The sequence below is a fragment of the Micropterus salmoides genome, unplaced genomic scaffold, assembly GCF_014851395.1.
Source record: "Micropterus salmoides isolate LMB-PRFRI ecotype aquatic unplaced genomic scaffold, ASM1485139v1 Ms_hic_scaffold_1, whole genome shotgun sequence".
Lineage (NCBI taxonomy): Eukaryota > Metazoa > Chordata > Actinopteri > Centrarchiformes > Centrarchidae > Micropterus > Micropterus salmoides.
In genome coordinates, this window is record NW_024040040.1 from 35,604,982 (window position 1) to 35,749,160 (window position 144,179).

The 144,179-nt window shown below is 39.4% G+C and overlaps 5 protein-coding genes, 1 long non-coding RNA gene and 1 pseudogene across 7 annotated transcripts in view; all 7 read right to left on the reverse strand.

The window, feature by feature from the left end:
* Nucleotides 1-4,622: 4,622 nt before the first annotated feature.
* Nucleotides 4,623-34,562, reverse strand: LOC119907738 (sialoadhesin-like). Its single transcript, XM_038725426.1, has 7 exons — nucleotides 34,438-34,562; nucleotides 33,956-34,031; nucleotides 33,343-33,726; nucleotides 5,704-6,009; nucleotides 5,264-5,606; nucleotides 5,134-5,162; nucleotides 4,623-4,785 (listed from the first exon to the last, which is right to left on the reverse strand). The coding sequence occupies exons 1-7, from the start codon at nucleotides 34,468-34,470 to the stop codon at nucleotides 4,766-4,768; spliced, it is 1,191 nt and encodes a 396-aa protein (XP_038581354.1). The 5' UTR covers nucleotides 34,471-34,562; the 3' UTR covers nucleotides 4,623-4,765.
* A 7,990-nt stretch (nucleotides 34,563-42,552) lies between these two features.
* On the reverse strand, nucleotides 42,553-45,194 carry LOC119907774. Its single transcript, XM_038725462.1, has 4 exons — nucleotides 44,553-45,194; nucleotides 44,348-44,393; nucleotides 44,140-44,231; nucleotides 42,553-43,776 (listed from the first exon to the last, which is right to left on the reverse strand). The coding sequence occupies exons 1-4, from the start codon at nucleotides 44,852-44,854 to the stop codon at nucleotides 43,560-43,562; spliced, it is 657 nt and encodes a 218-aa protein (XP_038581390.1). The 5' UTR covers nucleotides 44,855-45,194; the 3' UTR covers nucleotides 42,553-43,559.
* A 2,579-nt stretch (nucleotides 45,195-47,773) lies between these two features.
* LOC119907794 lies at nucleotides 47,774-48,536 on the reverse strand. The gene is made up of 2 exons (XR_005445134.1): nucleotides 48,171-48,536; nucleotides 47,774-48,070 (listed from the first exon to the last, which is right to left on the reverse strand). It is a non-coding gene; the product is annotated as an uncharacterized LOC119907794 (long non-coding RNA).
* A 3,389-nt stretch (nucleotides 48,537-51,925) lies between these two features.
* Nucleotides 51,926-58,172, reverse strand: LOC119907816 (sialic acid-binding Ig-like lectin 12). 2 transcript variants are annotated; one of them, XM_038725505.1, is made up of 8 exons: nucleotides 57,990-58,172; nucleotides 57,522-57,597; nucleotides 56,910-57,296; nucleotides 56,083-56,388; nucleotides 55,716-55,985; nucleotides 54,208-54,280; nucleotides 52,956-52,995; nucleotides 51,926-52,670 (listed from the first exon to the last, which is right to left on the reverse strand). In XM_038725505.1, exons 1-8 carry the CDS (start codon nucleotides 58,020-58,022, stop codon nucleotides 52,416-52,418), a joined length of 1,440 nt encoding a protein of 479 aa, XP_038581433.1. In that variant the 5' UTR covers nucleotides 58,023-58,172; the 3' UTR covers nucleotides 51,926-52,415. The 2 variants fall into 2 exon arrangements, with proteins under 2 accessions (XP_038581433.1, XP_038581438.1); XM_038725510.1 differs by having other exon boundaries at nucleotides 57,985-58,154.
* Nucleotides 58,173-100,232: 42,060 nt separating this feature from the next.
* Nucleotides 100,233-102,344, reverse strand: LOC119882916 (annotated as a pseudogene).
* A 13,135-nt stretch (nucleotides 102,345-115,479) lies between these two features.
* LOC119907834 (B-cell receptor CD22-like) lies at nucleotides 115,480-118,131 on the reverse strand. The gene is made up of 7 exons (XM_038725519.1): nucleotides 118,016-118,131; nucleotides 117,471-117,842; nucleotides 117,040-117,345; nucleotides 116,673-116,942; nucleotides 116,487-116,574; nucleotides 116,235-116,292; nucleotides 115,480-115,935 (listed from the first exon to the last, which is right to left on the reverse strand). Exons 1-7 carry the CDS (start codon nucleotides 118,086-118,088, stop codon nucleotides 115,690-115,692), a joined length of 1,413 nt encoding a protein of 470 aa, XP_038581447.1. The 5' UTR covers nucleotides 118,089-118,131; the 3' UTR covers nucleotides 115,480-115,689.
* A 17,055-nt stretch (nucleotides 118,132-135,186) lies between these two features.
* The window catches only part of LOC119907845 (vascular cell adhesion protein 1-like), a 9,134-nt gene continuing 141 nt past the window's right edge, over nucleotides 135,187-144,179 (reverse strand). Inside the window, exons 1-8 of the mRNA XM_038725528.1 lie at nucleotides 144,164-144,179; nucleotides 144,016-144,072; nucleotides 143,380-143,763; nucleotides 142,747-143,052; nucleotides 142,380-142,649; nucleotides 140,617-140,689; nucleotides 138,632-138,671; nucleotides 135,187-135,560 (exon numbers count right to left, since the gene is read on the reverse strand). The exon at nucleotides 144,164-144,179 is cut by the window's right edge and continues 141 nt beyond it. Coding sequence (XP_038581456.1) covers nucleotides 135,333-135,560; nucleotides 138,632-138,671; nucleotides 140,617-140,689; nucleotides 142,380-142,649; nucleotides 142,747-143,052; nucleotides 143,380-143,763; nucleotides 144,016-144,058 — 1,344 coding nt within the window. The 5' untranslated portion in view covers nucleotides 144,059-144,072; nucleotides 144,164-144,179 and the 3' untranslated portion in view covers nucleotides 135,187-135,332. The remainder of the gene's footprint in view (nucleotides 135,561-138,631; nucleotides 138,672-140,616; nucleotides 140,690-142,379; nucleotides 142,650-142,746; nucleotides 143,053-143,379; nucleotides 143,764-144,015; nucleotides 144,073-144,163) is intronic.

Genomic DNA, 144,179 nt, shown 5'->3' on the forward strand with positions numbered 1-144,179 from the left:
GCAGGCTGAGTGACTGCCAGCGCCGGAGAATGAGATGCAGGTTGGCTGTCAGGTAACAGTAACAGACAGGACTGACTTTATATAGCTATTTTCTTACTTATGTGTGTTAATAAAGCATTACATTATTACAGCACAGTGATGTTGTGCTAAGTTATAGTTTTAACACAGCCGTACCGTAACTTTAGTCCTGCTAGTGTTTACAGTTAAAAGCTCATGAGAGTTGTTCTGGGTCCGCTCCACTTAAGTGCCCTGACACACACATAGCAACATTAACGTTAGCCCTGTGGTGTGTTACAGCTAACAGTTGATTCAGGTCCGCCAGAGAACGCAACGTAACTTTTATTTTTTATTTACCAACAGAGCTGCTGATTGGTGAACAACCTGGCTGTGTTTGACAGCGATGTGCTCATGTGTTTCTCTGTCTGCAGAATCAGGAACTGATGTGGCCCATTCTGCATCCAGACCTTTTTTATATAATGTGTTAATATTTCACTGCTCCTCTCTCTGTGCTGGAGTTCTTTTAAGAACTTGGTGGCTTGATCCAGATAATTATTAAATTGGTTGAATTTCAATAAGAGTGTGTTTATTCATATAGTGTATCAAGCTTATTAGATCTATATACGCAAATCTGATATTAATATTTTACTCATGGACAGGGACGTTAGGCTACTGTATGAATGAGCACTTCAGAGATGATGAGTAGCCAGAGTACTGGATTGAATATAGACAACATATTTCTGTAGTTTTTACATGGTTTGAATTTGGTTGTGGGCCCAGGGGGGTTTATATAATGATGATAGAGAGTGATCAAGAGGTGACTTTGTGCATTATACTTTCGTCAATTAATGCAAGCCATGCAGCCTTTGAGAGTGTTTGACAACCGTGCTGTTTCTTAATCGCCCACTAGAGGGCTGCAGCGTATTCCAAATGAGCGAAATGAACCTAATGACTCAAAAAAAGAGTAGTTAATTTTAATGAACAAGATTTGAATTCGAGTCAGTCAAAAGATTCGAACTTGCCATCACTATGAACTACGCACTTTACAATGCTCCAGCCACACCATGTCCACTCCGCCTAACGTTTAAATATATGTGTTCCTTTTTTGTCTCGTCTAGTGTATCTACATGGGCCTTGAGAAACGGCATTTCATTCATTTGTGTACTCGATATGTGGATGAATGACAACAAACCTACTTGAACTAGCAGCCAAAAAACTACCGCCTACACTTTTCCAGCAGTTGGAAAACAACAGACAGACTTTATGTTCATGTGAAAATTTAGTAGCAGCAGTCATTCATTCAACATTTGTCTGTCTCTGCTAAACAGGGAGAACCATACATCTCTTTTGTGTGCATGCCACAGACAGTCTGTAGCTGCACTTCCGCATTTCCGAGTTCCGCCTTTTTCGTTCTGTTAACATTACGTTATCAATTAACCTCTAGATAATCGATTATTGACATTTGTGAATCGATTTAGAGTCAACCAAGTCCGCATTGCGATGCATCTAAAAATCTATTATTTATATATTATATTATTTCAACATTCTTATACTGCAGCACTGAAATTTTAGGAATTTGTTTATTGTTTCAAGTTTTATTTTTCACAAGTAAATTACTATAGGCAATGATACAGAAAATAATAAAGAATAATGAAGCCAATAGCTGCATTTCTGATTCATTCTTGTTACATATATTTTATTACAGTAAATAAAGTGGGATTATATTATTCTTCTTCCATAAAAATATACTGATTTATGTGAAAAATCATTTAAATTTAAAAGATAAAAATCCATTATTTATGTGTAATGTTCCCTGTTATTAGTGTTTTGTAGGTCAGTGTGTTATGGGTGACAATGAATGGTTTCTGAGTGAGAACTGTTGCCAGTGTTTGGTTGAACAAGTTTATTTTAAAACATGTATGAAGTGTTTTGGTGTTTTTAATTAATTTTGGAGGTGAGAGTAACTGTTTTGGCCAAGATACATGATGGTAATGCAGACTGTATGAAGGGTTTTGAAAAAGTGGTTTCAGTTTTGACCAATGCCTGTTAGCAATTAAAAAAAAAACACACCTGTCCTGTATGCATTTCGGTCCAATCCCCCATTATTGCCCATTCACATGTACAGGTATGTATCGGCTGGTACCAAACCTGAAGGACTAACTAGTATAAATTGGTGTATTAGTAAATATAGCCTAACATTAAATAAAAAGTATAATGTTATTATAATATATTTACAGGTTACACTTTATTTTGGTAATGTGCATACATATAGTTTATAGTGTATTTGTAACATTTAAACAGCCTATCAGTTTAGATTTAACAATTCAGCTGTTTCACAAATAAAACTGTTTCCTGATATTACACCACTGTGGTTGAGGTTTGATTAGGGCTAATGTTATTGTATTCACTGGAATTTCAGATAGTAGGCTACTAAAGAGCTTATACCTTGCAGGTGTCTTTGCATACTCCAATTGGTGTATCTTTTCTGTTGTCTCTTATTGTCTCCACCAACCTGCCCCTGTTCTCCTATACGGGTCTTTTTTTGCTCTCTGCAGTTAATGTATTGTTATTGTTTCCTGTTGTTCACCCTCTCATGCACTGAACGTATACCACAAATATAAACCAAACGCTTTCAAGGGGAAAGCAGGAAACACGTTGAAGGTTGCATACTCACAAGCTTTTCACATGATGAAATAACTAGTTACTTAGAACAGATCAGTTATCAATAGGGGTGTGACAGTGAACAGGCTGTGGCTGGGATGTCTTTTAGTATTCATCTGCACAGACACCTCACAGATATCACTGCTGCTTAGTAGATGGTACCAATGATTTTCTGGGTATGTTTAATCACCCACTGCAGAGCCATTCTGTTCTGGGCTGTTCGTGTTTGTGATGTTTTCAGTCAGGATGCTTTCTTTTGCTTCTCTGTAAAAGTTAATATTGTGGCTGTTTCTGAGCTTTCTTTACCAAAGTGAAGATGTGAGATGACCATGTCAGGTTCCCTGTGATGTTGATTCACAGGAACAATAAAACTTTTCACCTGCTTGTTTTGTCTACCTATACTACAACAGAAGTCTGAATGTAACAAACCTGACCTCCTCAATCTCTAATAAAGACTAGCAAACTCCATAGGTTATCTCTCTGTATGTGCGTGTGACTGTTTAAATAGGCCACTTTAAATGCCACTTAGGTTTTATGTTGTTAGGTCAAGGACCTCAATGGGTTAATCAAGATTAAAAAATGGCAAAATATTAAAAGCTAGGTTATTTTACTGGGAGGATAGTGTTACGACCCAGCTCGTTAAGGTAAGGTAGTAACAAGTGATTTGGGATTGAGATGAAGGTGGCAAAAGGACAACTGAATTCTGGTTAAAGTCAAAGGTTTAATTAAATGAGTTGACTCAAGAAAACACAACAAAAAGAGGCTATATAGGTGCTGACAACAAAAAGGAGAAACAAAACAGGGTCTTGTCCAAAGACAGGTACTCTGCTCAAAAAACACTAACAAAAGGAGGTCAGCACCTATATGCTTTACAATAATGCAAAGTAAACAAACAAGCAATGCTCAAACAAAAGAGTGCCCAACACTTGGTGCACTATCACACTATGTGATTTACAAAGGAATCAAAGTGACTGAAGCCACTTAGACAGGCAACAGACAGAAACAGGAAATACAAACACTCTAGATCAGGCTCCAGAGGAACCAATCCTCGACAGGGACTCACAGCTGGGATTTGCATGACAGCCAGAAGCAGGAACACAATTACTTTAAGGCGGCCAGTGGCGGCCGTAACAATAGCAGTTACAAAATGGTGTGTTTAAAATGAAGTGAACACAAAAGAAAATGACAATGGATTGGTACGTCTCTGCTGGTCTCTTCTGCCCAGAAGCCTGGCTCTTTGCTGTTAATATAGGCTATTGTTATATTATGTAGCCTATTCATAATATTGTGTATTTGCATGGAGGAATGTAAACAGCAGCAACAAATACACTAGTGAATTCTGTCAATTTGAAACACGCTCTGCCCGTCAAGCGCAAAAGCTTGATCCTGGATGTTGTTGTGCAAACAGGTCTATAAAGTAAATGTGAGGGAACAGCAGTCTCTGATTTCCCGTTGCTGAGTTTGAAATCTGCCATGGCCTGGTAAGGTAAGGATCATTGTGTTGGTTTGTTGTTCCTTTCTTGTCTTTTATTTTCTCTCTTTTTGGGGGATATCCTGCTACTCATGGCTTCATTACACACTTTAAAAATGAGGATGTCACAACGGAGTCTAATCGCCAGAAGCTCTGCATTTCTCATCTTCATTATGCACATAATAATAATAATAATAAGTTGCACTGTGTTGTAATGTTTGTAATGTCTGCCACTGTCAGTACATGTATAGAGAATTCATACCACAAATATTAAAGCAAATGCTTTCAAGGGGAAAGTAGGAAACATGTTGCAGGTTACTTTCTTTGCTCTGCATACTACAAGCTTTTCACATGATGAAATAACTATTTACTTATAACAGATCAGTTATCAATTAACCCCACAAAAGGAAGCAATCAAAAGTCAAATAATAAACTATAAAAATGTTTTTATTACATAACAGAAAACAGACTAAAAACCTTAAATAACACATTGAAACACCTGATTTCTCTTTATATTTCAACAGACAAAGAAATGCAGTTAGACGAATAAGAAAGAGAGAAATATTGCATTTATGGTGAACATGACATCTTCCTCTTCCCCTTCATGATGCTTGAATCTCAGTCACTCTGTTGACATCATCTGCTTCTACTGCGTCCTGTGGAAATGAAACAGCACAGAGAGAGAGAGGTGTTAGTGCTCTGCAGTGAGTTAATGCAGCTGAAAGAGCAATGTCAGCAGCACCTTGAGCTTGTCTTGGTGAATCAAAGCCTGATATAAAGCGAGACTAGCTTTCCTTACTGACATTTGGCTCCAATGCATTCTGGTCCACTGCTTTATGGAGGCATGGCTATCTAAACATAATAGACTTCAAAGGATTTCTTCTGTATGATTGTTAAAAGATGTAAAAAAAAATGCTCTTTCCTAACAGGATATATTCTCCCTTTTTTCTTCGGAGACAATTTCTTGTTGAAAAAATAATGTACCTGTTCTCGTCACAGCTTACCTTTGTTGCAGCATCTTGATTTAAACCACCTGAAAGAAAATTAGATGGAATGAATAAGCATGAATAACTAAAACTTCAACATGACACTAACAAGTCTTTAGCTGCATTTTCATACACAAATGTGTCTCACCACTCAAACATGATGATTGTACTGTAGAGCATTATGATTCCCAGGATCTTCACTGTAACGTAGACGTCAAACCCAAACTCTGTCAGATTGATCCCTGATGATGTTTCATTACCAAGAGCATTTGTGGCCACACAGTAATAACCTTCTATATCTGTCACACTGGTCACCTTGAAGCTGTAAACCTCTCCTTCAGATACGTTCTTGGGTCCATCTTTGCTGCTCTTGAACCAGGTGAAGCAGCTGACGGGAGGCTTGGCTCTGCTGGAGCAGGTCAGGTTCACCCAGCTACCTGCTGACACCAAACCTGATGAACTGATGGACTCTGAGGTGTCTCTAGGAGCATCTGAGGAAAATGTGAGATTCACTTTATTCAAATCAGCTGACATCCCATCAATCATCATGTGCTGACAGGATCCAATAACAAACTCTGCTTGTCTGACATGAAACACTGAGAGTCTTTCTCTCCTCTGCTGTCTTGACATCTTTTCCTTCATTCACAGGATATCTGGCAGAACAGGTGATGTTGTATCCATCATGTTGGTCTGACAGAGTGATGGTCTCCTGGATTTTAGTTGTAAAGGTTCGATCTGTGTTTTCCTCTGTGTTGCTGTGAGAGTCTTGTTGGAGGTTCCAGGTGAGTTTAGGAGGGGAGTGTGGACAGGGAGTGGAAGCTGAGCATGTTATAGTGACAGACTGCTTCTCCTTCAGATCAGCTGGGATCTCAATTCTGGGGCTCGGAGGAGAATCTGTGGTTTCAAATCAAACACAGATTTATTTTACAGTAGCTCTATGCAGTTTTTCTATTAAATCACTTATTAATAAATCTAATTTTTACTATCTTAATGTCAATCGGCTCTAATCTCACTTAGAAATAATGTTTTCACTGTTGCTTGGAACAGGCACTATTCTGCTTTTAATGTGAAGGCACCGGGTCGGGGTGTAGCACTGTGCATGCTCCCGAGCCTCGGTCTGACTACAGTAACAACGCTGCAGCTAGCCCCTGGCACAACACAGACTCCAACATAAACTCCATGTAAGGACACAAAACAACAATAAACGTTTTTGTGCTGAAGCCTGTCAGATCATAGAAAATCAGATGATGCCAGTGAAAACAGTAAACATCAGAAAGCCTAGAGAAACACAGAGAGAGTTACGTTAGCTCGCCGGCTAATGCCGAGCAGTTGCTAATGTTATCCGGTGCATTGCAATATATAATATGTAACGTTATGGCTGTCCACATTACTGTAACACCAGTATTATGTCAAAATGTCATGTTTATTTTAGCCTGCAAGAAATTATGTAACGGAACAAAGCAAATGTGAAGCGATTTGTTTGATAGCTTATAGTGATACAAGGCATGGGCAGCCAACTAACGCTACATTAGGATGGACCTGCTGCTGTTTGCTTCTTAAATTTAGATTTATTGTGGTTTTACAGAGACTCAGGTACACAGCGTCTCCACCTTCTCAGTCTCTGGAACTAACGTGACCCACATAATATACAATAAGCTACTGCAACAAAAATGGCAACAACACAGATTAAGACGCATCCACTAACGTTACAGTAAAAGTACTTACTGCGGTCTGACTGGTGTAACTGAAGTGTAACAACAATCTCATTTATAATATTCAGTCTAGATCACTAACCGTTGCGTAATCAACCAATACATGTAGCTCAGCCTCTGGTGAAAGATACTCAATAGTCATGTTAGTTACTGAAAAGCAGACAGGCGAGCTTACGCTGATGTAGCTTGTCGGCTAAATGCAGTAAATGTTATCATTTAACGACCAAAGATTAGTTCAACCTCAAGCCGATAAAATTATTTTCGTAACGTTGCAGTTGGAGTTTACCTGAGTTTCCAGCATGTTGTGTGAAGCTGTCTCACTGTCACACTGCCTTTTTTACGGGAGCATTGTGCCAATATGCAGCTCGCTGCGTTGTATGAAAGGTACGGAGCCAGTGTTGTGGCTATTGTACGCAAAATGGCGATTTTGCGTGTGTAGGATATGCCTCCAGGTTTGTGTGTATGAGACGCATCCAGGCCGCGTGTGTATACGACGCCCTAGGGTGACGCTAACTAACTAGCTAGCGATGTTTGTGTTTAAGGAGTTGACAGCCCCCCGAGGCAACTTACCATAACCTTAACCGTCACAGAAGTTGGTGCCTAAACCAGTATATATATTTACCTAGTCAGTAAATATATGCATGTCAACTAGCTGCAGCGTATCATACACATGCAAAATTGACGTTTTGCGTACAATTCATAGTTTTCAGTCAGGTGACCTGGAGGGCAAAACAACAGACGAACTTAGCGGCTCACACCACGACTCCCCGTAGAGACGCCGCAAAAGCAGTCAAATTTTATTTGGATCACCTTAAACTTAAGAAAAAGAAAGATATGAACATAAATTGCAAGTTGGGCATATCTGAATCATATAACGTTATAACGTCCGCTGCCACATTTCTACCGTTAAAAACCGCCAGGTCTCTGCCGCCACTTGACTGCGGTAATGTTTACTTTTACCTTCTGGGGAATCCCTCACCTAACACAGCTCAGGCTTGTCTCCTCGATTAGTAAATCCGAAAGCACAACCACCATCCAGCATTTTGGCAACGCAAAAAGTAACAAACTCAAAGTAACAGTGTATCACTTGCATATTGGTTGGCAATCTTTTTGATTTTCATTGGAATGTGACGTCACGTGAAAACTATGAATAGCCACAGTTTTTCCACAGCGTGTATAAGCGTGTGACACCTGAGATGAGATCAGGTTGCTGGAGAAAAGCCACAGCCAGCTGGTGTTTCCGCGTTTATTGTAGAATCTCTGTATGAAAGCTGTTGTGTTTCGGATTAAGCTCGCTCGTGTTCGCTTCATATTACCCTTTAAATGTAATAAAGAATTAACAACAATAAATATCATGCAGGTTTTGTCCCTCACCAATGATATGATGAGTGCAAAGAACTCAGTCCGTGAGTTTTCACCTTTTTAGATACTGACATTTTGTCTGATTTAACAGTTACTGTAATCCAGACTTTTTAAAACAGAAAAGATTTTTTCATAATATGTATCTAAGCAGTATTCGACTGTAATAACTTTTGATATTTCATTTCACAGTGAAGGTTAGCGTCATGGAGTTTGCTGTTTAAACCAAAACTGCAACTGATTTGCGTTGTGTTTTACTCCCAACAATAACATATATATATATATTCATAGATATATGTACTGAAACTACTACCACTCCGAAGGTTTCTCTGCTTCTGTCAAACTCTTGTTCTGATTTAGCTCTAAAGTTACATGGGATTTGCAAACAAGATCCACTCAGTGCTTCCATCTTCTGTGGTGCAGTGATGAAGAGGGCTGCTGGCTCAAAACAATCAGTCCAAACACCTGTAAAACCAGATGATTAACAAAAAAAGGGGAGCAAAATCTGCATGAAGAGAAAGTTCACGATACACAATCTACAATTCAGCAGCAGCATGTTTGCTCCTTTTTTCTTTTAACAATGTCAGTATAAAACATTTGACTGCGCTGGTCTGGTCTGCTTTGTTTCTAAATGAAGTCCAAACTGTAAATGATGAACGTCTCCAAATAAAAGTGACTGAACAAACAGCTCACCTGAAAGAAAGAAGACACTCAGTAACATGTTGGCTGTCACCATATTCACAGGCAGGACTGCAATGACACTCATCACCTGGTTATGAAAACAAAAGTTACTTTCAATATTTTAATCAAAGCATCCTTTAAACAAAGCATTCATGTTCTTTTAAAGCAAACTCAAAAATTCAATCACAAACTTGCCATGCACAACCCGATTTTACTGTGTTATAAACAGTGATTAATATGACATTGCACATATTTGTTGTTAACTTGTTGTTAATTGTTTGTTCTTTTTATTTTATTTTTTTTTATATTGTCAGTTGTATTATTTTTCTCTATTCTTCTGTTTTTCTTATATAACTTGCATTTGTTTATTACATATTTATATATTTCTACATCTATTTATGTCATCTGTATATCTGTCTGTGTGGCACCTTAACACCAAAGCAAATTCCTCGTATGTGTAAAACACTACTTGGCAGTAAAGCTCCTTCTGATTCTGATTCTGATTCTGATTCTAATAATATCTGAGGTTTATTTCTTCCGATCTAAAACCCAACAAATAAAATGTATCCTATATTTTTAGTGGAGTTAATGAAAAGCAACAAAATAAAAAAACTAAGTTAGAAAGTTCAAGCAGAAATATTTTATCTTATCAAACGAGCCTGCAGCTGAAAACAAGACACAATTCATTTTAAAATTAGGCAATATGTCATTTTCAGCAGAACTGCAGCAGATCCAGTAACTGACTTCCCTGCTAAGCTGTTGTAATAGCCAAATTTTCAAAGATTTCTACATTTCTGTTTTTTTCTGTCAAGATGGGGTGCTGAGTGTACATTACTGAGAAATAAAATGAACTTTTTTGATTTTTTGGAAAATGGCTGCAATGAAACAAAGAGTGAAAAATTTAAAGGGGTCTGAATACTTTCCGTACCCACTGTATATCCATAGCTGGACTCTGTACAAGGCTGGGTCCGTATCGGCACACCGCCTCCCATTCCGTGGTGAGACTGCACTGGGTGACATTCTGTAGTGGTGTATATACTCTAAATTTGATCTTGCATGCTATTTTGTAGTGAATAACCTAGATGGTAAGTGTGTAGTGTATAGTGCATGGATTTCGTGGTGCTGGGTCTGCTGTCTCCCTTTTGTGTGCCGCAGTTGCTGGTTGTAGGTGGTGTGTACGAGCCGACTCGACCTTCTTGCCTTGAGAAGAGTAACACTGTCCTTTTTTTTCAACAAATTTATTACCAGGCTAAGTTTACTTATGCTGATGGTATTTTAATAGGGATTTTAAACAATATACTTGTAATAAAATTACTTACCTTTGTACCACACATGCCTTTTTGTAATTGATCCTGTTCGGGGTAAATCAGAGTTTACGACACACAACCTTATATATCAAGGGTTCTAACGGGTTCCTCCTGCCCTTACAGGAGGTGGCATTGTCAGGCCAAACAAAAGGTATTCTCCTTTGTTGCGGCACCACAAAGTGAATTACTGATCTCCAACACATACACACGCTAATGTTACCATTAAGTGAACGAGGTTTATAATTCAGAATGAACACCAGTATCAATGCCGGAGGGAAACCAGGGAAGAAGACAGTGTAGGCTACTCCTATAATTCACTGATTTATATAAACTTTAAAACTTTTAACTGTTTAACAAAGATTTTTGTTTTGTACTATATAAAATAAAAGCAAATTAAAAGCAAGTACTATAATCATAACTAGAATAATAAAGCAACAGTCGCCTTTCATACTACTTCTGTAGTTTATTTTTCAAAAGTGCTTAAAAGTTTTAGGCAATAACTCAGTGGAGAATGTTCTGCAGGCTACATCACGAGACAGATGTTCCTTGATTTACTTTTAACCATTACTGATCACATTGACAGCGTTGTGTTGGAATGATTTGTGCTGCGGTGTTTATGCGAGAGAGAGAGACAAGCGAGAGATGTGCTGCGCGAATGCGCTACGGCGCAGATCTGCAATCAAATGTGATTTTACAAGGGCCTAGTAAAAAAATAAATCAATTTCAGTATGTGGCGCTCAGTGTTGATATTGTTATGGGCCGCTACAAATAAACAAACATATGGGAAACACTGGGTGTTTCTCAAAACCAAGAATGCAAAGAACGGACTTGTGTTCTTGGGGAGAACGTTCTTGCTAGTCGTTCTTGGAAGAATGAATTGGAATGTCACAAGCACGCACAACGCTGCTGACGGTTTGAGACGATGCGCTCTTGCTGGTATTGCGTAATACCCCAAGCACAGAGGCCGCCTGCAAATACTGTGATCACAACTCTACTGTACACTAACAATGTAATGTCTAATATAATAATAATGTTAAGTTAAAACCTTACAACATGACTCAGAATGTAATGATAGAATAACAGCGGTACGAACGTTAAAATTATCTTACAGCTGTGGGTCTTTACTCTGCCGTTGTTGCTGGACTCTGTGTTGCTCTATTAGCTGACTGGCTGGCAGGCTAGCGTCACAACTCCGAAAACGTTTGAGCACATTTCATCCATTGTTTTTAGTAAAACTGCCAATATTCGACATCTACACAACTGGTTTCTTGCATCAAAACTTCTCAGAAGTGGATTTTGTGATGAAAAAAATAGTAAATGTTCTGTTGTTGGCCTCTCTCTCATCTTCTTTCCACTGTGACACCAAAATGTGTCACCTATCAGATTCTTTGACCCAAATGGCAAGTTAAGCGCCAGAGGCTTTGTTGACGATGTGAAGCGGTTACAGATTGGTTTGGTTTAGGCACCAAAACTACTGGGTTGGGTTTAGGTTACCAAAAGTACTGGGTTATGGTTAGGAAAACATTGTCGTTTGGGTGTAGTCACAGAATCTGATAGGTCACAGATTTTGGTCTGCTGGGATATCTCTGCCGTGAAGTTCACACAAGTTACCAACCGATGCATCCTCGGTAAAATAGGCGTGTCAAGAACACTTCTGGGAATTTTAACCATTCTTGGCAACTTGTGTATTGGGACAGTACTTAGGCCACAAAAGATGACGTTTCACAAGAACACAGATTGAGAAAGGCCCACTGTCTTTCCTCTGTCGCTGCTACTCTGTTGTTGCTGCTGCAGTGGTCTGTGTAACTGGGACCAGAGGGCTCTGTGGGCGTGACTGGCCAACCGGTCTAACCTCGCTTCTCAACCCCAAAAAAAGCAGGATATATGTATTTGATAGATTGATAGCAGAACAGCAGAAGGATAAATGTCCAAGGAGTTCTGGCAATGACATGAGTGAGGGAGTATCCCATGGGGGAGAGATAACGGTGGTCATGAGTGCGTAAGTCTGTGTGCGAGAGAAAAAGAGAGAGAGCACTCTGTTTCTTCAGCAAGTTATTAACCAAAATTTAGTTTTTAACTTTGCTAGGCTAGTAGACCTAAGTGCAGGACACTTTATTAATATTTACTGGTGTACTTAGGACTAGAATATTAATTTAGTATTAGTCCCTAGTGTTTTTTTTTATTTAACTCGATGCAGAAGTATAAATTATAGCTTAACTCAAATAGTTATTTTGAAGACCACATTTACTTGAGTACAGATTTTGGCAGAATATGGGAATATTTTAGCCGGGAAAGGTTCCATGGAGAGCAGAGAGGATAAGCGTTATTCCCATAGCGGGAAGTAACACGTTTTGCAAAATTCACTCTACACTTTAATTATAGCCTACTAAATGTTCTTTCAAGTGCTCCCACAAAGCTGAGGGCTTCAGCATTTTGTTTCCCCTTTAATGTAAACTGGAGCATTACTTTCACTGTTATGAACAGAGATCATGTGTTTCACACACATGATCAACCCATGATATGAAAACCCCGAAATATTCGAGTCTCAAAATTTAAAATCGAATACGTACCCAACGATCGAATATTTGGGTCCAGCCTAAGGAATATTACGACTTTTTTCTCAACTTCATAGAGAACACAGATATGTGCGGAGATTTTGAATGTGCAGAAAGTTTTAATTGTGAGCAGAAATGCAGCTAAGTCATGCCCGCACGTGTGTTGACTCAGAAGGTATGATATTACATGAGAAAAGTTGATCAACAGGAGAAAACATCTCAAAGCACCACAGAATGCCTGAGAGCCTCACTGCATTATATTCTATTATATTTTGTTTGAATTGTTGTCTGTCACCTGAATTTTCTGTTACCCTTTACATAAATAAAAACATTTTTACCATAAATTGTAGGAAATAAATTAATACTCAAAATCTTCATATATTTCAGCATTGAAGATCTCTTAAAAGCAGTGTCAAACTCTCGTCTCGATCTCGTGAACCCAATTTCATGTCTCGTCTCGTGAGCTACATGTCTTGTCACACCACTAGTTATAAAGATCCAAAGCCCTCTTGCATATGTACTTTTGCATACAATAGCAAGTACACTAATGTTTTGTAATGTTTGTTGGATTAACTGAAATTACAGTGTATTTGTTATTACAGAGACCATGAGGTACCTTAAAAAAAGGTACCGTTTGGGTAGTGATACCGTATTCCAGATAAGCAGTACCCAAACTCTAGCAAAAACCATAATCATGGAGGGGAGACTAGCCAGAGCAAGTTCTCTCTACCCATCCAGTTATTTTTATGTAGATGTTTTTGCAGATCTGCAAGTTCACTAAACAGCAAAATTACAGTTAAACTACGGACAGCTGTGGTTGGAAAGCAACCAGCAAGAGCAGCTTATGCTTTTCTTTTTTTTTTAATAGTAGGCTTCAACAAAAAGGGCAGTACTGTCTGAATCGGCACCTAAGAAGGTTACACTATAACAATATTACTTCTATACACTCACCACATACTCCTGCACAAGATGATAAGGATCCTCGTTGAGGTAGATGCAGAGTATGATAACACATTCCCATCCAGCATCAATGTCATCCTTAAAGAGTAAAACAAAGCACATGGCTGCATTTTAACACAAAGCTATACCAAGTTACACATGGCTGCTTTATTAGGAAAAAATACAACTGAAAGTTAAATAGTTAGAATTCTTACCGTCACCATGGCAGACATGTCTCTCAGCTTCTTTCCCTACTGCCCGATCTCTTCTCAAACACCTTCAGCATATTGGCAGTGGATGGGTCCAACTGTGAGAGGAGCCTTAACTGTAGAACAGATCTGCATTGATCTGAAACATTAGTACAGGAACATGCACATGAACGCTAAAACTTGTTATAAGTTTTAGCGTTACTTTGATGAGCTCGGTGTCCATGTACTGTTGTACATAGTCCAGTGGTTTCCAATGTTGGCGCTCATGCAGCCTTTCATCTTCAGCCTCCTTTTCAGCCTGAAATGGAACCACATGTGGAGCAAATTGAGCAGACTTCCACCGCTGTCCACGTTTACGTTTGCGCACAGGTCCACTGTATCTCTGAAGCATTGTCATCACTGCTTTGCTGATCAGTTGAATAAGATGAATCATTGAGCTCCACACCAGGATCAGCAGCATCACAGTCAGACAAATCCTCCACCTCAGAGTTGTCTTTAACCATGGAATTGAGGAATCTTTCAACCCTTGTTTCTACACAAGCTTTGCATCAAAACACCTGCACTTCGTGATTACAAACTGGACACACACACACACACACACACACACACACACCTGACATTTCTATGCGTCTTCAGTGTCCACATTGAGATCCCAATTGTCTAGCTCAAACAACTTCACATCTTCATCACCTCTCATTTCCAAAACTATAATAACTTTCTGAAGTGTCTCTTTCCAGCGGTGCGCCGATGTAATGAGATCGCCCAGACAGTGAAAGTGAAACTTAAGTTCCGCCTGACATCGTTCTGCGCAGTTTGAGGCCTTTATTTACAACAATGTAAGGCTTGGCTGTGGACACACTGCCTGTCTGCGTTGTCAGACTGTTTTTTATTTGCGGAAAACTGCAATTGTGATAGATTGATTTTATCATAAAGTTAATTAAATAGTCATGGAGACAGAAATAAATAATTGAAGAAAACAACAAGTAAAAAGCAGTCATGTATAAGAGTTAATGTTAAGTGACCGATGTGAAAGAGGCTAAAACAGTTAATGGTTAAAATAATTAAATAGTTGTTTATTAACACAAACGATTGATCCCTGAAGAAGGAAGGGTTGCCGTTTAGTTGTCATGCCTACAGACGTCAGAATTCTCAATTAAGTTGATTCAAAAAGACATCGTGTCCAAGAGTCCTTATTAATATATCCCCTTTCCAGGTATGATATCAGTATTTATGCATGTTAACTATGTAATGTTTTTGCTGAACTGTACTGCTATTGTTTTGTAAACATGCTGAGTAAGTGTTGTCTTATATAAACTTTATTTCAGGTTTTAGACCGTTAAATAGCATATAGCCAAGCAGCTAGTTAAGCTAACCGTTCCCTCGTTGCGGAGAACGGCATGTCTTCAGAATGTTGTGTGTATTTTGATTGTGCTTGTTTCATGAGAAATACATGCAGGCGGATGGAGATTGCTAATGTGTGTATTGTTAGTCTGTTCCTGTGTCCATTTCAAGTTATTGCTCATGACAAATGTCAATGTTTTATAAGTTTTGTTTATTTCTAGTACATTTAAGTTTGATAAATTAGGTTTAAAATTGTGGATTAATGGACAGTTTTCACAGACATCTATCTGTTATATTTGACTTTTACCTGTCTAAAAAGAAGAGAAAGATATTGTTCTTTTTCACTTACCTATGAGAAAAGCTAAAGAGCATGATAATTATAGTGTGTTGCACTACAGGTGAAAACAAGTTACCTTTTGTGTTTGAATGACACTGTAGTCCTTACAAACTGTTCTTGCCTTCTGTTAGTGTGGTCCAACAACATCCTTGTCTATTTGTGATATTATAACATAGCTTTTGTGTACAGCGTCTTGAGCGCAACTGTGTTGACATATTTCTGCACAAAGAATATTTTCGAATATATATTCTACATTTTGTCATTTTATAAAGATACTATATACGCAGGTATAAAGATATTATATACGCAGGAAACTTAAACGTTGCAGTATAATGTATACTCGACCTGTCTTATTAGCTACCAAATCTGTGTCATTGTTAAAATATTTTTATTGGAAGAGCTTTTGTACAGATGTAACTATTTCTGCATAACCTCATTCTCAATGAAGTTGATTCAAAGAAGGCATCGTGTCCAAGAGTCTTTATTAATATATCCCCTTTCCAGGGTGTAACACAACCAATTAAGTTTGTCCTCCCACGTAGTTAAATGCGAATACACAATGCATTCTCATTATGCTATGTGGTCAGAATGCCTCCCTGACCACCTCCAGAGATGGTTTTGCCGATCGGATCACTATCCGTTGTAGCATACCTACATGAGCTACTGTTAATAAATTATGAATATTAATATTTGGGAAATATTAATAATAATAATTCATATATCTCTCATTTTCCAGGGGCACCACCTAAAGATTTGCTGTCCGCTCAAGGCTTTAGGAACCTTAAGTGTAGCTAATAATTGGACAAATTTCTGGTAATTCGTTGGTAATTAATTATTCAAATATGCAAAATCATTGAGTTAATCAATTAGTCAGTCTCAAATCTGAGGATGAATTCTCTGTACAAGGACCGAGGACGCTAAACAGAACACACACACAAATCACTATAATCAAGGTGAAATTTACAATACAATAGTGTGAGTAAATATGGGAATAGTACAAGAATAACAGTCGAACATGGAACAAATCAGGATGTAATAAACAGAATGTGCATTAAGACCAAAATCAGGATAATAGGCTCAGTGGAATTTCAGTCTGGTGTAGTGGAGGGAGAGTAATTCTAGGGGAGTGAGGGAACGAATGATCGTGAGTTATGTTGCAAATGGAGTTAAATAAACCAGGGATTTCTAAACTAAAGATTAGGACCAGTCACAGAATGTGGTTTGTATTAGCCTATGTTTGTCGTTTTCCCCCTCTGTGGTCAAGGCTCATAGTCAGCTGAGCTCGTGTAGTGATCAATCTTTCGGGCGCTTGGCACGCGACCCGACTCCTCTAGCAAGTTTTAACCGATGGATTTGTCCAGAGTCCTTGACTGACTGGGGTAGTGGAAAAGACGCTCGCAGGAACGGGCCGTCCGCCCTGGCTTGGCACTCTAAGTTCAGTTGGTGTTGCTACAGCTCAGTGGAAAACACTCCAACTCTGTCTTTGGAACAGCGGCTAAGTTCGACCCGAGATGAGGATTGAAAGAACTTTCTGAGTTTCTGAGTCAAAAGTTGCGTAAAACAGTCGAGTAATTTAAAACAACAAAATCAAATGAGACACATACATTCACCGTGGGGTTTGCAAGGCCCAGGGAATATAGGCTAGTTGACGTTGCCGAGTTTTAACAAAATCTGGGGAAACTTTCTTCCCAGACAGCTCCAAAAAAAATTGTCAAAATCAAATCTCCTGCTAAAGAAGAAGGGATTCAGGAACATGAAGCTTTCTCAAGTCGTCTGAAGAAAGTTGAAAATACGGAAAAAATAAAGATCGGAATTTCAATAAACTAAAGGAAGTTTAAGAAAGCGTAATTATGAGAGGATACGAGAGAGAGAGACAAAGGACGACCGGGTCTTTTATCTATTCTCTTTTTGAGACATCGTGATGTCATTTTGGGAGTGGGGTTTCACTGGGGGAGTACCCTAGGGTTCTCGAAGTTTTAACATTAAATAGATCAAAGTATATTTGCGTGTTTTTCAATTGATCTCTTCTCCACAACATTAACCTTTGAAAAACTTCTTAATTCTAAACATTCAGATAAAGGCAAGCAAAACAAGGTCAAACTATAGTGGGTTAATTGTTTCTTAATTGTTATAATACTTAATAGCAGGTGTAACACAGCTTAACTACATATTTCCAGTGTAAACTCGATGTTTTAACTCAGGAGACAAAATATATGTAAGCATTGCAGCAAAGAATCCATTATATATTGACATTGTGAGAGATATTCAACACTTCTTCCCCTTCTAAGAAGAATCTTAAACACTTGTGTGTTATACCTTTTCTGTCCTCTGAGCTCTGGTTCTATGAAAGGACTGTAGATATTAAAATTTTAAACTCACTACTCGAACTGGGAACTGAGAAGCGGAACATAAGAGGAACGTGCAGATGCATGTTTTAATAAGAAATTATATACGAAACATTTAGCTAAAGCATTAGTTAAACTAAACAGACAGTAATTAATAGAGAGAACAGAAAACAAAAAAGGAAATTAGGAAACTCTTCAAGATTACTTTCTTATGGAATAGTTGGAACTGGTGATGGGAGTAATATTAAAGTGGTCAAAACCAGGCTGGTGAATGTGTTTGCCACTGATCTTGAAGCTGACATTTTAAGTAACTATCTGTCAAAAAAACTGGGCAGATCAGTCGGAAGATTGTATCGTCAAGAAACAGGTTCAGCTCGTGTCATGCCTCGGCTGAATGCAATGAACTAAACGATCCACAACTTTGGCGAGCAGGAGTTTATGTTCGGCGTTACTATGAAGTTCGTCAGCCCCGCTTCACGTCAGCCGATGGAGGGCATGGAGCGGAGGGAGTCACTGGAGGACTGCGGCAAGAACAAGCAGCTGTAGTCCCTTTTGGTGGTCGCAATCTGGAGATTACAATGACTCAAGACAATGGGCAAGTGAGCACAGCGCAGACATTATAAAAGGCCTAATATGAAGGTACGGGTTGGGTCATATAATGCGCGTGGCCTGCATCTCGGGCACAGTGCAGGGGATAAGTCACGTCGCTTTGTGATTGATAAGCTTCTTGACAATTGTGATGTGTGTATGCAAGAGACCTTTTTAGCTAAACAGGAAATGGAGGATCTAAATACATTACATAATGGATATTATGGGGCTGGGGAATCTACCACTGATCTAAGTACTAAAATTGTCAAAGGAAGGATATCTGGGGCGTGGCTATCCTATGGAATAAGAGCTATGAATCACTAATATCAGTGGTAAGATTGGGGGTGGATTGGGCTGTTGGTATCGAGTTTAATTGTTGCTGGGAAACATTGCACTGCCCAAAGACGCCATAAGATGTTGTGATATTAATTGTAAGAATCCACAACATAGTAATGATTTATGTGTTTTATATGACTCAATTGTTGAAACACTTAATATTGCCAGTAGGCATTTTAACCTCAGCGAATGGCATGTAGCATCAAGCCTGGTTGGAACAAGCATGTAGCAGAACTTCATGCCAAAGCTCGGTGTGCATTTAAAGACTCGATAGTGTCTGGTAGAGATAGACTTTTTTGAAGAGAAGAAGCGGGCAAATGCAAATTTTAAGTATGCACTAAGATATATAAAAAGAATGAGAACTCGATGAGGTCTGACTCTTTGGCATGTAAGATGCATAACATAAGTTATAATGACTTTTGGAAAGAGGTTAGAGCCATGAACAGTACTAAAATGTCTTTACCCTCTATATTTGAGGGTGTCAGTGGCTCAGATGTAATTTGCCAGATGTGGCGGCAACATTATCATGAGCTGTTTAACTGTATTGGGAGGAATACTATTGAGGTGGAAAATATTGATAATGATGAAAATGTGGTTATTAATACAGAAGAAGTACAATCTGCATTATTGGGATTAGATGACAATAAAGTGTGTGGGACCGATAAAATTACCGCTGAACATTGAACACACAAACTTGTTCCCCTGTTTGCTATTTGTATGACAGAATTCCTAGTTCATGGGATTCTGCCTGAATCTATCTTAACTGTTTTATTAGTGCCCATCATTAAAGACAAAACTGGCAAAATAAACAGCATGGACAATTATAGACCTTTAGCCCTAGCTAGTATTGTATCCATAGTGTTGGAGAGAATTCTTCTTGGAACAGTATATTTTTACGACTGACAACCAATTTGGTTTTAAACGTCAACGCGGTACAGATATGTGTATATTTGCCTTAAAGGAAATTTTAGATTACTATAATAGCCAGAATTCCACAACGTTTATGTGTTTTATAGATGGCATTTGATCGGGTAAACCATGAAAAATTGTTTCTTAAGTTGCAACATAGAGAAATACCAAAAGTAATTATAAGAATCCTAGTCTTCCGGTATTCACACCAGTCAATGCAGGTGAAATGGGGGGACTCTATATCAGAACCATTTACTGTTGGTAATGGTGTTCGTCAGGGTGGTATTTTGTCACCTTTCCTTTTTAACGTGTATATGGATGACTTGTCACAACACTTAAATAAAGGTAATACAGGATGTATGATAGGCAATACTCTCACTAATCACCTTATGTATGCAGATGATTTGGTAATCATTTGCCCATATAGTGCTGGGTTACAACAACTGTTGAAGGTTTGCTCTCAGTATGGTGCAGATTTTGATATCAAATATAATAGCAAGTAAGAGCAATATCATGATTGTTGGATTGGAAATTAGTATTCCCTGATTTCTTTTTATCTGGTACTGCCCTTAAAGTGTGTGATATCTTGGCCATCATATTGCAAATGATTTATCGGATGATAAGGACTGTCTGCTTATGTTAAGGTTGCCCTATTCAAAGCAATCTGTACACCACTATATACTGCCCACTTGTGGCGGTCTTACAGCAAAAAGAACATGCAGAGGCTGAATGTAGCGTATAATTATGGTATGAGACTGCTCTTAAAACAACCAAGATGGTGTAGTGCTAGTCAAATGTATGTTAATGTTGGGGTGCCTACCTATTCGGCCTTAATAAGAAATCTTATTTTCCTATATATGTGTAGAATTTCTGTCTCTGAAAATAGAATCATACAAGCTTTAGCCCACAATGATTTTAGCTCGGTCAGGTATACATCTAGACTGTGGAGACATTGGCGACATAGACTTTTTTATTAATTTTTATCTATTTACTGTATATTTATTGTTATGTTGTAGCTGTTGTTGTTTTGTCTTGTTTTTTTCTGTATGCTATGGACCTTCCATTCTGAGTCCTGAATAAAGTCATTATTATTATTTTTATTATTATTATTATGATTCTCTAGTTTTCAAACATCACTAAAGGATATCAACAGGGTAATTACTACTAAACTAAGAGGCAAACGCCACTACTAACTTAACAAGGACTATTATTTAAACAGAACAAAACACAGTTTATAATGAAACATTCTTTTAGCTCACAAAAGCATGTTTCGTTAGTGTCCATCTTTTCACATTCCTGTGGCTTATCACGTTCACATCAGCTAGAGAAAGAAGAGAGTAGTGTTTTTTAGGCTCCAACCATTCTGTGGGAAAGGAATCAGGGTGAGACAGGGCTGCATGGTACTTTTGATGTTAAATGGTCATTTGTGGTTGTAAAGGGTTGCAAATGCCCTTTTGCTGTCCTGCAGAGTGTCTTCAGTGACACCTTTACGGCGAGAGTGTTTTGGATAGTTCTGATTGAGTCTACGCAGGCCCTTACCGACACACCAGGCGATGTCTTTAGTTTTACATGTCAAAGGCCAACTCCGGGGGAGGAAAAAAACCCTTTTGGCAGAATCTGATCTCACCTCCTCCTTGTGGTTAGAGGCTGCTTGACCCACTACACCGTCCTTACACTTGGACTTTCATGTGGTCAAGCCTAATCCGATCACCCAAAATGCGTTTTAATGCCAGCTGTAAACAGTCTCTGCGTGAGTGAGTAAGTGTGTATCATATGAGTATGAAGTTAACATAGCAGCTGTGTGCACATACTGAAAGCTGCCGCCAGGACCGTGCTGTTGGGATGTTACAAGGTTAAACTGAATTTCCTGCATTCTAGTTAATTTTTCAATCATCAATTTTTGGTGGAAATATTTTTATATATGGTAAGAGAATTCAGGTGGCAGAAGACAATTCAAAATCTAAAACTCAACAGAACTTAAGTCAGTGCAGCCCTCAGTCATTCTGTGTTGTTTTCAGATATGTTTCTCCTATAGATCAACTAAGTCATCAAGATTAAGTAATATCATTCCTGCTGAGTCAATGCACATGCAGATGAAAAAATAATTTTGTCTAGTCCATTTTTTAATCAGATTTGGCACTGATTCCACATCTAACTACTCTCATTGACCAGGATTCAAAGAGCTGCTAACTTTGGTTTATTATTGTTAACATTACTGTAGCTAGCTAGCCAAGCAAAAAGGTCAGATTACTCTGTTGTAAGTGTTATAACAACATAATGTAACTGTAACTGTAATTCAGTGCTCCAACAAAGACTACCTGATGACTTTAAAAGCATCAGGTGAACAAATGATGAACATTCATTTAAAAAGCGTCTTTTTTAGCGACAGTATGTGAGCACAAAGACACACAGCAGCAGGTATCCTATCCTGTTTACCTCACTCTGTCATGGCAGTGAAGCAGGAACAATCTTTAGCTTTTAGACACATCAATGCCGCATGGGGGAATTCACTTAGGCCAGACTGAGTTCTTCTGTAGGCTGTGACTTAACAGTCTATTGTTGATTGCAGGAGTCCATCCTTATGTTTGGCCATCTTTGCCATTCAAGTCTACAGTGTCCCAGTCTCAGTCTTGTCATAATTACAGAATGTCTTCTGGTTTTACACCAGTAACACTGCTCTGCCTTGGTTGAACCTCCATCCACTGTCGTACCCATATAATAGCTAGAAGTTCTGTTGTATACACCAATACCCCCTCAGACAGTCGCTTGAACTTTACAATTTCATACTGTGAGATATAAAAAGCAAAACCCGACTTCCCAGTTTGTGGATCTTGGGATCAATCTGTGTAAATCTGAAGATAAGACCCCCAATGATTTGTTTTACCATATCGGGATACACAGTGCCTTCATGATGTTTTATGTTTTCCATTATACTGAGGTTGATTTCTGGTATGGAGAGCATCCACGGTACAACTGAACAGGGCACTTGCGGGGCCACCACTACCTCCTTCAGTCCCATCTTCTCCACCTTTTTACTTATGTTAAACATAAAACATTCCTCTCCTTTATGTGCCCATTATTTAACAATACACTGCACTGCCAATTTCTCCCGTCAAATTGATAATGGCATCTCTACCAGTAAAGCCGGGGCTGGAGTTGTACAAAGGGCCCTGCAACATAGTCTAAGTGCCTTAGCCTGTATTTCTTCCAGCCTTTTTAAATGTGTTTCAGCTGCTGTCCCATAACATACACAATCATAATCCAGTCTAGACCTTATAATGGCCCTGTAGATCATTAGTTGAGTATCTTTGCCCGCACCCCATGTACTACCTGAGAGGGAACGCATTACATTTATCACTTTTTCCTACTTATTTACTACCTTATTTATCTGCTTTCCCCATGTTAGCCTCTCATCGAAGTGCACGCCCAAGAATTTAAAACTTTTACCCTCTCAATTGCTTGTTCATTTACTTAAACCACCACATTCAGTTTTCTTATTATCAAATATTATATACTTTGACTTATCCACTGAGATCTTAAATCCCCACTTTTCACCCCAACTAGTTACCTTGTTCAGTGCTACTTGCATTCGTTCAGTTATTTGTTTGATATTCCTGCCCCTTTTCCAGATGGCCCCATCATCTGCAAACAGAAATTTTCCAAAACTATTCTCAATTTCTTCAAATATATCATTTATCATAATGTTGAAAAGAACTGGACTTATTACATTTCCTTCAGGTGTTCCATTATCAGTACTTGTGCCATCTGAAAAAGCATTTAACTTGAATGCTCCTATTCTTCAAGAAGTCTTGTATCCAGTTAAGCATCCATCCTCTGGCTCCAGCCTCATAAAGTTTTATGACAAGCCCCTTCTTCCATAGCATGGCATACGCCTTTTCAATATCAAGAAACACTACCATTAGTATTTCTTTATTCACCATTGCTTTCTTATTTCACTATCAAGGGAAATTACAGCATCCATGGTACTTCTCCCTCTACGGAAGCAACTTTGTACTGGTGTAAACCATCCCTTCTTCTCTCTTTAATTTATAAACTAATCCGTCTGTAACCATACTTTCCATTATTTTACAGAGGACTGATGTCAGTGCAATGGGCCTATATCAGGGGTCTCAATAAAAACTTTATTTGCCACTCAATTTCAGAAAAAACTAAATAAAAACCGTAGCTTTTAGTGATCAGGGGTCTCAATAAATATTTTATTTGCCACTCAATTTCAGAAAAAATAAAATAAAAACCGTAGCTTTTAGTGATTGAAGTTCAGTCTCAACCAGTTTTATAATTAACAATCAACACATCTTAACAAATGAACAGCTGGAATACCTCCTCTTCTCTTTCATTCCCTCTTATTTAGCCACCACTTCCCTACTTTCTTTTGTTCAGTGAGAAATGTGATCTCTAGCTAGGATTGGAGATACATGAGATATTCCGGTTTTGAACTGCCCGTGGGAAGAATGTACATGTGAGAATCTGTACATTCTTGGTTAAAAGTCACGTGAAGTGTCTTTACTCTGCTCGCTTCCTCTGTGTATTAGTGATGTGCGGATCAATCCTAAAGTATCGATATTTCTGATACCAACATTTCAGGATCGATACTCATAAAAGGATCAATATCTAAACTCAGAAATTTGGAGTGAGTGTGTGTATTATCATAAGTATCTTACTGTCACCAGGATGGTCTAATTATAGGCTACTCAGGTGATAGGAACTACTTTTCCTTCCGCCAAGTCATGCATGTGCTACGGCTCTGTGACAGAGCTTCCTTGAAGTGAGCCGCTGCAGTCCTTTACATTTCCCGCGACTGAATACTTACTATGGCTGACTGTAAAAACAGTCAAGACTGGCTCTGTTGAAGGTAATAATGACCTGTGTGTGATGTGTGTGCAAAGACAGTGAAATACTTTGGCAACACTGCAAACTTCGCTCAACATCTGAGATTAAGTCAAAATAATATGATGATGTTATGAAGAGGCAGTACGGAGCAGGATATTTTCATTATAATTAAAGAATATGATATTATTTTGAATTGGTAATGCTACAGCCTACTCCTTATTTCTCTCATAAATACAAAAACGGGAGAGGGAGGTCACATTAAACTAGAACAAAAAATATGTAAAAAGTATTGGAATCGGCAATACCAGCCTGGGTATTACTTGGTATTGGATCGGATAGGAATTAAGTGGTATCGCACGTCACTCACTAACTCGCAATGCTCAGGGCCGTTAACTGCTCTGGCAATGCTTAACAATGCACAGATTTGATTGGCTGAGCAGAATCACATGAGATGATTAGAGCACATGCGAATGGTCTGTGAGTTTCCTGTGCCACTAAACCAGGACAGTAAATGCTAGAAAAGCTGCGCGTTTTAAAATAGAAACGCTTCGTCACGAGGTAGTAATTCTCAATAATAGATTGGCTGTACGTCTGGGTCCGGACCACGGTCCGCCTATTGGTGACCTCTGCCCTATATGATCTTGCCTTTGAAGCATCTTTCTGTGGTTTTAATGATGGGACCACTTCTGATTCTTAACAATCTCATAGCTACTACCATCCTTTCCTGGAGCTTTTTCCTCCCTTTTCTAATTACACATTAATTAAAATGAATTAATTATTAATTATTAATTATTAATTAACATTATTTACCTCAAGTTTCTACTGATTTTGTTCTAATATCTCATTTCTTTTCCTTATACCTGCTTCACCAATGTTAGCTCCGCTGTGAACAGCTCTAATGTTATTTTCACATAGTTTTGCTTTATCCAAATCACTTGTAGCAAACAAGCCCTCCTCCTCTAAAACTAGCATTTTCCTTTTTCTGTTGCTTCCTGACATATGATGCACTTCCCGCCATATATCTGCTACTGCTGTCTCTGTATCTTCTCCAGCACTCTTTGTTTTTGCAGTCTTAATCACTCTGCATGCTTTGGCTCAAAGTCTTTTATACTGTACTGCTTTATCTTCTGTTGGATATTTTCTCAATGCTCTATCAACGATTTCTGTCTCTTACTGCTTTATCACAATCCTTGTTCCACCATGGTACACTAATTTTCCTTTTGGAGAACTTCTTTTTTGGGATAAATTAATTTGTACTTCTCATCTATAGTTTTATTACACCTTTCAGAAAAAAAATGTCCAATCTGCCTTACTATGATTAAAGAATTTTTGATTGCCCTGTTCTTCACTCAATATAGTCTTCCAAAATCTCAATAGTATTGGGAAATTGTCACTTCCTGTCCAAAAAATTCAACTCTCCAACCCTTGCCAGTTCACGGGATGTTAAGTGTATGTATGAAAAAAGGTACTATTCTAATATCGAATGTAGTTGGCCTGCCATCATTTAAACAAACTAATCTCCACCTGTCCATAAATTCCTCTATAGTGTTCCCATTAGTATCCTTTATTCTGCTAACCCAAAGAGGGTTGTGAGAGTTAAAATCCCCCCAAATGACCTGGGTCCCTTTTTGTTCCATAACCCTCATTTAAATTTATTTGTAAACAAGGATTATAAAAGTTTACTATGCTAATCCACCTGTACTGTCCCCAAACCCTTACTATAGAAATAAATGTTGCACACCCTCCCCCAGACTTTCCGTTTCTATCATATCTGACACTTTCGTATCCAGGAATCACAAAATCTCAGCATGGTTTAAGCCAAGTTTCTTGAATACATATCACCTCTGGTAAATCTTTAAATTCATCTACAAATCTCTTAAATTCTTACCCTTTAGCCACCTAACTCTGTGCAGCATTGTAAGATGTAAAACATCAGCAATTTAACTATCATTTACTTCCATGTTTCTTTCCCCGGTACACTCCTCACTTCTGTCTGTGTTCTTTCTTTTTCCCCTCCCTCTTTCATACATTTCCAGTTTCTGCCTAATATACTTGTCCAGCTCTTCAGGACTCAGATATACCTCTTCCAGGAATCTCTCTGCAGAATCCACCCTCAAGGACCTTGACCTGTCTGTGACCTTAAAAGTGAAACTTGTGGATTGAAATTGACTTGAGAGAAGCCAATTTAAATTGAGAGAACTGAAAGTGAAAGCACACAAAGACTTGAATTTTTAGTGAGGATCAAATATAGTTTCAGTTGCAACTGAATTCAGATTTATAATATCACATTCAGTTTCAAGATCATTGGAATTCAGTTTCAAACTAATAAATTCAAATTCAAATTATGCAATTCAAATTTTTAATGCAATTATGCAAGTTGAGCAATTCAAATTCAGTTTCTACTGACACAAAAATCAGGCCATAAATAAGCACATTAAATTCAAATTCTACTCTATTCTTCACTTGAGCGTAGAGATCTGTGCATACAGCGTATCCTGCTGCTGTCCACTGTCCTGCACTGAGTCAGAGGACGGGACAGCTCTCCGCTTGGAGAAGTCAATCTCGCTATAAAGAATGTCTCTTTCTTTTTCTTCAGTTTTACCTGCTGGTTCTTCAACAGCCAGCTCTTCACCTGCTTGACTCTGTAAATGAATCAAACAGGAAGTGTTGTGAGGGGAACCTTCAAATGAATTAAGTTGACTTTAAAAAAAAAAAATCAGAACTACATAGCAGCACAGAGGCAGCTCTGATTAAGGTTTTACAGTAAATAATTGTGCGGTAGACTACACAGACAAAATGAACAGATGTAAAACATTCAGATACAAACAAACTCACAGTGCAGTACTGTACAGCTGAAGTAATGTAGTATTTACCTGAGTCTGTTGTGTAGTTGGACGTGTTGACTTTAAACACCTGGAGGACATGAGAGGCTGTTAATTATACTGTGTTTTAGGTTAAATAGACATTGTACCAGTAACTGAGGCAAATTAGCTGATTAGATTTGTGATACTTACCAAACACAGACAACCAGGCAGATGAGTGCAATGATCCTAACGATCCCTCGAAGAATTGCCTGCCATTGTACAGAGCGAATGTCTGTTTCTTGAAAAAACAAAACCAATATGAGTGACTGAAAGAAGACAAGTGTTGAATGTTGACATGTAGCAGTATTGACGTAGCAATTGCTGAAATTAAGCTTTTCATATTAACCTTTCCGATGGATCTCTGATGACGTCTGATTACCAAGATCATTTGTGGCCACACAGTAATAAACTCCTCCATCAGTGACACTGGTCACCTTGAAGCTGTAAACCTCTCCTACATATACATTCTTGGGTCCATCTGTGCTGCTCTTGAACCAGGTGAAGCGGCTGACGGGAGGCTTGGCTCTGCTGGAGCAGGTCAGGTTCACCCAGCTACCTGCTGACACCAAACCTGATGGACTGATGGACATTGAGGTGTTTTTAGGAGCATCTGAGGAAAATGTGAGATTCACTTTATTCAAATCAGCTGACATCCCATCAATCATCATGTGCTGACAGGATCCAATAACAAACTCTGCTTGTCTTACATGAAACACTGAGAGTCTTTCTCTCCTCTGCTGTCCTGACATCTTTTCCTTCATTCACAGGATATCTGGCAGAACAGGTGATGTTGTATCCATCATGTTGGTCTGACAGAGTGATGGTCTCCTGGATTTTAGTTGTAAAGGTTCGGTCTGTGTTTTCCTCTGTGTTGCTGTGAGAGTCTTGTTGGAGGTTCCAGGTGAGTTTAGGAGGGGACTGTGGACAGGGAGTGGAAGCTGAGCAGGTTATAGTGACAGACTGCTTCTCCTTCAGATCAGCTGGGATCTCAATTCTGGGGCTCAGAGGAGAATCTGTGGTTTCAGATCAAGCACAGATTTTTCACTGAAAGGGCAATGCTGACATTTAAAGAGGTCATTTTATGCTCAGGTTCAAAATCTTATTTAGGTTTCATTTTCATTTTGTTTATTTTTGTCATACTGCACATGGCTGCAGCTCCTCTTATCATCCTGTGTGTTAAATGCTTCACTTTAGTTATGGGGTGATGCATCTTACCTCTACAAGAAGAGTTGCACATGTGCAGTTTCTAGTTAAGGACTACTAGCCAATCAGAAGCGGAGTAGGCAGGTCATGAAAAGCCGGTAAAGGCATTTTCGGTTCAGCTGTATATGTTCCCCTTACCAGCTTAGCAACATGGACTGGAGCAAGAGTAATTAATTTGTAACAACTATATCTTTCATCCATAAAGTTTTAACTGTGCTGTCTCTACATCACAGTAACAACTTTATGTCCATTGACTGCCTGGAGGGTAGCTAATGTTTGGAATGGAGAAGAGAGGCAGTAGCCGGATGTCTTATTACTGTGTGCTGCAGCTCAGTGTTTTTCCACCTGTGTTTTTGAGGGCGTGTCTGACTAGCAGCTAGGTGAGCATTATGACGTGTGTTTTGCTGTGACATCAGAGAGAACAAAGGAAAAGGCTGGACTACAATCAAGCTGTTTTCAGGCAGTTCAGAGCAGTGTTTTCTGTGGGAGATGGGAACTCCCTTTGGGGTGGACTTTGTGCTTTTTCACTTTGCAAACCTATTACATGCACAAAAAATATATAAACAATAAAAGAGAGGGAAAAAGCCAAAAAGCATAATCTGACCTCTTTAAGAATTTAAACTGCTTATGTTGATATTTTACAGATCAACTGGATTTATTTTAAATGTAATAAAGAATTAACAACAATAAATTTTGTATTGGTTTTTTGCCCTCACTGATACATGTGAAGGAGTGAAAAGAACTCATTGGCCTACATGAGTGTTCCTTTTTTAAGTGTCAAAAACAAATTCAGCAGACAGGTACTCTGACAGCTGCTGTTGATAATCCTACAGTAGATATTTCATTTCACTTGTCATGAGAGTTTTCAGCGGACTTAAAAAAAAAAAAAAAAAAAAAAAAGCAAATGCAAAATATGTACGTTTTCATCTGCTGGTTTGGAGTGAATAAAGCCAAATATCTGACTTTTTACCTCATTACATTCTGCACGAGACCTCGGTACATTGGTATTAGTAGCCTATGCAGCGCACCTGAGTTGAGCATCACTGAAAAACAAATGTAAATCTGATAAAGCCGACTCGCGCTAGTCAACTTCCGCCAGCTATTAAAAAAACTATTAAAATGTTGATTAGGTGGACAGACTGGGCAATATGGATGCACATCTCAGTAAATAATAAGCACGACATATTCAGCCCAGTCATTTTATAAATAGTATTTTATGTTAGAAATATATTGAAGGGAACCTGGAGGAGCCAGTTTCAGTGGACCTGATGCAGCTGATAACATCAATATATAGAAAATATTTATAATTTACATTATAAGAACAGCTGATCCACGTCCAGCCTCAGCCAGTACGAGCACAGTTGCTGCTCAACCAAATGAACCAGCAGATTGGCCCCCTGTCTTAACAGACTTCCTGAGGTCTGAGTTAGTGCGCAGAGGTCTGTTCATACCAGCACTGTGTTTTTCTAGAAGAGGTTTCTATTCAGGCTTCTTACAGAGGGAGGATTGTAGTGAGAGCATTGTGTGACTGTGCAGCAGCTCTGTTTTTACACTGTGAGTCGCAGCCTGTTTGTGACCGAGTGGTAACGTAGCTGGTAGAGATCCGGATCTCATAATTACTAGATAATGGTAAAGTAGGAAATAGCCTATATTCACAGATTCAAGCTTCCGAGATTAATAACTCGTAAGCAAAATGTATTTAAAACACAAACGACGCATCTTTATTATGGTAGTTAAGTAGACAACAAGTTACAATTACATTTTCACATAAATTAGTCTTTCTAGGAGCGGCACAAATAACATTGGTCTCTACGTGCAGCCGGCAGTGAGACTGTGAGTGCGCAGGGACTGTCTACAAAGTGCAACACCGAAAACACATTCTGCAGAGATATTCAACTTCACACTTATACAATGTAGTGTAACACTTAGTTCAGGGCATACCTAATATTAGGTAGGCCTATTTTTAATATTCAATAACTACACTGTTAAAGGCTGTAGTGTCTCAAAACTCACCCCAGGTATCAGTGATATCCCGCTTGTGATACTACAACACTTAGTTCGTAGAAATATAGTTTCGCATAATTTGGGGAATTTTGATATTCAAAATATTCAATAACTTCACTGCTAAGGGGTGGTGATGGCGCATTGGATAAGACACATGAGACTCCGTGCTACCTCTGACATATATAGCGATTGTTAGTCGCTTTGGATAAAAGTGTCAGCTAAATGAATAAATGTCATGTTATATGCAGTAGTGTCTCCAAAATCACTTCAATCATCAGTGGTCTTCTATTGATGATACTACAACACTTAGTTTGAAAAGATTTGCTTTGGGGTAATTTTGGGGGATTTTTAAAATAACTTCACTGTTATACAGATATTCAGCTAGACATTTTACTTTCCTAGATCATTTTGATAACTTTCCTGCTGGTGTCAAGGACGTTGCCTTATAATGTTCCCAGATTGTTCCCAAATGGACACGATGTGAAGTTCTTTAAAGTGTTGAGGAACATTATTTGGCAGACCTTCAGGGGAAGTTGTCTATCTGCCTGATTGGTGGCACCTGTTCTCAAGATGAGACCATTGATGATTGGGGTGATTTTGGAGACACTACAGCTTATTACAGTAAATGTATTTAAAATAAAAATTCCCCAAAATGATGCAAATCTATATTTCTACAAACTAAGTGTTGTAGTATCACAAGCATTAGATTACTGACATGTAGGGTGATTTTGGAGACAATACAGCTTATAACAGTAAAGTTATTGAAGATAGAAACTCTCCAAAATAAGTGTTCAAGTATCACAAGCAAGATTTTAATGATTTGTGGGGTGATTTTTGAGACACTAAAACTCTTAAAATTGAAGTTATTGAAGAGAAAAGTTTTCCAAAATTATGCGAAACAATATTTCTACAAACTAAGTGTTGTAGTATCACAAGCAGGATATCACTGATACCTGGGATGACTTTTGAGACACTACAGCCTTTAACAGTGAAGTTATTGAATATTAAAAATAGACCTACCTAATATTAGGTATGCAATAGTCTTTTTTCCCCCAAACTAAGTGTTGTAGTATAACCTAGCAGCATATCACTAATGTGTAAGGTGATTATGGGGGCACTACATTGTATAAATGTGAAGTTAATGAATATCTCTGCAGAATGTGTTTTCAGTGTTGCACTTTGTAGACGGTCCCTGCGCACTCCTCTCACAGCCTGCTCCATGTAGAGACCAATGTTATTTGTGCTGCTTCTAGGACGACTCATTTATGTGAAAATGTACTTGTAGCTTGTTGTCTACTTAAGTATGATAATAAATAGGCATCGTTTGTGTGTAAACACGTTTTGCTTACGAGTTAGTGATCCCGGAAGTTCGAATCTGTGAACATTTCTAACTTTACTGAACTCAGTAATAATTGCCACCTTTCCGTTATCTTTAATTACGTGATCCGGATCTCGTAATTACGCGGGCTTCCAATTTTTTTTTCTTTGGTGAATGCAATGCGCTTCTGTAGTATTCAGACCTGTCTTGAGTGACTTTAAAAAGATAGATTGCATTTTGTAAGATCAATAGATTTTGATGTGTAGTTACTTTTGATTACTTAAGTATTTTTAAAACCAGGTCCTTTTTTACTTTTACTTGAATAACATTTTTCATGTGGTATCTGTACTTTTACTTAAGTATGAAAACTGAGTACTACTTCCACCACTGCATGGCTGTAATAAACAAGACATCTGGGTTCAAAACCAGAAACAAAACCAGTCGCATGGAACTGAGGGCCATTGATCTTAGGAAAATGGGAGAGAGATCCTCAGGAATGTGTTTCAAGAGGGCTAGTTGCTACTGAGAGGATCTTTGTTCCCCAAAACATAGAAACCTAGACTGTGTAAATGATTATGCATCCCTTTGCTCGGGGCCAGGAGCCCAAAGCTGCCCTAGGCGGCAGGTCTCTGGACCAGCTGTATATGTGTTGTAGTAATAATAATAATAATAATCCTTATTTGTAGAGCACTTTTCAAAAACAAGTTACAAAGTGCTTTAACAAGTGTAAAGAATAATACAAAAAAAAGATAAGAGCATGAAAGTAGTTCGCTGTTTCTTCTCTTTTATGAATTAATTCTTCAAAGACAACGATTTGTTGTAACTCAATTATTTGCTCAATCCCTCACCAGCAATATACAATTTCCACGGCACAGCTGATCAGACGTGAGTTACAAGTTCACTACATCGGAACTTATTGGGCAAAACTGTTTCCATCTCCCATTCTGTTATGTTTCTTCACTTACATTAACAGCTATAAATGATGAGTTGAACCACGAGATACTGTTTAATGTCTTTACTGTACAGGTATCACTCCACGTACTGACAGATATACTGACCATTGTATTAACTAACAAATAGAGGTGCCAGTATTTATTCACTTTTTATTTTGTGGAATATTGTATTATTTTTCCAAATATATAACACATTTAGCGAACTCTTAACTCTTTTTCTACAAAGGCAAAAACCACCTCAAGCGAGAGTAAAAACTTTTTTGTAAAATGAAGGATTTTTCCCCTAACTTTTGTCGTTTCCATAAACCTTTTCTAATGCGATACTTTAAAATGTGCATAAAAAGAGGTTGACGGAAACACAGGTAATGACATCATAGATATAGATGATATATACAGAAAAAACTAAACTCTCTCACCTTTAACTGTTATTTGAAGAGGATCACAAGATGCTGTTGCCATGAATGGTTTGTTCTCAATTCTGAAGAAGTATGTGTTTGTATAACTTGTATTTAAACTGGAAAACAGAGTGGTGCAGTTTTTCTCACTCAGGTTTCCTGAAATCCTCATCGGATAGGTGTTAACTGTCCCACTGCTGTTGAAAATCACATTTTTTGGATTGATGCTAATCTTAGAATCATTTTTAATCCACACTCCGAAGGTTTCTCTTCTGCTGTCAAACTCTTGTTCTGATTTAGCACTAAAGTTACATGGGATTTGCAAACAAGATCCACTCAGTGCTTCTATCTTCTGTGGGGCAGTGATGTTGAGGGCTGACTCCTGAGGACAATCAGTCCAAACACCTGTAAAACCAGATGATTAACAAAAAGTGGAAATCTGAAAATCTGCATGAAGACAAAGTTCACGATACACAAACTACAATTCAGCAGCAGCATGTTCGCTCCTTTTTCCTTTAAACAATGTCAGTATAAAACATTTGACTGTGCTGCTCTTTCAGCTTTGTTTCTAAATGAAGTCCAAACTGTAAATGATGAAGGTCTCCAAATAAAAGTGACTGAACAAACAGCTCACCTGAAAGAAAGAAGACACTCAGTAACATGTTGGCTGTCACCATATTCACAGACAGGACTGCAATGACACTCATCACCTGGATTTGAAAACACAAAAGTTACTTTCAATATTTTAATCAAAGCATCTTTTAAACAAAGCATTCACGATCTTTTAAAGTAAACTCAAATTCACACATTCAAACAGGAACGTGCCGTGTACAACCAGATGTTACTGTGTTATAAGCTGTGAATAATAATATCTGCAGAGCTGCACTGACAACAGTTTCAGTATAACCATAAAATGATCCAGTGTGAGTTTATGATATTAAAGTTAAAATAAAATGTTGCTGAAGCAACTTCTCATTTCTTTGAGGCTCATTTCTGCTAAACCAAAATTCAACAAATAAAATATAAGGTATTTTTCAGTGGAGTTCATGAAAATCAGCAAAAGAAGAAACTAGATTAGAAAGCACAAACATCAAAAGCAGAAACATTTTACCTTACCAAACGAGCCTGCAGCTGAAACAGAGAAATCATTTGTTTTAAAATCAGGGAATTTGTGAATTTCAGCAGAACTGCAAAAGACACAGTAACTGACTCCCCTGCTAAGCTGTTGTACTATAAAAACAAGCCGAGTTTCAAACTAGATATCACACGACTAAAATAGTGAAGAAACACAAGAAGTCTTCACACTTCTGCTCTCACTGTCAGTGAGGAAGTCAGTTTAGGGCAGCTCGATCTCATTAGAATACAAATGATGTCAGATGTTGTTGCATCTGAAACTCATCAGGGTGCAAATAATTTATGTATTTAGATTAATTATTTTCTAGTTTAATTATAATTTTAGTTTACACACTAATGTAGTATTGTATTGACTGCAGGCCTAGATTCCCTGTGTTTTCTGCTGCTTATGTTACATATATTTCAGTACCAGTGTTGGGCAAGTTACTCAGAAATTTTAATATATTACTAGTTACTTATTACTCCTTAAAAAAGTAATAATATTACTTTACTTATTACTGGGTGATAAAAGTAACTTGTTACGTTACTCGTTACATTACTATATTACTTTCCAGTGTGGCATAAGATGAAAATAATTTGTTGACACATTCATTTTGAATAATTAATAAAATTAGGTGGCCCGGGTGCATTTAATCAGTTTCTGAGGGGAAACCCTAAATACAATCATTGAAAGAGAGATAACACGCACATGAATTGAATGTCCCAAATACTAAATTACATTTGCATATAAGACAAGTGTGTAATGGAACATTTATTTTAAACTGCTTTATTTTTTACTTCTCTTTTAAAGTACAAATGACAAACACTGTCTGGTTTCAGTTCTTTCACACCTTGCTTTAGGGTCCAAGAGTGTAGTCAGAATGAGGGGGGCTTCAGAGATGTCAGGAACCTGCGGTTAAGAACTGCAGGAGGGTGTTTCTTGCAATGAACTACTCTTTGCTGGTGTCTCAGCTTCACCTTGATGCCAGCTTTTAGTCTCCAGCGTGAATGACGAACGCTTGAACGTTGTTTTTATGTGTGTTTTACGTTTGTTTTTTATGTCAGCGTGCACTTTTTAAACCTTTTAAACCTTATTAATCGGTAAATCCGGAGCCATGAATTGTGTCTATCTGGCACTCTTGATTACGATTCTTAATCGCTTTACCTGGGGAAGTGACGGCGGCGGCGGGGCAAGTCACAGGATTATCTACTCTCGAGAGCTACTCGAACTCCGTCCACTTTCACCTGCTGCTAGTGACAATATATAGTAGTCCAGATATAGTCCATATCTGGTTCGCAGCAAAGATAATGCAGGAACAGGGGATATACATAAAGTTCCTAAAAGTCACCAGAGGAAGGAGAGGCGGTGTCCAGCGCCGACTAAGGAGATGTGGGTTGGCTGATAGACGCGGTCTCCCTCCGCTTCCCACCATTCTTCTCTCCAATGAACAGTCCATTCGGAATAAAGTTGATAACTGGAGGCTTACGCTAGGTGTAGCCTAAGCATCACTTCAGAGCCACATGCCTGCTGGCGTACACTGAGACATGGCTGGGAGTATGGAGCTAAATTAGGGCCAAATGTTTTGTTAATTTGAAAAAAGAAATTGTAATCGAAAAACTAAAACTTGAAATTGAAAACTTAAGTTTTTGTCTAAAACTTAAAAACTACAACCATGTACTCAAACTAAAAATAAGTTTTCCAGTTTTTTTTTCAGTTTAAATAAAATATTGATTTATTTCTGGAAGTATTTTGAAGAAATTATTTGTTTTTTATTTTTCACTTTTCCATATTTTGATATTTTAGAACTTTTATTTTTCAGTTCCACGTTTTATGTTTTCAAAGTCAAAGCTTATTTTTTTTACAGCATCAGATCTTTTTTTTACAGCTTCAGATCTTTTTTTTTCACTTTCAAATCTATTTTTCAGTTTCAGATCTGTATTTTGCAGTTTCAGACTTTTGGCCCCGATTTTGCGTGGGGGGCGTGGTTTCAACGGAGAGGGGCGTGGAATCAGGAGTGACAGTCTAACAAAGAAGGAAGAAGACTCTCCTCAGTCATGTTGCATTCACGAAACGTAGGCACTGCGAGAACCATGGCTCAATGCTTTCTATCCACCATATGCATGTGATTGGCAGTAAACAAACTAATGCCAGTGGCTAAGTTCCCTTTAAAAAGCTGTTTTGGACAATACGTGGGACCAGTTACACTATAAGAGCAATAAATTGTGCCAGTTTGTGCAGTTCAGCAGCTACACTTTAAGAATGAACTTCTCCCACTTACACATGCGACCATGAACGCACCGCTGTATTCCCTCGCCATGGCGTCCGCAGCGCCAAGGCAACCCGCAGGCGCCAGTGCACAGGTAAGACATGTGAAATATATGGGCCGTTTAGAATATATTCTTTGGTGACATTATCCCACAGTGGCTCATTATTTTATCGTAGGGACACACATAAAGGGAAAATGCGTTTGAGTTTGACAACTGGACAAAGCTGGAAATGAAGCATCGCTTGGATTAGCATGAACTAAGTTAGCTCCATCCTACTAAAGCTAGCTAGTGTTGTGAATTTCACAATCATTTCAGTAACTAGCTCAAGTTGTTTTATGCCTTTAACGTGGATTTTCTTTGTTAACCTCTGTTTGCCAGAATGTCGACCATAACTCGACAGTGGCTGCAGCCGCACAGAGTCTTATAAACGTGCTCACACAGAACATCTCTCAGGGACAGCAAGAGCAAGGAAGAATGCAGGAACAGGGATCGTCATCTGTAGACCAAGAGATGGCCAGGTTTTAGATGGAATTTTATTGTTCAAGGTCATTTTTAAATCAGGCAGAACTTTCCCTGGATTTTTCTCAAGAAAAAGTTACCTAGGAAAGCGAAAGATACAGAGTCCAAAGACCTATAGCACACCATATACAAAAACCTGGAGGTCTTTTAGTTTCTATGTTTACCTGTTAAACATAAATTCAGAGACAACCCCAACCTCATCTGAAGAGTCTGAACTTGCTCAAGCAGGGCTTGGAAAAAGACATCTCACCATGTCCAGGGATATGAGTCACGAGGAAGTATTACAGATTAAACTTTGCTCAAAACGTCTTATATTCAAAACATGACCCTTTTATCCTAGTGGTAGGATATTCTTCAAGCATTGAGACATCAGCTCCTAGTCATGGCAGGGAGGACAATAGACAAAAGAACAATTTCTACCTCTATCTGCACTGTTTACTGTGTTATAAGTTATTTTAATTTTAATTCTATTTTAATATAGGTTTAATGTATGTTTAATGGATGTATGTTTCGTATGCTACTGGATACTTGAATTTCCCTCGGGATAAATTAAGTGTATCTTTCTATCTATCTATCTATCTATCTATCATCACTTAGTTATGTTCTCTTAGTTCTTTAGACTACTGCAAAATGAGTACCCTAAGATGCAGGGAGTGACAGGTGGATGGCTACTCTACAAGGCTACAGGTGGAGAAAAGTAGTAATATAATATCCATTTTCATACATTGCCATTCAAATAACTTGGCCAAACATATCTAGTTGAAATAATCCAAACAATGTTGCATTTACAGGTGGTCAGGGTAAAAGGAGACTGATAATGATTCCTCCAGACTCTGATTGATACACCGGAACCCTTCCATGCAGTGTCACAGGGGCAGGGAAGAACACCCTGTATATTGTGCCTTTGCAGCATGAGTTTGACCTAACTCCACTAACTCCAGATGCCAATTCTGAAGTATGCCAAAAGCACAATGTCAAACTTGCAAATTGAGTTTTCCTTTGCACATTTTGGCCCTTCATGTTCCGGAGTGCATGGAGTCTCAGTCAGCAGGAGAGGATATTGAGGTAAGCTATGTAATACATGTGATGTTGCATTGTACAGCAACTGCTGCTGTTCAATGAGTTATAACATCGTTCATATGTAATATCTTAGACGTGTGAAAACGACATCCAGATAGTTTCAATGACAGCCCCCCCTGTACACCATGACACCAAGACATCTTTTGAAGAGGTACAGTGTTAAAAGTTATTGAGTTGCAATGTGAAAAGCCAACATAAACTGTTCTGTTGCTAATAGTCCAACTGTTCTGTCTCCAATAGAAAGTTCCATGTCCCATCTGTTTCTTGAAATTTACACCACAGTTTGTAGAGATCCATGCTAGCATGTGTGGAGAAAGGTAATTTGTATGCGGTACTTTTATGTTCATTTTAAATGTATATGTAACTTGAGTACTTGTTTTTTCTATGCATACTAATATGTCTCACATGTGCTTTTGTAGAGAAAAGGACAATCTTAAGATGGCTGAGACACCTGCTGCGAGCCAGAACAATGGAGTGGAGCACATCAGAAGGTAAATGCTGTGTTGTCTAAATACATAAACATCTTCATCCTACACAGATCTTAATTCTGCAGGTTTTGCAGTCAACATTAGTAGCTATTTATTGATTCTAAGTTTGGTTTGGCAGTGTTGATGATGTATTGGATGCCATGTGTGTAAGAGTTGACCTAGAGAAACAGTTCAACATCCAAATCTCCAGAACAAACATTCTGGAGAGAGGCCTACTGCAGTGGCAGCGTCCAAAAAAAAAATTCACTTACTGCTGCTCTGAAAGTGACGTTCTTTGGGGAGGCTGGAGTGGACACAGGTGCTCTCTGAAAAGAATTTCTCACAGGTAAAACAAAAGGAAACATATTTGAATCCACAGAACAGTCTCTATGAATAACGGGCAGCTCACCCAAATCATGAAGAAATGTTACATTTTTATTAGTAATATGTCCAACTACCAGCTAAGGTCTGTCCTCGAGTTGTGTATTAGGTTTTCTATAATGTACAAAAATTAATAAATATAACAACCCAAATTAGACAAACCCTGAATGGCTAAATAGAAATAAATTTTTATTGTCTTGGTTGGGTTTCCAATTAAAGTAATATGGTCTAAATTAAATGGCTAATAGTTAATTCACACGATAATAAAATATTACTTGACATAGGAGACCCTAGACCAACACAGTTATTGTGTTTGTACTTGTGTCAATAGAAATGATTGCAGGAATTGAGAGCCGTTTCTTGAGGGGCCAAAGCACCAGAGGAGCCCACGATACTCTCTGACTGACTTTGACAGCAGCCTGTACAAGTGGGTTTATTTTTATGCAAGTCGGGACAAACTGTTTCTTTCTGTGAAATATTTTTTAAAACATTAATGCTTGATTTGTGTAAATAGGACTGTTGGAGAGATTTTGGCAGTAAGTTTGGCACAAGTTGGCCCGGCCCCTGCCTTTTTCAGCCCATGGACTTACAGTTACCTCTGTAGTGGCCAGATAAACCCGGCGACTCTCAATACTGATGCAGTTGCAGATGTCCAGTTGCGAGAGTTAATTGAGCAGGTATGACCTCTGTATGAAGGAAATGCTGGGTTGATCAAGTATTCCCTGTCAAACAATATTTTCATGTGTTTACATGGGAAAGAAATTTTCTTCCTGTGAATTAAATTTATATTTTCAGGTTGAAATGTCAACTGAACATTCAATTGAAGGCCTTTCTGATGAAATCATAAATTGTGGAAATACAGGATCTCAATGCAAAACAAGGAGTCCATTGTTTGGTATGTTAGCACATATATTTCTGTTTGTACAGTAAAATTAATCAAAGGTATTTTTTGTAGCAATTGTTTTCCGGTCTACTATTGTAGTGCCAATGTACTCCATGCAGTGCTGAGGCTGCAGCCTATGTTGGAACAACTGAGAGAAGGCCTGCAGCTGTATGACCTTCTTTCGCTAATCAGGCAGTACCCAGATATCTGCCAGCCCCTGTTTGTTCCCGGTGAAGATGTAAAAGTAAGCAAAACAAGACCATTTAGTACTATTATATGAAGAAATGCTTAACTGCTATGACATTTTATAATTAAATGGTGACACGATATACAATTTTATCTCATCATAGGTTAATGCAGAGTTTGTCATGGCATCCATTCTTCCTCAACTGAGTGACAAAGGGACTTCCAGGCATCAGATTGAGCTGGAGATGATCAACTTTATTCAGGACTTCCTTTATGAAGCTGAAGGTGTATAGTTGTTAATGTTCTGCAAATCAAATATTCGAAAGCTCAGTAAAATTTATTGTTTTCATGACATTTGGAGCTGTATAATTTTCCGGTACCACCTGTAGTTATGCTGGTATTGAACATGTTAATGTTATTTTCTACCTGAAAATTTTTGATAATGGTAATAGGTACTATGGACCAGGGTAGTTTTAAGACAGTTCACTTTTTTTGAATGCAAGGCTGTAATCACAATGAGCATACATACAGAGAACATACATACAAATGATTGTTTCCCTAAACCCATTGTTCTTAATTAAAACCTTTACAAATCTATCACCATTCTATGTAGAAAGACATTACCAATAATGAAAGTATATATAATGGCATATATTCATTGTGTTCAGATAGTCATCTCCAAATCATCTTGAAATTTGACTTTGACTGTGGCTGAGTACCTTTGTCTAATTCACTCCTTTAATTGAAAGAACTGTACTGCAGTAAGGAATAACATTTGTAATGGTCACATAACACTTGTTGTTTTATCTGTTTGCTTCATAGCTGAAGACCAGGTAGATGACCAAAATGGCCAACATTCCATCACACCTGCCAGGTTTCTCCAGTGGATCACAGGCCAAGGTCACATCCCACTTCTTCCCTCAGAGAAGAAGGATTTTGCTGTAACGATCAAGTTTAACCATGACTGTAGTGCAGCCTTTGGCCATCAGTGTGTGTTACCCTGTTGTGTCAGCATGTGCCAAGAATATTGTACTGCCTGTAAAACATATGAGGCCTTAAGACCAATTCAAAAAGGGTCTAATTGAGGCTTTTCATCTGGGCCAACAGTTTAACATGGTGTAAATATTTACCATCAATTGATGGTACCTTTTTCTAGGTTGAACTACATCCTACAGTAAATGATAAATGTTTATCACCAGTTGCTACCGTTTTACTTATGTTCTGATTAATGAAACACATTTCTTAGTAATACGGTGTTCCAAAATCCATATTTGGAAAGAGGAATTAGTCGAGAGTAAACATTAAATTATTGTTTAATAGCAGTACTGTTGAGCATTTCATGCAAACATGTTAAGGTTAAAAAGGTAATCTTGCAACAAGATTTCATAAAAGTCATTAGTTTACATCTCATCTAGATGTCTGGCTAATTGGCATCATGTTGTCTCACTCACAAGTTGCAACCTAGCACTCTGAGAAGCAGTTAAAGAATGTTTGTACCATGTAGCTTCACTGCGGTCAGTAACAATAAACATTTAAAACAAGTTCAATGTACACTTTGTATAACACGTTAGTGTTAAGCTGGTTTATGAAACAAAATTCTTGCATCTACGGTACATGATTTAGCACGTAGTTCAATACAGCCAAATAAATGTCTCGCCCATAGGTATCTGATGGTGCTGTAACATCAATAGTGTTCCTTAAGCCTGTCATGTCCTGCTCAGAGAGAGGACATTCAGTGGACAGAAGAATCACTCCAGGACTGCTCACGTCTTGCTCGCTGGCAGTGTTGAAATGAAGATCTGCATCCTCAATTTCCTACATTTAAAATAAAAAGAAAGTCATTTATAAATCAGGGAACATAAAAATAAATTTATAAAAGTATTAAGAAGAAGACTAATGTGAACAGAACGGATACCATGCTGATGCCAGTATTTTATTCAATGCGACCTAAGCTGTTGTTCAGCTTTTAAACCATTTTAAGCACTTTGATATTGGTAAACATTCAAATTCTCTGCAATGTGAATTTGGAAAGAATTAGCTCTGTTATCACTTTCATTAATTTGATACTGATGATTGGAAACCACATAAAATCAGTTTTTATAAATTATATAAAATAATGATGCTACAAAATGAACTTTACATTATCTTGCACCAACTTTTCATCAATAATGTAATACACCATGAAAATATAATTTCCAAGCTTTATCTGGAGTAAGTTTTCAGGGATTTCTTTACAGTGTTGTACAGATATTTTAAACACGATGGTTATGTTTGAAATATTTTAATTAAATGAAACAACTGTAATAATCAATACAAACAAAATGTAATTAGTTCCTCTGTCAGGTCTGGAGCATCAACAGGATTCAGGAGGAGCCCCATCATCCACAGTTGCGGGGACAGATTCTGCTCTGTTCTCAGAGGGCGATTATCCCACCCCACCCTGAAGACATCGAGATCCCTCTGCAGACGTCGAAGAAACACATGCTGGGCACAGAAAAGATGGATGCTGTCAGAAGGATCTAGAACACCTTCATCCTCAAGGCTGTGAAGAATCTCGTAGTACACATTGGAAACGGTCATCCAAACATCTCGCAACAAACGTTCTATTCTGTTAAAAGAAAACATCAAATTATCTTCAAGTGGGTACAGTACATTTGAACTTGCACTTGAACTTGTGTAAAAAATAAATGGAACATGGAACAAAGGTAGCCCAATTTAGATGAATTTATTGGACAACCGTAAGTGAAAGTTCAAGCTACTGCTCTTCCCTAGACTAGAAGACGGATATAAAGATGCCATTGTTAATACTCTGGTCACATACTAGGACATGATCCAGTGGTAGGAATGGGTCGGTTCAAACTGGTTTGATATTCAGCCAAACACCAAACCGAACCTTGAGGAGTCACATTGAACGCAGCAGATGCTCTCCAAAGGGACACTGAACGATGACAAGAAATAAACAGAAGAGCTGGTTCCACCGGTTAGTTCAAATTAAACTGGTTTGAGATTCTAAACCGCACCAGAATAGTAAAAACAGAAATCAACCTAACTCTATCCAGTGGTAAGAACACTTGAAATACAGAAATACAGTAAAGTCAAGAAACCATATAAAATACATAACCGCCTCACAGGCTGTGAAAAGCACACTATCTAGTGATATCTGGACCTAGCTATATTAAATATATTATGGCTTCCAGTCAGATATACATTTCTTTTGATCTATGTGGAACTGACTTATTTAGAAGAGTTTAATACGTGCCCTATTATGTGCCTTTCATGTTAGGTGTTTTATGTGGTTTCTTTGTTTTGACCATCTTTTTCACATTTGGATCTGGTAAATATTAAGTGCCCAGAGAGTGTGCAGACCTTTGCTTCATGTTTTGTGTTCTTTGATGTTGAGGCTTCTGGATGTGTGTGACCACTTCACAGGCAATAAAGAAAACATACCTTTGGTTGTGTACACTCTTTCCTGACAGGAAACTCTCCCTTCCACAGCCTCTAATGGTGAACATGCATCGCGCAACACCAACATTTTCCACTCCTTGGTCACCTCTTACTCTAAAAAGAAACCGTCACACATAAAGTAAGAAATAAAAAGTTTTTTAAATAAAAATGCATCATTAAATGTTTCAAAAAAATAGAAGATATGCTAACTTCTAACATCTTTATGTATTATAAAAATACAAGACAAAAAAATCCAAAGCACTCTCTTTTAAACAATGCCTTTATTGTAATGGTATTTCCAAAATTTAAATGCCCACTTAAACGTGCTTTGGCATCAGGGAGTCCCTGATGGAGGCTTGATACTTATATATGACCATGCCATTATAATAAAGGCATTTTAATTGTTTAAAATGCCTTTTGTTTATGGTCATCTTACTGGACAAAACATTGGTCAAATGAAGACACACTTGGTCTTACCTTAATGGAAAGCCATACTTCTGCACTGCCTCAAAGAAGAAATCAAGTGCAGTGGATGCTTTATTATTGGTTGCAGCACCTAGGTACATGATCTGAAGAAGAGAATATCACTCACTGGAAATTAAATGAAAGCATTTCATTTTTCAAACCTATAACAAGAAGTAGAACCACGTCTGTCATTTTGAATCTCATTTAGTAGTCATCAGACCTTTCGTGAGAAGCCATCAATCCCTCCAAAAATAACAAGGCCATATCTGTTGGGGACGACGACGCTGAATCAGTTTGATGTAGTACTTGTGTAAATTTCTTTGCTGATGCAAAACAACAGTGTTAAAAATGTGGTGGGGAATTTTGGGGGAATATTAATTTTTTCATTTTTAATTTATCATACTGAGCAAAAATATATGACCTACCTGATGAGCTTATGATTTGTGTTGATATGCACCAAGTGCAGAGGACCCTGGACAGAATAAGTCCTTCTTGCAACACACCCCAACCTTGTCAGTTTTGAGAGTACCACAACGGAGTCTACACGATGCATGGATGAAGACACCCTGTTCCACTGGACACGGTGACCCATGGCCTGCAGGATTCCTTTCATCATTCTGCACCCTACATGTGGTGTTCTGGCCTTCACCGACCTCACCAAATTGTCAAGTTGTTCATCAGTTAAGGTACTGTAATACTGCATTATGGAAAGGTCATATTCATGCATGTGCCGTTTCACTGTCCTCTCAGATACACCCAGAAGTCTTGCAATGCATCACACTGGTAGGGACATGTCTACCAGGCTTTGTAGTTGCTGATGTGACACAACATATTTTGGCCGTCCCATTTCTGCTTGCAACACTGGCACCTGACAAAGACTCATATTAGAGCTGTCCTCTGCATTGACAAGTATTGACAGCTCTGTCAATGCATTTACAACATCTTGTGGCATCTCAACTTGGCCTGACAATGACCTAAAACAAACTGCAAATAGCCCACATCCAGCGGGAGTCTCTGTGTGACCTGGGAAATTTTACTCAGAAGTCTGTGAAGAAGGTCTGTTTTCAGTTGCTCCTAAAATAGACAAATATTATATTACATTAATGTACATACATGTAACAAACAGCATGACAGTTATGCCTTACAAAATATGCAAAGTGGGCAAACTTAGAACACAGCCTAACTTATGTATCAGAATACACTATCGAAGAGGATTGGAAAGGTTAACGTTATGCTATGTAACATAAAGTAAGTTAACCATGAAAAGGCAATACGTTTCTAACAACATAAAGTCAGTCGTTATCTATATTTTTTAGGTTTATAAGACTCTGTGCGGCTGCAGCCACTGTCGAGTTATGGTCGACATTCTGACAAACAGAGGTTAACAAAGAAAATCCACGTTAAAGGCATAAAACAACTTGAGCTAGTTACTGAAATGAGTGTGAAATTCACAACACTAGCTAGCTTTAGTAGGATGGAGCTAACTTAGTTCATGCTAATCCAAGCGATGCTTCATTTCCAGCTTTGTCCAGTTGTCAAACTCAAACGCATTTTCCCTTTATGTGTGTCCCTACGATTAAATAATTAGCCACTGTGGGATAATGTCACCAAAGAATATATTCTAAACGGCCCATATATTTCACGTCTTACCTGTGCACTGGCGCCAGCGGGTTGCCTTGGCGAGGGAATACAGCGGTGCGTTCATGGTCGCATGTGTAAGTGGGAGAAGTTCATTCTTAAAGTGTAGCTGCTGAACTGCACAAACTGGCACAATTTATTGCTCTTATAGTGTAACTGGTCCCACGTATTGTCCAAAACAGCTTTTTAAAGGGAACTTAGCCACTGGCATTAGTTTGTTTACTGCCAATCACATGCATATGGTGGATAGAAAGCATTGAGCCATGGTTCTCGCAGTGCCTACGTTTCGTGAATGCAACATGACTGAGGAGAGTCTTCTTCCTTCTTTGTTAGACTGTCACTCCTGATTCCACGCCCCTCTCCGTTGAAACCACGCCCCCCACGCAAAATCGGGGCCAAAAGTCTGAAACTGAAAAATAGATTTGAAAGTGAAAAAAAAAAAGATCTGATGCTGTAAAAAAAAGATTTGATGCTGTAAAAGAAAATAAGCTTTGACTATGAAAACATAAAACGTGGAACTGAAAAATAAAAGTCCTAAAATATCAAAATATGGAAAAGTGAAAAATATAAAACAAATAATTTCTTCAAAATACTTCCAGAAATAAATCAATATTTTATTTAAACTGAAAAAAAAACTGGAAAACTTATTTTTAGTTTGAGTACATGGTTGTAGTTTTAGACAAATACTTAAGTTTTCAATTTCAAGTTTTAGTTTTTCGATTACAATTTATTTTTTCAAATTAACAAAACATTTGGCCCTAATTTAGCTCCATAATTAGGGTGCAAATGGTTTACTTAGATGAATTATTTTCTACTTTTATTATTATTTTAGTTTACACACTAATGTAGTATTATACTGTAGTATTGTACTGAGTGCAAGCTTATATTCCTTACTGACATTAAAATATGAACAAAACTAAATTGTGAACTAAATGATGAAGCAATTTTGCCAAATGACCAACTTATGTAAACTTGAAGTTCACAGCATTTTTTCAACACTTCGTAAACGACACCCTCAGTTTACCCTCCACCACTTCTCTTTTACACATTTTACAGCAGCACATTGAGCTCATCTTGCTGAATCGAAGCCATATATAAAGTGAGATTAGCTCTCCTTACTTGTCTATATGTTTCTTTCCAAACAAATGTGATGTCAGAATAGAAATTGGTACACATGTTAACATGAGCACAATATTCACAGACAACACTGCATCACCTTGATTTTAAAACAGAAGTTACTTTTTAATGTTTTAATCAAATCATCTTTTAAACAAAACATTCATGTTCTTTTAAAGCAAACTCAAAATCACACATTCAAACAGGAAGTAGCCGTGTACAACCAGATGTTACTGTGTGATTAATAATATCTGAGGTTCATTTCTGTTGAACTAAAACCCAACAAACAAAATATATCCTGTCATTTTCAGTGAAGTTCACGAAAAGCAGTAAAATAAAGACATAAAACATAAAAGCAAAAACATTTTACCTTACCAAACGAGCATGCAACTGAAAGAGAAACAATTCGTTTTAAAATCAAGCAATTTATAAATTTCACAGTAACAGTAACCGACTTCCCTGCTGAGCCTTTGCAATATAAAAGCAAACAGAGTTACTCTTTCATGCAGAATACCACACGAGTAAAATACTGCAAAGTCTTCACAATTCTTGGCCACACCCTGTCATTGAGGAAGTCAGATTCATCTTCAGCTCATCAGGGTGAAAATTACTGAATTATATAGTTTTTAGTATTTTCTAGTTTTATTGTTATTTATTTTAGTTTACACATTCATTTAGCATAGTGTATTAATTGCAAGCCCATATTCCCTATTCTTTCTGTAGCTTATATGGCGAACATACACTACCAGTCAAATGTTGGGACACACCCATTTACTGTTTTTTCTATATTGTTTATATTTCACACTGTAGATTAATACTGAAGACATCAAAACTATGAAGGAACTGTCACGATCTGGCTCCGGGAGCATGACAAATATGGAGACACACCATATTGAAAGTATAACACAGTAATTTATTTTTAACAAAGGATGGGCAAAGAATCTAAACAGAATGTAAAACAAAGCATGTCGTGTGAAAATCAGTAAAGTCAGTAGTGATAGGTGTGAATGAGTGAAAATATGGTGTATGTAGAGGTGTTGAAGTGTGGAAATAAAACAAAGGAGAACTCAAAATGGCCTCAGTCACATCCTTGAAGGGCGATGACGGGAGAAAGAAGAGAGCGAGACACTGCACTACTGCCAGGCTGAAGTAATCGGCACACTGGGGCCCTCAGGTGTTCACGATTTACCTAATGAATGTAAGCACAAGAAAGTTCCACAGGACAGCCACACAGGGGTCGTCACAGAACACATGGAATTATGTAGTAAACAAAAAAGTGTTAAACAAACCAGAATGTGTTTTATATTTTAGATTCTTCAAAGTAGTCTTCAGCTTCATGAGGTGGTCACCTGGAATGGTTTTCTAACAGTCTTAAAGGAGTTCCCAGAGGTGCTGAGCATGGGTGATTGTGGAGGCCAGGCAATCTGACGCAGCACTCCATCACTCTCCTTCTCACTAAGCACAAAGCAGATGGGATGGCATGTCGCTGCAGAATGCTGTGGTAGCCATGCTGGTTAAGTTTTTCTGCCACCATCAGTGTCATCGGCAAAGCACCACCACACCATCACCCCTCCTCCATGCTTCATGGTGGAGGGCAGAAACAAAAACTAAAAATTTGGACTCATCAGACCAAAGTACAGATTCAAAGACAGGTTTCTTGGCCCATGCAATTTTCTTCTTGTTGTTCTTCGTTCAGTAGTGGCTTCTTTGCGGAAATTCGACCATGAAGACCTGATTCTGACAGTCTCCTCTGAATAGTTGATGTTGAGATGTGTCTCCTACTTGAACAAATACATCTATGTGGGCTGTAATCTGGCTGGTAATTCTAATGAATTTATATTCTGCAGCAGAGGTAACTCTTGGTCTTCAGTTGTCTGGTCCGGTCCTCATGAGAGCCAGTTTAATCATAGCGTTTGATGGTTTTCACAACTGCACTTGAAGATGCATTCAAGGTTTTTGAAAATTTTCTGGATTAACTGACCTTCATGTCCTAAATTAATGATGTACTGTTGTTTTCTTTACTGTTGAGGGGTTCTTGCCATTTGAACAGTAGTAAAATAGAGATATTCACTGTGCAGAACTGTGTACCAACCCAACCTCTGAACAACCCAACTGATGGTCTCAAGCACGTTAAGAAGGCAAAACATCTGTTTTTTCCCGCTTTATTTCCAAAACATGGGTTACTTCTGACATTAATTCAGTCACTGGAAGATGAGGACGGGGTATTTTGGGGTTAAAGAGTACTGAGCTGTGAGCGCAAGACTCTGGCAAGATGAGAGGAAGTGCTGTGTTTTACATCGATGATGCTTGGTGCACAAACCCAGTCAAGATGAACAAATGTCTTTCATATTACCGTCTGGTTGCTGCTGTTTCCATTCACCCCAGATGCAAATTCAATAAATGCACAGTGGAATGTTCGGGGTGTAAACGTGTATGTGTACATGTATATAAATAACTGTATATATTGTTTTATTTTATTTATTATTTTATGTTACCATATTTTAATGTAGGCCTACACTTAATTATATGCTGTGTGTGTAAATTTCGTTTCGTTATGCAGCCTTGTGCTGTATAATGACTAATAAACAACATTGTACCTTGTATATTACAATACCGACAATTAGAGCTTAATATTTGCTTAATGTATTGTAAAAAGTTGTTTAGTGCATTCTGACAAGTTTACTCACCCAAAGTAGAAAGGGTGATAGTGTCATGGTTTATTGTATGAATTTTGCTATTTCCTGTTTATTTTTAAAAGAATTATTCCTTGTGTGTCTTGTGTTAGTTTACTCCCTGCTTCTCTGCCCTAATGAGTTTCACATGTGTATTGTTTTCCACCCCTCTCTTGTGTATATAGTCCCCAAAAGTATTGGAACGGTAAGGCAAATTCCTTTGTCTTTGTTGTTCACTGAAGACATTTGGGTTTAAGACCAAAAGATAAGTATGAGACAAGAGTTCAGAATTTCAGCTCTCACTTCCTGGTATTCACATCTAGATGTGTTAAACAACTCAGGACATATCACCGTTTGTATTAGACCTCAGCATTCTTAGGTGAGCAAAAGTAATGGAACAAATAATGTTTCTGTACACTTCTGAATTCATACTGCTGCTACCATCATCAGTTACATCATCAATAAATATTAATGAGCCTGTTCCAGAAGCAGCCATGCACGCCCAAACCATGACATTATCTCCACCATGCTTCACAGATGAGCTTGTATGCTTCGGATCATAAGAGTGCCTTTCTTTTTCCACACTTTGGTAGAGATTCTTTGTCTCATCAGTCCATAAGATTATGTTGCAGAACTTTTGCGGCTCATCTCTGTTCTTCTTAGCAAATTTCAATCTGGCCTTCCGATTCTTCCTGCTGATGAGTGGTTTGCATCTTGTGGTGTGGCCTCGATATTTCTGCTCTCCGAGTCTTCTTCCAACAGTGGATTGTGGATTGACCTTCACCCCTCCTCTATGGAGGTCGTTGCTGATGTCACTTACTGATGTTTTGGGGGTTTTCTTCACAGCTCTAAAGATATTTCTGTCATCGCCCGACATGTTCGACATCTGTTGCTCAGTACACCAGTAGTTTCTTTCTTTTTCAGGACATTCCAAATTGTTGTGCTTGCTATGCCCAATGTTTGTCCAATGGCTCTGGTCGATTTTCCTTTTCTCAGCTTGACAATGGCTTTCTTTTCTCCCATAGACAGCTCTCTGCTCTTCATGTTGGTTTATCCTCTGTAACAGGAAATTCAGTCTTTATAGGTTTGAACCAAGGATGAAAACTTGACTAGTCATGCAGAGCTATTTATGTTTGGACACGCTCTAAAAGGCAACACCTGGGCAACAAGAAACATCTGTCAGTCACATGTTTCAATAGTTCAGTGAACAACAAAAACAAAGGAATTTGCCTTACAAATACTTTTGGAGGGGACTGTATGTAGTCCATGTGTTTCCCTTGTCTTTTGACAGTTTGCCTTCATGTCACAAGCAGACTGCTCGCCTGGTTTAAACATTGCTTGATCACCATTGTTGTAAGCTTGTTTCTTTTCCACGCTTGAACACACAGTGACAGAACAAACTGACAATCATGGACCCAGCAGACTCTATCTCTGATGAACTTTGTAACCTGTTGGAGATCAAAGACATCTGGAGGAATGTCCAGTCTTATTAGTTCACACAGAGATGAAGGTTACCAGTTTAAAGATAAAACACGGTAAAATTCAAATGGTTACTATTATCGTTTCAAATTTGTATTATGTGCACCATGGGTTTGTTTTGGGTCAATGAAAACATCAAGTAAGGACATGGCAGTGGTCCGGTGATTTTTCAGCATGTCTGAAATCTGGTCATATTTTGGTTCTGAGGGAAACTTGATCAAAGAAAATCACTTTATAGTGAATGCAGGGTAAGTTAACATTTAGCTCAGTGCATGATGTGGGGACTTTGAGGGAACATGTCATTGTTTGTCTGTCTGACTTGCTAATAACTTTGAAATATATATAATAATATATATATAATAATAAAATTGAAGCTCTCAGTCTTACCTACTTTGTTCTGCTGCTGTCTGCGTCGTGTGTCTGCAGACTCTATTCATCCATTTCACATGATAACACGTTACGTAGTTTAGTAACCCAACCAACATACAAAATATGACAGTCATCAAATTGGTGTGAAAAGTGTTCCAACAGGAGAAACGCTGTATACGGATCCTTCACTCAGTACAAGACTCCTCTGCATTTGTTCAATTCTAGGCCTCATTGAAGTTACTATCACAAATCTTCTTTCATTTATATTTATGTATACTGTGCATGAGGTCATCGACAGAACATTGTAGTTTCATCCCAGCAAGTCACTTCAGTAACATCCGCCATCGCATAATTACGTCGCCAAGAAAATCGTCGGATTCTCTTAGACCCGCGGTCCTCTTTTCCTAAGTCACTATGAATTCTCCTTCACATGTTTCCTTGACCTCATGACGTTTTCCATCGAGGTCAAGGAAAAGTGGTTAGGAAAGGAGATTTTTTTTTTACTTTTCGGATCCATCCTAAATATCTTCAGACAACGCCTCGTGTTTATTTTTGAAGTGATTAAAATACAATAAAAACATGGGATACAAAATATGTGACAAATGATTAGATTAAAAATGAATTGTAAAATATCGCAAAATTAAATTACTCAAACATTTCAAATATAATATTACAACACTAGTAATGTGAGTATAAAACAGCTTTGGGTTCAAGTTTGCTGTATTTTTTTTCTCATGTCATTTAGAATAGTTCCCTTTTTCACTTGCCCATTTCTGAAAAAGAGATGATTTATCACACAGCATCAACGTATGTATGAGGTCAGCACATACATTTGAACTATAATGTGATAACGTGTGAAAGATGAAACCAGCTGCAGGGTGTGGAGGTTTTGACTTTCAGCAAAGTGAAGATATTTTCCTGTCCAATCTCCAGTGTCTCTTTCTAAATTAACTGACATAAAGTAAATTGTAACGCAAAAAACAAAATGTAAGTATGTATGCAGTCCAAATGTGATCACAAAACAATCTTCATTTTTTCTTCACTTGAGCTCAGAGATCCTCTAGGAGTCTGTGTTAAGCTGTTTGCTGGCTGGGACAGTTTGACCTGTGCATACAGAGTATCCTGCTGCTGTCCACTGTCCTGCACTGAGTCAGAGGACAGTTCAGGGCTCCACTTGGAAAAATCAATCTCTCCATAATGGATGTCTTCTTCTTTTTCTTCAGTTTTAAATGCTGGGTTTTCAACAGCCAGCTCTTCACCTGTTTGACCCTGTAAATGAATCAAACAGGAAGTGTTGTGAGGGGAACCTTCAGCTGGATCCTTCCATGATAAATAATTACTAATCCATCTCAAATGAATTAAGAAGACTTTTGATCGAAATCAGAAAACCATTACAGCACTGAGGCGGCTCTGATTAAGGTTTTACAGTAAATCATCATCTGAACAGTGAGTCAGGTAGACTACACAGACAAAATGAACAGATGTAAAACATTCAGATACACACAGACACACAGTGCAGTACTGTACAGCTGAAGTATTGTAGTATTTTCCCACCTGAGTCTGTTGTGTAGTTGGACGTGTTGACTTTAAACACCTGGAAGACATGAGAGGCTTTTAGATCAATTATACTGTGTTTTAGGTTAAATATACATCGCAGTGTTTCCCCTGTATGCATTCAGCAGTGGCGCAGCGCCGTTGCTGAATCATGACGGCCGCTACTAAAATTTCCCACGATAATTAAACTATGCACTATAAATGTTTTCACTGGCACACTGTGGGAGCAGGGAAACACTCAATGCTTGGCTAGCTGCCTCTCATCGTTCTATACAAAACATCTACGTGACAGATGCTGTTATAACAGCGTAACTCCTGTAAGGAATCAGGAGGTGTGTAGCAAGTGTTTGATTGTCCAAGCAGCAGATGGTGAACTTGAGCGGAGGAAAATACTCTGGCAGTAAATGTACGGTGTTGGTTACAGTTTGTCGGCTTCTCAAGATGAAGAAAAGTCTGTTGTTTCCCCACCTGCTGAAAATGTTAAGTCACTGTCGAGAGCATCATAACCAACCAAAAAACTTTCCCCAAATCTAAAGTTTGTAGTTCCTCCCCAGTAGACTGATCTTTTGCTGTTGGTTATTTATTATCTGCTCTAGCTTTTCCAACTCTTTGTTCAGACATATGGTGAAAATAATGGCCCAATGTGATGTGAAATTACATATTTGTCATTGGAAAACGTACAATTTTCTTGGGGGAGGACCAACAAAAACCCCCTGCTACCCTGACCGTGACCACCAACACCAAAACATTCAGCTAAAGCTCAAATTAAACTGGGAAAACACTGACGTTTTAAACTATTCTGATGTGCATCACATGCTCATGGACACAAGAGCAATACTGCAGAGACATGTTGTGTTGGGGTTTTATATTCAGACAAAAATTTTGCTTCACCTCCTCTGCTATCAATCAATCAATCAATCAATCTTTATTTATATAGCACTTTTCATACAAATACATGTAACACAAAGTGCTTCACACTATAGAACCATTTAAAATAGTTAAAATACGAAAAAATTAAATAAAAAGCAGGTCAAGCCCAATAATCAATCCCCGCCCCCCCTAAAATACAGCTCAGTTAAAAGCTTGGTTAAATAGGTTTGTCTTTAGTTTGCCTTTAAACATGTCCAGATTTCCTGCTGTTCTCAGCTCAACAGGAAGGGAGTCCCACAAACGCTATAACTCCATCCTAGGGGAAACACAGCATTTTGCCAGTAACTGAGTAAAATTAACTGCTTTGATTTGTGATACTCACCAAACACAGACAACCAGGCAGATGAGTGCAATGATCCCGATGATTCCTCCAAGAACTGCCTCCCGTTGTCTCCCTTCAAAGAGAGGATAGGACAGCTAAGGTGGCTGACACAGCACAAAAGGTGTCTCTTCTGAGACAGCAGAGAGTAGCCAGTCAAGAAATTCAGTAAAACCATATGTTATTGTGACTTAGCCACTGACAGATAACATGGAAAATGTAAGCCAAGAGTGTGAAACACTGTCAATGTTTTTGCACCACAGTCCATTATAAACCACACATTAGATGCATTTTATACAAACATTGACGAGGGAAACACATTCATTCTCTCTGTGATTATGGACCAAAACTGCCCGGCATCAATAATATCTGGTCTGCAGCCAAATTATGGTGCTTTGATAGTGGTAAAATGTTAAAATAAATAAATTTTTTGATAGCAGTGCTGAAATAGATCTCAGTCATGGCAGCAACAGTTACTCACATCACTTCTCTTCAGTGGTTTTGCCTCAATATTAAAGCTCAAGAATGTTTTTTGCAGGAGTTTAATGAGAGCTTTTACTTTGAAAAGTTCTGAACGAAGAGTCTGTTAAGCAGGCTATCACACCTCTGAAAGAATCGCCAGAAAAAACGATTCCTCTAAACGTCCTCAGCCTGAGATACTGGGGAAATAAAAAAGCTCCTGTAGGTTAATGGATGCGGATCAATTGCCGAAACACACACACTACAGAACATGCTTTAATGTGAGCATGTGTAACAGTTGCTGCATAATCAATTTGTTCAAAATAGGAAAAAAAAATGGGATCAAACACACAATCTTCTAGGTGAGAGTCGGGCACTTTACCAATTGAGCTAACTGAACACTGTTACAACACTATATATTATGTGTTATATTCCTTACCCACCATCTAACTAATGGATGAAAATATTGCTCCGATGCAAAACTTATTTGCAGACCCCTGCAGTATATTATTACTACTTCTTCTTCTTCTTCTAACGTACATGTCTGCACTGCCTGAATTCTACCAGAAGTAGAACAAGAAGAACGTAGTGACAAAATGCGCTCTGTAAGCTGTTTGTCCGTTTTCAGCTACTGTAGGATCATGATGGTGCAACGTGACGACATCCATGGAAGTGGGGATCTGCGGTTATGGAGATATAAATGGCTCATTCTAAGGTAATAAAAACACAATAGTCTATTATGTAAGGTCTTTACACACCACTGAAAACACAGTTATGGATGTTGAATTTCTGTCACTAGATCCTCAGAAATAATACACACTGGATCTTGAAGTTCAGTTTTGCAGATTAAGCTTAAGATTATAGTTTGTACGGCACAATTTCATTCAAAGTGCTTGACAGGGTACAACAACACATTAAGAGAAAAGCAGATCAGATTTATGTTAGTGGGTCCAGTAACATAAATCTAATAAATAAATAATGAACATAAAATTAAATTCAAATAAAAAAATTAAATAAAGTTTTCTAATCAAAACTGTACTGACTACATTTACCTCCAACAGTCAGATGGATCTCTGATGATGTCTGATCACTGAGATCATTTGTTGCCACACAGTAATAAACTCCTCCATCAGTGACACTGGTCACCTTGAAGCTGTAAACCTCTCCTTCAGATACGTTCTTGGGTCCATCTGTGCTGCTCTTGAACCAGGTGAAGCGGCTGACGGGAGGCTTGGCTCTGCTGGAGCAGGTCAGGTTCACCCAGCTACCTGCTGACACCAAACCTGATGGACTGATGGACACTGAGGTGTTTTTAGGAGCATCTGAGGAAAATGTGAGATTCACTTTGTTCAAATCAGCTGACATCTCATCAATCATCATGTGTTGACAGGATCCAATAACAAACTCTGCTTGTCTTACATGAAACACTGAGAGTCTTTCTCTCCTCTGCTGTCCTGACATCTTTTCCTTCATTCACAGGATATCTGGCAGAACAGGTGATGTTGTATCCATCATGTTGGTCTGACAGAATGATGGTCTCCTGGATTTTAGTTGTAAAGGTTCGATCTGTGTTTTCCTCTGTGTTGCTGTGAGAGTCTTGTTGGAGGTTCCAGGTGAGTTTAGGAGGGGAGTGTGGACAGGGAGTGGAAGCTGAGCAGGTTATAGTGACAGACTGCTTCTCCTTCAGATCAGCTGGGATCTCAATTCTGGGGCTCGGAGGAGAATCTGTGGTTTCAAATCAAACACAGATTTTACACCGAAATGGCAATGCTGACAAGAATTTAAACTGCTTGTATTGATAATTTACAGATAAACTGGCTTCATTTAAAATGTAATAAAGAATTAAAAACAATAACTGTCATGTAGGTTTTGTCCCTCACTGATGATACATGAGTTTTCCCTTTTTGTGTCAAATAAAAAAATCAGCAGACAGGTACTGACATTTTGCCTGATTTGACAGTCACAGTAATATAGACAACATACGAAAGAAGTGAAAGATGTTTTCATATATAGGTGTCTAAGCAGTATTTAACTGTAATAACTTTGAAAACGACCACTTTCTGTTCACTGGTTGGTTTCTTTAACGTTGGACTCTGACAGCTGCTGTTGATAATCCTACAGTAGATATTTCATTTCACACTGAAGGTTAGAATCATGGAGTTTGCTGTTTAAACCAAAACTGCAACTTCATGTTTTATTTCAATTAATAACATTATAGACGTTTTATAAACTAAAAAGTCTCTCACCTTTAATTGTTATTTGAAGAGGATCACAAGATGCTGTCGCCATGAATGGTTTGTTCTCAATTCTGAAGAAGTATGTGTTTGTATAACTTGTGAGTAAACTGGAAAACAGAGTGGTGCAGTTTTTCTGACTCAGGTTTGCAGTAATCCTCATTGGATAGGTGTTAACTGTCCCACTACTGTTGAAAATCACATTGTCTGGATTGATGCTAAACTTAGAATCACTTTTAATCCACACTCCGAAGGTTTCTCTTCTGCTGTCAAACTCTTGTTCTGATTTAGCACTAAAGTTACATGGGATTTGCAAACAAGATCCACTCAGTGCTTCCATCTTCTGTGGTGCAGTAATGAAGAGGCCTGCTGGCTGTTGAGGACAATCAGCCCAAACACCTGTAAAACCAGATGATAAAAAAAAAGTGGAGCAAAATCTGCATGAAGACAAAGTTCACGATACACAAACTACAATTCAGCAGCAGCATATTCGCTCCTTTTTCCTTTTAACAATGTCAGTATAAAACATTTGACTGTGCTGCTCTTTCAGCTTTGTTTCTAAATGAAGTCCAAACTGTAAATGATGAACCTCTCCAAATAAAAGTGACTGAACAAACAGCTCACCTGAAAGAAAGAAGACACTCAGTAACATGTTGGCTGTCACAATATTCACAGACAGGACTGCAATGACACTCATCACCTGGATTTGAAAACACAAAAGTTACTTTCAGTATTTTAAACAAAGCATTCATTTTCTTTTAAAGCAAACTCAAATTCACACATTCAAACAGGAACTTGCCATCTACAACCAGATGTTACTGTGTTATAACCAGTGATTAATAATATCTGCAGAGCTGCACTGAGAACACTTTCAGTATAAACTGAAAATGATCCAGCGTGAGTTTATAATATTAAAGTTCAAATTAAATGTTGCTGAAGCAACTTCTCATTTCTTTGAGGCTCATTTCTGCTAAACTAAAACTCAAGAAATAAAATATATCAGGTATTTTTCAGTGGAGTTCATGAAAATCAGCAAAAGAAGAAACTAGATTAGAAAGCACAAACATCAAAAGCAGAAACATTTTACCTTACCAAACGAGCCTGCAGCTGAAACAGAGAAATCATTTGTTTTAAAATCAGGGAATTTGTGAATTTCAGCAGAACTGCAACAGACACAGTAACTGACTTCCCTGCTAAGCTGTTGTAATATAAAAACAGAGTTGTTGTATTTAGCTAGGTATCACACGACTAAAATCCTGCAGAAATACAAGAAGTCTTCACACTTCCTGCTCTCACCGTCAGTCAGGAAGTCAGTTTGGGGCAGCTCGAGCTCATTTGAATGCAAATGATGTCAGATGTTGTTGCATCTTAAACTCATCAGAGTGCAAATGGTTTATTTATTTAGATTTATTATTTTCCAGTTTAATTATTATTTTAGTTTACACACTAATGTAGTATTGTACTGAGTGCAGGCTTATTTCCTATGTTTTCTGGAGCTTCTGTTACATATATTACAGTACAGACAATAAAAAAACAAAGTGAGTTTACTGTATTGTAAGGAGGACAGTTCCAGGGGATAAAGGTTTAGATGATCCTCTCCTGCTGAGTTTCTGTTTAGTGCATTCTTACCAGTTTACAGACCCAAAGGAAAAAGGCAGATTGTGGCAACAGACAGAGCTGGTAAGGCTCCTTCTGCTGGATCAGATGAGGACTCTGTTGTGGTTTTGTCAACATGCTGTGATGATTGAGGACAGAACGGACCCAAACGCAACGCTTCAGGTTTCAAAAGAGGTTTATTGAAGGGAAAGGGGATGAAGAGGGGCTGGGGAAAGGGGGGAGGATGGACACTGGCAGACGTGGACGCGGGGGACCGAGGAGCTGGCGGAGCAGGAGGCGTTCAGGTGAGAGGGCTGAGGGGAGCTGGAGGCTGTGGAGGGAAGGATGCGGTGGCTGGCGGTCTGGCGGGGAGCGAGGGGAGAACCGGGGGGCGTCGTGGAGGCGGCGAGAGGAGGAGGCAGGTAGGCGAGCCCAGCTGGCAGAACATGGAGGCAGAGGTGGGTGGACCTGGTGGGAGGAAACAGACAGACAGGGTTAGTACTGGATGACAGGAGACGAAAAGGTTCGGCATGAAAAGGTTCATTAATAGCTAGAGCGAAGCTGTGGCACCAAGTCTGGAGCTGCGACGATCACGCGAGGATGGAGTGGAGAGCCGGGGTAGAAATACTGGTCGAGATGAAGCTGATAGATGGCTGGTGCGGCGATCGGAGATGGAGGTTAATGAGGCGCAGGTGTGGATAACCAGCTGGGCTCTGGAGCGGAGAGGGAGAGAGCACACAGAGGGGAAGAGAGGAGACACAGGAGAAACCAGGATGCGAAGGAGGAAAGGAAAAACAGGGCACTCACCAACAGCCGGGCTGCCACCGCAACACATGCAGCCAAACAAATGTGCACATCAGAAAGAAGATTTGAAAAAAGGGAAAATTTGTGCACTATTTGCAGTTAACAGCTGTACAAAGTGTATCATGTTCATGTCAAATTATAAAGTTTAAAGTTTAAATCGTCTATTTTACCCTTTTTATATTTTTAGGATACACAGAAGTACAGTAATATTTTAATTGATGCAAAAAACTAAATTGGGAACTTAATGATGAAGCAATTTTGCCAAATGACCAACTTCTTTAAACTTGAAGTTCTCAGCGTTTTTTTCAACACTCTGTAAAAGACACCATCAGTTTATCCTCCACCACTTCTCTTTTACCCACTTTAGGTCATCAACCTCAAACTGATCAGCCTCATGCTTTTAACACTTATATTTCATTTACAGTAACATCAAAACAGTTTCAAGTACTGTGGGAAACAAGACAGTTACATGTTAACTACATGCCACAGGATATACATTTGATGTGTCTTATAATGAATGTGATGTTCTGTTGAAGGACTTGCACCACACTGCTGACTGTGTTGTAATGTTTGCCACTGTCAGTACATGTATAGATCATTCAGCAGCTGAATTAGATTCAGGAATTAAACCTCATGCACTGAATGTATACCACAAATATAAAACCAAATGTTTTCAAGGGGAAAGTAGGAAACATGTTGCAGGTTACTTTCTTCGCTCTGAATACTCACAAGCTTTTCACATGATGAAATAACTACTTACTAATAACAGATCAGTTATCAATTAACCCCATAAAAGGAAACAGTCAAAAGACAAATAACAAACTGCTTCACAAAAATACTTTATAATTATGTTTTTCTTAAATATCTTATCTTTCTTAAATACAGGAAGCATTTGACTCATACGGCAGAGGAGAACTAATGAAATTAAGCTATGAGTTTAGGAGTTAAAAAGACAATATTAACATTATGGGACCTCCCCGACAACAGAATGTTTTGTTGGGTCTTTCTGCATGTCGGCGGCCTGCGTTGGCCTGTTGCACGGGTCCCACGCTAGCTGCCCGATCCTGGCTTTTTGCTAGGGATTCTCCGGGGTTCTCCGTGTCTGATTGAAGAAAAACCTCAAGGGTTGGCCGTCTTCCGTCTGGCAATTTGGCTGTTTTTTAGGTTTCCTTCGTTGCTGCTGGTGAGACCACGTGGCTTGGTCTGACCTTGGTGAAGTTGGCTCGACGAAAAAGCTTAAAAGGGAACTTGGTCGTTCCTGAATTAGACCAGTGTAACTTAACGGACTGATAACTTTAACAAAACAAAAGAAAGAAAGAAAATAAAACAAGTAAAGTTGCTGTTAAACGAGGGAAAAATCGATGTTGCGGCACTTCGCGTGTGTAGCTTCAAGCAAAACAAAGACTTCGTTGCGCTGGTCGAATTCTTAGGGCATTGCCAGGAGAGGCACGAAGGACACGTGCCGAAGCGTCCAGAGAGCAGAGCAAAGAGGAAGAGAAGAGAGAGGGCGACATCGTGTGTCGCTCTTTTGTGGTCTGGGGTTCCCCAGAGGGCAGTCCTTCATTCCCGACAGGGAGCGTTTCCGGTTTCCCGAGGGACTGTCTTTCTAAACTTTTAATGTCTATAAAAGAAAAGAAAATCTATTTGCGCGTATCATAATGAAATATTTTCCACAATCAAACCTCACTGGTCAAACAGTTGTACGTTGTAGTCTAAGTTAAGCATTTGGTAACAGGAAAACAATTGTCATTTCATTGGTCATGATAAATGAGTGACATTTATACATTAACGGCATTTCTGACGATGGTATGTAATACTTATTTCGTCCACTTGGGAAAGCTCAGGTTACATGAGGAAAGCTTAGATTAATCCAAAACAATCTTTCCTTAGGAACTGGGAAATTTAGTTATTTGGGCTTAAATTCAAGCCGGCAATTAATAGAGTATAGTATGACATTTCTTTATCATCGTTTCTAAAGGAATTGTGTGAGAAAGTATTGTGAACAAGCATTGGATACACATAAGATGAAGGAGTGTCCTTAATCTTGCTGAAAATAAAAATACCGCAAAAGTAAGTTATTTGGATTCTTTTCAGCAATAATATCAACAACAGATAGCAACAACATGGTAACATAAGTACTCAAATAGAGGCAAACATAATCAAGTAACTAAAAGATTATTAAATTGAATAGTTAATGCTTTGAGTCTTTGGAGACTGCAGTCTTTGTTTACATAAAGTTTAGGCTGTCCTGGATTCTGTCACACTTAGGCATAAAAGGGAGTATCCCTTTGATGGGATAATGAAACACAGAGCAATGTCAGTTGCCACATGTGTGGGGGCAGTTTAGGGTTTCCTGCCCCCTTAGGCTGCTCAGGAATAGCACTTAGAGAAAGTGACCCTTTCTTTTGTTGGGGTCTCTTCAGCCGTCTGTGGAGGGTTGATAATTAACCCCCCTGCTCCTCTCTGGGAGAGGAAAAGAGGAATTTGGAGTAGTTCCAAATTTATTTAATATAAAATGCACAAATCCACACTGTTTTCCACTACATCCCCCCTCAGCCAAAATGTTCCCTCAGATAGGGAACAGTGGGTGAAAATTCTTTGGAAAGTGGTAGGTTTAAATTACAACAGGGAGACACAGAATAGTGGCTAGGGCTGTGGGTGGCGGACCAAAGTAAAAAGATACCTTCCAAGTTCTGTTTTACGAGGCACGCACATGAACTCTAATATGACCTTTTTAAACCACTAGCAGTTATCGTCCCTAATTGAGGAGAATTATTGATTTATTAGGACATTATTGTTCCCGACAAGTCCCATGGGATTTTTGGGAAGCTTGATTTGGTCCAGAACTGGTGAATGTTTTTCTATGACCACAGAAGGATCGGTCCAGTGGGGAAAGAACTTGTGTGCAAGTCTTCCTGTTCTCTGGCCGTCCTGTTTCCTTAGTGGGACAAACTTTGTCCCCCCTTCGGAGCTTGTTATGAGACACGTTTTGGTCATTATAGACTTTGCATCGTTGTGTGCTGTTGTCTAAATTATTTTGGCCTGTGAGGAAATGTTTATTTCCTCTGGCTGGTTCAGTTAGGGGTTCCCTCCTGTCAAATTGTGGGTTTGACAAGGGAAAAGAAATGCCTCTCCGTTGTAAGGAGGCTCTGTGTGATGGTTTTGCTGGTTGAGACTGGCAGCAAACCTTACAGGTTTTGATGTAGTCTGCTACATCATTTTGCATGTGTGGCCAATATGCTACTTGTTTAAGTGCATTGTGTGTTGCACTGAACCCTTTGTGGCTTTTGTAAGGTGAGTCATGGGCGTGCATGAGCATCACCCCAGGTGAAGTGCGGGCGTCTGAGACATACGACAGAATGCCCTTGACGACACGCAAAGAAGAGCGCACCAGGTAAAGGTGTTTCAAGCCAGGGATGGAAGCAAGCTCATTGTTGGAGACAGGCTCTGCGTCAGAAAGGCAATGGAGCATTTTGCTATGGGCGGAATCAAGAGTTTGAAGCCGAATTAAGTCAGAGTCACGGACTGAGATTTGTGGGGCAGGGGCGGCTGTCAGAGACAAGCCTGCTGCCTTGGCTCTGGTGGCATTGCAAGTCATATTGGTGCGATGGGTGGGGAGCAAATCTGCTTGGGAGTGCTGGGGTGTGTCTTGAACTGCACCCTGTTTTCCTAGTGCTGTAAACTTGGTGTCAAGTTCAGCTTTAGGATGACTACATGTGGTGTCTGACCCCCGTCTCATGCATTTATGTAAAGTTATGGAGGATGGCTCTGGTGAAGTGTTGACAGAGAAGATGGTGATGGTTTGTGCACCCATATGTCTGTCATTGGTTATGTTGCCTCTGGGAACAGAGTCGCTGGTAAGCGGCAAAGAAGGAAGGCTGACAGTAGCCTTTGAAGGCTCAGTGTGAATCACTTCCTTAACAGAGAGGTCAGGTGGCAAGGAAAAAGGCATGTGCCTCATCTCTGGAGTCCTGAGCTCACAGTCATCAGTGTCGGTGCTGATCGGCCAATCCAGTGCAGTGGTTTGGGGGATCAGTGCATCATTTGAGGTGGTAACTAAAGCACAGAGGCGGGTTTCTCGTTCTGTGATGTATTCAGACAGTGAGATAGGCAGAGGTCGTTTCACCTGTGCCCAGATCGTCAAGTTCTGAAAGTCAAGCAGTGGCTCAAAGCGGTTAAGGAAGTCTTTGCCAATGAGTAGAGGAATGGCGTCAAATGGTGAGACATACACCGGGTGGATGAGGTCCATGATAGACATGTGTATTAATGTCATGGCTGTCAAATTGAAGATCTCGGGGCCGAGTGGCTGGACTTCAAGATCACAAGTCTGTAGTCTCAAGTCTTTGCAGGAGCGGGTCATAGCCTGTAGCTGCCTGAAGAGAACTGATGACATTACAGTGATGAGTATTTTCAAGTGTTACAGGCAGGTAGAATTTCCGTGAAATTCCCCTTTCAGTCAGATGACGCAAGAACTGTTGGGAGGGCGGACTGCCCTGAGTGGCTTTGGACTCTGTGAGAGGATTCTCTCTTGAGTCGGACTGTACCACCAGGAGTGTCCTGGAGGGAGTGGTTCTCTAAGTCCATCTGTGTGAGCGTGTTGGTCGTTTTGACAAAGTGTCAGGAGAAGGGGACTTTGGCTTTGCAGCAGCTGCGGCCAAGTGCTCTGCCTTCTTGTCTTCCTTTTTGGACAGGGTTTGGAGCAGGCGCTTGAGCGCTGTAATTTCCTTCTTACTAAAAGTGGGTGTGTCAGACTCACCTTCAGTGTCATTGCTATTTGTGTCTCTATAGTAGGATCTCTGAGATCACCTGTCCCAATTGTTTTGGGATTTGTGATGCTTGTTCCCCCCCTGTGAAAAGAGGCGGGTTTCACAGCAGTTGGGCGTGTACCAGGGCCGATGGGTTTCAGGCCTCAGATGATTTTGGCTCTTGTCAGACCAAGATGGCTCTTGGTCAGTTAAACAGAGTTTCAGCTAGTGTGTTTACTAGTTGAGGAACAAAAGGGAATGTCAGGTTGGAGAAAGCTGACTCTCAAGTCAGACTTAAATGACCAAACTGAAAAATCTAATTTTGGATGAAAAGCATAAAATAGGAAAAATTAAATTAAATCACACTGGGGATTAAAGTTAAATGCTATAGATCAACTCAAAGTTCCTGTTACAACTAGCTTGACAATCAAAGCTCAAAGTCCTTAAAGATCAAAGTCAAAGTTGAAAAAAAAAATGTTTGAGATTAAAAAGAATTAAATTTCTAAAATCAAAGTTCAAAGGCAATGAGAATAAACTCAATGTTCAAAGTGAAATTAACAAAAATCCCAAATTGATTAAAGTGGATTAAATTTAAGATAAATTGATTGAGATAAAAATGATTAAACTGAAAGTCTTAATTACCCTTTGGTAATTATCAAGTTATCAAAATTCCAATTGCTATAAAAGTCAGAGTCCAAATTACATTTATAATGAATAGGGATTAAAGAAAGCCTAGTTGGAAAGCTATCAATTCAACTTATCAAGCTTAATGTGGGTTTCAGAATTCCTATCAGTCCAAACAACAAAAGGTTAACAAGATTCAAATCAAGATGTTATTCTGTATTTATCTTATTCCTGCAAGGATCAAAAATAGCACTACAGAGAAGGCTTCAAAATGACAAAGTCAAAATCAGGGATATTGTATCAAAATTAATAGAACTACTCAGTGTAATTCTAGGTTAGGGTACAAAATTGGCTCAGTACCTTGTTACAAGCAAACACCCAATAGATCTTTAAAAGTTAGCAGGTATTCAAGGAAAAAGGAGAGCCTGTGCTCTATCCTACACTTAAGGCGTAACTCTCCTTATTAATTTAACCTGAGAGTCAACACAATGGTTTATGTGTCTCAATCAAGTTAACAAAATCGATCACCAGAGTCTGGTTTAATTCACTCCATTCAAACGCTCACTTCTGCCACTAGTGACGCTGAAGTCGATTTAATGCAGAGTATGCAATTTATTCCGCCAGCCAGTAGGGGAGCGGTGGCTCCGCTTAGGGCACAGCCTATTTCTCAGTGTAGAAGAAGAAGCGGCTTCCTCTCTGGTCCTCAGACCCAATAGCTGTTAGCTTCAGGCTAACGCAGTTAGCAAACCATTGTTGCAGCAACGGCAGTAAATCAGAACATTCACGGACTGGACACCAGTCCCGCTCAAAAGGGGGAAGGATTCGCTCCTTAATTAAAATGATTCAGCTTGCTTTCAAGCTTTGATTTAGCGTTAGCTTAGCTCGGTAGGTACAACGCTACAGGCTAAACTCGGCGTCTTCACGCCTGTGACTCCACTGCCAGGCAGCTGTATTGTTGAAGTAGCTAATTTCAACAGAATACCGGAGCTTTGCATATAACATAACAATCCACGGCTCAGCGCGTCAGACTGTTATTTATAGCCGCAAACAAATCACATTGGCACAGTGCAACTGTAATCTATTTGCCTCTTATTGGGCCTTCAAATTATCTCAATAAATTCACAATATCAGGTTAAGTTTCTCTCAACCAAAAGGGCATTTCATCCGCTCGTCAGCGAAGATTGCATGTAGCTTTAGCTCAGATTTTTCATCAAATGGTAACGTTAAAGTAATTCATTCAGTTTAACATTAGCTCGGTTGGACCCTCAAAGCTATCAAACGAAGGTTAAAATCAAGGGCAACTGGACTTGGTTGAAGATACTGGAAGACGTTTCGTCCCTCATCCAAAGGACTTCTTCAGTTCTGACTGACTGGCGGGGAAACTCAGCTATTTAACCTCAGTGGGGTCGTTATCCCGGGTCATCGAAACCGCTGGTTCGTTAGTGTTCCTGGTTGCTGTGACGACAGTTGTTACAGTCGTTAGGACTACCTGTGGCCAAGACTGAACGACCATCATTGGTATCGTCACCTGACCAATAGGTTACGTTTGTTAAGTTTCCTGGGAAGTGATGAAAGGACAGCATTGTAAGTGGGGGATAAGTGGTGGCGTAGACCCCCTCCTCTGTTCAATGACGGCTTCTCAACCCTGGTGTAGATGGCTTCCTTGACACCTCTTTCAAACCATCCATCTTCTCTGTCTAAAATGTGCACCTGGTGGTCCTCAAACGAGTGTCCTCTGTCCTTCAGATGTAAGTAGACTGCAGAGTCTTGACCTGAGGAGTTGGCCCTTCTGTGTTGAGCCATGCGTTTGTGTAGTGGTTGTTTAGTCTCCCCAATATACAGGTCTGTGCATTCCTCACTGCATTGGACCGCATACACTAGATTGCTTTTCTTGTGTTTGGGTGTGCGGTCTTTGGGGTGTACCAGCATCTGTCTTAGTGTGTTCTTGGGTTTAAAAAACACAGGGATGTTATGTTTGTTGAAAAGCTCAGCTCACTACAGCTCTGTACTGAACATCAAGGAACAATGGCGCGGCGGCCAAACAAGTTGCACAAAGCATTTCATTTCAAAACAAAGCAGACAAAAGAACACGGTCATAACTCACACACAGCTTTCAGGACTAACGTTAAGTTAAGAGGGAAGACAGGAGACTTCCTAGGGAGCAACTTACTGGGCGATAATTATTTTAGTGGCAAAATTAAAATTTTGGAGGGAAAATCTTTTCTGGGGCTCTTTTAATGATTTCTCTGCATCAATGCTGTGTGTATAGTCCATTCTAGTATGTCTCAAGGCCTCACATGGGGCACCATCTGTAGCATGTCTAAAACTTAGCTATGAATTGTAATATATTTATGAGAATTAATACCCTATTATTAATTTTAATATTCAAAAATATATTAATCCATAAAAAGCTCTCGTTTAAAAAGGGGCACCACCGGAGTTATTATCCTAGAGTCTCCGGACCACTAGTGATCAGTTAATAATCGCTAAATTATCTTAAATCAGTCAGTCAGTCTCATATCTAAAGAGTCAATTCTCTTGGCAGGGACGTGGAAATAGGCAACACACACACTTCCTTGATTACAGTGAATTTATTAACTAACTAAAGCGATAAATAGGGCTAAACAATGAGAATGGAGGTTCGATTGTGGGAAACATTTGACTCAGACAGGCAGAGGAGAACTAATGAAAGTAAGCTATGAGTTTAGGAGTTAAAAAAAGAGACAATATTAACATTATGGGACATCCCTGATCACAGAATGTGACGGCCTGCTTTGGCCCGTTGCACGTGTCCCACGCTAGATGCCCGATCCTGGCTTTTTGCTTGGGATTCTCCGGTGTTCTCCGTGTCTGATTGATGAAAAACCTCAAGGGTTGGTCGTCCTCCGTCTGGCAATTCGGCTGTTTTCAGGTTTCTTTCGTTGCCACTGGCGAGACCACGTGGCTTGGTCTGACCTCGGTGAAGTTGGTTCGACGAAAAAGCTTAAAAGGGAACTTGGTCGTTCCTGAATTAGACCAGTGTAACTTAACAGACTGATAACTTTAACAAAACAAAAGAAAGAAAGAAAATAAAACAAACTGAGGGGCAAATCGATGTCGCGGCACTTCGCGTGTGTAGCTTCAAACGAAACAAAGGCTTTGTTGCGCTGGTCGAACTCTTAGGGCGTTGCCTGGAGAGGCACGCCGGATGCGTGCCGAAGCGTCCAGAGAGCATAGCGGAAGACCAGGGCACGAGGAGAAGAGAAGAGACTGGGCAACGTTGTGTGTCGCTCTTTTGTGGTCTGGGGCGTGGTTCCCCCAGGGGGCGTTTCCGGTTTCCGGACTGCTTTTCTAAACTTTTAATGTCTAAAAAAGAAAATCTATTTGCGCGTATATTATTTTCTGGTTAGCATTAAAACACACAAATCAATGCTAAATGTACAAAAACAAAACACATGACCAGGCAGGTTGACATTGTTGTTTTATGCAAAGATAGGCTAGATGACTGTGAGTACACATACGCATTTGCTCGGTCGTGTCAAACCGACAGATGTATAGCTGTGATTCCATACTGTTCTAGCATCCATAAAAGCTAAAAAGCGGATCTATCCCCATAATAACCTCTCCGTGAGAATCATCTACTTTGTGTTCTCACGCTTAAATCCATCTCTATCACTAACTCTACCCTCTGCTCTTCGTAAAATGTAGCTCCTGATAACCATACCGCGTCACATAGACCAATGAAGCCTATATTACGATGATAATGATAAGACATCAGCGCTACACTACACAGTTTTTATACCGCCAGGCTAACATTATTGTCTGTGCAGAGATAGACGGCGTTGAATACATACACGCATTTTGCACAGTCGTGTCAAAACAACAAATGTATATCTGTGAAACCATCCTATTCTCGTAACCCCACCCGCTGTCACACAGACATTACCATTCATAGTTTTAGCCTACACTACAGGCATTCGCATCACAGTTCCTAATGAGGCACAATAACTAGGACTACATGAATCGTTTTTGTTACCTTGAGTTTAAAAACGAGAATGAAAAATAATCACTCACGCAACGCATAATCCATCGCGTTTAGATCAAGAATGAAAAATAATAACACATGCAGGTGGAACACTTGCTGCATACCTCTGAATAGTGTAGCTGAAAGCCTAAAGTCTTTCTAAATAACCAGACATTTGTATAATTGATTCTCCCTGAAGTTTGCTATAAAAAATTAAAACATACATACATAAAATCCATAAACATAATTTAAGATAATATGCGGCAGACAAAAAGAACCATGACTGAGGATAATAAACAGAAGTTCAGATTCGGTTTCTGCAAAAGAATACCTCATTTAATTACTTGTAAGTAGTATAATTTATTCGCAAGTTGAACAGGAGGACAAATTACATTCAAATTGAAGCTGTTTTCAATGCAACAGTTGTCCAAATACTATGGCATAGTCTCATACTATACTGTTGTATACATGATCGCTTCCTACCTCCTACTGCCATACAGGCAGAGTTTAAAAGAACAAAAAATAACAATAGTCTATTTCAATATTTCTTTAAAAACACACGCTATTTCTTTTAACTAATCGCCATCGTTGTTAAGTGAGTGGACTGTATGTGTAACCTAAATACATGTTTAAACACAGTTGTAATGCATTTGGTATACTCTCTTTTAAAACGGGCGAATCCAAATTAGTACTGGGGATCAACCCATCTTGTGTGTGTGTGTGTGTGTGTGTGTGGGTGTGTGTGTGTGTGTGTTCCCCTTCGGTCAGTGACGTCACTACTCGCGAGGAAATGCGAACGAAACCACGCATGCATTTGAAACATTTGTTTTTTTACGTATCACATCTGATGTATTTTGTTTACTATCTAATAATCAAGATGTTGCCAGCAAAACACAAGAGTGAGTAAGTTTCTCAGGGCTTCCAGCGGAATTTGAGGACCTTAGCCTATCAGTGTTAAAGGCCGTCCCTCAGACATCCCGGGATGCTATGCGGTGGAGTTTTGATAAAAAAATACTGAAAAACCTTCTATTTGTATGAAATACACAATATACTTTGTAATTTATGTTTTCTTAAATGTTTCTGGATATAACATAATGTTTTTTAATCGGTAATTATCATTCCTATGACAGTTTACTACTGAAACCGTGAGTGAAAGGACGGTTGAGTTTGATGGGGATGTTGACCGGACGAAAGCATTGACAAGCTACTGCATTCAACTCTTATGGTTGATTCTCAACTGGACTGTTAAAGCGCAATTGTTACATTGTTAGTGAATCTGCTGCGGACAAACTCTTGGAAACTTGTTACAGTACCATAGCCCATAGGGTGGGCATTGTTCAACAGCGCTGGGCACATTGAAACTTTATGATACTTTTGATGTTCAAGGTGTTTCGTAGAACTAGACATGTGATTACACTGCTGTGGCCCCAATGGCGGGCGATGTGAAAAGATAAACCCCAGAAAACACACAAGTCACGCATAATCAACAACATACCTCCACCCCAGAAAACACTTAAACTCTCACACAAATAACAACTCATCTCTAAGAAAGCAAGACTCTCTGCACTATCTGCTTTCAGGTCTATAAGGCGTAAGGATTATAATACGCTGTACTTAAATTATTTTATTTGTATATAGATAATATCATGAATTTCATTGGCTCCTTAATGTTTGTGAAGCACACAAGGATTATAATGCATTATACTTTAATTAATTTAGTATATAGGAAAGTGTAATATCATGAATCTCATAGGTTTCTTAAATGTTTGTGAAACACATAAGGATTATAATACTTTGCGGGAGCGCACAAAGCTGGACTTTATTTACTACTATGCAAGAAACCAAAATCACCTCTACAATTTTTAATAGGGGAAGCTGTTGGGATCTCTCCCACATCTGACAAAGCGGACATAAAATGAAAGATACATTTTGCCACACGTGGCCCTGAGAGAAATAATCTGCAGAAACAAATACACTACACTTGCAGTAAACAAATACATACATAAAGTCAGCGCAAATGAGTTTCATAAGTGTCAAAAGTCCAGTCCAATAAAAAAGCAGCAATGGTCCATGTTCCAAGAAGACAGAGTACTGTTGGATCCAGGTTGCCTAAAATAGCAACAGCTCACTTATAGTTTGTTTTTGAATCCCTCTCTCTTTGACAGTGTGTTGTCGTCCAGCTCCATCACAAGTTTCTGGAGCACTTTGAAAGAGTACTTAAGCTCAGGAGGGTAGTTGAGGTTCAAGGCATACATTAGTCCAAACAACATGGCAGCAGCTAAGGCAATTTTGTCCAGATCATGCAATATAACCTGGCCTTCCAGGACAAGCCCAATGTCCTCTGGTCCATCAGTGGCATCTCACGTATTCCCACCATGGTCTCCTCAATGGCTCCTTGGTTCATGTCTTTGTCTTCTGCCTGCAGAATGCACAGTACCAAAAGAAGCCATATGAGAGGAAATACAAAAATAAAACCTTAAGCCTATTATGCACAGAAACCATCATACTAAGCATCTGTGTGAACTGATAACCAATTCTTCAAATTGTGGCCTGGGCCTTTATTTACCTTGGCAGCAAAAAGGTACCAGGGGCCTCATTTATAAAACTTTGCGTAGGATTTGCGTCAGAAATGGCGTACGGATGAAACATAGGACTTGCGTACGCACAGAAATATTCGGATTTATAAAACCGTGCGCACGCACATCCTACACATTTTTCCCTTAATAAATCACAATCAATTCTAAATGTAGCGCAGCTTTTGCGGCTTCATGTCACGCCCATAGTTGCCCATAAATAGTCCGTGAAATGCCCACAAGTTAATATTCATCGATTGCGAAATCATGGCAAACACAGAGAGGAAATCAAAAAAACGTAACTTCACTCAATGTGAAGTAGAAGTTATCGTTGACGAGGTGGAAAAGAGGAGAAAAATGTTGTTTGGACGCCGTAAATGCTGTAGCCTCACAACCTCGGACTGTGGCCGAAATAAAAAAGACATGGTCGGACATCAAAGTCGAGGCAAAAAAGCATCTAGCGCTCCATCGCCAGAGTGTGTCTGCCACGGGTGGGGGAAAGGGGACACCGGAGCTGACCCCTCTTGATGAGAGACTGGCAGCAATTATTGGGGAATCCCTATTAAGTGGAGTGGTGACTGAGGCGGAGGCGGACACTGACGCGCCAGATGCTCCAGATGACACAGGTAAGTGAAATAAGTAAAATGAATGCAGTCAAGTCACACGATTACAGTTTATTCATATAGAACAATCTTTATTTCAGTCGCTGGGTGTTCCAGCAGGGCCAGTGGTTCAGAGGCTGCAGCTGAGCAGCCGTCTGGACCCAGCGTCTCCACGGCACGCGGCTCTCAACCCTCCAGCAGCGGACGTGTCCTCATCGATGCAGTCCTCGAAATGCAGAGGGAAGTCATTAACTCAGTCAGAGAGGTGGCAAAGGAGTTGGGCGAAATCAAGACTGTCCTAAATGAAATAAACTGCACAATGAGGGAATTCTTGAATAAATAATATATTTTTTCCATACCTTTTGTTGTTCTTTACAAGCGACGCATCACTTCCAAACGCTGGCGCACAGCAGCAACATTTGGCTCAAATGTCTGGGGATGGGGGTCAGGGTCGGGGCCAACACAGCAATCGGCGTCAGGGGGTAGAGGCACGTTTTTAAGCTGTGCCACATTGTGTAGAACAGCACATGCCAGCACGATTTGGCCCACCTTTTCAGGAGTGTACAATAACCTCGCTCCAGTGCAGTCGAGGCAGCGCCATCTGCCCTTAAACAGCGCGAGCTCGGCTGTGGCACATGTTGTAGTGCCTTTCCTCTGCATTATGTGGGTTGAGGAAAGGCGTAAGCAGCCACTGTTTGAGGGGATATCCACTGTCCCCTGCAAGGATAGTGAAAGGGTTAAGACATTGAAGTACAGTAAAATGTGAAATGTCTATTAATCAAACGTACCTAGAAGCCAGCCATCACGCACAGCACCAGCCTCGAGTCTGTGTCCAACACTGCTGTGTCTTAAAATGAATGAGTCATGGGTTGACCCAGGCCACCGAGCTACTACATTAGTGAGCAACATGTCTGCATCACAAATAATTTGGGCATTGATTGAATGGAAATGCTTTCGATTAATGAAAGCATTTTCATTCACATTCGGTGCCCTTATGGCAACATGAGTGCAGTCAATAGCACCGATTACATTTGGGAAACCGTACATAGCTGCAAATTGAGCTTTCTTGTTTGCCTGTTCACCCGCCGTGTATGGAAACGGGACAAAGCTACTATGCCTTTTAACACGTCTGGCATTACCCGGCTAAGGGTCGGCTGAGATATACCTGACCTGTCAGCCAATTCCCTCTGAAAAGTGCCAGTCGCCAGGAATCCTAGTGTTGTTAGGACTTGAAGTGGGACTGGCACGGCGTGGTTCCTCCGAGTGCTCCTCTGTAACGCTGGGCCCAAAAGACCGCAGAGGTCCAACAGGACGGCTCGAGGAAGTCGGAACCGGCTCATAAGCCACTCGTCCTCATTTGCCAGCAAGTCTTCTTACTGTCTGAAGATGCGTTCACTCCGAATCCTTCCATTTGCCACATCTTCTAAGAGCGCAAGATCAGCCATTGTGCGTCATTACGCATTGTGTATTTTATTTCCATCCATTTAATTGCATCTGACAAGCTACAGATGTCGGTTATAATCTACTTGGAAATGGGAAATAATTCAGCGCAAATGTAATTTCTTGCAGCTTTCTAAATGGTTGAGACATACGTCATACGTTATTTTATCAAAAATAAAACAAACTAAAGGCAAATGCATGAATACCATGATTCCGTAGCTGATGAAGAAATTTTTACTATGAAAACAACTTTCCCCAGTGGACAAATAATATCTATTTATCTATCTATCTATATATCTATCTATATATCTCCCTAATTATCTATCTATCTGACTGACTATCTAATTGCATCTATATCTGCTCCGCCAGACGGACACATTGGCGAGAATATCAGTTTTGTACATTATTTCGTTCTATTTACCATCTTATTTATGAGGATGAATTGTACAACATGCCAATATCATTGCAGAACATATTTCACTTTTCTTTTTGGAAATATGTGTTAATTTGCATTTCTGTGTTTGTGTAGGCTGTTAATTGTAAGACTTTTATTTTTACACAACGATCTACAGTTTTCACACACTTTCACGTGTTTCTTCCATCTGCCATTTCTCATTTCACCCGTTTTTGTGCGTACACCTGGGTCAGAGCTTGCGTGAAGGACCGCACATTTTACCGTCAAGTTTGCTTTTTATAAATACCAATTATTGCGTAGAGAGCGGCGTACGCCTTCTTTTGTGCGTACGCAACGTTTATAAATGAGGCCCCTGGTCTTGAGTGAAGTGAACAGATTGCTATAATAAGTTTATGATAAAAAAAAAATGTTTTGCTCCTGTTTGGAGTTTATATATATATATATATTAGTATCCATATAGTCTCCAGTTACTCAAGTCCTGTGTTGTTGGTTTTCACTTTTAGTCATTTAAGATTTTCCCTAAAAATACAGTTGCACAATATACCTAGTCTATATTAGCATTCATGAACTTTGACATGTAAACAGCTTGGTATTAGGAAATGTAGTCAGTACCAAAGCAATACTCTAATGTTTTGTATAAAAAGGTCAATGTATTTTATGGAACTACACGGGATCAGTGAATGTTTATGAATTTGAATTTTACTGTGTCTATTAAATGGAATATCAAGAGGTCAGCAACTAACAATTCTGTCATTATCAGTTAGTCTAATATTTCTCAGACTTTACTTTATTTTTGGTGACACATTTTAACATTTTACAGAGAAACACAGCGTTGTTATCTATTGCTTTTAGGGCTGGATGATTCATCAAAAAGTATTTCAAACCAAATTTCAGATTATTCAGATAATATCACTTTGAATTAAATTTAATGCCAACTTCACGTCATACTGGCAAAGGTATGAAGGATATCATGGAAAATCAGTATGGATTTTAGAAAATATTTACCATTAAGAGTCCCCACCCCTCTCCATGGCCTCACATAGTCAACAAAGGCTCAATTTTAAACTGAAGCTAATCAGTTTTTTTATTTCTTTCCTGACAACTTACTGACTCACACACGCTCCACAGTCAAGAGCGTACTACTTTCACAATGCAGTGTGACGTCCACTGTTTCATGAATTGCAAGTCAGCTGATTTCCTGTCAGCTCTACTACAGTACTGTTAACTTCACTGCCAGTCACCTTACAGTGCTGATTTATACTCATTTAGCCACTTTTCACCGTTAGCTTTGCACATACTTAATAGTGTTTACTGTTCATTTTTTGAAGTGTAGAAAGTGAGCTAGTTTAGGCAGTCAGCTAGCCTAGCTTGCTACTGAAATGAATTATAATAATGTTGTTAGGATACAGGCATTTCATAGGACACAAGCATAAAGCAGATATATGTATCTTGTCACTAACACAGACTTCAGTGTGCAAATCCACACACTTCACTGATAAACCACAGAAGTGTTGAGTAACAACAGGCTGCATGAGCCCCCGGCAGGTGCCTGTTCTCGGCTGTTCTCACGTGTCCAAAATACCTGCTACACACCCTGGACCGACTGGTAATGGTGAATGTCTCCTTCCAAATGTTATCTGCCCATTTTGCCCTTTTATTAGCATCGGTTTGAGTGAGAACTTACACACAGACTGAGCAAAGAGGGGTACAGTACTATTCTGAGGTAACAAAATAAGGGGTTAGAGGTCAAATTCTATAGAAGGGTTCAGTCCCTACATAACCACCAATCACTGCTCTTCCCATAGAAGGTCACTCTCTCTGTCCTGCTGCTACAGTGCTATTTTGAACTGTTATGAGTCAAATGCACAGATATTGGACACTACATATTCCCCCCTGCAAGACTAATTGAGTCTCGAAAAACAAAAAGATAACAATTTCTCCAACACATGCGTCTTGTAGTATTATTTTTTACAAAATATCAACTTTATGGAATGTGAGAACGAAAAACCTGTCCGGCAGCCTTCATTCCAAAATACCCTTCAAGACAATCTAGACAGGAAAATTTTCTCACCCTTCAAGACAATCTAGACAGGAAAATTTTCTCACCATATCTCTGCCTTAGGCGGCCACGCATGGTACTCCAGTTTAATTAATAAAAGACATCTTTATCAGTCTATGCAGAGATATGGTTTAGCCAATACATGTGAAAACCTCAGGAAATCAAATCAAATCAAATCAAATCAAAACAATGTCCGAATTCAGGCTAGTCAACCCATCGGACCCTCCAATGGACTTTTCCCTGCCTAGACCCTATATCCCTAAGCATCAAGAAAAAAGAAAAAACCTGAGGTCCCCATATATTAACCCCATAACTGAAAGTATAAGTCTTTACACAATTAACACAAAAAGAATATGATAGTTAGGTATTATACATTCAAATATGTATTCATATCTATATCAAAGCAGACACAGGAAGGTATTCCACTGCAGCTCCTCAGCAGTGTCGACTTTTCAGTGTAGTGTCGATGCAATCCAGACATTTCCACACCGTCCTTGTCCAGAGTCCATTCATATTGTCCTTGTTTGAGTATCTGAACCCCCATCTGTACATCCCCATATACTCTGGAAGAAAATAAAACACCAACCAGTATCTGTTGCAAAATAACACATGAAAATTAAAACCTCAATATATGGAAATACAAAGTAATATTAAAATGGATATCTTTCCATCATTACTTCATCTGGTTCCCCTTCATCACCTCCATCTAAATCAGCCATAGTTAACAAAGGCATCTGAGTGTTCTCCCCAGGCATCACCACTCCAACCCATCTCAATATCATAGCTTTCTCAAAAGTCAATAGCACAGTACAGAAGCAAAACATCAAACACAGCGCTACAAAGGCTGCTACCAAAATCTGAACCACCACTGCTCCCACTGGTCCTAACTGATTTTGTAACCAAGCATTTGCTGACCATCCAGCTCCCTCAGATTGACCAAACGCATCCCTTATACTCTTTAATGCCTCTATAACAACTAGTGATATTATCAGAACTATCGTGGATCAAAGTATAACAACCGTCCCCCGTCAAGTTCATAGCCACACACAAACCTCCTTGTTTGGCTAAAATATAGTCGAGCCATGTCATGTTTCAACAATGTCAGTCTGTGATTAGATTAAACCCTCGTATAGTTTCATTTGCAAAACCCTGCAAAGTATAAGTAATATTATCAATGTGATCTGCCAAAAATGTTCTCTTACCATCAAAGTCCTACCCTTCTTACTAGATGGCACAGCAAAAGTTACTTCATATGTGTTTACACTAACCTTACGGTCATGCTTATCCAAAGACATCATATAATCATCACACTCTGATATTCCCATAAGCATCCATGGCCCATCATACATCTTATTTGAACAAAAACAGCTACTAGCCCTCTTACCTCCATTGCTTCAGGACTTGCTGTTAACTTATTTTCCTTCTGATCTAACAAATTCACATAATTCCTTTATCCAAGAACAATGAAGTCTAGTTCTAAACAACTGCGACGACCAAGACATCACTATATCTGTTGACGATTGTTGCTGATACAACAGCCATGATAAAGCATAAGACACATATGACACATAACGGATAGAGATTTGGCCACCGTCTCTAAAATTGAATCCCATGTGCCTGGTGCCGGGACTTTCAACAGACATGGACCATCCAGTTTTTTAACTGATCTTACAGAATGAGTTAACTGCTGGAACCATAAATTTCTACCTTCCCAGCCATCTGTAATTTTCAAAACAGAAGAATCAAACCTAAATGCCTTCCATGTAGCTTCCCTCTTCCGTAACGAGCGATATTGATCAGTCATATCTTCTGGTGTTTTATCAAAAGTAAAGAACTCCTTTTGTATATGTGGGATAATATGCTGAACGGTTTCAGATGAATCTTCATCATTCTCTTCTAACATTTTCTCCCCAGTTTCCATCTGTAACGTAGACTTCTGAGTTACGTCTACCCAAAAAGTTGTAGTCGGTGTCTGTGTCATATTTACAATGGTTGTAATCGCCGTTGTAACATTCATTTCTTCCGAAGTTACTGCTAAAATAAGTGCATTAGTTGATGTATTAACTCTTTTAGTTATTTCCAAGGGCAAAATGACAGACGTCCGCTGTGTATTATTCACTCTTGGAGTGACTACTGTTGTATATTGTTCCTGAACTCCTCCCTCCTTCCCTGCTCTAATCCCACGCTTTCAAACTGTGGCTTATAAAATGTACATTTATAATCACCTTGATCCTCCTGCTGGGAATCATACACATAAAGACTGCAATCACCTTCCATCTCCAGTCTTCTCATATTATTCAGCAACGCATACTTTCTTGATGTTAATGCTCCTACCAAATCTAAAACTCTGCCATGGTTATCTTCCCACTGAACTCTAAAGTTCCCTTCACCGCTATTTTCTCTCATACACTGACATGGGAGCTGAGCTGACTCTCCTAGAGGTACTTCAATCCTAGTTTTGGTAACGTTTTGGTCTGACTCTTTTCCAAACTGGTCTGGGACTGTTTTGTCTAATTGGAACACTGGCTTCTCCTGTAACAGAGGTGCAGCCCTTGGTGACCTCTGCGGTTTCACATTCCACTGAAATAGGCCTTTCTGGGACATATTGAAAATCAATGTCCCCAAATTTCCTCTACTGTCCATCAATTGCAGAGTCATATCTGGCATCATCAGAAGTGTACACATGATTATCAACATTGTCCACTGAATGGACAACATCTCCTGGGTTTTGGTTCTGGATATTGTCATGCATCTCTCCTTCTGCCTGTTCTTTCCTATTGTCATCCGGCTCTCTATAGCCTTCACCATCTTGGCTGTCCACGCGTGGCACCTCTTCACTAGGCACTTTAACACAATGTGATAAATGATACCACGTTGGAGACCCTTTAACTTGGACAGCTGTTCCAGTACTACGAACCACTTCAAATGGTCCCTCACAGCGTTCGTTATACCACTTCCTCCTAAATACCTTCACGAACACCTCGTCCCCAGGTTGCACTGTGCTCCTTTTTTGCTCATCGAGATTCTCCTGCACCTCTTCACTCCTTTGCCTGTCAGAAACATATGTGGATAATTTGTTATGGAAATTAGCCATGTATGTGACATACGCTCTCATTTCGTCTTCTAAAAGAGCCAAACTTGGACCCTTGCCGCTAGTTCGTAAACAAGGCGTAGGCATCTGTCTTCCTGTGACCAATTCCTGGGGCGTTATACGTAAATCACGCAGCTCATTTGAGCGACACACCATTAACGCCAAAGGGAGCACCGCTATCCAGTTTAGACCCGTATGTTGGCAAATCTTGACAATGCGATTTTTCAAAACACCATTCATTTTTTCACAAATCCCTTGATTTTGTGGGTGATAAACTGCTCCAAGACGTTGTTTAGTTCCCAGTTTTTGCAAAATCAATTTCACTGTTTTATCCACAAACTCTTTCCCATTATCTGAGGATATTCAATCTGGAAGTCTCCACCTGCTTATGACCTCTCTACACAAAAACTTGGCAACCGACTGAGTGTCTTTGCGCTTGGTTGGACAGGCCTCCGGCCATCGTGACCCCTTGGGGTGGGAATGTAACCAGGAAGAACAGTCACACCCCTGCAGACATTATTTTTCAGACAGATTGTACACCTGCCTATGACATAGTCAATCTGTTCAAGCAAATATGGTCCCCAAAAAATACTCCTTTGTGATTTTTCTCATGAAATGACCGTTATTTTAAATTAAGTCTGAAATAAAAAAATATTCATCAAAAGCCCATTATCTACACAAAATATCATAGCATATTTGCAGTGGGGCTGAGGATTACTATGAATAATTCATCTAGCCACTTCTGTAATGTTTGTAATTGAATTGTTTGATTTAATATGATGTTTACACACTATGTGAAATGTTGGACCAATAAATGCGACTGAGATTAATAGATAGATGTATGCCAAGGTTTTTTTACAGAGCAATGAATAAATATCTTCAGATGCTGAGACGAAGCCTTATATTTATTTTTTAAGTGATTAAAATACAAAAAAACATGGGATACAAAATATGTGACATATATGTGACAAAAATTGCGAAAATTACTTAATTACTTAAAAATTTCAAATATAATATTACAACACTATTGGTGCTTTACATTATTACGTCATTCAGGGTGGAAATGTGAACATGATTCGTTTCGATTTCGTCAGTAGTCGATATAATGGTTATACTTAAACGCATGATTAACTTGTTTATTTAAGAGCTGTGTTTAAAGGTGAATTATTATTATTATAATTCGGGTTAATCTTTCTTCTTGGATGAACTGCTCTAAGTATTTGGATGTGATTTAATAACTCTTTGATCATGTGTTTAGTGTAAGGCAAAAATGCTGACGGTGTACATTTGGAATATTATTTAAATAAGGGGCTTGGATAGTAAATCACTGCATGGAAATTAATATTGAGCTGATGTGGTTTGTTTTTTTTCTTCTGGTTGCATTTAAAGGTTATCAACCTATCAAACTCCATTGATGTATGAATTACAACTGTGTCCTCTGTCATCTCCTAAGCCTTTTTTGAGTTTAAGGAAGCCACACCCCAGATAACATCTCAATAAATTAAGAAGACTTAAAACGAAATCAGAACTACATAGCAGCACAGAGACGGCTCTGATTAAGGTTTTACAGTAAATCATCATCTGAACAGTGAGTCAGGTAGACAGACAGACACACAGTGCAGTACTGTACAGCTGAAGTATTGTAATATTTTCCCACCTGAGTCTGTTGTGTAGTTGGACGTGTTGCCTTTAAACACCTGGAAGACATGAGAGGCTGTTAGATTAATTATACTGTGTTTTAGGTTAAATATATATTGTGCCAGTAACTGAGTCAAATTAGCTGCTTTGATTTGTGATACTTGCCAAACACAGACAACCAGGCAGATGAGTGCAATGATCCTAACGATCCCTCCAAGAACTGCCTCCCGTTGTCTCCCTTCAAAGAGAGCATAGGACAGCTAAGGTGGCTGACACAGCACAAAAGCTGTCTCTTCTGAGACAGCAGAGAATAGCCAAGAAATTCAGTAAAACCATATGTTATTGTGACTTAGCCACTGACAGATAACAAGGAAAATGTAAGCCAAGAGTGTGAAAAATTGTCACTGTTTCTGCACCACAGTCCATTATAAACCACACATTAGATAAAGTAATACAAACATTAACGAAACACATTCATTCTCTCTTTGATTATGGACCAAAACTGCCATCAATAATATCTGGTCCACGGCCAGATTATGGCGCTTTGATAGTGGCAAAAAGTTAAAATAAATAAATTCTTTGATAGTGGTGCTGAAATAGATCTCAGTCATGGCAGCAACAGTTACTCACATCACTTCCTCTTTAGTGGTTTTGCCTCAATATTAAAGCTCAAGAATGTTTTTTGCAGGAGTTTAACTGAGAACTTTTACTTTGACAGGTTCTGAACGATATTAAGAGTCTGTTAAACAGGCTAACACACCTCTGAAAGAGTCGCCAGAAAACATGATTCCTCTAAATGTCCTCTGCCTGGAGATACTGGGGAAATAAAAAAAAGCACCTGTAGGTTAATGGATGCGGATCAATCACCAAAACACATACAGTGCAGCACATGCTTTAATGTGAGCATGTGTAACAGTCGCTGCATAATCTAAATAAAAAAGGAGTTCTGTGCGTTCTCGGTTAGGACGGCTTAAAGCCATCGGCTGGTCGCTTTCTCTGCCAGGGAATTGCTCCAGAGGTCCGTCGTGGTCGGTTTAGTGAAGAAACTTGCAGTGGGGGCCTTTACAACCCTGGCTCAGGTTAGAGGTTTGGTCGTCCTTTGTTACTGCTGGCGGGCCCACATGGCTGGGTCCGGCTTTAGTGGGAGCAGTGTAAGTTAGCTCGAAGGATAAAGCTTAAAAAGAACTTGGTCATTCCTGAATTAAACTGGTGTAACTTAACGGTCTGATAACTTTTAACCAAACAAAACCAAAGAAAATACAAAGCAAGTAAGTTGATTGGAAACGAGGGAAAAGCCAAGGTCGCGGCGCTTCGCATGTGTGGCTTGAAACGAACAAAAGAGCCTGCGCTGTGCCGGGTCGAACTTCTTAGGGTGTTGACAGAAGGGGGAGCATGCTGAGCGCGTGCAGAAGTGCAGGTGAAGAGGAACAAGAGAGCAAGCGAGCGTGTGTTGCTGCTTTTGTTTGTTGGGGCGTGGTTCCCAGAGGGCAGTCCTTTGTTCCCCTGAGGGCTTGTTTCCGGTTTCCTGAGAGTCTTTTTAACTTCTAATATGTCTATTCAAAAATCTATTTTGCGCGTATTGTTATCAAATATCTTCCCACAATCCAACCTTAATTGTCAAACGTTTATACCGTTCTTAGTTTTAAGCACTTTAACAATTGTCAGTAGTTAAACCTTTAAAAGGTTAGCATTTCATAGGAATCACATCATATAAGAGGAACTTAACTAGCTTCCTGGATAATATACAGGTTACACATTCTTACTTAGAGATACAAGCAAATGGCATCAGATTACATACAGGTAAATAAAGAGCAACGTTTATACATTAAACGGCATTTCAGAACGATGGCATGTTATATTTATTTTGTCCACTGGGGGGAGGTCTGGTTACATGAGGAGTAGATATTCAACTTTAAACAACCCTTTGCTCTGGAGCTGGGGAATTTAGTGATTTAACTTTAAATTCGAGCTGGAAAATTAATTGAGTAGTATAGGATGACATTTCTTTATCATATTATTTCTAAAGGAAGTGTCACAAAGTGTTGGGAACAAAGCATTGGTTACAACATAAAATGAAGAAATGTCAGGGATCGTTGCTGAAAAGTAAAACACTGCAAAAGTAACTTATTTAGATTCTTTTCAACAACAACCTGGTAACATAACTACTAACCTAAGAGGCAAACACCACTACTAACTTAGCAAGGATTATTATTTAAACAAAACAAAACACATTTTATAATGAAACATTTCTTAGCTCAAGAAGGCAGGGGTTGTTAGTATCCCACCCTTTCACATTTCTGGCTTATCACATTTGCACATCAGCTAAAACAAGAGAAGGGAGTGGAGTTTTATTGCTCAGTCATTCTGTGGGAAAAGGAATCAGGACGGGTGGTACTTTTGATGTCCGGAGGTGACCTGTGGAGGGAGAGGGGTTGGACAGCCCCCTTTGCTGTCCTGCTAAGTGTCTCCTGTGACACCTTTACGGCGAGAGGGGTTCACTAAGGCTCTTTGAATACACAATCCTTAAGCGATGTAAGTCTGCTTGAGTCTCTGCAGATCCTTACCAAACCACCAGGCGATGTCTCACGTTATTGCATGTGAAAAGGCCAACTTCCAGGGGAGGAAAACTCATCATCTTAAACTCATCAGAGCGCAAATTTATTTAGAGTAATTCTTTTTTAGTTTTATTATAATTTTAGTTTACACACTAATGTAGTATTGTATTGAGTGCAAGCTTATATTTCTTGTGTTTTCTGTAGCTTATGTTACATATATTACTGTACAGACCATTAAAAACAAAGTGACCTTACTGTATTGTAAGGAGGACAGTTCCAGGGGATAAAGGTTTAGATGATCCTCTCCTGCTGAGTTTCTGTTTAGTGCATTCAGACCAGTTTACAGCCCCAAAGGAAAAAGGCTGATTGAGGCAAAAGACAGAAGAGAGAATTATAAGTTAAATTCCATCAAACTCAATTTTTGACAGCTATTTCCGGTCCCACCACCCCCACCGGATGTCTGTATGTAACTGATAAGAGGGGAGTGCATCCTGTCCCGCCCAAACGGAAATATGTCTGTGTGTAACTGATAAGAGGGTTGCGTACATCCTTCCATTGTGTGTTTTTCATTGATTTAAAGACTTTATTAAGTAATACAACTTGAATGAATTAACTAGGAGGTGTTTGTGACAATAAATTTATCATTAAAAAAGTATAGCAGTGAGTTATAAGTAAAAGGAGGAATCTCCGGGGCCAGCAAAGGATCAGTAGGAGGTTTCTTTGGAATCAAGTCAGTCTTTATTATTAAACAAGTGAAGAATAAATTGAAATAACGACAGTAAAGCAGTAAAATGGTATAACGGTGAGTAAAAATTAAACAGCATTACAAATTACCTTCAACAGCATGCAGCAAAATAAGAGAGTGTTCCAAATTACTTTGCTATTGCTTTGTCTTACAAACTTGCCATCATTATCACTCCAAAGCTGTAGCCTAGTCTTAAACTTGTGAGTCTTAAAACTTTAATCCTTCTAGAGTCTGTGTCTCCTCTTCTCTGTCCTCTCTCATTCTGGTGTAGCATAGGCTGTGGGGTGAATTGAGGAATGTGCTCCACCCCCCGCACCTCCCTCTGTTTTCTCAACGAGTCGTGTTGGGGAGTCGTGTAACACCTCCCTCTGTTTTCTCAATGAGGCGTGTTGTGTGTTTAGCTGCCATCCTCAGGTAATCTTGTAGACCAGTTATTAACTATGGTTATCTATAACCCAGACTCCGGATGTTAAAAAACGGTCTGGTTTTATCAGACAGAGTTCGTGAGTTCGTTTTTGAAACAGGAAGCTATTTTTATCAGCCGGAGACAAGAGTTTAAATAATAATCTGGTTGTACCAGAAGTAAGGGCCCCAACCCCACAGGCAGAGCAGCACTCGTGTGTTTGTTTGTTTTTTTTGTTTTTTTTGTTTTCTTACTTCTATAAGTACCCTACCAGAAATCCAGAGGTCTTCACACTAGTGACCTGAAACCAGAGCGATGACCCTTCAAAGAGAACACGGTACGCATTCAGCCTTTCCTCCGCAACTTAAGAAATAGCAAAAATCGACACTTTGTATTTTCATTCCTGCGTGTTTTCAATTAACAGTTTTTGACTTGATCGACAATGGGCTTCATTCAACCGAATATCAACTTGAAGGTAAGAGGGCCTTCTATGTACTAGAGTGAAATAGAAATGTTCTAAATTTTAAAGTGTACTATCCTGATGTGTATTTTGTATATTGTTTTTTACAGATTTGTACTCAGGCGAGGAAATAGGTTCTACAAGGGAGAATGGCATTCCATCAGAGCAGGTTGTAGATCTCACAGGAGAAGTCGGTAAGTAAGGTTACCTTAACTTTTAATCAGTGTGTAGGTTTTATTTATTTATTTACAAACTTTTACGCAGATGTGGTAACAGTACTCTTTTCTTTCATTACACCCGCAGATGGTGCGAGCGATTGTGAACGGTACTTTATGCAGGGTCTCTCCCCTACCATTTACGAGGAGAACGGTCCGGTTCCGGAATCGGATCAGCCCTCGGCTTCAGTACCGCAAGCGTACATAACACCGGGGTCCCCGGAACACGATGAGCCGGATGTGTCCCCGGAATCACCCGTCCTATATACACAGTTTCCCGTGATACCATGTTGCTGATTATTAGGCTATACAATTAATGAGTTAAAAGTATTCCACACTATTTTCTCAAATACAACAGCATGTCAAATGTTCTATGCAGCAAGTAGTCTTATGAGTTAACCTGACTCTAAAAGCTATTTTGCTTCTTTTTCATAAAGTAGGCTATTACTGTGGTGTTTGTTTGTTTGTTTTGCACTTCTACAGTGTTTTGGTACTGATGTCTGACATTCAGGGTATTTAGTTACAAGATAATGTAAGAATTAAAAAAAAAAACTAGTTTGCTTGTTTGCTATAAAGTATTAATGTAGTGATTTGTAGGGGTGATGCCTGACTTTCTGTATTAAAATACACAAAAGAGGTTAAAGTGTCTTTGTTTTTGTGTCCCTCCAGCAAACAGACCCCGACGACCCGTGAGAGGCTGTCAGAATTGCTGTCGGACTGCCCATGAACAACTAGTTTTAATGAGTAATGCTTTCCGACTAATGGGTGAAATGCTGGCTGTCTACAGTGATCATAATTAGTAAGGTGATTTATCTGAATTTGTTTTAAATGATTTTTTTTTGTTTGTTTCATTGGGTAATTGTTTTTATTGTTGATTTTCACTTGCAATAGTTAGATAAACGTGTTTATCGTGTTTTTTATAGTGTCTGTTTTAAGGTTTAAGTGTGTTTTGATTTTATGATAATGGATGAAAACAAATCGTTAGGGCTTAGGCAGAGTTTATCAGACGAGGTAGATCAACATTATCAGAATGAGTCAAACTTTCAAAATGGTATAACTGAAAATAGTGTAATTGAAAACGAGACCTCCTCCAGTCAGTTCTTAGATCCGTTACACGCTATAAATCAAGCTCTCGTTGATCTGGAACGCTTAGAAAATGAAATACCAACTGCTTTATTAGATGAAATCAACCAAATGAATGAACCCTTTCACCAAAACAACATCCCCTCTTTACCCGAACCCGAGCATATTCCTGTCTTAAACTCATCTGTGTCTCCAGACCTCTTGATTCAAATACAAAATGCTCTCTCCGAGCTTGAAAATAATGCAATCCCTGCCTTAACCCCCTCTACATCCTCGACCTATCAGACCCCCATTAACTCCCCCCTCATGGAGCAGGTAGCCAACACTCCTACCTTGCAACAGCAAGGGGGCAGCGTGTCTCAAAATAATGACCCTGTGGCACCTCAAGCAAGAGTCATATCACGACATAGATTCTGTAATTATGAAATACGTCAGGTGTTGCGCTTTCCTTCTCCAACCAATGCAGAGGGTGTAGTGGATTATGCTCAGTTTTACAATGGTACACTGGAGCAGGTAGATGCGATTTTACAACAAGCCTTGTCACACAGGAGACCCCAAGATGTGGTGCAGTTGGAGCTAAGAGGTGAAAATCTCCGTAATAATGTATCAGTTATCTTACAGGATGGTGATGTTGACAATTTAGCAGGTTTTGAAAGACTTTTGCTTCGCATAGTACAATCCAATTGGACCATTATGACAGATGGTGATCTAGAACTGGTTCTCCAAGTGATCACCTGCCCTCCAGGCGCGGGTAAAAGAGCAATGGTGGATAAAATGTTACAATGCGAAATCTAAAAAAAAACCCAACGCTTTCTGTACATTGTAGAAAACGAGGGGAATCAGTTGTGTTTGCGCCGTCTGTCTGGCTCATCTTCTACATCCCCTCCTCAACGATAGACAGGCTCTTGAATGCGGCAGAGAGATTCAAAACAAAGTGGGAATGGATGATCAGACACCTGTAGCCTTAAGCGACATCACGCGATTTGAACGTGCTTTGGACTGCAAAATTGTAGTGTTTTATAGAGGAGACGACGATAGGTCCCTCTGTAAATTCATGACCAAAAGCCCAAGACAGAGTAAAACCCTATTTTTGTTTCTCTTTCAGAACCACTACTATGGTATAAAAAATCTAAAGGCCTTTCTGGGTTCCCCATATCTGTGTGAGTACTGTTACACAGGGTACAACTGTGTGCTGAGTCACCGATGCCCTGCTCATTGTTCCGTTTGCTTTGACCCTACCTGTAATCAGAAGGGGTTCCAGCCTATTGTGTGTAAAGAGTGTAACAGGACATGTCGTTCAGAATTCTGTCTGACAAAGCACAAAGAGCCTACAGAGAGGCCCAGAGCCAAAAAATTAGCCAGCACGTGCTCGTTGTACAAAAAATGTAACAAATGTGCACAGCTTTACTACTCAGCGATGAGTGGTGAAGGTAAACCACACACATGTCCTGCGGTGAAGTGTAAAATCTGTGGTGAGAATTTGACCTCTGACGTTACAGATAAGAGCGAGATGTTGATATTCTTGCAGAGGGATGCAAGCTGTTCAGAAAACAGTATATTGATGAAACAGCGGTTGACCCTTTTAGCCGTGCGACTATAGCATCTGCATGCATGAAAGTGTTTGTGACCAACTTCCTTCCTCCTAAAAGTTTGGCCATCCCCGACCCCGATAACTACACACGCCAGTTCAAAACGTATTCGAACGCAGGCATTCAGTGGTTGCATTGGGTGGCGAGCACCGAAAACATCTTCATTCAACATGCTTTAAATGAGGGGGAAAAACAACTAGGAAAATACTTTGTAGATGGTTTTGCAGAGATCCAAGGTGTGAAATATGTATGGGAGTTTCTGGGATGTTTTTTCCATGGCTGTCCGAGTTGTTTCAAAGCTCATGAGACCAATCCTTTGACTGGCTACCCTTTTGAGGAGTTGCATGCGAGGAGCGAGGAGAATTTACGTGAGTTACAGGCCATCCACAATGCTAAAGTGATTGTCATGAGAGAGCACACATGGACCGAGATGAAAAAATCACATCAGGGGTTAAAAGATTTTCTCAAACAGTATAAAGCTCCTCAACCTCTCTCACCCCGCAAAGCTTTGTATGGGGGTCGAACCTGTGCAGTAAAGTTGAGACACACTGCGGGTGCTAATGAAACGGTAGACTACTTTGATGTGACATCGCTGTATCCCTATGTCAACTGTAACTTTCCCTATCCTTTGGGGCACCCAAAAATAATCTACAAAGATTTCAAAGAACCCCAAAGCTACTTTGGAATAATCAGAGCCAAAATCTGTCCACCACAGGGTTTATTTTTTCCTGTTTTGCCATATAGAACTGCAGCTGGTAAACTTGTCTTCACACTCTGCCGAACGTGCGCTGAACTTAATTTTCAGGAGGGTCCATGTCAACACAGTGATGAGGACAGAGCGATGACAGGGGTCTGGGTCACTCCTGAATTTAACAAGGCCTTGGAGATGGGGTATCAGGTAGCTGAGATCACAGAGGTATGGCAATTTGATAGACAGAGCGACTCGATTTTTGTTCAGTACATGCACACTTTTCTGAAGGGTAAACATGAAGCTTCAGGTTACCCCCCTGAAGCCAAAGATCAGGCAGCCCGAGAAAAGTACATCAAAGACTATCAGACCAATCAGGGTGTTTTGCTGGATGCGTCTAAAATTCATCCGAATCCTGCAAAAAGACAAGTCTCCAAATTATGTCTCAACACATTCTGGGGGAAATTTGCACAACGCTCGAATCAGACACAGACTAAACTAATCACTGACCCTGAAGAGTTTTTTAACTTTATGTTTTCTGGAAAATATAAAGTTAAATACTTTTCCTTTGTCAACGACAAAACAGCATTGTTGCAGTGGAGTTATGGTGAGCAATGTATTGCCCCTCCAAACAAGGTAGACAACGTCTTTATAGCTGCTTTCACCACAGCTTATGGGCGTCTAAAGTTGTACAGTTATTTGGAGCAGCTGCAGGAGAGGGTCTTGTATTATGATACAGACAGTATTATCTATGTCACAAAAGAGGGGGAGAGACGGCTTGACCTGGGTAATTACATGGGAGATTTGACTGATGAGTTAGATGGTGATAGCATAAAAGAATTCGCGGCCGCGGGTCCTAAAAGTTATGCATACCAGACTCGTAACAACAAAGTAGTACTTCGTGTAAAGGGTATCACTCAAACACATGATTGTTGTGAACAAGTTAACTTTAACAGTGTCAAACAGTTGGTGGAGAATTATGTGCTAAACTCTGATGATGGTGGTGTCATTGAAACACCTCAGCACAATATTGTACGAGATAAAAGGGGGTTTTTCCTTAGAAACTCATCATTCCAGAAAAAGTTTAGAGTGGTGTATGACAAGAGACGGTTACTGAGCCAAGGTCAAACCCTGCCTTTTGGCTATTGAAGAAAAAAAAATGTTTTCATCCAATGAAATTGAGTTTGACCCCAGACTAAGAACACCTTTCTCCTGTCAAATTGTGGGGCCAAGCGGGTCCGGTAAAACTTATTTTGTAAAGTCTGTGTTGGAATCCTGTAATCATGTCATCGACAACATGCCTGGTAATATTGTTTGGATTTTTACTTCTTATCAACCGATGTACACTGAACTGCAACAGAAGAATAAAAAGATCAAATTTGTTGAAGGATTGCCTGATTCTTTTGACGATGAGATTCTATTCCCACCTGATCAAGATCATCTTATAATTTTGGATGATGTCATTTTCCAGGCCTCTGATCACCCTGAAGTTGTGAAAATTTTCACACAGTACAGGCACCACAAAAAAATGAGTGTCATCATGTTGACTCAAAATGTATTTCACCGTGGAAAGCACAGTAGGACAATTAGTTTAAATAGTAACTATTTGGTTTTGTTTAAAAACCCTCGAGATAGATTACAGATGAGTATATTAGCTCAACAAATATTTCCCGGACGAAAAGCCTTTTTGAAGATGCTACCAAAGATCCTCACGGGTATTTAATCTTGGACCTCACACCTAGTTGCCCAGAAACTTACAGACTAAGATCAGGAGTACTACCCCACCAGTGGCCCGTTGTCTATCTTCCCAAATCAAAGTCCTGATCCAACATGTCAGCACGTTTAAAAAGGAATGCGCCTTTACTGAGGGCTTTATGTCACGCCACGCCTCAAAAGCGTAAAGATATTCTCAACAATTGCTCATCGGACTTTCTTCAGTCTTTGTGTGAACTCTCTTTGAATCTTTTAAAAGGAAACATTCCTATGACCTCAGCTCAATATAACAAACTCAAAAAACAAAAGAAAATTACAAGGTTGCTGGCTAATAAAAAAACAAGTCTTAAAACCAAACATAAGGCTCTGACAAAACAGTCTGGAGGCTTTCTGTTACCTCTTCTTTCAACAATCCTTCCTGTCATTTTGGGAGGGCTAATTAATTTTCAGGAGAAGCCTCTCGCTGAAAAAAATGTCACTATGAAGAGGGCCCAACAGGTGTACCTCCTTAGATTCTTCACTGAATTGAGCTCTCTGTACTAATCCTTTGTTTGGCCCATCATCTATCACCACTGAGTCCATAGACCCCGCTGTGTCTTTGTAAAATAATCCGGCAGTGAACTGGCTTTTTAGAGTATCTTCAGAATAGTTGAGCAGGGTTTCGATCATTGCTCTGTAGGGGTGCGTAGCGCTGGACTGTGAAATCAGTCTATCTCCCAAAATAACGTCGCATTGGCTGAAGATTGTATTTAGGGGATAATTGATGAGACCCACAGAGGCATCATCAGCCAGGTCTGATCCATCCGCATTCGTAATTTTCAAACGCAGGTGTAACAGGGTGTCGTTCAAATCCAAATATTTTTCCCCGTCACCGGGGATAAAGAATTCAACGGGACCTCCATCAGTAATGGCTGACAGAGGCATGACTTCTGTGTAAATCTTTTCATCGATAGAGAGCTGTGTCATAGGAGCTGAAAATAAATCCAATTCCCCCATAGTGCATTCGGCCGATTTGTGATGTAAAAGAGCCATCTTTTCTAAAATATATCAGAGGCCCTTCTGCTAGTGTGCTTCCTCTTGGTCTTACTTTTTTCAACTGATCTTTTTCTTTTTGTCTGCACCGCTTTTACACGCCGCCCTGGCGGTCTCTTCCTTGCTCTTCGAGCCAACACCATCATGCTGCCTGATCCTTCTTGAACACCTTGGGCCGAGCGATCACCTAATTTACCAACGGCGTGGGTTATCACCTCTGAGGCTATGTTTTTAGCCGCTGATTTAAGATGAGGCTTAGCAATGGCAAAACCTCTTTTCATCAGCGGTGCAACAAAACGAAATAATTTTGAGAATATAGACCCTATGCCTCTCCCGTACATCACGGGAGCCCCGCTAAAACCAGGGAGAGCACCCCCTACTTGATTTTCATAATAGCTCACAAAACGGTGAGGATCGCGGGTATGATGTATCATTTTGTCACAGAAGATGCAAAGTTTTTTGAAGGTCTAAAATGGAGTTTCACAATAGTCTTTCCAAAAGTAAACTTCACCGGTGTATTTTGATCCGTTTTAATCTCTATGTGAATGTTTTCAATGTGATTCTTGATCACTGGAAGGTAGCAGGGGGGATTAAAATATTGTGTGATGACGTCCCCGTATGTTCCTTGTATATCGATCGTTCTCAAGAGCGGAGCGTATGTATCGCCAACCAACTGATGTCGAACCAGATCACTGTAGACATATAGATGGGACATACCAGCTTTTATATCTGCTGGGTAGGGTGCCATCCTCTGATTGAACTGTAACCATTTCCCCGGTTCAAACCCCAACATGTAAGCAACAGGAGGATAAAAACGGAGGTGAAATTGCCCCCCTGCCTGAAATTCAAATCTCTTTTGAATGGTACTAAAGAGAAAATAAATATCGGAGCCAATTTTTCTAAGAAATGCATGCAGCTCGAGCCTGAGCTGTTCTATGTTGTGATAATATCCTCCCCTAAACCTCTGACGGTGGACCTCACTGTCTGACTCTCCTTCTGAGGGTTTATTCCTCCAATCAAAGTAGGCATCCCCATTAGATATGTTAAACCAGATATGCGGATATGAAATCTCTGTCAAGGCCACTTGCCACCGTCCCTCTAAATTAAGATGCTGTGCTAAATCTACATGGTAGCTAGAGCTCGTATTATTTTTAAATACTTCGAGACTGGCGTTGGAAGGTAAAGTCACGTAAAACCCCTCTCCGGAGGCTTGATCCATGTTGTAATGACTACAAATCAAATGTATCTGTTTTTTATATATTTTTTAGGTCTCTTGCTTTGACCCAGCTGTTAAACTTCTCAGGCCAGTTTTTCCAGCGCACCAGCATTTCTTTTCTCCCCCTGATACTACATTACTCTAAGACTTCTGCAACCGGAAATGCTTTGTCCTTAGAAATCAAAACTTTCTGCAACTCCTCTTCATAGAATGTACCCTGTATAGGGTCTCCGTCATAATCATTCAGTTTATAAACGAGTGAACGAGGAATGCATTCTGTCACTGTAAAAAGTTCATCTGTATAACTCTGTTGATATTTTTTATCAAACACTCCTCTCAGTTTTGATATTCTTACCAAATCCCCTACATTAAATTTCATCTTTAAATCATTTTTGCGCCGAACAGGAAATGTACCGTACAGGTTTTCAAACACTTGAGAGGTATTTTCTGACGTGACCTGCATAGGCGTCATTTTTATACTTTTATGATAGCTATTATTATAGCTTTCAAGCAATTTCAAATGATTTAGGGGTCGTGGTACAAAAACTCTATTTCTTACACAATGTATCCTGGCAGGTTTATGCAAAGTATATGAATCCTGCTCAGATAAAAAATCTTTGACGCATTCTACATTTACTTTTTTTCCCATTTCATCCTGTAACGCTCTATGGAGTCTGTCTACTCTGCCAAAACTAGCCGGATGTGATGGATTATAATACACTTTTTTCATAATTCGTTTTTCAGACATGTTTCCTGCTGCTCTCTTTGAGGGTATTTGAAAACAACAATGGGATACAAGGGTCTTTATGATTTTTATTATTATTAGTTTTCACAAACATCATCCTCTCAACACAGTCAATGTTAATTTCAATAAACTCCCTCCTACAATATGGTAAATATTCTTATGCAATCTTATCACTTCAGTCAAGGTAATTTTTATTTAAAAAAAAAAAAAATTTTTTACACAATAACTCACAAAATCAACAATATGTAACATATTTTCTACAATAATTACCCATTATGAATTAATTTTTCCCTTCCAAAAGTCCGCAACTTCATTCATCTCCTTGATCTTGGCCTCATCTTCTCCGATCAACATGTCGTACAATTTGTCAATTTTCTCACCGATGCGTCGTGTCATTTTGAGGTTGTGAAGAAAGGCCTCGGTAGCACCATGGACCCTGTATACAGACACTTGGATGTTTCGCGCATGAAGCGCCCGTTGAATGGTAGCAATGAAACGATCCGTCCAGAGCCGCTTTAACACCTCATCATAATGCCGCCGGAGGAAGTAGTCAGGCATGTCAAACAGACACTCGTGTTGCATCTGGCTCGGGTGGCCCGTTTTACAACCGTTACAAATGGAACTTCTATATCTAAATAGAACTTTCTTCAGCAGTCGAAGCACCACAGTTTTCACTGTGTTCACAAACACGGCGGAGAGCACCCCGTCAGGCTCATCTGTTCTTTTGGGAGAGTCTGGTGGTGAGGCGCTCGGAGTCGAGGATGTCGAAGAAGGAGAAGAGGGCCAGAAGGGTGATGGAGGTGGTGAAAGAGGGGAGATGCAACCAGAGTCCGTGTCTAGCATGAAAGGGGTCCCTGGCAGCCCTGCTAGTGGTGGTGGTGAAGCAGAGGGACTGGAAGTGGTGCCCTGCGCCTGCTGTGTTGCTGCTGCTGATGCAGGATTAGTATCGAGGCTCTCATGCTCTCGATCCGTACACCACCAAGTATTTTTCATTTGCAGAATCTCCCAGGAGGTCTGACTTTTTTTGAAGAGATCTTTTAGCTTTTCTGCTTTTTCAAACATCATTTCCATCCAAACCTCGACAGGTATCCTTAATGAAGTCTGAAACACGCCACATTCAGTATTGAAATACTGCAAGACAAATTCATCCAAGGCTTCATCTCCTTCACTCTTCTGATGGCTTGCACGGTAGAACCATCTGCCGGAAGCTGAGCTTTTTGTCTCCCAAACACTAAAGGAAACAACTTTTTTAGGAACAAACACGGGTGGAACTTCCTGCTTGATTCTCACAGTTGTTTGAGTCTCCTTGTCTTTTGTAGCAGGTTCCTCGGACGTCGCGGCTTTCAGATTGTTTAAAACCAACAGAGTCAGCACAGCCCAGTCCGTTGATGTGAGCGTTGCTTTTGCTGTGAGGGGTCCAAATGTTTCACCTTTCTCCAACTGGTAAAAACAAAGTTCGTTTACATCATAATTGAATGCATACCCCCAGACACGTCCTGAATCTAAATTCCATTCCTCATGAAGTGTATCGGGTGGCGGCGTCTGGATCCGACTCAAGTACAACACTCGTTTCTTTGGGGCTCCTCCTGGGGTTGAGTTTTGATAACTCGTTACAGGTGTCTGGCTGATCATCTTTGAATTGACTGCTCTCTTGCTCATGTTTAGGTTGTTTTGGAATAGTTTCGTTATATGTTTCTGAATGACTAAATGGACTCCTTTTATTTTCACAGACTCCCATCATTGGCCTATGGTAACCCCTCCTAGTCTCTTGTCATTGGCTCATGGAAACTCTAGGCTACAGCTTTGGAGTGATAATGATGGCAAGTTTGTAAGACAAAGCAATAGCAAAGTAATTTGGAACACTCTCTTATTTTGCTGCATGCTGTTGAAGGTAATTTGTAATGCTGTTTCATTTTTACTCACCGTTATACCATTTTACTGCTTTACTGTCATTATTTCAATTTATTCTTCACTTGTTTAATGATGGTAAGTTTGTCACACAAAGCTTTAGCAAAGATTTTGAAGGTAATTAAAAAATGCTGTTTAATTTTAACTCACTGTTATACTATTTTACTGTAATTATTTCATCTTATTCTTTAGTTCTTTAATGATGGTAAGTTTGTCACACAAAGCTTTAGCAAAGATTTTACAAAGTTTAATTTTGGAACTCACTCTTATTTTGCTGCATGCTGTTGAAGGTAATTTATAATGCTGCTTAATTTTTACTCACCGTTATACCATTTTACTGCTTTACTGTCATTATTTCAATTTATTCTTCACTTGTTTAATAATAAAGACTGACTTGATTCCAAAGAAACCTCCTACTGATCCTTTGCTGGCCCCGGAGATTCCTCCTTTTACTTATAACTCACTGCTATACTTTTTTAATGATAAATTTATTGTCACAAACACCTCCTAGTTAATTCATTCAAGTTGTATTACTTAATAAAGTCTTTAAATCAATGAAAAACACACAATGGAAGGATGTACGCAACCCTCTTATCAGTTACACACAGACATATTTCCGTTTGGGCGGGACAGGATGCACCCCCTCTTATCAGTTACATACAGACATATTTCCGGCTGGGGTGGGACAGGATGCACCCCCTCTTATCAGTTACATACAGACATCCGGTGGGGGTGGTGGGACCGGAAATAGCTGTCAAAAATGAGTTTGATGGAATGTAACTTCTAATTCTCTCTGACAGAGCTGGTAAGGCTCCTTCTGCTGGATCAGGTTTTGTCAACATGCAGCCAAACAAATAAGTGCATATCAGATAAAAAAGGGAAGATTTGTGCATTTTTTGCAGTAAACAGCTGTACAAAGTGTATTGTGTTCATGTCAAATTATAAAGAAGGTGAGTAGAAACATTATGTTCAAATTGTCTGTTATACCTTTTTGTATTTTTAGGACACAGAAGTACAGTAATATTTTAATTGATGTCCTTACTGAAAATGAACAAAACTAAATTGGGAACTTAATGATGAAGCACCCGAGACCCGATCCCGGATAAGCGGATGAACATGGATGGATGGATGATGAAGCAATTTTGTCCTCCACTACTTCTCTTTTACCCACTTTAGGTCATCAACCACAAACTGATAAGCCTCATGCTTTTAACACTTATATTTCATTTACAGTTGCATAAAGTACTGTGGGAAACAAGACAGTTGAATGTATCCCACAAATATAAAACCAAATTCTTTCAAGGGGAAAGTAGGAAACATGTTGCAGGCTACTTTCTTTGCTTTGAATACTCACAAGCTTTTCACATAATGAAATAACAACTTACTTATAACAGATGAGTTATCAATTAACCCCACAAAAGGAAACTGTCAAAAGACAAACTGCTTCACAAAAAGACTCATTTATGTTTTTCTTATGTATTCCGGTTGAAACGTGTATAACTAGTTTTTGTAGTAAACAAATAACTTCATTGTAGGTTAAAATGTCAAATTCACGATTAAAATGTTCAAAGGGTTAAAATGTTTAAAAATCCTAAAAAATGTTAAAATTCCATATGTGTTTTGTTTTATTTCATTTGTTAAATGAAGATTCACTTATAAGAGAAATGTATGTAAATTTTGTCACAAACGTGATTAGATCACGTGCGTAGATCGAGGAGAGGGGTCAGAGGTGAGCAGGAAGAGAAACGAGAGAGGGAGAGACAGAGGAGGTCAGCGAGCAGCGGGAGTTTTCGGGGTGTGTATGTGTAAAGTTGTCCAAACTAGTTGTATTTTATCGGCTAGATAATCTACAAGAAGACGTATTTGGAGTAAGACAGCCTCTAACCGAGGTCTGCTGTATCGTAGAGTGCCGCTCGTTAAGCGAGAGAACGCATGCCGACGGATAGGCTGCGTCAGGCTCGGGAACCCAGAGAAGGACCCCCGATAGCGCTCTCAGCAACCGGAAACCCTCAGAGTTCCTCTGGCAACGCAGGATAACCCTGGACTCTTGGCTACCCCCATCGCTCTCCTGCCTCGTTTCTAAGGCCCATGGACCGATAACTTTTCACTGTCGGACCACATCGCAAAAAAGGTACTGGCTATTGACTGTATCTGCTCCAGTTGGAAAAACTGTGGAAACACTGTCATTGTTTAAGTTAACATTGAATTTATCTTTTTGCCTCTTTATTAAACTTAAAGGGTACTTATTCTCATTTCAAGCTGTGGTTATTATTTTAGAGATACCAATGATTAAAGCGAACCCTAAAGTGCAATTTATACTTCTGCATCAAATTGACGGCGTAGGCTAAGGGGCTACGCAGAGGCTACGCCGTCGCCTGACGTACACCTCCTCAAAAATGTAACTACACGTCGAGTCAACGCGGACCGTAAGCTCTGTGATTGGTCAGCTGGGTAGCCTCGCAATGCCTCCATGCCGACCGGAAGTACCCCGCGCTTTGAAGTAACATTTATTAGCTGCCAAAACGGCGGCTGTAACACAGTGAATCAATATATTTGACCGTCGCAACCCGAGCAAAATGACTCAGAATGTGATCCATTCGGTGGGTAAGATTGAACCGCACGTATACAATTTTACCCACCTATATGTTAGCGGAGCTCTAAACCGGAAGTTAGCCTGCTCGGCTGGCAAAAGTCAACACAGTGGACGCTGTAGTGCTACTTCCAGCTAGCGTTTGGAGGTGTAATTGCAGAATGACAGACACCGACGCACAAGTATAAATGCATGGCTATGTGCGTAGCCTACGGCGTAGGTACACGTAGGTACGTATTTATGGTGAATATGACATCTCCCTCTTCTCCTTCATGATGTTTGAATCTCAGTCACTCTGTTGACATCGTCTGCTTCTACTGCATCCTGTGGAAATGAAACAGCACAGAGAGAGAGAGGTGTTAGTGCTCTGCAGTGAGTTAATGCAGCTGAAAGAGAAATGCCAGCAGCACCTTGATCTTGTCTTGGTGAATCGAAGCCTGATATAAAGTGAGATTAGCTCTCCTTACTGACATTTGGCTTCTCTTTATGGTTGTTGAAAGATGCCTTGCTCTTATAATAATATACCTGTCCTCGTCCAGCAGCTTACCTTCACTTGTTTGTTGCAGCATCTTGATCTAAACCACCTGAAAGAAAATGAGATGGAATGAATAAACATGAATAAAACTTCAACATGAACTTTAAACATTTCAAAGAGACCACAAAGTCATTTTGATTGGATCACAGAAAAGTTTGTCTCACCACTCAAAGATGATGATTGTACTGTAGAGCATTACGATTCCCAGGATCTTCACTGTAACGTAGACATCAACCCCAAACTCTGGATAATCTGTAACAAGACAGCACGGTCAGCTTCAACTTAATGGGAAATGTTATGGCTCTGAATTAAGGGAGCTCCGATCGATCGGTCACCGTTCGTAATCGGTCCATAATGGCTTTAGTTTGATCGGTGGTCGCTAAAAAGACAGATAAGAAAACCTGATCAGATGACGCAATACTCGCCAGACAAATTTTCAATGGCAGCTAAAATGCTTTCACTATGTGGTCTGAGCAGTTTTCAAAGCTAGCTAGCACCAAGGTCCTTTATAGACAGGAAGCGATTGATGCGCCCAGTTAATCATTTACAATGAGAGTTGAGCAGAATTAAGACAAGAGGAGTAATAAGCAGGAGCGATCATGTGAAACTCTCGCATTCGTGCTCATCTCACTCACACGCCGCCCACAAGCGGAGGTTAATTGTCTAGATTCTAGGGAGAGAGACTGATCCCACAGTGTAAGTTTCCTGATGCAAAGAGAAGCGCCATGCACTCAGTCAGCTGACTGCCTCTCTCTCTCTCTCTGTTTTCGTTATAAAATGTAGATCTTTTGCTACGTTACCGCCTCCCAGATTGAAACGGCAAACCAGAAGATATTTGTTTGAAAACGCTGTTGACCCGGTGGGCTTTCTTCTTTAGCCAAATGTTCTGCAACTGCGGAGCAGACCATCTGCTGAATCCGTGAATGGCCAATAGATGTGTGTTTGTCGTTTAAATATAGACAGAGATCAACTCTGATACTCAGCTAAGACGCTGCTGTGGGCGGAGAATATTTGTTTGTTTTGTTATAAATTTGTTATAAAACTGTTTTAAAAACCTATTAGTGTGGATGTAGCCTCACATTACCCCACTCCTCTCTCTACTCCTCCTCTCATGTCAACCCTCCTGTTTTCCCCGAGATTCTCCCGTGTTTTTTTCCGTTCTCTCCCTGTATCCTCCCGTTTTGTAAATGTCCATCCATCTATCCATTGTGAACCGTTTATCCTGCGTACACGGTCGTGGGGCGTTTAAATGTTCCCCTGTAAATCTCCCATATTTTTAACCTTTATAAAATCAAATAAAAATCTACTGGCCGTATTTAAAGTGTTTGCTACTCTCTCCTCTGGTAAAGCCGTTGGCAGTAGGCCTATGTAAAAGATGTAGACTGTGCTTCTTGCACAAAGATTTAGTAGATGAAAACAACCCACTGAAATATTTTAAGGCCTAGCCTGTAAATCACATGAAATTATAATGAATATAGCAACTATAAGTAATAATAACAATAATACCAGTAGGCTATAATATGGAATTAACATTGTACTTTGTTATTTAAATGTCCCTTATTTTCAAATCTCATTGATGACAGTAATGGCTCCTCTCTCTGCTCCTCTGTCTACACCCTAAAACCCACAGAACCTGCCTGAGCTTTCCAGAACAAAAAGCGGCTACTCCAGAGTTTAACATCGACTCAGGATGCCTGTGCAAATTTATAAAGATGCTGTTTGCTCTGTTTTTGTAGTTTATTCCACAGGAAAGCTGTCTTTGCTAAGCTATAAGATGTTCGCAGTAACCAGGCAAAGGCTGCTATGGTTTAAGTCTCTAACACAGAGGGAGTGGAATTTGTTGCCCATGTTTCCAGGCAATAAAATAAACAGTTGTCATTTCATGATACTTCATCATCTGCTAATTTCAATACGTAATACATTGTTTTTAGGACTAATTAAATAAATATAGACTATACTGTATAATGCTACATGATAAATAAAAGGCTTCAAATAGACCCAGTGATCGGTATTCGGTATCGGCCAAAAAAAATCCTGATCGGAGCACCTCTACTCTAAATATCATATACTTTAATTCCTTCAGTTAACCTCAAGTGTAAACAGGTTAACATTAACATTATTTGAATGGCAACATTTCACACAAATGCAGTAAAAGTTACAGAATACTTGAATACTGATTACCTGAATATTTGTGCTATTAATACTTTATCCAACAATACCTGCTCCTATTTCACCACTTTATACAGTACATTTGTTTACCTTCAACAGTCAGTTGAACCAGGTGAAGCGGCTGACGAGAGGCTTGGCTCTGCTGGAGCAGGTCAGGTTCACCCAGCTACCTGCTGACACCAAACCTGATGGACTGATGGACACTGAGGTGTTTTTAGGAGCATCTGAGGAGAATGTGAGATTCACTTTATTCTAATCAGCTGACATCCCATCAATCATCATGTGCTGACAGGATCCAATAACAAACTCTGCTTGTCTTACATGAAACACTGAGAGTCTTTCTCTCCTCTGCCATCTTGACATCTTTTCTCTTGACATCACAGGATATCTGGCAGAACAGGTGATGTTGTATCCGTCATGTTGATCTGACTGAGTGATGGTCTCCTGGATTTTAGTTGTAAAGGTTCGATCTGTGTTTTCCTCTGTGTTGCTGTGAGAGCCTTGTTGGAGGTTCCAGGTGAGTTTAGGAGGGGAGTGTGGACAGGGAGTGGAAGCTGAGCAGGTTATAGTGACAGACTGCTTCTCCTTCAGATCAGCTGGGATCTCAATTCTGGGGCTCGGAGGAGAATCTGTGGTTTCAGATCAAACACAGATTTTACACTGAAATGACAATGCTGACATTTTAAGGATTTAAACTGCATATGTTGATCATTTTCAGATAAACTGGATTTATTTTAAATCTAATATAGAATTAAAAACAATTGTCATGTAGGTTTTGTCCCTCGCTGATGATACATGAAGAGTGAACTCAATACATGAGTTTTCTCTTTTTAAAGTGTCAAAAACAAACTCAGTAGACGGCTACTGAGTTTTGTCTGAAATGACAGTCACAGTAATTCAGACAACATAAGACAGAAGTGAAAGATGTTTTCATATATAGGGATCTAAGCAGTATTCAACTCTAATAACTTTGAAAACCACCACTTTCTGTTCACTGGTTGGTTTCTTTAACGCTGGAATTAATCCTACAGTAGATATTTCATTTCACAGTGAAGTCATGGAGTTTGCTGTTTAAACTAAAACTGCAACTGATTTCATGTTTTATTCCAAACAATAACATTATAGATGTTGATATACACTGAAAAACTAAAAACTCTCTCACCTTTAATTGTTATTTGAAAAGGATCACAAGATGCTGTTGCCATGAATGGTTTGTTCTCTATTCTGAAGAAGTATGTGTTCGTATAACTTGTATTTAAACTGGAAAACAGAGTGGTGCAGTTTTTCTGACTCAGGTTTCCAGTAATCCTCATTGGATAGATGTTAACTGTCCTGCTACTGTTGAAAATCACATTGTTTGGATTGATGCCAATATCACCATATTCACAGACAGGACTGCAATGACACTCATCACCTGGATTTGAAAACAAAAGTTACTTTTCAATATTTTAATGAAAGCATCTTTTAAACAAAGTATTTGGGTTTTTTTTAAAGCAAACTCAAATTCACACATTCAAACAGGAACTTGCCATGTACAACCAGATGTTACTGTGTGATAAGCATTGAATAATATCTGCAGAGCTGCACTGAGAACAGTTTCAATATAACCTCAAAAGATCCAGCCAGAGTTTATGATATTAAAGTTCAATTAAAATGTTGCTGAAGCAACTTCTCATTTCTGCAACACCCAACAAATTTCCAATGTTTTTTTTCAGCAGTGTTCATTAGGGATGCACAATATTGGATTTGGGCCGATATTCGATATGCAGATATGTTCAAAGTCTTTTTGGCCGATGCTGATACTGATATTTACATATCTTTTTTTATTTCATTCAAGAGAACACCGAGTCTCTTCTATACTACTTTTACCCTATTACTTATTTGTAAAGATATTAAACAAGCATTTGATTCTAAAAAAAATATCAATCATTTCACAAATGTAGACATAGAAGTAAATTATTTCACTTGTTAAATTATATATCAGTGTCACATTTTATTTTTATGTAAATCCTTTACAACCAAGCTCCATATATTTTCTGAGCTGCAAACTGTAACAACAGTGACCTCTCTATTGCACACACAAAAGGCAGGTGTAATCCAGACCTAACACCTCAGTCCTTAGGATATGCTTAAAGCATAATAAACAAGGCTGAAAAAAACCTTCACTTACCATGACCTTTCTAAGTGCCAATGGAACAGAATTGACCTCATTCCGGATGTTGAAACAGCTTGGTCATTTTTCTGAGTGTTTCATGCCTATTGTTAATAAGCACATCCCCTTTAAGAAATTTAGAGTTAAAGGTAGAGATAATCCTTGGTTTACACCAGATTTGGAAAATGCTTTACATGAGAGGAACTTAGCCTGGGCGAAAGCAAGAAAAACTGGTTTAAAATGCGATTGGGATAATTTCAGAAAATTAAGAAATAAAAGTTCCTCCCAAATTAAAAATGCCAAGTCTGAATTCTACTACAACTGACAGTCTTAATGACCCTAAAAGATTTTGGAAAACCATAAAATCTCTCACAGGTCTTGCCAAATTACATTGTCCATAACTCATCACATATTTATGACAAAGTTGAAATGTTAAATTGTTTCAACCAACATTTTATTTTATCTACACCATCCATAAACTCAAGCAACACTGGGACTGCTCCGGAACAACCCTCTGATGCATCAACAATTAGTTTCCAGCCTTTTACTTTGTGTCAAGTCCACAAAGCACTAAAATCATTAGATGCACGTAAGGACCTGACTTAATTGATCCCTACTTTCTAAAAATTGCAGCTGATTTAATAGCAAAACCTTTGACTGATATTTTTAACTTAAGTCTGAGCACTATGAAAATTCCCAAAATCTGGAAATCGGCTTTTGTCACACCATTATTTAAAGGTGGTGACCCAAAAATTTTAAATAACTACAGGCTGATTTCAAAACTTTGCATCTTATCAAAAATTTTGGAATCTTTAATAAATGAAAGTTGAAAGAATTTTTGTATTCCAACAACATTTTATGCAAATTCCAGTCAGGCTTTAGGAAAGGTCATAGTACCATAACAGCAACACTGAAGGTGATCAAAGATATCTCGACAGCTCTTGACAATAAGCAACATTGTGCAGTGCTTTTCATTGATTTGTCAAAAGCCTTTGACTCTGTAAACCACATTTTACTCAAAGAGAGATCTGAAAAGGCAGTTGGATGGATCTGTAATTATCTCACTGACAGGTCCCAATGTGTTAAATCAGATAATATTTGTTTTAATATTCTCTCATTAACTAAAGGAGTGCCCCAAGGCTCTGTTTTGGGGCCACTTTTATTTACTATCTATGTGAACAATGTTGGCCAGGATCTTGTGGACACCAATTACCAGTTTTATGCTGATGATATGGTTATCTACAGCTTTGCAAAAACTCTTAGTGCCAGTGTCTCTACATTACAAAACGCTTTTAACATAGTTCAGAACATGTTTCTACAACTGGATCTTACTTTAAATGTAAGAGTAAGTTGATGTTGTTCTCAAAAACAAAGAGCAATCTGCAGATAAGTCCTCCACTTGTCACTCTTCAAGGGGCAGAAATCGAAAGAGTTAAATCCTTTAAATATCTAGGTATTTTAATTGATGACAGTCTTAGTTTTAAAGGACATGTTGAACATTTGGTTAGGAAACTGAGACTGAAAATTGGCTTTTACTTTAGAAATAGGCTATGTTTTTCTTTTAATGCAAAAAGGAAACTTGTAGCTGCAACATTTACATCCATTCTGGATTATGGTGACCTCCATTTATATGCATGCCCCAACACAAGTATTGAAACTATTGAACTCTGTGATTAACCTCAATGAGGCATGACAAACTGTAAGCCTTGCACACACCACTGTGAACTTTACACACGTGTGGGCTGGCCAGCACTGGAGAATCGTAGACTCACTCATTGGTATATGTTCATTTATAAGGGTATTCTACGTTTGCTCCCCTCATATCTGTGTGAATATATTCAACCAAAAGCGGCTGGACTGTATTCTTTATGCTCACAATACTGCCGTGTGTCTGCACAGAAGCTGGTAAGGTGGCATTTCAGTATTCTGCCCCCACAACATGGAACAATTTATAGAAATACTGGAAATTAAAGGAACTGGTTTCAATAGGCCAGTTTAAACTCTTGCTCAAAGGTTTGTAAATGTTTTTAAATAGTCTTATGAAATTGTTATGAAATTGTCTGTAATGTACTAAATTGTTGTGATCTGTGCCGCTGTCTTGGCCAGGACTCCCTTGAAAAAAATTGGTAATCTCAATGGGACTTTCCTGGTTAAATAAAAAATAAAATAAAATAAAAAAATCCTACTCAAAACTGTACAAACAAACAAAAACAAGCTCTATATATAATTTTTCCGAGCCACAGTTAGTCCTGTAACAACCCAGTGACAAAATTAAGTCTATCTATAACAAAAAATAAACGATTAACCACCTCTTTAGGTAACAATAGTTTTCAAATAAAAAAATGTAAATCTTCTACAGGTTTTTATAATGCTTACCTGAGGCAATCCTGACAAAGTAGTAAATAAAAGCAGCTGTAGTCCAGAGTCTTGCTCTAGTCGTGCCAGCCCTTTTAGTTCAACTACAACTTCAGCGGACTAGTAGGCTTCTGTTCCGCTATTTTTTTTTAATACTAGAGGTAAGTTTTTCTTCACAAAAATGAGCATCTCTGCCTTTTCACTTGCTATTCGATTTCTCTTTTCGTCTATCACATCAGAGGCAACGCTAAACAGCCGTTCACTGTACCGGGTGCAAATCAGTACATGCATACAGCAGGTGCAAGGGCAGGAAAGCGGATCTGGTTGCATTTCCAATGGACTGTCGTTCCTGGGAATTGTGGGTTTGGCCAGGTTTGAGTTAACCTATGAAGTAACAGAATACCGAAATATAAATTAGGCCTACTGATCTTTTTACTTTACGTTTTGTAGGCATTAACAGAACACTATTTGTTTTCTGAAATCAAATTATTAGTTGATCGTTCATTATAAATACACAAGCTGAATTTAGAGAAATGTTATAGGCAATACCACAAACACCTCATTACAAAAGAGGACAACTACTGACATTGCAGAATAATACATGAGAAAGTCGCATTATTTATTAGGATGCATTACGCGGTCCAAAGATTCTAAAAATAACCTTCAGTTTGTTCGATGCTTACCTGTAATGCAGCCTCAGTCTTTGTTTGCTCCTCAAACATGACATTCTCCTCCAGGATTTCTTCATTCATATCCAGCAGCGATCCTGTTCGGGTCCTCTTCTCTGGGGGATCCTGTGTGCTCTGCATCTGCATTGCTACTCATTTTGTCCAAAACTTTAAGCAGCATGTCACGAGCACTCCTCTTTTTGTCCACGTCAAAGTACTGGTCTTTGTAGCGGGCATCAAGCATGGTTGCAACAGAATAAAGTGCCTCACATTGCACACCGTTGAAGCGATCACTGACCGCTTCAGGCAGGGTAGTTTTGGTGGTCAGCACGCCTCTGTCCGTGTCATTGGGCCGGCCAAGCAGTCGTGCCAATGCCACAACCGCGGGGATCACATCAGCAGCAGAGGCCTCAGCAGAAGCAATGTCTCTGGTCTGCTGCTCAAAGGGGGCGAGAAGTGTGATCATGTTCTCTAGAATAGAATAGTTGCAGGAAGCTCAAAATCGGCAGCATATGCACCTAGTACCCTCTTCTGCTTAACCAAGCTTTGCATCATATAAAATGTTGAATTCCATCTGGTAGCGATGTCTTGTTTGATGTCGTTTTACTGGCATCCTGAGCTCCTTCTTCACAGCTTCCAGACGACTGCAAGCCAGCTGGGAGTGCTTGAAATGCCCAACTATTCTCCTTCCCACGGCCATAACATCCGCCATGCTGTGCTGACACAGGACACCTTTGTGGACAGCCAGTTGCAGTGTGTGGGCCATGCACGGTAGACTTGGCACACCAAACTCCACCATAGCTTTAGCCATGTTACAGGCATTGTCACGTAGCATGATATGCACTCGCTCTCTTTCTATTTTCCATCTCCCAAACATACTATCCAACGCGGATGCAATTGCAGCTGCTGTGTGAGAGCAGGAGCATTCCTGTGACTGTAGGACAGCCTTTTTAAGGGTGAAGTCTTTGTCTATCCACTGGGCAGTGAGGCTCAACATGCTTACAGGACTTACACTTGATGTCCAAATGTCCGTGGTGAAGCTAATATGTCTAGCGCCGGAGAGGAGCTTCTCAATGTGACTGCCGACAACACTCTGGAGTTCAGGTAAGGCCACATCAGAAAAGTAGCGCTGGCTAGATATATCATACCGTGGCTCTAGGTACATCATTAGCCTACAGAAGCCAACGTCTTCCACCACGGTAAACGGCTGGTAATCAACAGCAATAAAGTCAATGATTTTGTCATTAAGCTCTTTCACCTTTGGGTGGTCGCTACTGTATTTCCTAGATTTGTCAAATGACTTGAGTAGAGGTGGCTGAAAAGTTTTTGCAGGCGTTTTTTCCTTGCTTACTTTACTTTTCAAAAAGTCTTGGTGCTGCTCAGGATGATGGTTCTTAAGATGCGTAATCAAATTTGTAGTGTTGAAAGAGTGTTGTTTTACCCCTCCTCGCATCACGGGTGCTTTACAAGCATTGCAAATGGCAAGTTTCTTACCTGTTTCAGAGATTTCAAAATATTTCCATCAGCTGACATGTTTGCTGGTGATCGTGCTAAATTTTGCGGTCATCACGTGCATACAGTCAACAAGTGACCTAATCGGCCAGGCTCATCAATGTTTATATCTGCCGATGATGGTCATTTTAAGCTTTTATCTGCAGATACCAATGTCGTGCCGATATCATCGTGCATCCCTAGTGTTCTGTTTTAAAGTCAGGGAATTTGTGAATTTCAGCAGAATTGCAACAGACACAGTAATTGACTTCTCTGCTAAGCCGTTGTAATATAAAAGCAAACAGAGTTTCTCTTGCGAGCTAGATATCACATGACTAAAATACTGCAGAAATACAAGAAGTCTTCACACTTCTTGCTCACACAGTCAGTGAGGAAGTCAGCTCGAGCTCATTTGAATGCAAATTATGTCAGATGTTATTGCATTTCAGGGTGCAAATGGTTCATTCATTTAGTTTCATTGTAGTTTTATTATTATTTATATGTAGTATTGTATTGACTGCAAGCCTATGCATTATATTTTCTGACGTACATATTACAATAGTGAAAATTAAAAACAAAGTGAGCTTACTGTATTGTAAGGAGTTCAAGGGGATAAAGATTTCGATGATCTCTCCTGCTGAGTTTCTTACTGTCAAATTTACAACTGTTTAGTGTATTCAGACCAGTTTATAGACCAAAAGGAAAAAGGCTGATCGCGGCAGCAGACGTAAGTCTAAATCATCTATTTTACATTAACATTTGAATTTTTAGATACATAGAAGTACAGTAATAATTTAATCGATGCCCTTACTGAAATATGATTAAAACTAAAATGGGCACTTATGCGCATTTTTTCAACACTCTGTAAACGACACCCTCAGTTTATTCTCCGCCACTTCTCTTTTACCCACTTTAGGTCATCAAGCACAAACTGATCAGCCTCATGCTTTTAACACTTATATTTCATTTACAGTAGCATCAAAACAGTTTCGAGTACTGCAGGAAACTCGACAGTGACACATCAACTACATGCCACAGGGTATATATTTGATGTGTCTTGTAATGAATATGATGTTCTGTTGAAGGACTTGCACCACACTGCTGACTGTGTTGTAATGTTTGCCACTGTCAGTACATGTATAGATCATTCAACAGCTGAATTAGATTCAGGAATTAAACCTCATGCACTGAATGTATACCACAAATATAAAACCAAATGCTTTCAAGAGGAAAGTAGGAAACAAGTTGCAGGCATGCACTCCACCCTTTGTTCATCTTACCAATCTTCTGCAAAGTAAATCCACTTATTTAAGAATTACACGAATAGGAAAGAGAAATTTTGCATTTATGGTGTACATGACATCTCCCTCTTCTCCTTCATGATGCTTGAATCTCAGTCACTCTGTTGACATCGTCTGCTTCTACTGCATCCTGTGGAAATGAAACAGCACAGAGAGAGAGAGGTGTTAGTGCTCTGCAGTGAGTTAATGCAGCTGAAGGAGAAATGCCAGCAGCGCCTTGAGCTCGTCTTGGTGAATCAATTCAAGTCAAATCTAATAGAAATTGGTACAAATATACATGAACACAATAATTTGCTCTGTCCCTCTTGTCTTCAGCTTTTATGTCCTAAAATGTCATAGAGGATCATAAACAGGTCAGACACTGTTCAGCTTCTGTTTGGAGTCTGTGTGCACATGTGGTACAAAACAAATCATCTTCCAAGGTCCATGAAACCATCAACATTGTAGCCTGCTGTTCCCACATAAAGCTGAACACCAATTTTTCATTATAACCTCTTGTGTTACATATCTAAGATGCTGAGAAAATCATCCATTGTCTTTATATGATATTACAATGTTTCTACCACAACTGGTCAGACTAACCGAGGACATCAAACATGACTGAAGCATGTGCCACATGCCAACAGGTTCTGTCAAACAAATAATAAGGACTGATTATAATAATGACAATGATTTCATAGCTCCCTGGCTGAAGGTTGCAGCTGACATCTTCAAGGTCAAAGATCATTATTATCACTTAGTTGTGGATTCCAGAGGTGTGCTGTCTCCCTCCATACCAGATGATGTCCACAATACACTGCAACACAAGACAGCAGCATTTCCACAACAGAGGAGCTTGTCTTGTCAGTTTCTGTCATGACAATGAGGGTTTGGTGCAACATTGTGCCACCCTCTGGACAGTTGTATTGCCGGAGGAGACATCATTGTTAAATTACAGTACAGTTATATCAGTGTTTCCAAGCATATTGTAAAAGAGGGATGTAGTATATAGTGCCGTGCACTATTACTATTGCATGACGTCACCTAGAGGAAGTATGTGGTAGTGCCGTTTGTAGTCCTACTCCAAAAAGAGTGTCAGTCATATTCATGCGATGTTTGTTCAGCCGCGAATCACCATAGTCTCCCATGATGGTTCCTGATGTTTCCCACTACAAAGAAAGCTTTTACAGGGTTCAACAGGTACTTTCTATTCACAGAGTGGTTTCTCTAACATTTGCCCAGTTTACTGTGTGAGAAGTAGTGATTCATTAATATCTGCAGAACTGCACTTTAAATTTAAAATATAAATAACACAGCATTAATTTACATTGTGAAAGTAAAAGTAATGAAATGTGTCAATTTCAGTAGCTCTGTAACAGACCAAGCAGCTTTCTGGTTAAGTTATAACATAAAAGCAGGCAGATGTGATATGCCTGTAGGTTGTGTTTTGTTGCATAGCTCTTACATATCACATGACATGAAAGACTTAAAGACACACAAACACAAGCAGTTTTTGCTGTTTCCATCCTGTCAGGAAGGAAGGCGCCACCTTGGGCAGCTCACTACTTTTATCACACGACTCACTGCAAGCATATGTGCTTAATCTGTTTTAGATTGAGTTAAGTGTGTTACAGACATGTAGAGTCACTTAATAAACAAATAAGTCAGCAAAAAACAAATATCTTGTTTGAGTTAACATCACTAATCTCTGAGCTACATTACACATTTTAACCAAAGTGAAAGCATATTCAGAAAATGTTTGTTTGCCTGTAATGAAGCAGGATTATCTTTGACTCTTGGTCACACCAAATCCTATTAAACCAGTTGGTTAGACAAATAATACGACAGTCACAGTGAGAGAAGCAGCACAAAGTCCTATTAGTATTTAGCCAAACCCAGCATGTCCCTTTCGTCACGCAACAACTTGGGTGTGTTTGATTTTTTTTGTCACTTAGCCTGATCGCCGGAGCATTAAATCAGTGATTAATTAACCATTTTTAACTATGACGAGGGACAATAATGCTAAAAATACCCATCATGATATCCTTAGCTTTACTACATTATTGTTGTAGCTACAGATTGACCCCCAGCCAATAAAGCTCTCTGAAGCTCTGCCCTCCTGTAACCACAGACACACCAGCAGCTTCAGACAAACAGACAGGTGAACAGACAGACTTGCAAACCAGCTGCTTATTCTCTGCTGAGTTAACATGTTTCTTTAGTTCCATTCTCACAGATTTATCATTTTCCAGAACTGACTTTTTCTTCCCTCGAAAAAAATGACGAGCAACTTTAGGTGAAAGAAATATCCTTTTCCATTACATTATCTGAGCTTTCCCAAATAACGTAGCCTATTAAGCTTCGGGTACCACATGCTCTATCTTATGTCTTGGCTCGGGAGTTTCTCTCTCTAAGTCCTCCTTATTTTCTCCTTCTTTGACCCCCTCAGAGACAGGGTCTTGGCCTGAACTGTGTGTGTTTCCTACCTGCACTATTCTCTTATTGATCAAAAAGCCGTCCTTCTCATCCACTTGAGGCTGGGGCTATGCAGATTTGTGAGACAGTGCCTTGCGAAAGTATTCGGCCCCCTTGAACTTTTCGACCTTTTGCCAAATTTCAGGCTTCAAACATAAAGATATAAAACTGTAATTTTTTGTGAAGAATAAACAACAAGTGGGACACAATTATGAAGTGGAACGAAATTTTTGGATATTTCAAACCTTTTTAACAAATAAAAAACTGAAAAATTGGGCGTGCAAAATTATTCACCTGCTAGGTGATAAGAAGTGTGTTATTCAACGGTCTCCTCCTTTTCCCCTTTGTTAAATGCTTAGAAAATATAGAACTGTGTAACTGCTTATGACGTTAAGAAGAGTCTTGGCATTGTGAAGAGATACATGATTAAACACGCGCAAAGAGACTCTTAAGACATTACCTTTAAATTAAAGTTCCTTAAAAACACAAGAAACCTCAAGACACCAAAGAAAAGTGACCTCCCACCATTCAACACGCCCTCCCTGGGAGAGTGGCAAACAAATGGGACCTCTTTGCCTCATTCTACACTTACCTCTCTTCCTTACAACGCTCTCCTGAAACTTTCCTGCTTTTAACGATTCTACCTGGAGCACACCCAAGAGCAGGAAATTTTATTTTTGCCTATTCTCTAAGGCCCTTACCTGGAAGAAACTGCCTAGGCCATATCTTTTTTTAATAGTCCTCAGCAACATTTAATTGTAGGCCTACTCAAATGGTCTCCAATACCTTATAGATTTTTACTTTTTTCTTTGTTTTGTTTTGTTGATATTATTACCTTGTTTAATTTACATATCTTTTGATTAAAAAACAACCAACAAGTTTTCTTTTGAAACCTTATTTCATTTGAATTGATTTTTACTTGTCTTAACGGCCAATGGCGTTAGGAAGTTAGTCAAGCAACTAAGTTATGCCGCCAATAACACTGAGGGCCCCATTTCAGAAAGCGGGATGTACGAGTATGTTAAGCCTGAGATGAGGTTTTCTGTTTCAGAGAGCGAGATCACATCATCCGGCAACTGATGTTGTCAACCTAAGATAAGTTTCAAAACCGTCAGTTTCTCTCTGACTCCTCCCCTTCTGCGGAGCCTGAGGCGGCTGTCTGACACACCGTTTCATTTCGTTATTCATGCTGTCGATTTCAAAGCACATATGGGAATGCATTTACATCTTAAAAAACTTAAAAATCCCAGTAAGATAGGCTATTAGTTTCTTACCCAAACATGATCTTGACCATGACCGATTTATGATCAGTCTGTCATCGATGTATGGACAGATCTCTGCACATTGTGGAGTTATCCTCAGCACAGAATAAAATCTCTGTCCGTCTTTAGGTGTATAAGGCTGTGACTGAAAACACTTACTACATTACTGAAGTAATCACTGTTTAATATGTAACCTATAAAACTGATCAATGAACAGTAATCTTTCATATTGTAGTCGCACTGATTGGAACATTCGTAGTTATCATACTAGAGATAATGTGAGTATTTGTAAGGGAGGAAGACTGGTGCAGCTGAAATTTTATATATTGACAGCATTTATAAAATACAAAATGAGAGATTTTATTAATGTAAAATAGACGTCTACACCTTTACAGTCAGTTTGAACCTAGACACATTTTCCACGTCAAAAAAAAAATTAATAGGCTAACCTACAGGGCGTGACTGTGACTTTAAAATCACAGGTCATGAATAAACTACAGCTTATTAAATATAACCTTCCTATTTAAAATCGAATGTAATGGCCTATAGGACAATTCTAGCACTTTCATTCATTAAGGAAATTCCAGTCTGGTAAATGGTGAAAAAGTATTAAAAAATACTAATGTTAACGTATTGATCCTCCACTCGTGCGTTTTAGAGCTTATCATGGTCCGCACTGGCGCGCATTCATATTTCTAACTCCACCCAATTAAAATGGAGGCTCTGCCTTTTTTAACCTGCTGCCATGGTGAATCGTAGTATCGGAGCTCCATTGATGATGGCTTTTTTTCATCCCCACGCACGCACTTCCATCAGGCTCAACATACATAGAGCTGATTGAATTAATCTGATCCCACCTCAGGCTCAATCAACTCAGAGCTCAAGGATAAACTCAGAGTTTGTTGAGCCTGCTTTCTGAAACCGGGCCCAGACCTTTTAACTCTGAACATCAGATCAGAGTCACGCCGACTAGAACCACGCAGTTTGCCTAAAGACCGTTTCGAGGTGATGCCAGCCAGAAAGCAGAGGGACCACAGAGCAAATCAGCTGTTCTAAACATCGATTCCTGCCAGGCTATTCACTTTCTTTATTTCCTTTAGAATCATACACAATTGCAACAGCATCGAGAATTAATCCATCAGATTTGCGACTGATTTCTTAATGATTGACTGACTATTAGTAACTAAATTGTTTTAATTACAATAGGCCTACTATGAGTTTCCTAGTTCCTTGTGTAATCGAAAAAGGTAGGTGGTGCCCCTGAGTGCATATGAGATTAATATGTTCAAGCATTAATATTCATAATATCAGAAACACATTCACTACAAGCACTATAACCCATGAAAAAGGAGATGTGATGTCATTGATGACATCGCATGAGAAAAAGTCTATAAATATGGATTTTAAGAAGTGATTTAAAACAAATCGCCAATTGTCTCCTCAGGCAGGTTGTTCCAACATTGAGGGGCCCTGATAGCAAAAGCGAGGTTGACTTCAGATTTAAGCCTCGACTTTGCAACCAAAGGGCCCCACCAGAGGATCTAAGGCTGCAAACAGGCTCATATGGGGTAAACATTTCTGTTGTGTAGCTTGGGGTCAAACCAAGAGATGCTTTAAAAGTGATCAGTAAAATCAATAAATCAAATAAATAACAGACAGGGAGCCAATGGAGAGAAGCCGGGATTGGGGTGATGAGATGTCTGTTAAAATCAGTAAGTAGCCAGCTGCTGTATTCTGAACTACATTGAACAAAGTTATAAACGCAACACTTTTGTTTTTGCCCCCATTCATTCAAAATCTGTGTTAGTGAGCACTTCTCCCTTGCTGAGATAATCCATCCACCTCACAGGTGTGGCATATCAAGATGCTGATCAGACAGCATGGGTGTGCTGTAGGCTGGGCACAATAATGTTCAGTGTAGTTGGAGGCAAGAGAGTGACTTTTGGTTTGTGCCAGAAATGTGGGAGTTACAATTTACTAACCACACAACTTCCCTTATTAAATGCATGAAGGACCACCTTTCTGCTAAATTTAATAAATGTGATTTATTTTAGAATATTATACATGTTAAAATAATCTGAAATGTGAAATGTTGGACCAAAAATATGACCAAGATTATTTTTCAAAGGTTTTTAATAAAGAGCAGTGAGTAAATGTCTATAAAATACAAATGACTGTGTGAAGGAAATGGGATGCACAATACATAACAAACTATGTAACAATGCTTTGTAAGAAATAATCAGATAATATCACAATACAACATTTAAAAATATAACATTTAAAAATTAAATATAATTTTGAACAGCAATGCAAATATGAGGGCAGAACTGCTCCTGGTGTCTAATAAGCTACATTTATTAGCATGTGTTAAGACTATAGTTCCCTTTTTAGAGCTTTGGGACTTTTATTTGCACACATCTGACATTTAAATAGCAAACCACCCAGCAACAGCTACAATGAGGCATCTTACATATGAATTTCTCAAAAATATCAATTTTGTCTTCTTAACATTCCAATGGCCCGCCCACGGGCTGTCAGGTCCTGGCGGCAACTTCATACTCATAAGGAACACCGTTTGGAAGCTAAAATCCCTGTGATTCGACCAATGCAAACCATATCAAGATACAATCACCACAGCGGGTACAATCAGCGCCTCTGTCAGACCAACCAGTACAATCAAAATTAATGCGACTCACCTATGAAGCCTCATAGGCAGACGTGGCTCGTATGTCATTATAACCGTTAATAACACCGATTTGGGTGTAAACAACTACGATAGTTTGTATTCAAATTAGCCGCTGAACTCTAACCTTTCGAGTGACACCAAATCCGACCCAATAAGAGCTCACGTCCCTTTCACAGCCTACAACAGCCAACGAGAGCCCGCGCTGTAAGGAAGGGCCAGCCCCTATTATTCCGTGGGTAGGCAGAGCCAGTTGCAAGCAATTGTGCCGATGACTGGAACTTCGTGTAGCCAATACAATTCTGAAAATAACGATATCCAACACATCTGCGTCAAGCTACCGGCTAAAGGTGTGTTCACACCGAAAGCGAATCTAGCATTTTGGTGAATTACATAAAAAGTCAATGCAAAGATGCAAATTCGCTCCGGACGACGTGAATGAGGCGTTTGTCACGGAATTCGCTGGTTCGCGCGAGTTCAGATTTTTCAAGTTGGGCGAAAAATTGACTTGACGCAATGTTGCGAAAGCCTATCAGCAGTGAGACTGTCCAAACGTCACCGGTGGCTTCGGAGCATTGTTTGGAGAGGACCTGGCGAGAGGTGTAAGGACAATCCGCTGGCCGACGGGGAGCTGCTAAAGAATGGGGAAGTGTACAGGGACAAATAAACACCCGTAGTCGGTCTGGATTCTACTCTGACAACTACGCCGTTTACCCGCGAGAGGAGCTCAGAGTTATTAAATTTGCTTTTTACTTTAGTTTTTGGGTTTACAACTTGCACTTTTTGTGCTGTTTTAGAAAAATATGCTAAGACATACACTTAGAAAAAACATTTTCCATTTGTATGAAATTTAAACTTGAACTAGGTAAGGCTTTATGCCATGGCCTTACAGTGTTTTCCAACAAGTCCCAGCTATAGTTGTCTGCATGCATTTGTTAGCAAGCATTTTCAAGTGGAAATGAAAAAAATATTAGTTTTAGTGTGTTTAAACTTATTTTAATCAATTCCAGCAGGCTTTACAATCATTCTGACTTTTGGGTTAGACACTCCAGAGTGTTATCTTTCAGAGAAGCCCAAAACCATGCATATACTCCAAATGGTTTAAGAACTACATTCGATTTACTTTGGATATGCCTTGAATAGACGTTTTGCATGAATTTTACAGGAATGTTAAGAGGTTACAACAGCTCTCATTTTTTCTTCACTTGAGTGTAGATATCCTCTGGGCCGTCAGCAGTCTTTGTTAAGCTGTTCGCTGGCTGGGACACTTTGACCTGTGCATACAGAGTATCCTGCTGCTGTCCACTGTCCTGCACTGAGTCAGAGGACAGTTCAGGTCTCTGTTTTGAGAAGTCAACCTCTCCATAATGGATGTCTTCTTTTTCTTCAGTTTTAAATGCTGGGTTTTCAACAGCCAGCTCTTCACCTGTTTGACTCTATAAAAATATGAAATGTTGTGAGTAGCTGAATGTAGACCTTCCTCTGGGCCTGTTCCATCTTTTCTGGACAAACGGCACCAAAACATCTTACATTTTGTCACAAAGACCTAAAAAAAAACCTGTCTACTCAATCTTCAATCAGTGTATTGCTAAGAGGATATTTTATCACATTTGCTGTGTCTCTTTTGCACCTTTAGTGTTCAGTTACAAGTGCTTTCATGTATGTTACAGTACAGTCACTGTGAACAACAAAAAACATTTAAAGTGCTGTACAGAAAAGTTTAGTATTTTCCCACCTGACTCGGTTGTTGAGTTGAATGTGTTGACTTTAACCGCCTCCCACACAGGACAGCGCTGTAAAATAAATAATAAATGAAACATCTGGATTAGTACGTAAATTGAATGCAGGAAATTTGCTCGCTGATAAGTTGATGAAGAGATGTTCAAACCAACAGAACACATAATCATCTGTTCCTTCGTCTTGAATGTGGCTGTAGCTGAAAGTGAAGTCACAGAAACTGAATCATATTAGTTGCTTTAATACTTACCAAACACCGACAACCAGGCAGACGAGTAAAATGACCCCAATAATTCCTCCAAGAACTGCCCCCCAGTTTAGAGATCCACCAGTCAGTCCTGCTCATAAACACAACAATATGCAGACAAAATAAAATGCAGAAGTTCCACTTTTTCAAATAGGAAAGTAAGTGGATTCAGTGCGGTTCAGTGTTAACCTTCAAGAGTCAGATGGATCTCTGATGACGTCTGATTACCAAGATCATTTGTGGCCACACAGTAATAAACTCCTCCATCAGTGACATTGGTCACCTTGAAGCTGTAAACCTCTCCTTCAGATACATTCTTGGGTCCATCTGTGCTGTTCTTGAACCAGGTGAAGCGGCTGACGGGAGGCTTGGCTCTGCTGGAGCAGGTCAGGTTCACCCAGCTACCTGCTGACACCAAACCTGATGGACTGATGGACACTGAGGTGTTTTTAGGAGCATCTGAGGAAAATGTGAGATTCACTTTATTCAAATCAGCTGACATCCCATCAATCATCATGTGTTGACAGGATCCAATAACAAACTCTGCTTGTCTTACATGAAACACTGAGAGTCTTTCTCTCCTCTGCTGTCTTGACATCTTTTCCTTCATTCACAGGATATGTGGCAGAACAGGTGATGTTGTATCCATCATGTTGGTCTGACAGAGTGATGGTCTCCTGGATTTTAGTTGTAAAGGTTCGATCGGTGTTTTCCTCTGTGTTGCTGTGAGAGTCTTGTTGGAGGTTCCAGGTGAGTTTAGGAGGGGAGTGTGGACAGGGAGTGGAAGCTGAGCAGGTTATAGTGACAGACTGCTTCTCTTTCAGATCAGCTGGGATCTCAATTCTGGGGCTCGGAGGAGAATCTGTGGTTTAGAAACAGACTTACAATCAGCTTTATTGGCCAAGTTATGTAGTTTTTGTTTTTTAGGTCAAAATTGTGCCTGATACTTTATGTATTTTTACACTAACATTTTTTTAACTCTCTTACCTGTAACATTTACTTGAAGAGGATCATTACATGCTGTTGCTTTGGATCCACTGATCGCAAAGTTCTGAATTCTTAAGAAGTATGTGTTTGTAAGATTTGTGAGTGAATTGGAAACCAGAGTGGTGCAGTTTTTTTGACTCAGATTTCCAATAATATTCATTGGATCATTTTTGTCAATAGTTATGTTAGTTGGATATAAATTGTTGTTTTGTTTAATCCACACTCCAAAGATACTCATGCCAGTAAAATCTCCTTGTTTAACACTAAAGTTACATGGGATTTGCAAACAAGATCCACTCAGTGCTTCCATTTTCTGTGGTGTGGTAATGACGATGGCTGGTGGATTAGGACAAACATTCACATCCAAGGCACCTGTAAAACCAGACTCACGATTAACGTAATGTGAAACAAATCTCTATGAATAGTAAGAGAATATTCAGCAGCAGGATGTTGCATGCTGTTCAAGTGCTACTAAAACCTCTGACTGTAAGTGATGTTCAAACTGCAAATGATTCAGGTGTCCAAATAATGAACAAACAGCTCACCTGGAATAAAGAAGAGACTCAGTAACATGTTGGCTGTCACCATTTTCACAGACAGGACTGCCATGTAACCCATCGTCTAGATTTGCAAACACATTAATGCAGTTACTTAATAAACAGGTATTGTGAGCTATTACAAAGAATGTAAGTAAATCTCTACTTAAAATGCTCACAATCACACCAGAAACGTTCACTATACAACTAGGATTCACTTTGTTATTAGTAGTCAATTAACATTTTTAGAACTTCAGTTTAAAACAAAATATTTGAAGTAAAATTTTAAATAATACCACACTATTGAACTGCTCTATAACATTAGTATTCAATCATGTAATTATTTTGTGGAGGTCAGGAAGAGTAACAAAATAATATAATTGTTGTGTCTAAAAAGTCAAATCAGTAACAAAAACTCCGTCTTACCAGACAAGCCAACACCAGAAAGAGAGCAGCAATGAGATCCTTTGAGTGATTTTTAAATAGGAAATCCTTTAGTTAGTAGAACACCAAATAACAAACTTCCCTCTTTTGTAACTTAAACCAAGTCAACTTCCCCAGTTTCGAGAGTACAGATTAGAGCAGTCCAGTTAGATTTGATGTGCAGCTGCTAAATATAATCTGACCTGAGTGAGTAGCAGTAAATATAAGATAAATAGAAGAAGTTCTCACATTAACTGCTCATATGTGAGTATTTATAATCACATGACTCACTGTAAAGCTGATGATACACGGGGCAACTTTTTGAGCAATGTTGCTGGGCAATGTTGCGGGTGGAAAGTCTATGTTTTATATATAATACATAGCATCACTAAACATCTACTGTACTGCTCTCCAGGCAGAAAGAAGCAAAAAAGCATTGAAAAAAGTGAATTATATATACACAAAGAAAATTAGATTAAAATATAATTGTGTTTTTAATGTAAAACCTGTGGTTGCTTTTCTGTCATGACAGTAAACACATGAAAACCCCAAATACTAATAACTAATTATTTCACGCAATCTCCGACTGTTGCAACTTCCTCCTACATCATCTGGAGCACATTTGTTCAGTATATTTGCTCTTCCTAAATATTTTATTTCAAGCTTCTGCTTCTTCTTTGCTGATTATGTGGTTTAAAAAAACAGCAAATTAGTATTCAGAAAATAAAAACATCACTGAATATATCTGAACATATGTAAATAGTATCTACTTTAAGAAAAGAAAAGTCATATTGTATCAACAAACAGTGACTGGTACTGGTGATATTTGCTGAATGCTGTGTGCCCTTCTGTTGCATTCATTATTAGCACAGGACGTAACCAAGTAAAATGCAAACACATAAGGAAATCAAAATGCAAAGCAGAACATGCAGCACACTGTGCTGACTGTTCACATGAAGTAGCTGAACTGTCTCTCATGTGAAGAAAAATGAATACAAACCGCACATTACTTCATTTATGCTAATGCTATTATAGTTCAGTACAGTTTAGCAAGTTTTTTAAAGTTGTGTAGGATTGTAGTTTTGAGTTATTTTATTAAATAATACAGTTTTGTTGAACACATTTGTGTCAATTATTGTAATTGATAAGGATTTATTTTAAAGTGAAGATTACTTTTTACATGTACTGCTATACTTTTTATTGTTTATTTTCAATAAGTTTATTAAGCTTGGCATCAAGTATTTAACAATTAACATCTATAAGAGTTTAACACTGAAAACTCGACTGCTCTGCTTCAGGGGTGTAGTTTTGATTAGTTTTGGTTGACTAGTGACAAACAACCCATCAACTGTCAGATTGTGGGTTAAATGTTGCTCAAATGTGACTGGTGCATGGAAGTAGCCTAAGTTACATCACTTTAGTCCAACTGAGCCTTGCCCACTTCATACCAGTGAGGACCAACACAGAGAAAAGGAAATTGAGATATCTCATGTAACAAAAACTGTTCAGATTTTTGTAGAAAATTGTGCTTTCATGTAAAACCTCATCACTCACACTGTAGAAAGAAATTGAGTAAATTTGTTTTCACTAGTGATGGGGATTACAGCTCTTTGAAGAAGCCGGCCTTTTTGGATCCCAAACGGCTCTTCATTTAGTACCAAATCAGTATGCAAGATTTTTTATCTGCAATACAATGACATATTCTGTCATACTGATGGTTAAAAAGTGGGATATTTCCAGAATAACTAGTTGTTTGTGGTGAAAAGAACACCATACGAATGAAATGGATATGGTTAATAAGTAATTACACAACTCTATACAGGCAGGTGACATCAACAAAGTCTGTGAGGATCCAGGACTTAGGCTTAAGGGTAGAGATTGGACCTGGGCCACTGATCGTATCTTGTGAGAAAGGAAGAGGATGGAGGCAACATACCCTTACAAAAATTTCCTGTGGTAAAATACCATACAATTTCTGTGGTATTTGTACCTCATGTTCCTACATTCTGTGGTACTTTACAATACATTCTGTGGTACTTTACCATACGTTCTGTGGTACTTTACCATACATTCTGTGGTACTTTACCATACGTTCTGAGGTACTTTACCATACATTCTGTGGTACTTTACCATACGTTCTGTGGTACTTTACAATACATTCTGTGGTACTATACCATGTTTTCTGTGGTACTATACCATAGAACCTGTGGTATAGACATGCCCTATAGCACTATCTAATACATTCTGTGGTAATGCACTTAATATTAACAAAATGCCCATTTTCAGTAATTCTTAAAAATATGAATAAAACTACAATATTACAATTCAAGTTTGTTTTATTAAATAAACAAAATATGTAACAGTGAAACGTGTTTCCGTCAGACTTAAGAAATCTTAAGTCAGGTAAGGCGTACCTTGGTAAGCTCAAACGACTAAAACAAGGAATTTTTCAGATTCAGTAGGCATAGTTTTAGTGGTTTACTATCATTACTTTCTGAACAAATCTCAACATGTAAATAAGTTTATATGGATCATAGATCGACCCAAACAACATTACTAGTGTATATATAAACCTGGGGAGATCACTCACAACTATTTCACCTTCGACTACAACAGAAACTCTCTCAGGGTTGAAGCAGACTTCACCAGGAGTGTTGTACAGTGACCACAGTGAGGAGTGTCAGCAATATCTGGTTCATCTTCGCACTGCAAAATACAAACAATGCAATTATGAGTGGAGCCTGACCAATTTATCGGCTGATATGAGCTAAGTGCACCTTCAGTAACATTCAACTGCAAATAAAGACAGTCAAATTTATACAAACACAGTGATTAAAACAATGGATGAGAAATAGAAGACAACCATTACCTTAAACATGACAACAAAAAATGGAAAGCCAGTGCAGTAAGTTTTAGACCTGAATATTCGACTATTAGTTAATTGGGTAGGTATTTGTTTTTTTCAATCTGTCCGCTTTCAACTTTCTTTTTCAGCAGTTATGTTTTATAGCACAAAAAACACAGCTTGCGTTTTGGACTTTTTCACCCGCGATTCCATGTTTACAAATGCAGGTGAACTGCGTGTGGAGGAGGCCCAATCTACAGCTCTCTCTGTCTGTTTCTCTGCAACTGTCGTAGTGCAGAGTAGACTGCACAGGGATCAATCACAGACGTTGGTCTCTTGGATAGATAAAAAAGTTAAAAAGTCATGCACAGCAATAGCGCTGTAACAGTTCTGAAACCGAAACACAAAAGTCTATTTTCTCCTGTAAGATTCCCTGTAATTTCCAAATATACTTTGGCAGATGCAAATATACCTGGCCGTCCCGCCCAAGTAAAGTATGAAAACACTGTATTTAAAGTTAATGCAAGCTGTAGGCCTATATTTTGTAAACATTACACGTTGGACCAATTTTATTGTCTTCCAGCTGCGTGTCACGTGACTATTTTGGTCCACTCATGATTGAGGGATCATGGAATTGTGGCTCAAAAATTGAGGTCTGAACTGAACCGTCAATTGGGTTGAATTGGGAAAATAGTTGGCTTTATTCTCCTAGTCATCACAACAATAACAATAAAATTTCACTATTAATAGTAGATTTGTCCCAGTCTGTGTTGACTGAATACTGTGGCTATGGCAAAGTTAATCTTAAACTCACCTGGAGGTCATAAATCCTTAGGATGTCCGCAGTGCCTCTGCTGTCTGTGAGACCTTCTGCCTGTACAGGGTAGCAGTAGAATAGTTCTACATCTGCAAGCATACAAGTATATACACACAAATGTATGTAGATTAATACAGAGTTTTCAACTTGGGTCTTCACAGATATATATGGGAAATACAATACAGTTTTTACCTGGGACCACTACATTGACATAGTGTTATGATGATGATTTCAGTCAGGTAATAAATAGCTCAAGGACCATAAAGGCGTTATAATAAGGTAATAACAGCCTTTCACACAGTCTACAGTAAAAATCTGCAACAGTAGTAAATTGCTTCTTTTCATTTTAAAATGTCATACATTGTGAAATGCTTTTGGCTCCTATAGAAGCAATCCATCCATCCATTGTCAACTGCTTATCCTGTGTACAGGGTCGCGGGGGCTGGAGCCAATCCCAGCTGACATCGAGCGAAAGGCGGGGTACACCCTGGACAGGTCGCCAGTCCATCGCAGGGCCACACATAGACGAACAATCACTCACGCTCACACTCACACCTAAGGACAATTTAGGGTCACCAATCAACCTAGTCCGTATGTCTTTGAACGGTGGGAGGAAGCCGGCGCACCCGGAGAGAACCCACGCAGACACGGGGAGAACATGCAAACTCCATACAGAAAGGCCGGGGCAACCCACGACCTTCTTGCTGTGCTGTATAGAAGCAATGTAGTATTTTATCCCCAGTATGTCTGATTAGCAAGCCAGCAGGTGACTGCAGGTGACAGAATTTAACACACAGGCAGGTTTATTTATTCTGTACCACTGAGGGAGGAAGAGACCCTTAACTTGCTTTTAATAATGAAGCCAAAACATTCCTGTATGGTCCTTATAATGCCTTTAACTCAAGTCTTTCAAATATATGCAGTATAAAAAGCATTATGTCCAAATACTCTTAAATAATTAATAGTAACATATACCAATGCTGATGCTGAGTATGCAGATTCTTAGATAAAGTAGTGTCACTCAATAATCACTTTGATCCTGCGGGAGCAGATTTAACAAACAATATAATTAATTATTTTCAAATACAATATTTTATAATTTATCTGACTCACCTGTACAATAGCTGCTCTTGCCAGTCAGGTGATTATGGGCATGATGAAATTCCTTCATCAGCCCTCTATAGTCCTTAATGGGCACACAATACAAGAAAACCAACTTTTTATTAGGTTACTAAATAATGGCCATGTAAATACTTCTCACAAACATGAGATATGTTTAATGTTGTGAGAAATAAAATACTTAGTTACCAGTTTATTAACTTGTGTTATCTTCGGGTCAAATTTGACCCCCCCCCCCCCCCCCACACACACATACACACACACACCCCACCCACACCCACATCCCACACCCACCCACACACCCACCACCCACCCACACCCACCCCACACACCCACACACGCGCCCCCACACACAAAACTTCAAAGATACAAAACTTCAAAGCTACAGTACATGTAAACTTGTTCTTTTCACACCTTTGAAATGCCTTTCAAAACAAAAACAGCTTATAAAGTCTGAGCTTTTGCAGCCTTTTACCCATTTTAGTCTGACATGCAGACGGGGGAAGCACAATGAAGAGACGCTATAATTTGACAAAGGCTCCTGAATTACTTTGGAACCCTGATGAGAGTTGAGAGACCAGGAGGAATCTGAAGAAGAAGAAGAGGATGTATCAGAGGAAGAGGACAGTTGCGAAGAAGATGAGAATGATGCTTCAACAGATGAGGAAGAATCAAGTGATGAGGAAGAGGAACCTCAGATGGTTGAGTGTTTCCAGTCAAAAGATGGAAGTTTGCTGTGGTCTTCCATCCCTCCTAGTGACAGACGTCACATGTTGGTAGCAGAGAGAGAGAGAGGAGCCCCAGGGGTCCAACAAGGTACGCAGTGGCTCGCGTTGATAGTATAATGTCTGCTTTTCAACTGTTTCTGCCAAACCAAGTTGAAAACATTGTGCTGAACATGACCAACAAGGAGGGGCGTCGTGTTTATGGCAATAAGTGGAGAGAGATGGATGGGATAGCTCTCCAGGCATACTTAGGTCTGTTGATTCTCGCTGGAGTATATCCATCCAATAAAGAATCCACTGGAATCCTCTGGTCAAGCAATTTTTGGGGCCACAATGTCCCTCAAAATGTTCCACATTATCTCAAGGGTCATTCGGTTTGACGATCGAGATAGAAGAACAGCACACCGTGCACGTGACAAACTCGCTGCCATTCGTGATGTATGGGACAAGTGGGTGTGTCTCCTGCAGCAGATGTACAACCCGGGAGCTGATGTGACTGTGGAAGAGTGTGAAGATCTGGACAGCGTGCAATGCCAGGACCAGCTATGCATTCAACATGCAAGTGTACACTGGCAAACCTGCTGATGGACAGCCAGAAAAAAAACAGGGCAAGTGTGTGGTTCTTGAGATGGCAGAAGGTCTCCGTGGACAAACAATCATTTGTGATAATTTTTTTACATGTAAATGCTCCGTAGTTGTATAGCGCCTTTCTAGTCTTTTCGACCACTCAAAGCGCTTTTACACTACATCTGCATTCACCAGTCACTCACATTCATACACTGAGCCTAAGTGCTGAAACGGAAACTAACATTCACACACATTCATACACTGGCGGAACAGCCACCAGGGGAAATTCGGGGTTCAGTATCTTGCCCAAGGACACTTCGACACGCAACCAGGGGGAGCCGGGGATGGTACCACCGACCTTCCGATTAACGGCCAACCCGCTCTACCTCCTGAGCCACAGCCAAGAAATCCAGACAGATGGACCCTCTACCTCCGCAGCAGCTTCTACTAACCCAGCTGCAGCCACAAGGAAGAGGTGCCGATTCTGCACTGGCAAGAGTGATCTCAAAACCTGCATCAGGTGCCAAAATTGCATGGCAAACATTTGCAAAAAACATGCCATTACCACCACACACTGCCTATCATGCAAATGATAGCACATTCACACAGAGACACACACCTGCACTTACACATGTAAGTAATAAACATGTATATTATACAAGTTTTGAAATGTTGAAGTTTTAAGTTTTAGAAATAAATGTTGACTGTTCTATGTAAATGAATTTATTTAGCTCTTTATTTACTCTGGTATTTGTGAATAAAATTCCATCAAATGTTGACCTAGGAATATATATCAGTCTGTGATTATCCAAAATATATATAATAATAATTTCTGCTGGTTTCCTAAAAAAATTAAAAATTTAATGTAAATGAGGTTAATTGAAGTGTAAAATGAATTGGTGATGAGCTGTAATAAAGTTTGCTGACATTGTGTAACACAGAATTGGGTGATCATTTTTTACATTATGCTTTAGAAACAGGCAAACCAGACCGGGTCAGTTTTGAACCATAAGGACAACAGGTGTGTATATGTGCTACCATTAAAAATAATGCAATGCTTCTAAAACAGTATCCTGACTCAACTTTGACAAATACCAGTCTGTGATAGTCCATCAACTTATAGTCCTCTGATTTATACTATTAGTCAAGATAACTTAGAGTTTCTGCATTTTTTAACTAAAAAATAAGATAAATGAGATTGATTGACCCTGAATTCCAAGAAGAAGTGTAGAACTAGTGGTAATGAGTTAGAATGGAGTTGGCTAAGAAGGTGTAACACAGAATTGGGTGATAAGTTAAACTGGATGCTTTAAAACCAAGCAAACTGGACCGGGTCAACTTTGACCCGGGAGGACAACAAGTGGGATTATTTGCAGTCATTAAAAATAATGAAATGGTTTAAAAACACTATCCAGACCAAACTTTGACATATACTAGTCTGTGATAATCCATCAACATATAGTCCTCTGATCTTAACTATTATTCAAAAGAGTTCATAATTTCTGCTTTTTTTAGCTTATAAATTTCGTATAGTTTCATAAAAATGAGACATATTGACCATAAATTCCATCAAGAAGTGTAAAAATAGTGGTAATAAGTTAGAATGGAGTTGGCTAAGAAGGTGTAACACAGAATTGGGTGATAAGTTAAACTGGATGCTTTAAAACCAGGCAAACCGGACCGGGTCAACTTTGACCCGGGAGGAAAAAAAGTGCATGGTTGACGGGAAGAAAACACAAGGGTTAAATACATGTAGTTAAAAAAAATACAGTCTAATCAAACATTCCTGCCATAAATCCTTCCTTCATAAAAATTATATGCAGTATTTTGCTAAAATAACTAATCATAAGTATGATCATTTTGGAAGCTGCAGTTTGTTGTGCTGCTGTTGAAGTGTAGCACATGGACAGGTGTTTCTGTTTTTATGTCCATCCCATTAATATCTGTGAGGCCGTGCTAAATAACAGAAACGCGTCTTGCACAACGCAATACAGTTCACCTGTCCACTTTCATGACAACACAATGATAAAATAGCTTAATCAACAATGGAAAATTTCTACAGTAAAAAATATAACTCCTTTACAAATAACGTTAGAGCCGCTTGAGGCAACTAACCTTAGTCTCTGCATTAGAAGGGCTGAACGGTAACGTTAGGACTTTCTGAGTAACGTTACATCTTACTAAAAACATTTTGCGTTTAGCAACAGCTTATCATACTTGACCGCAGAGCTTGACTGTCTCCACATTATACTGTTAGGGCTTACATAAGTACAGCACTTGGTGCAAAGTTACCGTTACCTCAGTGTTAGCCAGCTTAACTTCAGTTACCGTTAGCCTTTATGTTAATGTTACTGCGCCTGACAACAGACAGCCGACATTTGATAAACTTTTTTACTTAACGTTACCAGACCAAAGCGCAGGTATCAAGGAGCAGCTCCAGACTTTAAATAATAACTGTTGACGACTGCCTGGCAAAGGTTTCAGTCACTTGGATACATTAACGTTACTTTTCAGCTAACGTTAGTTGACGTTAGCATAACATGACGCGGTCATAAGAGAGCACACTTGAACACAAAAAAATATTTCATAGCGCTCCGAAAGAAGCTGGGTTATCTCAACTCTGTAAAGTATGTTAATTAATTAACGTTAGTTTTGCCCCGTTACTTCCAAATTCGTCTCGCTCGCCTCGGTGACTTTCTAGAAGTTTCCGTTAAAGGCCCTGGCCTGACGTTAGGACGTTGATGACATCATATGCTGCGTGCCTCTGTATCAGAAGGGATATTTATCTTTTTATATACAGTGATTTATAGATAGATAGATATATATACAGTGTGTATATATATATATATATATATATATATAATAATCCTTATTTGTAGAGCACTTTTCAAAAACAAGTTACAAAGTGCTTTAACAAGTGTAAAGACAATAATACCCAAGAGACAATAATACAAAAAACAATACAAGATAAAAGCATGAAAACATTGAAAAGACTAAAATACAGATAAATATAAAATTAGTAAAATACAATAAAATAAAAGGGATAAAATAAAGTCAAATAAGATCGGGAAAGGCTCTCCTATAAAAGTATGTTTTAAGAAGGGACTTAAAAGAGTTCACTGACTCAGCTGACCTGATTTCCTCGGGCAGGCTGTTCGAGAGCCTCGGGGCCCTGACAGCAAACGCTCTGTCCCCTTTAGTTTTCAGTCGAGACTCTGGAACAGACAACAGACCTCTGACCGAGGATCTCAAGGTGCGTGCTGGTGTGTATGGGACTAAAAGTTCAGAAATATAACAAGGCAAGAGGCCATGAAGAGCTTTAAATGTGACCAATAGAATTTTAAAGTCAATTCTAAAACATACTGGGAGCCAGTGTAATGAAGCTAAAATAAGAGTAATGTGGTCATATTTCTTTTTTCTGGTTTAAAAGCCTGGCAGCTGAGTTCTGGACAGTCTGGAGTCGATCAATAGATTTTTGGGTTAAACAGGTGAAAAGGCTGTTGCAATAATCCAAGCGTGATGAGATGAAGGCGTGTAAAATGGTCTTGGTGTCCTTAAAAGTTAACATAGATCGAATTTTAGTTATGTTTCTAAGTTGATGAAAACATGAAATGCTCGAAATTTAAATTACTATCAACCCAAAGACCAAGGTTCTTTGCCACAGATTTAATGTGATTTACTAGCGAACTAGTAGATGGCAGTATTTGATTTGCCATCTGCTGGGACCCAATGACCAGGATTTCTGTTTTGTTTTTTGAGTTCAGCTGGAGGAAATTTGACATCTATTTTTTTTCCAAAGGTATGCATGCCAGTAAAATTTGTTGCTGTACTAAAGTTACATGGGATTTGCAAACAAGATCCACTCAGTGCTTCCATCTTCTGTGGTGCAGTAATGATGAGGGCTGGTGGTAGATTAGGACAACGAGCCAAAGCACCTGTAAAACCAGACTCATTTTTAACAAAATGTTAAACAAATCTCTTAGATAATAATAAGACAGGATATGCTTCAGCAGCAGGATGTTGCCTGTTGTTTTTTTCAATTGCTGCTAAAAAAACTCCTGTATAAATTACCAAAATGTAAATTCCACTCTATCTGCACTGGTTTCTGACTGTAAATGATGCTCAAACTGCAAATGATTCAAGTGTCCAAATAATGAACAAACAGCTTACCTGAAATAAAGAAGACACTCAGTAACATGTTGGCTGTCACCATATTCACAGACAGGACTGCCATGTAACCCATCATCTACATTTGCAAACACATTAATGCAGTTGCTGTCATAATGCAAAAACTTGAGGACTCAAAGGCAGACTCGGTACAGTTCGAAGGGGTAACAAAAGGTTTTTATTGATAGGTCCAACAGGGCAGAATGGAGAACACGGAGGAGGGGAGTTAGTCCAGGCAAGATAGGAGCAGAGCAGGGTGTGGCATTCAGCAGGTTTCCTGGAGGTAGTGTGATCCTGGGCACAGAGAAAAACAGGCTAGTCCAGGGAGAGACAGAAATTACAGGGAATCTTATAGGAGACAATAGTTGGCCTTGGCGCATGTACCACATGTGGTTAACTGACAATCTGGCAAAGAATGTGAGGAGGACTGGGTTGAAATACTGCAGGAGCTTGATTAGTGGAATGAGAGCCAGGTGCGCTGCTGGAGCCAGGGAGTGTAGCCACGCCCAGACAGACACAGACAGGGAGGACAGACAGAAAACACAGGGGAAGTGGGGAACAAAAGAACACAAGGTAGTGGGGAGATTCTGTAGCACCACAACAGTTACTTAATAAACCGGTATTTTGAGCTATTACAATGAATATAATTAAATCTCTACTTAAAATGCTCACAATCACACCAGAAACATTTACTATACAACCAGGATTCACTTTCAATTAACATTTTTCAGTATACAACAAAATATTTGAAGTAAATTTTGAATTATATATACACTACCGTTCAAAAGTTTGGGGTCACATTGAAATGTCCTTATTTTTGAAGGAAAAGCACTGTACTTTTCAATGAAGATAACTTTAAACTAGTCTTAACTTTGAAGAAATACACTCTATACATTGCTAATGTGGTAAATGACTATTCTAGCTGCAAATGTCTGGTTTTTGGTGCAATATCTACATAGGTGTATAGAGGCCCATTTCCAGCAACTATCACTCCAGTGTTCTAATGGTACAATGTGTTTGCTCATTGGCTCAGAAGGCTAATTGATGATTAGAAAACCCTTGTGCAATCATGTTCACACATCTGAAAACAGTTTAGGTCGTTACAAAAGCTACAAAACTGACCTTCCTTTGAGCAGATTGAGTTTCTGGAGTATCACATTTGTGGGGTCAATTAAACGCTCAAAATGGCCAGAAAAACAGAACTTTCATCTGAAACTCGACAGTCTATTCTTGTTCTTAGAAATGAAGGCTATTCCATGCGAGACATTGCTAAGAAATTGAAGATTTCCTACAACGGTGTGTACTACTCCCTTCAGAGGACAGCACAAACAGGCTCTAACCAGAGTAGAAAAAGAAGTGGGAGGCCGCGTTGCACAACTGAGCAAGAAGATAAGTACATTAGAGTCTCTAGTTTGAGAAACAGACGCCTCACAGGTCCCCAACTGGCATCTTCATTAAATAGTACCCGCAAAACACCAGTGTCAACATCTACAGTGAAGAGGCGGCTGCGGGATTCTGGGCTTCAGGGCAGAGTGGCAAAGAAAAAGCCATATCTGAGACTGGCCAATAAAAGAAAAAGATTAAGATGGGCAAAAGAACACAGACATTGGACAGAGGAAGACTGGAAAAAAGTGTTGTGGACGGATGAATCCAAGTTTGAGGTGTTTGGATCACAAAGAAGAACGTTTGTGAGACGCAGAACAAATGAAAAGATGCTGGAAGAATGCCTGACTCCATCTGTTAAGCATGGTGGAGGTAATATGATGGTCTGGGGTTGCTTTGGTGCTGGTAAGGTGGGAGATTTGTACAGGGTAAAAGGGATTCTGAATAAGAAAGGCTATCACTCCATTTTGCAACGCCATGCCATACCCAGTGGACAGCGCTTGATTGGAGCCAATTTCATCCTACAACAGGACAATGACCCTAAACACACCTCCAAATTGTGCAAGAACTATTTAGAGCAGAAGCAGGCAGCTGGTATTCTATCGGTAATGGAGTGGCCAGCGCAGTCACCAGATCTGAACCCCATTGAGCTGTTGTGGGAGCAGCTTGACCGTATGGTACGCAAGAAGTGCCCATCCAACCAATCCAACTTGTGGGAGCTGCTTCTGGAAGCGTGGGGTGCAATTTCTCCAGATTACCTCAACAAATTAACAGCTAGAATGCCAAAGGTCTGCAATGCTGTAATTGCTGCAAATGGAGGATTCTTTGACGAAAGCAAAGTTTGATGTAAAAAAGATCTTATTTCAAATACAAATCATTATTTCTAACCATGTCAATGTCTTGACTCCATTTTCTATTCATTTCACAACGTATGGTGGTGAATAAGTGTGACTTTTCAGGAAAACACAAAATTGTTTGGGTGACCCCAAACTTTTGAACGGTAGTGTATATATAATAGTGAACTGCTCTAAAACATTTTTTTTTTTTTTCATGCATTTGTTTGGTGGAGGAAGAGTAACAAGAGTAACAAAATAATATAATTGTTATGGCTAAAAAGTCAAATCAGTTACAAAAGTCCATACCAGAAAGGGAGCAGCAATGAGATCCTTTGAATGATTTTTAAATAGGAAATCCTTTAGTTGGTAGAATTTGAGCTGACGTGCAAAACACCAAATAACAAACTTCCCTGTTTTGTAACTTAAAACCAAGTTGACTTCCCCAGTTTCGAGAAGACAGAGTAAAACAGTCCAGTTGGTTTTCATGTGCATCTGCTAAATATAATCAGACAAGAAGTTCTCACATTAACTGCTTGTATGTGAGAGAAAGAAGACTGACACTGAAAACAGTGAATTATATACAAAGAAAATAAATTTAGATTAAAATATAATTCACTGTTTTAATGTAAAACCTGTGGTTGCTTTTATTCCATAACAGTAAACCCAACTTGAAAACCTTTCAGCTTCCTCCTACATCACCTAGAGCCCTTTGTTCAGTATATTTGCTCTTCGTAAATATTTTATTTCAAGCTTCTGCTTCTTCTTTGCTGATTATGTGGTTTAAAATAACAGCAAATGAGTAATCAGAACTGGTACTGGTGATATTTAAAAAACTTGCCATGTCCAACATCACTGACTGCGTTTACATGCAGCCAATAACCCGTTCAAAACCGGGATATTACCAATAACCCGGTCGCGAACGGCCATGTAAACACCGGCAAAAACCCGAATATGCTCATATCCCGGATTTTAAAAACCGGGATATTATAGCTGGGGTACCCCTTTTCTAACCCGAATTTTTGGTCATGTAAACGCGTATCGGCATATCCCCATAGTGATTTGTGTTCTGCGCATGTTCTATTCGCAAGGAATCTTGGTCTTTTGAGTAGAGGAACTTCTTGTATGCGCCAAACCCGCGTGCAGTATACGGAAGTAAACGAGGTAAACATGGCGAGACGCAGCGCAGCACCGTACTTCTGGAGCAAGGAGGAAACCAGTTTTTTAATTCATGTTGTCAAAAACATGAATATAATGTCTTTTGTTGACGGTAGAAAGTACAGAGATACTGACATTTACAAGAAGGTGACCGAAAAGAAGAATCGTAAATGACGCACATTGCGTCTTAAGGTTGTCCGTACATCCAGACGTTAACCATGCGTCACCGTTTACATCGGGGTAGTGCCAATTGATTACAAATTCCATGTATACAGGAGTAACTCTCTCTGCTCGCGCATGTAAACGGGTTATCCCGAATGTTTCAAAAACCCGAATAGTGACCTTAACCCGAACATAACCCGAATATTGACAGCATGTAAACGTAGTCAGTGATTTGTGTTCTGCGCATGTTCTATTCACAAGGAATCTTGGTCTTTTGAGTAGAGGAACTTTTTGTATGCGCCAAACCCGCGTGCAGTATACGGAAGTAAACGAGGTAAACATGGCGAGGCACAGTAGTGTCAAGTGCTGCTGGTGGGTCAGTACCAGCACTAAAGCGCAAACAAAGGCGATCGCTATCTGCCCCGAACTATTCATTATCCATCCGCCTGCTGTTGTTGTTGTTGTCTTTGGATACATACAGGAAGAAGAATCGGAAATGACGCATATTACGTCTTAAGGTTGTCCGTACGTCCAGACGTTAACCGTGCGTCGCCGTTTACATCGGGGTAGTGCCAATTGATTACAAATTCCATGTATATTGATTACAAATTCCATGTATACAGGAGTAACTCTCTCTGCTCACGCATGTAAACGGGTTATCCCGAATGTTTCAGAAACCCGAATAGTGACCTTAACCTGAACATAACCCGAATATTGACAGCATGTAAACGTAGTCACTGATGAGTCCGGTCAATGTGTCTTTTGACAAGAAGCTGAACACTGTGTGCCCTTCTTATGGTGGCCCATAGGTTTCAGGCCTAATACAAAAGCCACAACACGAACACAAATCCCACAACACAAATACAAAAGCCACAACACGAACAACGGAAATACAAAAGGCCACAACGGAAGTTGACAACGAAAGAGACGCTTAGTAACAGTGGATTACTCTCCGCGGAACATTTATCTAATTTAACTTTATAATTAATTTAACTGATATTTATTGTTTGATACTCTGGCTGTGTACTTTATTTTTGTTGTTGTATTGTTTTTTTTATTTTTTTAACTGTTTTTATTTTGTCTTCCTTATGAAAACGTGAACTGTAACTATATAATTCTTGTAATAAAAGAAAAAAAAAAATTACTCTCTACAGAACACAGCTACACAGTAGTACAGCAGCAGTGTAGCCGTCCCACATTCAGGAGGTCCGTGTTTGAATTGTAGAAAGAACATTCTTTTTCAAGTGACTTCTTTCCGTATAAAAGTGTCTGCCAAATTAGTAAATGTAGGCCTACATGGACGTCTGCACAGACAGCTGTTTAATTCACACAAATATCCCGCTGTATATTTTTTGACCAGAACAGAAGTATTACTTATTTATCAAACGGGTAAGAAGTTCTTCTTCCATGTAGGACTACATTTACTAATTTGGCAGACACTATTATTAGTCACGTGAAAAAGAATGTTCTTTCTACAGTTCAAACCCGGACCTCCTGAATGTGGAACAGCTACACTGCCGCTGTACTACTGTGTAGCTGTGTTCTGTGGAGAGTAATTCACTGTTACTAAGCGTCTCTTTCATTGTCAACTTCCGTTGTGGTTCACTTCCGTTGTGGCCAAACTTAAAGCCCCAGAAAGCTTGGCATCAAGTATTTAACTTACTAATTAAAATATTTAGCTATTATTTATTAACAGTTTAACACTGAAAACTCGACTACTCTGCTTCAGGGGTGTAGTTTTGATCAGTTTTGGTTGACTAGTGACAAACAACCCATCAACTGTCAGATTGTGAGTCAAATGTTGCTCAATCCTGATTGGTGCACGGAAGTAGCCTAAGTTACATCACTTTAGCCCAATAATTACACAACTCTATAGAGACAGGCAGGTGACATCAACGAAGTCTGTGAGGATCCAGGCCTTAGGCTTTTGGGTAGAGATTGGAACTGGGCCACTGATCGTATCTTGTGAGACAGGAAGAGGAGGGAGGCAACATAAACTCAGCCAAATGAGAGAATGCAAATATTTTGCAGTTTTACCACTAGGTTTTATTTTTTGTCACCTTATAGCGTATGGAATATGAAATTGTTTGCACAGTATTTATTGTTGCTATCTTAACCTGCTAAGCTTGATATAAAAAAAATTGGCAAGTAACTAGTTTCCTTTTCTTTTTTTTAAAGAGGTCATATTATTCTCATTTTCAGGTTCAAAATCTTATTTAGGGGTTGTACCAGAACAGGATACATGGTTTCATTTTCAAAAAACAGCATATTTATTGTCATACTGCATATCCTCTTTTCACCCTTTGTGTTGAATGCTTTGTTTTAGCTATGGAGTGATACATCTTACCTCTACAAGATCTTTGTTGGGAGTTGCACATGTGCTGTTCCTAGTTAAGAACTACTTGTGAGAAGCCAGTAAACACGGCTTCGGTTCAGCTGTATATGTTCCCCTTAACCAGCTTAGCAACATGGCCTTGAGCAAGAGTTTCAGAGTGGTAAGTTATTAATCTATAACAAATGTATCTTTAATCCATAAAGTTTTAACTGTGCTGTCTCTACATCACAGTAACAACTTTATGTCCATTGACTGCCTGGAGGGTAGCTAATTGTGGAGGACGTCTTATTACTGTGTGCTGCAGCTCAGTGTTTTTCCACCGGTGTTTTTGAGGGTGTGTCTGACTAGCAGCTAGGTGAGCATTATGACGTGTGTTTTGCTGTGACGTCAGAGAGAACAAAGGGAAAAGGCTGGACTACAATCAAGCTGTTTTCAGGCAGTTCAGAGCAGTGTTTTCTGTGGGAGATGGGAACTCCCGTTGGGGTGGACTTTGGGCTTTTTCACTTTGCAAACCTGTTACATGCACAAAAAATATATAAACTCAATAAGAAGGAGAGCGAAAAAGCCAAAAAGCACAATATGACCTCTTTAAATCTTGAGAGTAAATGGTATGATTTAGGTTATGTTTCACGCAATAAGTAAAATGTTTTTTGTGTTCCAAGCCTTTAATTAAAGTGTAAAAAATAAAAACCTCACAGGCAGAAACAATGACTTTACTTCATCTTTGGTTTAGCTGTAATTAAACTTAAATCCATGTATGATAAATAGATATGATGCATGTTACATGAGCAATCATTTTGTCTTCACTTGAGCGTAAAGATCCTCTGGGCCCTCAACAGTCTGTGTTAAGCTTTTTGCTGGCTGGGACACCTTGACTTGTGCATACAGAGTATCCTGCTGCTGTCCTCTGTCCTGTGCTGAGTCAGAGGACGGATCAGGTCTCAGCTTGAAAAACTTGATCTCTCCATAATGGATGTCTTCCTTTTCTGTTGCTCTGGCTGGTTCTTCAGCTGTTAGGCTCTGTGAAAAATGAACCAAACAAGAAATGATGTGGAGAGAAGGACCTCATGACTTCCTTCAGTTTAGTTTACTTCCTCCTTTTGTCGCTCACTCAGCTCCCACTGTGATATCAGTGATCAGTGACATCGGTAAGGTGAGGTGCCTATGCAGAGCCCAAAGGATGTTAAAGGACAGTACCCACCCAGCCACAGCCTGTTCACCCTGCTGCCTTCTGGAAAGAGACATAGAAGTTTCTGCTGCTGCACCACCAGACTGCAGAGCAGCTTTTCATTCAAGCTATGAGACTTTTAAACTCAAATTTATCCTCAACACTGCTCCAGTGAATATAGTATAGATTTTTGTCTACCATTCTTATGATTGCTTTTGTATTACTGTATATTGTCTGCCATTTAGCAGAAGGGAGTTACAAACTTAATTTTAACCTTGTATGTTGTAAAGTGATAATCATCAGAAGTTGCTTTTATTGGAAACAGCTATGAAAAATATTGTGGTTGTGCCCAAAGAAAGATGAAAAATAATCTGAAAAATTTTATGCATTTGTAGATGCATACGTGGAGTGTTAATGTGAGTTTCCAACAGGATGTCTCGTTTCTGACATTTCCTGTGTTTCTCCACATGTACTCACTAATGAGGAACGTCTTGGGTTATGTATGTAACCCGTGTTCCCCGAGAAGGGGAACAAGACACTGCGTTGGTGACGACACTATGAGAACGCCTCTGGGCGTGGCAGGGCTGAATTATGAGTGAAACTACTCCAGTTCTATTGGTGTTGCTAGAACGGTAGCATGTGACGGCGTAACTGGAGGCGTATATAAGCACGCCGGCACACCGGACACATTAGCTCTTTGCTATAAAGCAAGGCACTCCAAGCGGGGTGAGGTGTGGCGGACCGACGCAGTGTCTCGTTCCCCTTCTCGGGGAACAAGGGTTACAAAAACCCCACTTGCCCCCAGCATGCAGAAACCTGTAGACACGACTAAGAGGAGAGCGCACAGGTGCCAGATGCAGAAGGAAGGTCTAGACTGTAAATCCGGATGAAAGTGTGAGGAGTGGCCCAGCCAACTGCCTCACACAAATCCTGGAGCGAAGCCCCTGCGAGGAGGACCCTAGAGGCCACCATGCCTCGAGTAGAGTGTGCCTTCACGGCCATAGGTGAAGGCAACCCGCACACATGATAGCCCAGGGAACAGTCTGAACGATCCAGTTGCTGATGGTGTGTTTAGAAGCGGGGAGCCCAGCCTTGGGGGACCCGAAACACACCATAAACTGGTCTGCTTTCCTCCACTGGGAAGACCTCAGAGTGTAAATACTCAGTGCTCTGACAGGGCAGAGCAGATGAAGTCTCCCGTCCTCCGCCGTCACATGAGGTGGGGGATGAAACGCCTGCAGCACCGTGGACCCTGCCAAACTGGACGGAACCTTAGGGACATAGCCTGGACAGGGGTGCAGGATGGCTCTGACCCACCCCGGGGAAATGATCGCTCCCTCGGGGCTGGTGGCCGGTGTTATGCGTAGGTCCCCGGTGGCACCCTGAAGCGGAGGACCGCCAGGGAAAACTCGCCGGCGACCCACGGTGTGTGAGCCTGATCGTCTTCTGGCTGCAATCCGTGGAGGTGGGCCGCCGCCTTGCCTCCCAGGTTGGTTGAGGGGGATCACGGGAAGCGACGCTTGGCTTCTGGCTCTGGCCTTAGGAGCTAGAAGAGGGCGCTAAATCCGTAGCTCTACGGAGCTCGGTTAAGTCCTCCTCAGAGGGGCCTCCCCCTTGGTCACAGTCTTTGAGTAGATCGGCCTGGTATGCCTGCAGGATGGCCATCGTGTGCAGGCTTGCACCAGCTCGACCCGCCGCCATGTAAGCCTTGCCCACCAGAGCGGATGTTGCCCAACATGGCTTGGTGGGCAGCGCCGACGTCTTGAGGGATGACGCGAGGATGGGAGAAAGATAACTCGCTAACGCCTCCTCAACCCGTGGCATCACTCCGTAGCCGTGCTGCTTAATTTCTGTCACGTTGCTGTAATCCAGCACAGGGGAAGTAGTCAGCCGTGCAGAAAAGGTTCTATTCCAAGATTTACACAACTCATTGTGCAAATCAGGAAAGAATGGCAAAGACCGGCGCGGGGGTGGCGCGCAGTGCTGCAGAAAACGCTCATTCAGTTTACTGCCGGCCTGTGGCTCCTGCACCGCCTGTGGCCAATCAATGCTTAGCTTGGCCGCAACCCTCGTCACCACCTCCAATAACTCATCGTCGCTGGCCGAAGACTGATGACGTCGGCCCGGCTCCCGGAAGTCATCCTCCATGATGCTAAGCACGTCTATCACCTCGTGGTCAGACTGTGCAAGCCTCTCCGAACTCATGCCTCGAGCGGGAGAAGCCGAAAAACGGGCTCCCGATCTGGGAAGAGGGGAGGGGGAGTCAGCAGAAGAGGACCGGGAAAAAGCCTCAGCGGTCCCGATGCCCTTGGAGATATCGCGCTGTGATCCCCAGGTACGCAGCCGCCACGACGCCTCAGCAAGAGAGCGCATCCGACCATCCACCGAAAAGAGAGCCGCATGCGACCTCAGCACCCTCAGGGACAGGGCCTCGCAATGGCCGCAGGCAGCCCCCTCAAGAGCTGCCTGGGCGTGCGACATCCCTAGGCAGGAAACACACATCTCGTGAGTATCCCCAGCCATGATGTAGCGCGGACAAGGAAAAACACACTGTCGGAACTGTTTACCAGACATGATCTCTTCTGCTTCGTCGGGAACGACGTCATTTGAAGACGATCTTTCAATAGTGGAGCTTTCAAACATACTCAGAGTGCCTGCTAAATAGAAAAAAGCTAATGTGTCCAGTGTGCCGGCGTGGTTACATACGCCTCCAGTTACGCCGTCACATGCTACCGTTCTAGCAACAATAATAGAATTGGAGTAGTTTCATTCATAATTCAGCCCTGCCACGCCCAGAGGCGTTCTCATAGTGTCATCACTGACGCAGTTCGAAGGGGAACCTGTTTAATCCAGTCTAAATCTCGATGAATAGTTAGAAACATATTCATAACATTCTGTACTGCACATTAAAGTATTTTCCCACCTGTGTCTGTTGTAAAGTTTGATGTTTTGACTTTATCCACCTGGAAGACATAAGAGGGCTGTCAGCTTTTTGTTTTGTGTGATAAAAATTAATAATGCAATAACAATAAATATATTAAAGCAAGTCATATGGGGTGGCGATTGTGCAGTGGATAAGACACATGCCTTTTGTATGAGAGACCCAGGTTTGATTCCCCACTGTGATAAATCCACCAATGTGTCCCTTAGCCACTAGTTGCTCCAGAGGTGTGTGACCTCTGACAAACACAGTAATTGTAAGTCGCTTTGGATAAAAGTGCCAGCCAAAAAAAAAATGTAATGTAATTTCATAACTTAGAGGTTTTGAAAGCAAAGTGTCTTTTGGTGCTTTAAAAATTAATAAAAACAGTTACAATCTAAAACTCTGAGTTACCCAGAGTAATGAAACTATATTTACTTTAATTGTTCACTCATTGTGGATCTAGTGAGAATTTGGCCTGCAACATTGTGTAATAACTGACTTCCAGACATGTCTAATAGATCGGACATGGAGGTACACTAGTCACTACAAGATGTGATAAATGCGTATAGAAAATAATAAGGATAATTCAATCCTATATATTTTATGAAACTGAAGGAAACAGGATTGTGTAACTGCACTAATGTGCTTTGATAGATTCAATTTATCATAAAAGAGAACGGCTGGTTTCTGCAGCGCATTTTTCTAATCATCTAAGGTTTCTTACACTGATTTGTCAACATAGTTCCCAAATCTTTTGTGTTATCCAATTGTTTTCATAACTTAGATGTCCATTTAGTGAGTCGAGTTGTGTGATAATAAGAGACTCAAGAAAAAAGAATCATGTATTGAAGTTGAACTTTAATTATTAATTAATTATTGAAGACATTCAACCAAAATAGAAAAATCAACAGTATGAAATGTAGACCTGGGCCCTGTTTCAGAGTATGTTAAGCCTGACATGAGGGAAACTCTGTTTAATTTCCTCATTCATACAATCGATATCAAAGCACATACGGATCGCTTTCATTTGTAGAAGTTTTAGAAACATTGAAATCCCGGTTATTAGTTTGTTACCCAAACATGATCTTTAACATGAGTGCTTTTATGGTCAATCTGCCATCGATGTAAGGACAGAAACAGTTTCTCTACATTGTGACTCTTTCGACGTTAAGGCAAGTTGCACTGAAACATTTAGCGTGGGCTACATTACCACAGTAATCACTTTTTAAATCAAAGATATCTGTAAAAGCTGTAACTGATCAATGAACAATCATCTGTCATGTTGTAATTAGTCGCACCTGTGGAACATTCCTATCATAGTTATTATGCTAGAGGTAATGATGAGGATTATTGAGGTGCAGCTACAATGACTTTTTGAATATTAGCTGCTTATAGTCTTTATGTGTTTTAACAGTAGCCTGTTTCATTAAATGCAAAATGAGTAAAATTTTTAATGTAAAATAGACATCTAAAACTTTACAGTCAGTTTGAATCTCGACACATTTTCAACTGCAAATCACACAAATCATGATTAATGGGTTGGACTGTGATTTACCAATCACAGGTCCATGAGTAAACTAGGTCTTGTGCGTGTGATCAATACTTTAAATTTAATTTATTGTCAATGGAATTTTGTCAGCTTAATACATATATTATATTATTATTATATGTAATATAGGAGAATACCAGCACTTCATCATTAAGGAAATTCAAGTCTGGTTAATGCTGAATGAGCAGACTGGCACGTAATCATATTTCTAGCACCAATAGATTCAGGTTTAACGTACTCAGGGTTGATTGAACTAATTCTGATCAGAGTTTGTTAAGCCTGCTTTCTGAAATAGGGCCTTGAGATAGAAATAACTAATATTAATTAAATACCAATGTAATTAAAATCTAATCACACTTTTAAAATATGCACAGAAATACAAATGTTTTGGATGGATAAATCTGGATATGAAATTGATTTAAGATAGCCTACTTACCAAACGGCAACAACCACACAGATGAGTAAAATGACCACAATGATCCCTCCAACAACTGCCCCCTGATTTGCTCCTTCAGAAACAAAAAACATTGTAAGTGACTAAGTCGAAATAATAAGAATCATGGCTGTCACCTGGCTTTCATGTGATGCAATATTTTGAAAATGATTTGTGCCAGATGCAAAGATGCTGTGCATCATTTATGTTTTCAGACGTGGTGTGGAATTAATTGAATGATGTGCAATAATACAGTACAATAGTACAAAAAACTACTTTTTTTGCAAAATTCAGCCTGAAAACCCTTCTGTCTCAACTTTGCTCCTTTTTTCTTCTGTTGCTGGAATTCTCTCCTTTTCTCTCTCTGCCCATTGTCAATTTTCATTTGTAATTTCCCAAACTGTAAAGACTCTAATTCACAAATCTCGGTGCTATCTCCTAATTTCTTGATTCTACATTTTATGCAGTTAGACTTTCATGTAGTATATTATAGATTATATTCAACAACACTTTCCTACAGTGGCCCTGAGAGGCACTGCAACTTAAGAAAAAACATTCAAATTCATCACAACACAACACAACACATTAAGACAACACAACACATTACGACAACACAACATATTAAGACAACACAACACATTTCGACAACACAACACATCAAGACAACACAACACATTTCGACAACACAACACATTTAGATAACAACACATTAAGACAACACAACACATTTCGACAACACAACACATTAAGACAACACAACACATTAAGATAACACAACACAACACATTTCGACAACACAGCACATTTAGACAACACAACACATTTAGATAACACAACACAAGACAACACAACACATTTCGACAACACAGCACATTAAGACAACACAACACATTTAGATAACACAACACATTTCGACAACACAACACATTTAGACAACACAACACATTTAGATAACAACACATTTCGACAACACAACACATTTCGACAACACAACACATTTAGACACGACAACTCATTAAGACAACACAACACATTTAGACAACTCATTAAGACAACACAACACATTTAGACAACACAACACATTTAGATAACAACACATTAAGACAACACAACACATTTCGACAACACAACACATTTAGATAACAACACATTAAGACAACACAACACATTAAGACAACACAACACATTAAGACAACACAACACATTTCGACAACACAACACATTTAGATAACAACACATTAAGACAACACAACACATTTCGACAACACAACACATTTAGATAACAACACATTTCGACAACACAACACATTAAGACAACACAACACATTAAGATAACACAACACAACACAACACATTTCGACAACACAGCACATTTAGACAACACAACACATTTAGATAACACAACACATTTCGACAACACAGCACATTAAGACAACACAACACATTTAGATAACACAACACATTTCGACAACACAACACATTTAGATAACAACACATTTCGACAACACAACACATTTCGACAACACAACACATTTAGACAACACAACACATTTAGTGATGAATTTGAATGTGTTTTCTTTAGTTGCAGTGCGTTGGCCTCTCAGGGCCACCGTACTTTTCTCTGTAAATATTATTTTTAATGCCCCCTCAATCTCTCTTGAATTTTAACACATCATTTGAAAATTCTGCATATATTTCCATTGATAAAATTTATCCCACAATAACAATAGCTTATATTTCAGTATATAGAACAGTTCCATTTTTACCTTTATTTGTCAAATTGATCTCTGATGATGTTTCATTACCGAGATCATTAGTAGCCACACAGTAATAAACTCCTCCATCAGTGACATTGGTCACCTTGAAGCTGTAAACCTCTCCTACAGATACATTCTTGGGTCCATCTTTGCTGCTCTTGAACCAGGTGAAGCGGCTGACGGGAGGCTTGGCTCTGCTGGAGCAGGTCAGGTTCACCCAGCTACCTGCTGACACCAAACCTGATGGACTGATGGACACTGAGGTGTCTCTAGGAGCATCTGAGGAAAATGTGAGATTCACTTTATTCAAATCAGCTGACATCCCATCAATCATCATGTGCTGACAGGATCCAATAACAAACTCTGCTTGTCTTACATGAAACACTGAGAGTCTTTCTCTCCTCTGCTGTCTTGACATCTTTTCCTTCATTCACAGGATATGTGGCAGAACAGGTGATGTTGTATCCATCATGTTGGTCTGACAGAGTGATGGTCTCCTGGATTTTAGTTGTAAAGGTTCGATCGGTGTTTTCCTCTGTGTTGCTGTGAGAGTCTTGTTGGAGGTTCCAGGTGAGTTTAGGAGGGGAGTGTGGACAGGGAGTGGAAGCTGAGCAGGTTATAGTGACAGACTGCTTCTCCTTCAGATCAGCTGGGATCTCAATTCTGGGGCTCGGAGGAGAATCTGTGGTTTCAAATCAATTTGACCCCCAGAAGAAATACAAAATTACTAAACACTTGTTTCAAACTTAGCTGTGTGTTTATAAATGAAGCGACAGAAGATCCCCACTGTTCACATGAACATGCAAACTTTTAAACAGTAACACAAAAATATAATATGTAATATATATACCTCTCAATATGTAATAAGGAAACATTTCTATAAGTATTAATATTTAAGCACTTTTCAGCATTTTCGATTGATCATCATACAGTAGATTCACAATAAAGGTGAAGGGCATGGCACTTGCTGTAAAACAACAATATAATCTGACTAATAAAAAAATCTCACCTTTAACTGTTATTTGAAGAGGATCACAAGATGCTGTTGCCATGAATAGTTTGTTCTCAATTCTGAAGAAGTATGTGTTTGTATAACTTGTGAGTAAACTGGAAAACAGAGTGCTGCAGTTTTTCTGACTCAGGTTTCCAGTAATCCTCATTCGATATGTGTTAACTGTCCCTCTACTGTTGAAAATCACATTTTCTGGATTGATTTGAAACCTGGAGTCACTTTTAATCCACACTCCGAAGGTTTCTTTTCTGCTGTCAAACTCTTGTCCAGGTTTAACACTAAAGTTACATGGGATTTGCAAACAAGATCCACTCAGTGCTTCTATCTTCTGTGGTGCAGTGATGAAGAAGGCTGCTGGCTTAGAACAATCAGCCAAAACACCTGTAAAACCAGATGATTAACAAAATGTGAAGCAAAGTCTTCTAGAAGAGAATGATCATGATAAAGCAGCTGTATTTTGCCTGCTGGTCTTTTTTCCCTGACCTGTTGACAATTTCTTTATAAAACATTTCACTTTGCAGTCAGGACATGACCAGTTGGAAAAATTAAGTCTTTCTGTGCTAGTATTTCTGATTGGAAGTTCAGATTGTAAATTCTTCAAATAACATATAACCAAATAACAGAACAGCTCACCTGAAACAAATAGGACACTCAGCAACATGCTGCTTGACACCATTTTCAGACAGAAACCTAGATTTGCAAACACAGGGCAGTACATGACGAACAATGAAATTTAAGTTTTAAGAAGCACAGAAAAAAAAGCATTAAAATCTTTCCTTACCAAACAAGCCCACAGC

Bases quoted from the DNA above. Each gene is read 5' to 3' on its own strand.
- LOC119907816 (XM_038725505.1), bottom strand. From the start codon at position 58,022: ATGATTTCTCTGTTTCAGCTGCAGGCTCGTTTG. The intron at 56,389-56,909 runs GTGAGAGACTTT...TTGAAACCACAG, and splicing joins TCTTCAAATAACAATTAAAG to ATTCTCCTCCGAGCCCCAGA. The intron at 54,281-55,715 runs GTAAATGTAGTC...CTCTCTTTGAAG, and splicing joins GATCCATCTGACTGTTGGAG to GGAGACAACGGGAGGCAGTT.
- LOC119907834 (XM_038725519.1), bottom strand. From the start codon at position 118,088: ATGGGTTACATGGCAGTCCTGTCTGTGAAAATGGTGACAGCCAACATG. The intron at 116,943-117,039 runs GTAAGACAAGCA...CATTTTCCTCAG, and splicing joins AAAGACTCTCAGTGTTTCAT to ATGCTCCTAAAAACACCTCA. The intron at 115,936-116,234 runs GTGGGAAAATAC...ATATTTTTATAG, and splicing joins CAACTCAACAACCGAGTCAG to AGTCAAACAGGTGAAGAGCT.
- LOC119907738 (XM_038725426.1), bottom strand. From the start codon at position 34,470: ATGATTTCTCTGTTTCAGCTGCAGGCTCGTTTG. The intron at 6,010-33,342 runs GTGAGAGAGTTT...TTGAAACCACAG, and splicing joins TCTTCAAATAACAGTTAAAG to ATTCTCCTCCGAGCCCCAGA. The intron at 5,163-5,263 runs GTGAGACACATT...ATTTTCTTTCAG, and splicing joins ACAATCATCATGTTTGAGTG to GTGGTTTAAATCAAGATGCT.
- LOC119907774 (XM_038725462.1), bottom strand. From the start codon at position 44,854: ATGCATGAATATGACCTTTCCATAATGCAGTATTACAGTACCTTAACT. The intron at 44,232-44,347 runs GTCTGATGACTA...TCTCTTCTTCAG, and splicing joins TTGATGGCTTCTCACGAAAG to ATCATGTACCTAGGTGCTGC. The intron at 43,777-44,139 runs GTAAGACCAAGT...GTTTCTTTTTAG, and splicing joins AAGTATGGCTTTCCATTAAG to AGTAAGAGGTGACCAAGGAG.